At 36.7% G+C, this 144179-nt stretch overlaps 2 protein-coding genes across 10 annotated transcripts; one reads left to right on the top strand and one right to left on the bottom strand.

Annotated features, from left to right (window-relative positions):
• Nucleotides 1–62110: 62110 nt before the first annotated feature.
• FXR1 (FMR1 autosomal homolog 1) lies at nucleotides 62111–119757 on the top strand. Of its 7 annotated transcripts, XM_022571441.3 has the most exons (18): nucleotides 62112–62367; nucleotides 79432–79484; nucleotides 80923–81016; nucleotides 90917–90988; nucleotides 91406–91554; nucleotides 91784–91877; nucleotides 92324–92440; nucleotides 93743–93913; nucleotides 95482–95560; nucleotides 99207–99316; nucleotides 104121–104207; nucleotides 105394–105451; nucleotides 105539–105601; nucleotides 111527–111730; nucleotides 113133–113333; nucleotides 114033–114113; nucleotides 117833–117924; nucleotides 118672–119757. In XM_022571441.3, the coding sequence occupies exons 1-18, from the start codon at nucleotides 62317–62319 to the stop codon at nucleotides 118840–118842; spliced, it is 1947 nt and encodes a 648-aa protein (XP_022427149.1). In that variant the 5' UTR covers nucleotides 62112–62316; the 3' UTR covers nucleotides 118843–119757. The 7 variants fall into 7 exon arrangements, with proteins under 7 accessions (XP_089766935.1, XP_022427149.1, XP_089766934.1 ...); XM_089910808.1 differs by having other exon boundaries at nucleotides 105394–105601; XM_022571426.3 differs by lacking the exon at nucleotides 114033–114113 and having other exon boundaries at nucleotides 62114–62367.
• On the bottom strand, nucleotides 119620–132050 carry DNAJC19 (DnaJ heat shock protein family (Hsp40) member C19). 3 transcript variants are annotated; one of them, XR_016393070.1, is made up of 7 exons: nucleotides 131934–132050; nucleotides 131111–131162; nucleotides 130962–131035; nucleotides 129621–129700; nucleotides 128833–128903; nucleotides 121307–127567; nucleotides 119620–120858 (listed from the first exon to the last, which is right to left on the bottom strand). XR_016393070.1 is itself a non-coding variant. In XM_022571444.3 (6 exons), the coding sequence occupies exons 1-6, from the start codon at nucleotides 132033–132035 to the stop codon at nucleotides 127497–127499; spliced, it is 450 nt and encodes a 149-aa protein (XP_022427152.1). In that variant the 5' UTR covers nucleotides 132036–132050; the 3' UTR covers nucleotides 119620–127496. The 3 variants fall into 3 exon arrangements, 2 of the variants coding, with proteins under 2 accessions (XP_022427152.1, XP_022427157.1); XM_022571444.3 differs by having other exon boundaries at nucleotides 119620–127567; XM_022571449.3 differs by having other exon boundaries at nucleotides 119620–127567; nucleotides 131729–132023.
• Nucleotides 132051–144179: the final 12129 nt, after the last annotated feature.

Here is a 144179-nt window from a genome sequence, read left to right as displayed (position 1 = left end):
TAATTCATTTCTAATCTCATAGCGTTGTGGTCAGAAAAGATGCTTGATATGATTTCAATTTTCTTAAATTTACTGAGGCTTGATTTGTGACCTGAGATGTGATCTATCCTGGAGAATGTTCCATGTGTACTTGAGAAGAAAGTGTAATCTGCTGTTTTTGGATGGAATGTTCTATAAATATCAATTCAATCTATCTGGTCTACTGTGTCATTTAAAGCTTGTGTTTCGTTATCAATTTTCTGTTTGGATGATCTGTCCATTGGTGTAAGTGAGGTGTTAAAATCCCCCACTATTATTGTGTTACTGTCGATTTCCTCTTTTATAGCAGTTAGCAGTTGCCTTATATATTGAGGTGCTCCTATGTTGGGTGCATATATATTTATAATTGTTATATCTTCTTCTTGGATTGATCCCCTGATCATTATGTAGTGGCCTTCCTTGTCTCTTGTAACATTCTTTATTTTAAAGTCTATTTTATCTGATATGAGTATTGCCACTCCAGCTTTCTTTTGATTTCCATTTGCATGGAATATCTTTTTCCATTCCCTCACTTTCAGTCTGTATGTGTCCCTAGGTCTGAAGTGGGTCTCTTGTAGACAGCATATATATGGGTCTTGTTTTTGTATCCATTCAGCAAGCCTGTGTCTTTTGGTTGGAGCACTTAATCCATTCACGTTTAAGGTATTTATAGATATGTATGTTCCTATTACCATTTTCTTAATTGTTATGGGGTTTTTTTTGGAGTTCTGTTTCTTCTCTTGCATTTCCCACTTAGAGAAGTTCCTTTAGCATTTGTTGTAGAGCTGGTTTGGTGGTGCTGAATTCTCTTAGCTTTTGTTTGTCTGTAAAGCTTTTGATTTCTCCATCAAATCTGAATGAGATCCTTGCCGGGTAGAGTAATCTTGGTTGTAGGTTCTTCCCTTTCATCACTTTAAACATATCATGCCACTCCCTTCTGGCTTGTAGAGTTTCTGCTGAGAAATCAGCTGTTAACCTCATGGGAGTTCCCTTGTATGTTATTTGTTGTTTTTCCCTTATTGATTTCAATAATTTTTCTTTGTCTTTAATTTTTGTCAGTTTGATTACTGTGTGTTTCAGCAGATTTCTCCTTGGGTTTATCCTGCCTGGAACTCTCTGCACGTCCTGGACTTGAGTGGCTATTTCCTTTCCCATGTTAAGGAAGTTTTTGACTATAATCTCTTCAACTATTTTCTCAGGTCCTTTCTCTCTCTCCTCCTTTTGGGACCCCAATAATGAGAATGATGTTGTGTTTAATGTTGTCCCAGAGGTCTCTTAGGCTGTCTTCATTTCTTTTCATTCTTTTTTTCTTTGTTCTGTTCCACGGCAGTGAATTCCACCGTGGAATTCCACCGTGGAATCTGTCTTCCAGGTCACTTATCCGTTCTTCTGCCTCAGTTATTCTGCTATTGATTCCTTCTAGTGTATTTTTCATTTCAGTTATTGTATTGTTCATCTCTGTTTGTTTGTTCTTTAATTCTTCTAGGTGTTTGTTCTTTAATTCTTCTAGGTTTTTGTTAAACATTTCTTGCATCTTCTCGATCTTTGCCTGCATTCTTTTTCCAAGGTCCTGGATCATCTTCACTATCATCATCCTGAATTCTTTTTCTGGAAGGTTTCCTATCTCCACTTCATTTAGTTGTTTTTCTGGGGTTTTATCTTGTTCCTTCATCTGGTACATAGCCCTCTGCCTTTTCATCTTGTCTATCTTTCTGTGAATGTGGTTTTTGTTCCACAGGCTGCAGGACTGTAGCTCTTTTTGCTTCTGCTGTCTACCCTTTGGTGGATGAGGCTATCTAAGAGGCTTGTAAAATTTCCTGATGGGAGGAACTGGTGGTGGGTAGAGCTGGGTGATGCTCTGGGAGGCAAAGCTCAGTAAAACTTTTATCTGCTTGTCTGCTGATGGGTGGGGCTGGCTTCCCTCCCTGTTGGTTGTTTGGCTTGAGGTGACCCAACACTGGAGGCTACCCGGCTCACTGCCGGGGTTAATGGCAGACTCTGGGAGGGCTCACACCAAGGAATACTTCCCAGAACTTCTGCTGCCAGTGTCCTTAATCCCATGGTGAGCCACAGCCAACCCCTGCCTCTGCAGGAGACCCTCCAACACTAGCAGGTATGTCTGGTTCAGTCTCCTATGGGGTCACTGCTCCTTCCCCTGGGTCTTTATGCACACATTACTTTGTGTGTGCCTTCCAAGAGTGGAGTCCCTGTTTCCCCCAGTCCTATCAAAGTCCTGCAGTCAACTCCTGCTAGCCTCAGAGTCTGATTCTCTAGGAATTCCTCCTCCCATTGCCAGACCCCCAGGTTGGGAAGCCTAATGTGGGGCTCAGAACCTTCATTCCAGTGGGTGAACTTCTGTGATATGTGTTCTCCAGTTTGTGAATCACCCACCCAGCAGTTATGGGATTTGATTTTATTGTGATTGCACCCCTCCTGCCATCTCATTGTAGCTTCTCCTTTGTCTTTGGATATGGGGTATTTTTTTTGATGAGTTCCAGTGTCTTCTTGTCAATGAGTGCTCTGCAGTTATTTGTGATTCTGGTGCTCTCACAAGAGGGAGTGAGCATATGTCTATCTACTCTGCCATCTTGAACCATGACCTAAATAAATATTTTTTTAAAAAGATCTGCTCTTAGGACTTCCCTGGTGGTGCAGTGGTTAAGAATCCTCCTGCCAGTGCAGAGGACACAGGTTCGTGCCCTGGTCCGGGAAGATGCCACATGCTGTGGAGCAACTAAGCCCATGCACCACAACTACTGAGCCCGTGTGCCTAGAGCCCGTGCTCCACAACAAGAGAAGCCACTGCAATGAGAGGCCCGCACACCGCAACAAAGAGTAGCCCCCGCTCACCACAACTAGAGAAAGCTGCGCACAGCAACAAAGAACCAAAAGCAGCCAAAAATAAATAAATAAAATTTTTAAATTAATTTTAAAAAAAAGATCTGCTCTTTTGTTTGAGGTTTGTAATAGACTATGATAGATCTTTCTGTGCATATCATTTTATTTTGCTTAAGGTTCTTAGACTTCCTATATCTAAAGCAGGTGTCTTTCATCAGTTCTGAACTATTCTTAGCCATTACCTCTTCTCATATTGCCTTTCCATCCTTTTCCCTATTCTCCTTCAGGAATTCTGACTGGATGCATAATAGACCACAAGCTTGCCTCAAAATAGTTTATATTTTCCACATCCAAGGGGGAAAGTTTGATGAGGAGCAGGATATTTGCATGATCTCAAAGAGTCTCCCCCCAAACTGTTGATTAGTTGCAAAGAGGAAAGCAGTAACTGTATGTGGCTAAACTAGAAATACCCTGACCTAACCAAAATTAACATCATCAATGTAAGGAAGATAACATTGAGTGCCTCCAGCTGTGATATACTGAGAGGGACACAATATCACGTATTTAGTATTCTGGCCAGTGATACATAACCTGAATCGAATCATGAGGAAACAGCCAGCCTTTTTTTTTTTTTTGGCTGTGCCACATGGCACGTGGAATCTTAGTTCCCTGACCAGGGATCGAACCTATGGCCCCTGTATCTCTGCACTGGAAGCACAGAGTCATAACCACTGGACTGCCAGGGAAGTCACAGGAAGGCCTTTTATACTTTACAAAACCCAGACGCCATCAAAGAAAAATTAATTCTTGACTCTGTGAAAATTTAAAAATTTATTCATGGAGGGAAAAAAACACAAGAAAAGTTAAACATGAAATGACAAAGTGGAAAAATTATTCTTAACTCATATCAATGGGAAGGGATATATTCCAAAACATATATTTAAGTTCTATAAATCAGTAAGAAAGGGGACAAAAGCACAATAGAAAAAATGGGCAAAAGATATCAATGGTTTACAGAAAAATAAATACAAATGGCTCTTAAATATATAAAAAGATGATCATCCTCTCATAAAAGAAATGCAAATTAAAACTATATTGAGATATAATATTTCACCTATTTGTTTGGCAATGGTTTAAAAAAATTAATTGAAGATGCTATGGGGAAAAGTCACTCTCAGACATGGCTGGGGGTATGCAACAGGTACTTTGAGTCTAGGAGTATATCCTAGAGATCTGCTCCTGAATGTAAATGGCATCAATTCAAGGCTGTTTATTGCACCATTTTTTGTAATAGCAAATTATTGAAAACAACCCAAACATTTGGAATTCTGGTAGAAAAGGACTGTCCACTGAGTGAACAGGCAAACAAGGTAAGTGTGCTATAGCAAGAGACTAGAAAATAAACTTTTTTTCAGAAAGATAAGAGTGATCAACAGTTTCAACTACTGATTAGTGGTCAAGTAAGATGAGAACAGAAAACAGACGATAGACGTTGGGAAGATATACATATTTGGTCATCTTTCAAAATAATGGTGGAGGACAAAATGGAATAGTGAGATCAAAAATCTTTATTGGAATAGGTTAAGAAGAGAATGGGAGAAAAGAAAAAATAAAATTAAAAATTAAAAAATTTTTAAAAAGAAGAGAATGGGAGGTGAGGAAGTGGAAACAAGGGGTATAGGTTGTGTGGAAAGTTTTGTTTTTCTTAGAAGATGAATGACAGTATAGGAATAGAATAATCCTATAGAGAAATAACACATACTCATAGCTACTTGGAAGAAAGAAAAAAAGAAAAAGGAAAAGGAAAGAAGGAAGGAAGGAAAAGAAGGAAATGAGGGAGGGAGAGAGGGAGATGAGAGTTTGTGGTGGTATACTATTTAAATTTGAACCATTTATAAGTCCCTCAAAGAAGGCTGATTAATGTTAAGATCTTTTAACTATTGTTGAACTTAGATCAGTTAGAGATTTTTTTTGATGCTCTCTCATAATCAAAGATTGTGTTAGTGATTATGTTAGTGTTAGTTATTAGAACCATGCATACTTCTGATTAGTAAGTATAGAAATTCTTTCCACATAAACCTCATTGTCATTTAGCCGATCTGTAGCCACGCCTCAGGATCCCACGGTATGTAGTTCCTGTTCCTCTGATTCACAGGCCCTTCACTATGCCAACGTGGCTTATCTGTTATTCATCAGCAGTAAGTGTAAATGGTGCTTTTTTTTTTTTTGGCTGCGCCACGTGGCTTGCGGGATCTTATTTTCCTGACCAGGGATTGAACTCGGCCAGCCACGAAAGTGTGGAGTCCTAACCACTGGACCACCAGGGAATTCCCAATGGTGGTTTTTTTAAGGTTTAGATTTGGCCTGACTTTGTAACTTCCTTTTTTTTCATTGTTTTTGTTGTCTGTTTTCTACTATTTGCTCCACTTAGAGTGATTATCTTGATAGTCAGTTATCTAACTAGTCATATATGTAACTACTCCATGTTGAGAAGAAGGATATCACAGGTTCAATCCTGATGGCATGCCTGCACTTCAGAAATTTATTGTACGGACTTCACTGGTGGCACAGTGGTTGAGAGTCCACCTGCCCATGCAGGGGACACAGGTTCGATTCCTGGTCCTGGAAGATCCCACATGCCATGGAGCAACTAAGCCCCTGCTCCACAACTACTGGGCCTGCGCTCTAGAGCCGGTGAGCCACAATTACTGAAGCCCGTGTGCCCTAGAGCCCTTGCTCTGCAACAAGAGAAGCCACCACAATGAGAAGCCCGGGTATTGCAACAAAGAGTAGCTCCCGCCTGGGGCAACTAGAGAAAGCCCACACACAGCAACAAAGACCCAACACAGCCAAAAATAAACAAATAAAATAAATAACTTAAAAAAAAGAAATTTATTATAGCTTGTTCGAACATGTCATCTAATGACAGGTGTGGTTTAAGTGATACTGATGACAGTGGTAGCAAATTCAAGTTTATAACTACGTAGCAGTTTGAACATTCCTCTTTTCTGTAGGCTATTCCATTTGCCTGAATTTTAGTGCCATTATAATAATATTCCACATTAAACTCTTTCGAGAATAAGGAGAAGCTCATATAAATTTTAAAAGATAATACCATTTATTCATTCTTATGGATTTATACAGAACTCATTTATGGAGTGTCTACTCAGCATAAGGGCTACAATTGTTCCTGCCCTAAGAAGGCTTATAACCTAATGGAATAGAGAGACAATAAAACACTTATTATAAAGTGAGATAGATGCTCTTTTAGGGAAGTTCTGGATGTAATGGGAGCATATCACAGAGTCATCAGAGAGGGCCCCTGCAGCAGGTCCGTTGTGTAGTAATATTGGGATCTCACATGATGTCATCATCAGTTGAGTTATGAGCAAAGTCTTTCTGAAAGCCAGATGCAAAGGAACTAAACTGGATAGGTCCTCAAGAGTTAATCATTTCATTGCCACTTGGACCTGAATGCATTTAGCCCAAGTCGTCCCTACATAGATGCAGAGAGTTGTCAGGTCACACATCTAATTTATTTATCCTTTACACCCGAGTATGAATGTGTTTATCAGATCCTGTCCAAAAGGCATATTTTGATGAGAAGGAAAAGAAAACGTCTTCAGGCCCAGGAACCCTGGGACATACTAACAAGTAAGAGAAAAGGGAACAAAAAAGGGAGGAAGGCTGAAGATATTCTAGGCGAAGGCTACTTCTTCACAGCTGGGCCTGAAACAGGTTATGGATGTGTTGCTAGATTCAGAAATACAAAGGGGAGTACCACCTGTGCTAGGATATGCTCTGAAAAAATCCCTCACTATACGGTTTCCAATTGAACCTGGATTCTCTGCACTGCTTGGTTGAGATCTTCTTCCTTTGCTTCACTTTTACTCTAGATGGCAGCAGCAGAACAAAATAGAGGAGAAAAACTATTTTTCAATGAAATTTGTTCTGTGTCTACTAGGTAAAAAGTCTCAGAATGTTATTTGAAATAAAATATGCCCTTTCAACTTTTTTTCAAGTATAGAAATACATCAACAATATTTCAATAATTAAAAGTCAAGGTACAGAAGTCTTCACAATTATTCAATTTGTCAGGCCACCAATCAGATTATATTTACAGAGAAGTTTTATTATAATAACAATACCTCTGTGAAGATTCACTGCTTATATGCACAAGTTTATATTTGGAAGCTGAGATGTCAAGGTCGAATATCAAGTACACCTTTTAAATTAGGGAACTTCATCCAATAAAGGGCCAGATAATCAGACAACAGACAGAAATTCTCTGGCTGAATAGAGAAATAAAACTTTACTATTTCTTTAATAAATTTATGGTTTTAAAGTTGTTTCAAATAAACATACATGCATGAAACTGGCTTTTGTATATATTAAAAATACAGATAGTTTATAAATATTTTTAAAGAAATAATTTTATCATATAATGACATTTTCCACTATCACTCTCTAAGCTAAGAGGATTTATGATCCCAGAACATGGCTTGTAGGTAAGAATGCAGAAACACCAGAAATACTATTTTTCAAAAAAAAGACCTGAAAATAAACCAGGAGATTAAAAGAAAGGTGAAAGTTGTAATAATTTTCAAAAAGGGGTTTCAAGAAGACATTATATTCTCACACAATTCGAGGCTGGATTGAGCAGAGGATTCCCAAGGGGTTGGCAAGTACAATTGTCCAGGTTTTGTGCCTCATGGCTCTAAAGGATGCAACTTACATCTCTATAGTTATAGGTTTATGTATTGGTTAGGTTAATTTTCCTGCAGAGAGTATTAGAGTATCTTGGAGAAGGGTCATTTTTTTCTAATTTACACAAAAGTGTCATTTGGACTAGCAGTGGACCTATTAGCATGAGTCAGAAGAGCTTCATTAAATTAAAGCTCTGCGAAACTAACACTTTCTTTTTGTTCTAGAATTATTGGCTTGATAAATCAGAATGAATTAATCAGACTTTTTAGATTACCATTGTTTAATTATCTTTTAGCTAGATCAATGGAGAGGCAGCATTGATTGTGTCAAGGATCCAGGCTTTGGAGTGGAGACTGCAGTTGGATTTGTAGCTCTGTCATTTACTCATAGGTCCTGCTTGTGTTTGGGTGAATTGGAAAGTAGTCTAGCATCATGTAATCACAACTTTATTTTTTAAAATTTCTTTTCATCTAATCTTGCATCCAAAAAATCTATATGAGGAAAAAATCAGTAAGGTAGATAAAGCTTATGCACAAAGAAGTTCATCATTATGTGATTTACAATAATGAACAAACTGGAAATGTTGTACAACAGAGGAATGGTTAAGTAAATTATAGGATATACTAAGATTCGGTAATCAAATAAATATTTATCAAGGGTTTACTAACATGCCATGTATTCTGTTAGAAGATTCAGCACTGAACATGATAGATTTGGAAAATGACTTTCATATAATAACAATTTAATGTAAAGTTTTTAAAAAGCAAGAAGAAAACCTTATAATACTATAATAATTTACAACGCTATAAAACCCTTATTGTACTATCTACTATATAATTTATATACCTAATATGTACAGAAAAATATTAGGAGAAAGTACATCAAATGTTAATAATTATTATCTCCAAGTGATGGTAATACAATAATTTTTCAATATTTTCTGTATTTTCTATTGGTAGGTTACTGTTAAAATTGTTTTTAATTATACAAAATGGCATTGTACCAAAGACAGGCTACCATAAAAAGAGAATCATACCTAATGATATACTCAAAAGCCAGGATCACTTCATGGTAAGGAAAATCCCCAAGTATATAAAGACAAATTACACTGTTTTGTGTGTGTGTTTTGCTTTCTATTGCAGTCTTTGCAGAGCCTGCTTTCTTTTCAGCCTTAGGAAGGTCGGAGAAGGAATGTTGGCAGCATATTTCACCCAGGTGACACAAGGGGGTGCATAGATCCTGTTTCCAAATGCTTCCCTTTGTCTTCCAGGAAGGAGAAGAAAAAAACAACAAAAAAACCCCGGACATTTGATTTGGTGACCAGTTAAAATGTTTTAATAGACTTATTTATACAGCCCACAACTCTTTTCTAACCTGAGAGACCTTTGAGGGCATGAACCTCTATACAAACCACCTCTACTTCCCCACATTTATTTCATAAGAAAAAATATTACAGGAGAATAAGAAGCCTTTTAAAGAACAATTTGTAAAACTGGAGACAGCCTAAACGGCCAAGAATAAGGGTTCTTAAATGAATTATGGTAATCATAAACAAATTAGAAAGTAACCACTAAAAATGATGTTGACATGGAAGGACCTTAAAAAAGCAATTTAAAAAAAAGCAATTTAGGGGCTTCCCTGGTGGCACAGTGGTTGAGAGTCTGCCTGCCGATGCAGGGGACACGGGTTCGTGCCTCGGTCCGGCAAGATCCCACATGCTGCGGAGCGGCTAGGCCCGTCAGCCATGGCCGCTGAGCCTGCGCGTCCAGAGCCTGGGCTCCGCAACAGGAGAGGCCACAACAATGAGAGGTCCGCGTACCGCAAAAAAAAAAAAAAAAAAAAAAAGCAGTTTATACAATAATGTATACAATATGGTCTAATTTTTATGTAAATATATCGTATGCATATATAGAAAAATCTAGAAAGATATGCTAAAATATTAATAGTCATCATCCTTAAGAAGTGACAGTTTTTTTCCATTGCCTTCTTCCTGCATGTGTACATTTTAGAATTTTTGTCTACGATAAAGATTTGTTTTTAAAAAACAAGAATAAATTAGTCCTCCCAAATAAAAATAAATACCTATTCTTACGACTTTTGTTAATGAAATATATATGTAAATAACTACAAATTACTCAGAAATATGGTGACAATACTGCTGTATTTGCTGAAGACAGTTCCACTTTATGACTGTTGTTTTAATATAACTATTAATAGTGCCCCTTTCACTCTCAAAAGTTTGAATAAGTCACCCTACAGGTATATTTTTAAATTTTTCCCAGGAAGGTTTTAGATTACCTTGCAGCTTCTCCCCTTTTGTCAGCAGGCTGCTTACAACCCAAAAGATCCTAACCCTTGTCTTTACCAATGTGCTCAGATGCAACGCTGACCCCCAAATTCTGAGATTCCTCAGGCTGCATTAGGGTTAGTGTGGGATCAGGGTATACTCCAAAACCCATGTGAATCACAGTCCAGACAGAAAGTCTTTTTGAGACCCAGCTTGACCTGATGGCTGAGGTGCCCTTAAGGCTGACTTATGCATCGATTACCAGGAACCCTCCATGGGATAGCGACATGACACCCTACCATCATGACACTTTTTGACATATCTTTTGGGACAGAATCGTGGCACTACTAAGATAGATAGTATTTTTCAAATCACTACTACACATGTAAAATTAACAACTATACTGCCTTGTTGAAAATTCCTTCTATTAGAAGTAACAAACACACTCCAATAACAAGTAAAAATGGAAAATGTTCTAAATTAATCTAAGGGTAACTCCTGGGACATAGAGTACAGCGCCCAGCTGAGCCCCACGCAGGACCAGAGCCAGAACTGGCAAGTGCAGGCAGCTCACTCTTTCTCTTTCCTTTTTTTTCTCTCCCTCTTTCACGCTATTCAATTGCATATTTCTGGTTCTTTGTGCACATCTATATCATTCTTCTCACCCTGCAGAAGGGTTTATTCTGCTACTCCATACACAAAGCCAAAGACAGCCACCCTGTGTCCCTATGTGTCCTCTCAAGTCTAGCAGCAATTAATCAGTGCTAGTGCCCCTGAGTCCAAATTCCAAGTTCCCAAGGGACAGACTCTGACTGATTTTTATGAATGAATGAATTGGTTTCTCCTGAGTCAGGTGTCCACTTTGGCTCAATCAGTTATGGCCAGGAAGGGCTGAAAATGGCTCATCCATGTGGATTAGGGAAGAGGAATGTAGTCTGGGTAGACACCTCCACTAGAATCTGCTAGCTTTCCTTCCTTCAGAGAACTTGGCAAGTTTTTCCTCTTCGATGACATACTCTGACTAAACAGGCAGTAAAGAAGGAGCTCTTAGTAACTCAAATCCACACACCACAGGTATTGTGATGAAACTTCCAATGACACCCACAACCATAGATTTCCCCATATGTGTTTCATATTTTCTTAATTCTATTGCCACCTTCCAGGGAACTTGGAACATAGTCCTTACCTGCTTTCTTCCACACCTTAAATCCTAAAGAGCCATGAGGAAGTCATGCATCACCCATTTGAAGAGCAAAATCTTTATTCTTTTGCTTTTTCATCCATTCATTCATGTAATAAACATTTATTGCATTGCTACTATATGTCAGGGCCTGTGCTCAGTGCTGTAGGAAGTGATAAGACACCATCCTTATTCACAGGCATTCACAATGTACTGAGAGAGTCAAAGAGATAAAAGAATACTTATGTTACAATGTGATATGGCCTACAACAGAAGTATATACAAAGCAGGTTGAATGCAGAGAGAAGGGTCTAAATCATCCTTGGGGTAATCAAGAAAGGCATCAAAGAGATTATACTCCATTTGGGTGCTGAAAGAATAAGACTTTTCCTGATGGAGATGAAGGGGAAGATTCCCAGCTAAAATAACAACAATAATAAATAGCTACCATATACTTAGCATTTACTGCATGTAGATACCCTACCACATGCCATACGTGGATTATCTTGTTAAACTTTGCAGCCCAGCTGGTCTGTCTGTCACTCCACTATGCAAATGTATCTCAGGAACGGTTGCTTAGAACACAAGTTTCCCAGGAGGACAGAACTATGGGCACAGAGGAACTTTAATAAATGCCAATAAACTAAAAATATCCCATGTTAGCATGTGTATTAGGAAACAAACATTTTTATACACTGCTGGTGGAAGTGCAACTTCCTGAAGGACAATTTGTCAACGTGCATCAAAGCTCACTCCTAGAAAGTTACTTTAAGGAAATAATTGAGAATTTAGACAAAGTTAAAACTACAAAAATGTTCATCACAGTATTGTTCATAATAACAATCTAAAATGTTAAACAGGGCTTCCCTGGTGGCGCAGTGGTTGAGAGTCCGCCTGCCGATGCAGGGGACGCGGGTTTGTGCCCTGGTCAGGGAAGATCCCACATGCCGCAGAGCGGCTGGGCGCATGAGCCATGGCCGCTGAGCCTGCGCGTCCGGAGCCTGTGCTCTGCAACGGGAGAGGCCACAACAGTGATAGGCCCACGTACCGCAAAAAAAATAATAAAATAAAATAAAATAAAATGTTGAACAATGTTGTCATAAAAAATGATGTTGTATGGACTTCACTGGCGGTCCTGTGGTTAAGACTCTGTGCTTCCTCTGCAGGGGGCACTGGTTGGATCCCTGGTCCAGGAAATAAGATCCCACATGCCGCGTGGCAAGGCCAAAAAAAAAGATGGTAAAAAATGATGTTGTAGAAGTATATCTATTGAATCGAGAGATGTCCGTGACAAGTTTTCAAAAATCAATATAAAAGCAGAATAAACAGAATAGTCTCAGTCATTTTATTTCATATGTACATATATACAAATATATTTATATGGGTATATAAATTTAAAATATGCATATATTTTAAATGTGAATATATATGTCTATAAACGTGTGTGTTTTATATATTTTAGTATATATGCTAAATATAAAATATAAATATTATATGAATATATAATATTTATATACACACACTTATATGAAACACTAGAAAGATACACTAAAATTTATCAGTGATTTCTCTGGCTGAGAATTTGAGGATTGGAAAATCTTTCTTTTAGTTTATCTCTCTTTTTGAATTGGTCTATAAAAAGCTCATATTATTTTTGTAAGCAAAAAATAAGAGCTTAAGATGTCATTTATTGATGACAATTAATAATTTAATCACATTTAAATTTACCAAGCTTAGAATAAGATCTCAAGGTGTGACCCACACTCAACGTAAAATTACTTAGTATTTATATAGCAGTGGTATCTCTGAAAGTTGTGGTAAATTTTTGCATTTTTGAACAATATTTTCATGGAGATTATGTACATATCCAAATTATCTCTTATTTCAGTGAAGCTGAAAAATCCAAAAAAGAGACGTTCCTGTTCTGCCAATAATTTAAGATTTAGTATGTCGCTTACCATCTCTGAGCTTCAGATCGATTATTTACTATAAAAAGAAATGATAACCTCTGTTACTAGTCCTTGTAAGGAATGAATGAATGTACCTGTGCATACTTTATAAAGCTTTATACTAATATTCAGGGGAATTTTTAATAAGATCAGATATTAGGTCCTTAAGTTCTCCTTTTGGGAATCTTCTAATTGTTAAGAATGTTCAAAAGACCAACATCTTTATAGATCATAAAGTTATGTGCAGTATTCCCTTTGTTGCTGAATCATATGCAATCCATGAGGCATTGCCCACCCAGGAAAACTATGGTGTTCTCATTAATAGGTTTGGGCATTATTCTTACAGCCTTGGAGCTCTATCATAAATTTATCTTGCTAGTTGAAAGCTTTTGTGAAACTGATTCAGGCTTCTTAATACACTGAATTGTCCTTCTACAGCAGCATGCTAAGCCGAACAAAATAGCCAATAATAACGCTCATGCTAATTTTAACTCCCTGGTCTTTTTTAATCATTTGTCCAAGGATCCAAAGTAAAGAGTTACTCTTCTCCCTGGTATAGTCAAAAAGCCAGATATTTCAGTCACTGGAATTCCTTTTCCATTCTAGCTCCTTATTGCCCTCCCTAATCTGAGGAACCAATTTTAAACATGCTGACCATGACATCTGATTTAACCCACATTTCATCTGTTGAGTTCTATCTCTGTCTCGTATGGCTTCTTTAGACACCTGTCCCCTGTACATTATTGGAAGCCACAGTGCAATGCAACATTAGATTCTTTAGCTATAGAAAAGCTTTTTCTTTAAAAAAAAAAAAAAATATATATATATATATTTTTAGTTTTCACAGGCAGAGTCCTTTCCTCTGATCAGCTTTTGACAAATACTCATAAAATCATATTGGCAATGCTGGTAAGCCTTGCCAAGAGAAACCAAGGAGATCCTAATTTTGGAATCTTGAAATCTTTTGGCATCTCTGAATTTGAAAGATGATCTCGGTGGTGAACTTATAACAGTGTGTTCTAATCTTCTTTGGGTCTATGACATGATTATGAATGTACTAGGACACATCTGAAGGATGTTTCCCTTCCCTACCCTGCCAGTCCTCCACCAGCCCAGACAACTGTTTTGATGTAATATTTTCTACCCTTAACACTTACCAGGGTGGATAATGGAAAAGCAATGCAAAGGGAAGCTGAGCTCAAATTGTTCTTTGTCTATTAAACTGTATTTCAACATATTATACATCAATTATACTTCAATTTAAAGAAAAGAATAAAGGCTGAATCTAAAAAAAAACTTTCAATAGCCATAGTATCCAATGTATTATAATTGGTATTATAATTGCTTACTTAATTTTATTTTGTTGTATTTGTTTTCCCTTTAGACCATAAGTTCTGGTGATGCCTACCCACTATTTAACATAGTGCTTATTACAAAGTAGGTGATGAATAATAATTTATTAGATGAATGAATAATCTCTCCCAATCCTGACTCCCATTTTCAACAACAAAATTAACTAGTCAAGAGGGAGGTCATCAAGAGGAGGGATATGTGAGTCAATCCAAGAAAATACAGTCCACCAGTGTTAAGAAAATACAGTCCACCAGTGCTAGGCACAGTTCAGTCTCTGGGATGTGACTCAATCCCCAGTATCACTCACAATAAAGATGTTTCCACAATGTCAAATGGGTGCTAGTGAAGTAAAATGTTAAAATAAGTTATGCTGGATCAATGGCAAGGAATTCTGTCACACGTTTTGTTATTTTAAAATCAATTCTCTAAAATCAATAAAATCAATTCTCTAGCAATTGCTCCTTCCTCCGCATAATAGCTAAGGCTTATTGAATGCAGATAGGTGATGAAACTGTCTTATGCACTTCATATTAATGAATTATCACTTTAATCTTGATAATGTTGTAAGGTAGAGATAATTATTAAGCACATTCTATAAATTAGAAAATAAAACAATAACGTAAAAATAAATTGTCTAAGGTTTAAAAACACATAAGTGATGGAGCCAGAATTCAGATCTGCTTCTATATGAAACCAGAATCCAAGCTCTTACCTACTAACTCTATCACTACTGGTTAAAATTTAGGATTACCAGGTTTATTTTAGTTTAATTCCATTGTTTTCAGAGAATATACCTTATATGATTTCAATTAATTATAACTTTCTGAGTTTTGTTTTATAAGCCAGGATATCATTTACCTTAGTCAATGTTCCTGGTGCACTTGAAGAAAATGTATACTCTGCTGTTGTTGGGTGGAGTTCACTGTGAATGTTAATTAAATCCAGTTGGTTGATGGTGTTTTTAGTTCTATGTTTTTGCTAATTTGCTCTTACCTGGTCTACCAATTATTCTTCTGTTCTACCAATATTTCTTCTATTCTTATACACAATGTCAGGAACTCTGCTAAGTAGTTTAACATTTATTACTCAGAATAATCTATTACTATAGGTATTATTATTGTCTCCATTTTACAGAGGGGAAAACTGAGGCTAAAATGTTGCTTTACTTGCCCAAATTCACAGAGTAAGTAAGTGCAGCTGGGCTGGGATTTGAATCCAGTCTCTCATAGTCTAAACTTCCTGCTCCTAATCAGTATCCTACAATGATTATTTGCTCAGTGAAAATGCTTTTGATCAAGTCTTTTAATAGCAATGTAATATTTACTAAAGAAAAATATTTCTTTCTTTTATAAATTGCACATTGTAGAAAGGCCTTTTGAAGGAGGACAGTTGGATTGAAAATTCAAGGTATTTTAGTCTTTTAAATATGGGCCCAAGAGCTTACATCTTTAGTCTGAGGCATAAATACGGCTTTTTTCAAAGAGAAAATAGCAAAACATTCTGGAGATTGGCAGCATTCCACTGAGAGTCCTAAGGACCGCATTTCCAACATTAATGCAGGGCACTCTGACCTTGCTCTGAAACACTGGACAGGGCACAAACCAAGGGCTGCAAAGCTGTATCTTGTAAAAATGGAATGGAACAAGCCAGAGCCTTGAAAGAGAGGTAAGCAAATATTGAGGTCAAGAACCCTATGTAAGTGTTATTCCAAATTCAATCCAACATTTGGAAATCAACTTCTCTATTACTTAAGACTGACAATGATCTTACACTTCTTGAGGCCAATTCATAGAATAATAAGGTGTCATAAGCACCAAGGATACAAGCTTTCATTATAAGATGGTTCACCTGTGATGAAAGAAGAGTTCTGAAGAATTGGGACTACTTTCCTTTGTTCAGAAAAAATTAGAGTTCATTTTAGGAACTGTACTTTCTCTGTTAAAGGGACTGTGTTGAATTTGAATATACTATGAATCAATAAAACTGTTTTCACCTTTCTGGAAGGTAGTAGAACTATAGTGTACAGTTATTTTATGCCCTTTCTGATAACACACAGAACTTATTATTTGTACCACATGCTTCAGGTCTTGAATATATGCAGCTTAAAAATCTCTTTTATACTGTTCTTTAATTTCCCCATCTTTGTTGGTCTGGGCTTCTTAAGCTCTTCATGAGAGAACGAGTCAGATTATTTCTTCTGCAGTGAAACATATGAATATTCACATTAAGCAGAATAAATAGACTATAAATAGTCAGTTCAAGTCAAATTTTATTACAGATTAGTTACAAAAAAACTTTTGTTTTTTTAAAATATTTTTGAGTTTAGGAATTACAGATACCAGTTTACAGACCTTTAATATCAATACTATGATAGAAAGGAGCTTTATTTGTCTATATTGAATAGAAGTTATATTTTTAAATTAAGCAAATTACAATCCTAGGCTTAAGAATATACATGTGCATATATATGTGTACAAATTGCCAACATATATTAAAATAACTTTCTTACCTAAAGCCTTAAATAAAGCATATATAGGCATTCACAATATTGAATCAGATATCTGTTTTGAGAATGTTGATGCTATGAGCACATAATAATCTATTACATCCATATATTACTTTATATTTTGTCAAGAACTTTTATATTTACCATTGTATTAATCTTCACATTCTGTGAAGTAATTCTCTGAAGTAAACAAGGCAGGAATTATTACTTTTTTAAAACAAATCACATGGAGTTTTATCTGGTTACCAAAGGAAGCCATTCTTGCAAATAATGTGAAAGATAACAGAAGAAAGAAAAAGTTGGGGGTTTCTCCCTTTGTTTTACAAAAAAAGACAATTGAGAGTCAGAGAGGTTCATTGGCTGATTCTGGGTCTATTAGCTAGAAGGTGATAGAGCTGGAGGTAAAATCTAGTCTGACTCCAAGACTTGTGGATTTTATTCTTTCATCAATATCTAGTGAGTACCAATACAGTCAGGCTGTCTGATACCATATCCACTATACCACAGTGCCTCTTAAGAAACAGAAGACACAGGATTCCACAGTTTAAAACATCTGTAGGAATACAATGAATATAACAAGACCACATTGTTAGCAGAATTACTTATTTTCATTTTAGGGGGAATGTTTAATTTGTTAATTAAAATAGAAACTTCCTTCCCAAAACTCTGTTAAAACTATTTGGGGGAGTACCTTGAACCCAACCAAAACTTCAGTAGTCACTGGGGGCTTGCACACTAATGTAGATTGGCAGTCAAATGGTATTACAAACTTCCAGTTATAAGATAAGTAAGTACTAGGGATGTAATGTACAACATGATAAATGTAATGAACACTGATGTATGTTATGTATGAAAGCAGTTAAGTGAGTAAATCCTAAGAATTCTCAACACACGCAAAAAATTTTTTTCTATTTCTTTAATTTTGTAAATATATGAGAGGATGGATGTTCACTAAACTTATTGTGATTATCATTTCATAATGTATTTAAGTAAAATCATTATGCTGTACGCCTTAAACTTATACAGTGCTATATGTCAATTATATCTCAATAAAACTGGAAGAGAAAAAATTAAAATTTTATTTTAAAAAATCTGAAACAAAATGAATTGATCCAGGCAATGAGTTGATGACATAATTACATAGAAAATTATTTCAAATGAATTAAAAACACAATAATTTCATTTGCCTAGTCAGATATACTCTGAGGACCAGAATAAATAAATGAAATGTAAAAAAATATCTTGAATGATTTTCAGTAATCATATTATAACACTGATTATGCTATTCTGAAACTATTATACACAATCTAGGATAGACAAAACTAATCATGTTTATGCCATTAAGAAACAATATTTTGGGACTTCCCTGGTGGTTCTGTGGTTAAGACTCTGCACTCCTGATGCAGGGGGCAGAGGTTCAATCCCTGGTGGGGTCACTAAGATCTCACATGCTACATGGCGAGGCCTAAAAAAAAGAAAAAAGAAAAGAAAAAAAAGGGAAACAATATTTTTTACAGTAGTAGAAAATGGCATCAATATAAAATCAAAGAAGTTAAGTATAAATATTGTAATCTTAGATTTAAAATATTGTGAACTTGTATTTTCTTTTAAACAATATTTATGTATTTCCTGGCTCTGTACACTGAACAATGACCAATGCAGCATCAGTAAACATTCCTAAAATCCAGATTGTGATCTCTAAGTATTATTTCCCAATACTGGGCTCCTTGGAGAAATGGATAATTTGAGTTCTGGAGCAAAAGATGTCTAAGATGATCTTGAAATATCTTATACAAGAAAACAATGAGACTACCAAAGACTGTTGAAGTTTGTCAAAAGGATTCAGGAGCCAAATTGATGAAGTTCCTACTAGTCAAAAAGTGGCATAATTTTGAGTAAAGATAATTACTGCAATGGATTGAAACATTTTAAAAAATTCAGTGATCACCCATGGAATATGATACAGAATCAACTCATTATGCTGAAAACTGATGAAGAATATTTTGTCTTTCTCACATGAAACTTACTGCTGGGTAACTAAAGATTGTGCGAGGAAGTTTCTCTTTAGAGAAGCATCTCAGCCAATAAATGAAGAAGCAATGATAGAATATTAACACTTTATAACCACTAATGGTATAATGGATCTATTCTAAACAATGACCATCACCAGCTATCAACATCACAAAAAAGAGAAGACAATCAGACTTTATGTGCTTCCTGGTGGAAGTGCTAATACTTCTCATGAAGTAGTCTTATAAAAAAGCAAACCTGAACATAAGCAAGCCAAGCCTTGAAATCTAACTATAAATTTATAAAAAGTACAGGAGACAAAGAGTAATTATTAGGTCAATGACTGTTTCTTCAACAAATATATTTCTGGGAAAAGAGAGGGCAAGGAAGGAATAGAAGGATTAAAAGAAACTTAAGAGACATATCAACAGTTGCTACATGTGGACTTTATCTGGATTCTGATGTAAATCAAGAGTAAAAAAAGAAAAATAATTATGAGCCAATTACCGATATTTTGATAAAGTTTTTAAAAAGAGTCCTTACTTTTTAGAGATGCATACAAAAATATTTGTGCTTAAAATAGTATGGTATTTGAGATTCCTTCCATAATGATCTAGTTTGGGGTGTGGTGGAATGGGTAGGAATATAAATGAAACGAGATTGACCATGCTAATTGTTGAAGCCAGGTGTTCTATTTTTGTACATGTTATAAATATTCCATATTAAAAAATTAAAATTTTTTGTTTAAATGAGGGCGATGAAGATGCCATTTCCTGACATTGTAATATTATAAGGAGGACCAAATTGGGAGTGGGGAAGAGATAGAAAGAGGGAGATTAATAATTTAACTTTCAGTTCTGAACATGGCTTGAAGTTCTGAGCAACATGCGAAAGAAGATACTGAATAGTCAAACAGGTATAAGGTTTGAACCTCAGAAGAGACATCTGGACTAGAGATCTATATTTAAGATTTATCAGCATAGGGGTGGGAATTGATACAATTACTTAGGGAGAGAATGTATTGCAGAATAAAAAAAATAAAACCTACTGAATGTCTATTATGTACCAGGCACTATTCTGAATTCCTTAACTGTATTCACTTAATCCTCACAATAACCCCAAGAAGTAGATATTACTATTATCTCATTTTTATATATTAGGAAACTGAGGCATATAGGGTGTAAGTCTTGTCTACAGCGAGTTTAAGCACTATAACCAGGATTTGGATCCTTGAAGACTGATTCTGTGTAAAAACAGAACATCCCAGGACTATGACCTGAAGAGCTCTGATATCTGGTAGAGAATAAGCCAGAAAAGTACTCTGAGAAAAGCCGCCAAGGAGGTACGAAATAGTTGAAAGCAGTGTCAATATAAACCAAAAAAAAAGAGCATATTCAAGAAAGGGAGCAGCCAATGGTCTTGAATCGTGCTGAGGGGTCAAGGAAGATGTGTGCTGAAATTAATTCTATCACTGATGGCCAGCTCAGCTCTGTCTCACATTAGTTTATTTCCATCAAGACACTTTTCAATAGTATGACTTATGGTGTGATTCTAACTTGATAAATAATAAAGAAGTTATAACTTCTACTGTTATATATATAATAACTTCTACTATAGCATATCTTGCCTTAAAATACGTGAAATACATAAATCCAAACACTCAAAATATAATTTAGAGAGAATTTTTCTGTGGTTAACAATAGAATTGCTTACTGGAATTATTCATCTTATGATTCTTTTATATGGGGATTTTTCCTAAGACATTTAAAATGATTCAATTTTCAAATCAGTCGGACATGAAATTTTTAAAGACACATTTGATGTGCAACCTGCACTATGATTTTTATGTATTTTAGTGCTTGCTAGATTAGGAAGAATTTAAACTTTCAAGAAGAATGAAGCTTAAAATCTGTTAAATAAAAATGATTAGCTTTTCCTACCGCTGAAAGATTATCTTCTTTAAATTTTCAAATCTTATTTTCAGTTTCAGTGAATAAATTGTTAGCATTTATGTTCTTGGGTTCTTAGGGAGAATCTTCACATTCTCAGGAAATTTATTTGTCATATGGATAACTGTGAGCTCCATTTTCATCTGCATATACACAGTTCTTGAGGAATTTTCAAGCACCAGTTACACTGTACATGGTGGAAAATGAGTTAAAGATCTTCCTTTCAAATAATCTATTTGTAATCATCAGTGTTAGCTTATGTTTTCACTTTGACGAAAGAAACATGTACCACAGAGTATTTTTTGGCTTGAATTTTTAAAACCTTAATAACAATTCTAGAAAATGGGAGATGATTACTTTCCCATCTATGTTTAAATGTTGGCCTAAAGATAAAGAAGCAATTATTAACCAGCTGGCTCTAATCTGAAAAAAAAATTAGAAGAAATTGATGTGGTGCTTGACATGAACTGCATTATCTGAGGAAGCCTATGAAAAGTAAATGTACTACTTCTCTTCCTTTGTATCTACGGTAAGAGAAAAGGAAATAGTAGATATATTGGAGTTGCCAACTACAGGAGCAGAGCAGGCTCATCATCTAGCACAGTGACAGATCGTGGGTGTTCAGTACACAGTGTAGAGCAAACAAATGTATAAATAAATAAATAACAAAGAACCTGTGTTTACACCCATAATGGGAAGCAGGAGGCAGTGTGTTAAATAATGATAGTCAGTTTGTACTGCATGGGTTTCAAGTGCCCAGCACTGTGAATAATTTTAATAGCCAAGATTCATTACTGCCTACCATGTGCTCTACTGCTTACCAGATTATTACTAATTGAAGCCTCATTTGGTAGCATTATTATCATCACCATTTCATGTTACAAATGAGTACTCTGAAGCACAGAGAGGTTAAGTTATTTGCCCCAAATCAAAGAGCTGGTCAATGGTTGCTCTGGGCTTTGAAAAGCTTGTATTCAAAGCCTGCTCATCTAGCCACCAGGCAATGTTGCCTACATTTGGTATGGTTAAAAACTCTCTATTTATTGCATTTGCTAAAATCCTTCCAGTTCATCCAAAACCTCAGGGTGTGTCTTAGTACTAAACTCTTTCAAGGGGTTCTGTGGGGCCTGTCTCTGCTACCAGCAGCCTTATCGCCACTCCTGGAATACAGTTGTCTTCCAGAATCACTGACTTTCAGAGCTGAGTAGCAGCACAGAGATCAGTATAAGGTAGTAGCCAAATACATGGGTTTTGGCCTCAGGCTGGATCCAAATCATGGCCTTGCCCCAGTATCAAGAATTTCTTAAAGTTCTGTTTATTATTATCCCACCTTGGAAAAAGAGGCAAGTATAGTGAGAAGAAAGTAGTTGCGTACTGCTTACCAGCTACTGCTGATGTTGGTTCAAGTTCCTACTTTTACTAAACTCTGTCTCAGTCAGCAAAACAGGGCAATCTAGTCATTCAGGAGGGGGTCCCTGCTTCTAATGAGTGAGCCTTGTTGTCAATGATTCCTTACTTCTGATGAAGCAACTTTGAGAAAAGGAGCAGTGACAAGTTACCCCAGTCTTCTGACAACAGAAGGGGAAAAGTCAAGATCATATTAGTACTAAAATCTAGTCTCATGGCTTTCTAAATGCAATCTGCATACTCCTGGGGTCTCCAAGACACTTACAGGAAGTCTGCAAGGCCTAAAATACTTTAATAATAAAACTAAGATGTTATTAGGAATTCCCTGGTGGTCCAGTGGTTAGGATTCTGGGTTTTCACTACTTGGGGCCCAGGTTCAATCCCTGGTCGGGGAACTAAGATCTCTCAAGCGGTGTGGCTAAATAAATAAAAAAAGCTAAGATGTTTTTTTTCTTCTTCATATGGTTAATATTTACTAGTGGTGCAAAAGCAATGGTGGGTAAAACCGTTGGTCTCTTAGGAAGAATCAAAGCAATAACACAAAACTACACTGGTAGTTACATCCTTCATCATCATGCACTCTCAATAAAAATAAAATGCCAGGTTCACTTAAGAATGTCCTTTACAGGGCTTCCCTGGTGGCGCAGTGGTTGAGAGTCCACCTGTCGATGCAGGGTACACGGGTTCGTGCCCCGGTCCAGGAAGATCCCACATGCCATGGAGCGGCTGGGCCTGTGAGCCATGGCCGCTGAGCCTGCGCGTCCAGAGCTTTTGCTCTGCAACGGCAGAGGCCACAACAGTGAGAGGCCCGCATACCGCAAAAAATAAAAAAGAATGTCCTTTACAGAGAATTCCCTGGTGGTCCAGTGGTTAGGACTCTGCACTTTCACAGCCCAGGTTCAATCCCTGGTCGGGGAACTAAGATTCCACAAGCTAAGTTCCATGGCCAAAACCAAAACAGAACAAAAAATTGTTTGAAACCTGAAAAGAACGTCCTTTATAAATCAATAAAATGATTACTTTATTAAATCTATACATCTTATTAATGTGTTGTATAATGAAATGGGAAGTACACATAAAGCCCTTCGGCTGCATTCTGAAATAAGAAGTTGTCTCTAGGAAAAGAAATTCATGCAATTGAGTAATAGATAGAACCAGCTTATGTTTTCATGGAACATCATTTTTACTTGAAAAAAAGACTGGCAGATAAATGATGGATTATCAGATTGGGTATTTGGTACACTTTTCAATTTTTTTAATTAACAGGTAAGCCTGTCGCTTAAAGGAAAACAACAGATGGTATTTTTGCCTCATAAAATTTGAGAGAAAATTAAAATTTGGAAAACTTGAGTCCACCATGGTGAACTTTACAATTTCTCAACACTTAAAATCTTTTCTAATGAGATTCATGATGGTATTACCAGAAAATTTTTTTGGTATTGTATAATGAAATGGGTCAACATTCATAAGATCTGAATAAGTCAGGGAACAAATATTTTCCCAATGACCAATGAATAATGTTACAAAATCATGCATTAGTAAAAGATCCATTCCAAGTTTGAGATAGATCTGTAGATTTTAACACAACCAAGTACACAAAGTTAATTTATATGGTTTCAGATTCCACATTGCTCTTAACCTTTAAGAAACTACTACTCATAAGGGTTTGGTATAGTATAAAAGATAAAACAGGGACAGATAGAACAAGTAAATTGCCCAATATCAGAAATAAATTGCTGAAGGCCTGAGATTAGAAACTTGGCTCCTAAATCCATACCTCCCAAGTAAAAGTTTCTAATAATATTATCCTTGTCTTAGTGGTAGTTAGATCCTCAGTGGTAGTTATTAAGATCCTGAAGAAAGACATGGTTCCAACTTGATCTTTAATCAGAACATAAAAATTTAGAAAGAATTGGCCTACAAAATAATTTCCAACTTTTTAATGCTAAAATATGTTGAGGACTTCTACATTTAGTACTTGTGTTTTGAGCATCCATTGACAAAGTACTATAAAGAATTATATTCAGCCTATAGGCAATGTGCGGTATACATTTTGATTCAAGAAAACCGCTTTCAATGATCTAAATCCCACAAATTGGAACTCAAAGATCTTTATCTAAACCTTTGAAAGAGCTAATAACAGGGGTAGCCCTCAGATAAAGACTAACACAGCAAGCAATAATTTGTCCCGTCAGCTGTGGAGAAATCTGAATTATGTGTGTATGTGTGTGTACTTTATATTTTCTAACTCCTTGTTTAAAACTTCTTGTAACTTCTTGCTCTATGCATCCATTCTTTTCCTGAGTTCTTGGATCATCTTTACAGTCATTACTCTGAACTCTTTCTTGGGTAGATTGCCTATATCCACGTCACTTAGTTGTTTTTCTGGAGTTTTATTTTGTTCCTTTGTCTGGAATATATATTCCTCTGTCATCTCATTTTATCTAAGTTTCTGCCTGTATTTTTATGTATGTGGAAGGTTAGTTATGTTTCTTGACCTTGGAGAAGTGGCCCTCTGTAGTGGATGTCCTATGTGTCCCAACAGTACACCCCCCTCTCATCACCCAAGGACCAGGGACCAGCTGGTTCCAAGGGTAGGTTCTGACCTGTATTTGCGGACTTGGTTACCCAGGCAACCAGATCATAGTTTTTTTGCCTCTGGTGTCTGCCTCCCTGGTGGGTGAGGTTGGTGTAGAGGCTTATGCAGGCTTCCCGGTGGTAGGGGCCAGTGCCTGCTCGCTGGTGAGTGGGCAGGGCCAAGTCAAGGGGCGTGTCTAGAGGTGGCTGTGGGCTTAGGAAGTCTTTAGACAGCTTGTCTGCTGAGGGTGGTGTTGCGTTCACACCTGTTGGTTGTTTGGCCTGAGGTTTCCCAGCACTGGAGCCTACAAGCTGTTGGGTGGGGCTAGGTCTTGGAGCTAATTATCCAAGCAAGATGTCTGCCTCCAGCAGGAGTTCAGGTCGATGAACACTCCCCGATATTTCCACCACCATTTTTTATGACCCCAGAGAGAGCCACAGCAGCCCCCTGCCTTTGCAGGAGACCCTAGACCCGTTAAGACCAGCAGGTAGGTCTGGCTCAGGCTCCTATGAAGTCACTACTTTTGCCCTGGATCCTAGTGTGCAGGAGACCTTGTGTGCACCCTCCAAGAGTGGAGTCTCTGTTTCCCTCATTCCTGTGGAGCTCCTCCATTCAAACCCCACTGGCCTTCAAAGCCAAACGCTCTGGGGGCTCCTCCTCCCAATGCCAGATCCCAAGCTGAGGAGCCTGATGTGGGGCTCAGAACTCTCACTCCTGTGGAAGAACCTCTGCGATATAAGTATTTTCGTTTGTGGGTCGCCCACCCAGCAGGTATGAGATTCGATTATATCGCGAGTGCGCCCCTCCTACCATCTCTTTGGGCTTCTTCTTTATGTCTTTGGATGTAGAATATCTTTTTTGGTAGGCTCCAGTCTTTGTTATGGATGGCTGTTCAGCAGTTAGTTGTGATTTGGGCATTTTCGTGAGAGGAGGTGAGCTGGAGGTCCTTCTACTCTGCCATCTGTCTCAAAACTTTGGCCAAAATGCATGATGCATGCACAAAAGATGGGTGCAGGCTATCTTTCTCTGCCATCAGTTCAGGCAAGTATTTCTCCTCTTCCATAGTGCAGACTTCGGACCATCCCCGGGAAGGCACAGGGTTCCCCACGGTCAGACACAGGTTGCTGGGCAGCCCTCTCCTGCCCCGCACTGTGCACCTGCTGCAACCTCACGCCACCTGGCTGTCTAGCCGCTGTCCTTCCTGTATGTGTGTGTAGAAGGAGCAATTTTTCCCAAGAGGAGTCTGTGTGATGACTTTCCAAAGTTATAGCTGCTTGGGATTGGTGGGAGAAATGGGACTCAATCTAATCTCCTTTGTGAAGACGGTATGACTCCGGCTTTAACCTGTGTTCCAGATACATCTCATTTCAACTTGAAAGATAAAAATGTACCGCATTATTCCATTGCCAAACCAAACCTGAAATCGAAACAAACAGAGATGCAGAATACAAATGGCTGTGCACAAATATGAGTTATCAGTGTCTGGTCACATCCTGCCCAACATTTAGATTCAGAGAATTTCAGATTCAGGAGAAATCTTATACATCATCTTGCCAATCCTGTTTTGAAAGATGAGGAAACTGTGGCCCAGAAAATCTAAGTGTCTTGCTCAAGTTTTTACAGGGAGTTAAGGCCAGAGACAGGACTGAAAATCACAGGCTTTTTTCTATACCACAACTTAATCATCTAATTGCTTTTTTTCCTTGATTGTCAGTTCCCTATCTCTAAACCTAGACTGAGGGTTTCCTAACCACAACAAAAGGGACACAGCATGCTAAAGAATTATTTAAGTAGAATCAAGGAATGCTATTTACTTAAAAAAAAAAAGATTTGTTAAATGCTACAAAGTTCATAATAGTCTAGTCATTTGTCACAGGTTCTTAGGTTTCAATTACAGGAAAACATTATTGCCATAGTCCACAAGTGCTATCCTAATTTTTCAGATTACTTCCTTAGAAAGTGTGCTTTTGATCTGCTCTTCCATAGAAGAATAAATGTGCAGACTTCAATGCTTAATAAAGTTGAAAGCTTCTCCCTGGGGTAACTGAAATTCTTATCAAAGGGGCGATAGACCTGGTTGCAGCTGCAACAAAGAAGTGCCATATAAAGCCAAGTGGAAAGCAGTTAAACATTATTGGTGGTATAGGGCCATTGAACACGGTCATATTAATTGGAATCTATTGCACAGGACATTCCACTACATGCTGGGCAAATGACCCTGAAAGTTTTGAGTTTCTCTGGTGTATAAAAAAAGTTCAGATGTAAAAATAATCATACAGATGGTGGATTCTCTATCCTTGAATGGGCATAGATACCCTGAGATCTAGGTGGCTGAAAATTTTCTTTTTTAAATAATGTCCTTTGAGTAAGTCACCATATATGCATCTTCTTTTACAACCATTTGAAAACTTGTCCTCTAATAATTTCACACAGAGCTTTCAGCATAGCAACATTCAAAAGAATAAAACTAATGAAACACAGCAACTTTTACATTTTTACTTTTGTGCTTTGGGAAAAATCCAATTAAAAGATACAAGGCAGTTCAAGTGGGAATTTCTTTATTGCTTCCAAAATGAATAATCTCTAATCTAATAGAAAAATTAGAGAGATTTAAAACCAAGGTAGTATGGAACATGTTTCAGGTACACCAGTATGCAACCCTCTGCACTTATGATTTAAATTTTTGTATCCTTAGATGCTCCTATAGTTCCTGATTGCAGATTGTATGTAAAGAGCAATCACTGTATTTGTCTTTTAGGCAGAAGCCATTCCTGAGCTTCGTTACAGGCTCTTTATCTTACTCTTTAAACTAAGTATTAAAAGAAAACACCACAAGATATAATACTATCAATGGGTAATCTTGAAATGTCAGAATTCTCATTAAGATATAGCTACCTGATAAGAATAATCCCTTACTCAGCTTCCCAAAGTTTGCCCAATTTTATAAATAAATGGTCTATAATACAAATCAGTGGAAACATAAGCCCTAGCTAGATAATGACCAGAGGGTGAATGTCCTTTAAAAGTATTGTGCTTCAAGCCAACTTTCATTTAGTCGAAACTGGAAGCCCCAAATTCTTATGAACATCAATCTTTTTATCAAGCTATATAACACATACTAAAAAGATGCTGAGTTTATAATACATCCAAGTTCTTGTCTCCCCCAGGGATCAACACATAATGTTGACTGGATTTTTGATTAACATATTTATCTAAAACATAACATTCACGAGAAGTCCAAGCACAGAAATCAACTCATTTGCAAGAATCTTTTCTTAAACTAATTAAAGCAAACAGAATAACTGTGCCTTTTTTTCTTCCATAACCATGACTAGTATCTTCTTTACATTTACCTTTCTACAAACAGGTAAGATTTCGATGATTTCTACCTTTCACAAGATGATCACTTCAGAATCAGTTGGAGCCCCCAACAGGTGGGCATTATTATTGCCAAGGAGATATTTACAACCAGAGCTCATTAGAGAAGAGTATCTATGGAAAACCTACCTCTTTGCCAAGTGTCAAATATCAATGAATATAGTATTTAGGTAGCAGCAACATGACCTCTTGAGTCACACTCCATTGGGTAGAATGGAACTGATAAAGGATAAATGACATACGAAAGAGTATGAAATTCTACTCTGGGCCTTGCTTCCCCCTGGGTAATGTCTTGTATTGAGTGAGAGCCAGAACAAGATTTAAAGGAGATTACAAGATAGACATATTAGACCCTGCCAAATTCTCTCCTTATAATGAATAACTCAGGCTGTCACTGGTTTCACTAATGATTACAGTAATAATCCAATGTGACTATCACTGAAAAAATGGTTAGCAGGACATTAAATGAATCATTTTCCTACCGAGTCATTATATTGTTCATAAAGCTTTCTCTCACAGCCCTCTACTAAAATTGCTGTGGCCATAATATTCTGTGAGATATGTGAACAAGCACTATTCTATAAGTGGTCTCACCATAAAACACAACAGTAGATAGAAATCTGTAATAGAAATAAGCTTTTCCTAGATTATCTTTCATAAATGTATATCACCTATTATTACCCCAACACTTTATCTGTATGCATATTGGGTAATCAAAGTAGAGAATTTTCATCCCCAGAGTACAAAGTTTTCAAACAATCATGTTATTGTTGTATTACTTTTTTTAGTTACTGGTAAACTGTGATAATTTTACCTGCCTAAAAGACCTACCAGAAACCTTTGAGGAACGTTTGATGGTCCACTTAACTAAAAATCAATCACTGACAATATAACATAGTAGGTTTGGAACCAGACAAATCTAATTTGAATTCAAACTACAATACATATAAATTCTGCAACTTAGATCACATATATAAATTCTCTACTCCTCAGTTTTTTCATTTCTAAAATGAAAATGACAACACTTTCAATACAAGGTTGTTATGAGGACTAAATGTGATAATAAATTAAAAACCCTTAGCACAGTGTCAGACACATAGTAATTACAGGGATAAGCTATCAGGGCCACCAACAGACTTTACAGGTCTTTTGAATTAGAAAAAGCCCTGTGGAGACTCATTTTGGAAAGCAGAGCATGAAATGGATTTTAGCCTCCCCTGGCCGCCCCAGGCAGGTGCTTCTGTACAGTGTACAAACTGCACAGCTGTACTTAGAGGATTTGGGTGGTACTATCAACTAAAGCACATGAAAGTTCTATCACTTAAATAATTCCTTGTGAATAAGTTTTCTCCTCTCTCTAGGAAGCCCCTGCTATTTTGATATGCAATGAAAATCAGAAGATGATGAGACAGATAATTTCACACACCACTGGTGGGAGTATAAATGGTGTAATATTTCTGGAGGAAAAAATAGTAAGAGTCTTAAAGAGGCTTATATCTTTTGGTTTAGTAATTCCATTTTGAGACCTTATTCTAGAAATAAAGATACAGAAAAATATTTATATAGTGTTTATATAATAGTGAACATTGTAAACTATCTAAACATCTGATTATAGTTTAATGGAACACTCTGCATCATGTAAATTGCTTTTCAGAGAAGCTTTGATAAAATAGAGCAAAAATCTTACTAAAACGTTGAGTGGAAAAAGCAGGATGCATAATTGCATATTTATATGATTCCATTAAAAAATATATTGAAAAAATCCTGGGATAAATGACAACAAAATATTCACGGCATTCCTCTCTGAAGAGCAATCACAGGTGATTTGTGTGTGTGTGTGTGCCGCATGTCATGCGGGATCGTAGTTCCCTGACCAGGGATCAAACCCATGCCCCCTGCAGTGGAAGCAGAGTCTTACCACTGGACTGCCAGGGAAGTCCCTTCAAGTTCTTCTTGACACATTCTCCTTAGATTGAGCATTTTTATTATTATAAACAGAAAAGGAGTTATTTTTTTAATTTTTGAAAAATTAAATTGCTTAGAATAGGAGCTACATTAGCTCATTAGCATGGTCCGTTAATGGGTTAACTAATATAAAGCACAATGAAGGTTTAATGTGGTGGGAAGGAAGATAACAGGAATTCCTAGAACTGAGACTATTTTGAGTAGTCTGAATTACAAAGGAGAGGATAGCTGAGGCTTTAACTTGGTTGGGCAAATGGACAGTTAAACAGTGTGAAGGATGTCTGCTTCTGGTCAAGGTGGAGTAACTAGGACCAGATATACCCTCCTGAAATAACTAAAAGCCTGACAAAATATATCAAATGATAGTTTTAAAGACATTGAGCATTAGGCAGGAAAGGACAGTGACCTCTGAGTCAGAAAACAATAAAATGAGTTTTACAATTATGCAGCTTACTGCCTTGAGAAAGTTTCCAGGCTATGACACAGGGAGAAATACCCAAGTGGTCCTTCCTGACTTGGAGAATTAAAACTGGGGTTTTGAGGGACCCAAAGAGCTAGAATTCACAAAGTAGAGTCCTAGAGAGGAGAAATCTGCATTGAGAGAGAATTTCAGAGGTCTGCACAGATTCCCCCTAGAGTATTTAGCTGAGTACTGATCAGTACATACATTAAGGAAACTACTGGAGACCAGGGAAAAACATTCAGAAGATTAGAGGTATAATCCTCAAACCTCACACAAGGCTGGAGAGAAAAAACAATTAATAGAAACTGATCTAGAAATGACATAGATGATAGAATTAGTAGATACGGACATTAAAATATGTATTACACACATTGTAATGTTCAACATTCCATATATTCAACAAATTAGAGGAAAGGTTGAACATGTAGAGATATGAAAGATATATATATATATATATATATATTTTTTTTTTTTTTTTGTGGTACACGGGCCTCTCACTGTTGCGGCCTCTCCCGTTGCAGAGCACAGGCTCCAGACGCGCAGGCCCAGCAGCCATGGCTCACGGGCCTAGCCACTCCGCAGCATGCGGGATCCTCCCGGACCGGGGCATGAACCCATGTTCCCTACATCGGCAGGCGGACTCTCAACCACTGCGCCGCCAGGGAAGCCCTGAAAGATATTTTTTGAAAGACACAACTTGAATTTCTATAGATGAAAACTACAATATCTGAGATGAAAAATACACTGGATGGAATTAACTAGAGGAATACATTGTAGGAAAAAAAGTTAGTGAATGAAATTATGTGGAAATAGAAACTATCCAAATGAAAAATGCCAAGGGGAAGGGGGGAGACTAAAAAAAGTAGAAGAACATCTGTAAGCCGCAGAAGAATTTCAAGCAGCCTAATATAAGTGTAACTGAGGTCCCCAAAGGAAAGGCCAGATTGGAGGACAGAAAAAAATTAGAAGAAATATGGCAAAAAATTTCCCAAATTTGATAAATACTGTAAACCCATGAATCCAAGATTCTCAGTAAACCACAAGAACAAGACACACAAGAAAACTAGAGTGAGGCACACCATAAACAAATTGCTTAAAATTATTGGTAAAGAGAAAACCTTAAAAAAAAAAAAAAAAGAGAAAACCTTAAAAGCAGCCAGAGGAAAAAAGACACATTATGTACAGAACAAAGACTACAGATTTCTCACTGGAAACAACGGAAACAGTAACACTTTTAAAATACTGAAAGGTATAAACTGTTTACCTAGATTTCTATACTCAGCAAAAATATCTGCCAAAAATGAAGGTAAAATAAAAACTATTTCAGATATACAAAAGCTGAAAGAATTCATCACCAGCAAGCAGAACTGCACTATAAAAAATGTTTAACGAAGTCCTTCAATCAAAAGGAAAATGATAACAGACCGAAATGTAGAACTACACAAAGGAACGAAGGACACCAAAAATGGTGACTATGTAGGTAATTATAAAGATATTTTCTCTTATTATTTAAATCTCTTTGAAAGATAATTGACTGTTTAAAGCAAAATAATAATATGTTTCAGGGCTTATAAACTATGCTGAAGTAAAATGTATTACAATCACAGTACAAACACTGGGGGGAAACAAATGTAAGTATACTGTTATAAAGTTGTTATCCTATATAAGAAGTGATTTAATATCACTTGAAGACAGATTATGATGACTTAAAGATGTATACTGTAAACTCTAAAGCAAACACTATATAACCATCAAAGAGTTACAGCTAATAAACCAACAAAAGAAATAAAATGGAATTATAAAAATGTTCAATTAATCTAAAATAAGGCAGAAAAAAAGTAAACAAAGAACAGTCGGCACTAATAGAAAACAAATAGCAAGATGACAGATTTAAACACAAACATTTCAATACTCACATTTAATGTAGATGGTTTAAACACTCCAACTAAAGGACAGAGATTGTCAGGTTGGATAAAATAACAAGACTCACCAATATTCTAAACCTACTTAAAAAGAAAGTTAAATAGGTTCTATATTAAAGAACAGGAAAGATACACAATGTTAACACTAATGAAAATAAAATAAAATATTAATATCAGACAAAGTAAATTTCAGAGCAAAGAATGTTTCCAGGGATAAAGAGGGTCATTTTGTAATGATAAAAGGATCAATTAATCAAGATGACATAGTAATTCTAAATATTTGTGTACCTAGCACCAGAGCTTTAAAATACATGAAGCAAAAATTGATGAACTTCAAGGTGAAAAAACTTACCATTAGAGTCAGAGATTTCAATTTCCCTCTCTCAAAAATTGACACGTATACAAGAAATCAGTAAGCGTATAGAAGAGTTGAACAACACTATTAACCAACTTGACTTCTTTGACATTTATAGATCAAACCATATAACAACAGCAGAATACACATTCTCTTTAACGAATCTGGAACATTAACAAAGCGAGACCATATATCCTGGGTCATAAAACAAAACTTAAAATGTTGAATTAATTAAAATCATTTAAAGTATGTTATCTGAATATTCATATAATAACAGAAAGATATCTGGAAAACAATGTAAAATTTGGAAACTAAAAAACACACTTCTAAGTAACTAATGAGTCAAGGAAATCAATAGGGAAACTATAAAGTCTTTGCAACTGACATAATATGAGTATAGTATTGTGAAATTTATGAAATACACCTTAAGCAGTATTTAGAGGGGAATTTATAGCATTAAACACCTACTGTAGAAGAGAGGTTTCAAATAAATGATCTTAGCTTCAATCATTAGGAACTAGGAAAACAAGATCAAATGAAATCCAAAGTAAGCAGAATAAAGGAAATAATAAGACCATAGCAGAAATCAGTAAAATAGGAAACAGAAAAACATTAGAGAACAAGCAATAAAAAAAAGCTGGTTATGTGAGAAAAATCAATAAAATTGACAAACCTATAGTAAGACTGATCAGGAAAAATGAGAAAGACACAAATGAAAGATCAAGAATGAGAGATGCAAATTAACTTCAGATTCCACTAAAAGAAGGTACTAAAAGTATAATAATGAAGTATTATGAACAACTTTATGCCATTAAATTCAACAATTTAGATGAAATATTAAACTCCTTGAAAGACACAAACTACCAATTTCCTTTGGAAATTCCAACTCTGCTCAGTTAGGCAAAAGCAGGTTAGTATATAATTGAAAGAGAACAGAAGCAAGCATGGAAAATTACAGGGCATAGTTATAATGATAGTTTTTAACACCCAGAAATTTTTAGTTCCTTTATGATAAGTTCTTTAGCAAAAAGACATCAGTAGAATCTGAGAATACAATTTTAAATGTGTCAAAGATATCATGGAAAGCATTTGTCTTTCTTAAGGCCTAAAAAAAAGGAGTACTGTTTTACATATTTTTAATATAAGATCTTATGCAAAAAGTAATGTTAATGCAGTGATTAAGGCAAAATTAATGATTCTTGTATTCACCAGAATTATCTTTTTATGAACTTGGATAAAATATCTATAATATTCATAAATGACATGAAATGAGTATCTATAACATATAAGGGGCTTCCACAAATCAACAAGAAAAATAAATGAGGCTATATAAAAATGATCAAAGGATATTGAAACTGTGACAATTCACAAGAAAAAATTACAAACACCCATAAATTTAAAAATATTAGGGAGGGTGGGAGGGAGACACAAGAGGGAGGAGATATGGAGATATGTGTATATGTATAGCTGATTTACTTTGTTATAAAGCAGAAACGCACCATTGTAAAGCAATTATACTCCAATAAAGATGTTAAAAACAATATTAAAGCATCTTCAACTTTACGAGTTATCAGAAACATGCAAAGTAAAATGATGAGATAGAATTTTTCACCCACTAGATTGACAAAAAATAGAAGACCACAATAATAATCATTGCTGACAATGAAGAAATGGGAAGTTTCATAATTTCTTTTGGGAATATAAATTGCTATAGCTTGAGAAGAGCAGTTTAGCATTATCTATCAAAGTCTAAAATGCACATATGATGAAGAAAGGATGTACCTCAATGATGCAGAAAAAAGCATTTGACAAAATCAAACACGCTTTTGTGTCAAAAATACTCAACAAACTAGAAACAGAAGGGAACTTCCTCAACCAGATAAAGGACATCTACAAAAACACCTGCAGCTAATATCAACTTGATGGTGAAAGGCTGGATGCTTTTCCCTAAGATCAGGAATAAGCAATATATCTGCTCTCACACTTCTATTCAACATCGTATGTACTGGAGTTCTAAGCATGGTAATTAGGCAAGAAAAAGAATAAAAGACGTCCAGATTAGAAAGGAAGGCAAAACTCTCTCTATTTGAAAATGATATACTCTTGTATGTAAAAGATTTTAAGAAATATACCAAAAACCTACAAGAACTAATAAAGTTCTGCAAGTTTGCAAGGATCAAGATCAATATACAAAACTCAATTACATGCACTAGCAATGAACAATCCAAAGCAAAATTAATAAAACAATTCCATTTATAGTAGCATCAAAAATAATAAAATACTGGGAATTCCCGGGCAGTCCAGTGGTTAGGACTCTATGCTTCCACTGCAGGGGGCACGGGTTCAACCCCTGGTTGGGAAACTAAGATCCCGCATGCCATGGTGCAGCCCCCCCCAAAAAAATTAAAGTAATAATAAATATGAATAATAAGTTTAACCCCCAAAAAAGTCAAAGATTTGTATGCTAAAAATTACAAAACATTATTGAAAGAGATTAAAGAAGATATAAATTAATGGAGACACATCCTGTGTTCATGGATTAGAAAACTTAATATAATTAAGATGGCAATATTCCCCAAATTGATCTATAGATTCAACACGATCCATATCAAAATACCAACTGGAGTTTTTATAGAAATTGACAAGCTGATCTTAAAATTAATGTGGAAATTCAAGTGACCCAGTATAACCAAAACAACCTTGGCAAAAAAGAACAAAGTTGAAGGACTCACTCTTTCTGATTTTGAAATTTACTACAAAGCTACAGTAATAAAAATAGTGTGATACTGGAACAAGGATAGACATATAGATTAATGGAATATAATTGAGAGTACAGAAATAAACCATTACATGTACAGTTAGTTGATTTTTTACTAGGTTGCCAAGATCATTCAATGAATGAAACAATAGTCTATTCTTAGATAAATCACCGTTTTCATAGAGATGGACCACTATGATTTTTGGGGGTCAGAATCAAGTGCCCACTGTTGAGGTCAGGAATTCAGGGGCCCTGGGACTGACACCTCTGACATAGTGTGGGTGAAGAGCAATTCCCATACACACACACACACCCCAATGCTAGGCAGATACAAATAACAGATGTCAGCTATACCAAACACAAATTTTTTTTTCTGACAGTTTGAACTTGAAAGGAAGTAGAGAGGTCAGTATAGCTTAAGTGGAATGTGGAGATGAGGAAGCTTATTAGAACAGAAGTGACAAGTACATTTAAGTGCTTGTGCATAGTAACAAATAGTGAGCATTTAAAGATACAAAAGAAGTGGAAGCTAATCAATGAATCTAAAGAGTAATTATTCCCAACTCTCCCTTAGAAAGTGTATTCAATAAAAAAATCCCTTCCTTAATCCTTGGAAGATGACCCAGGCTCTTCCTTAACTTTCTTTTTTTTTCTCATATATTGATTCTATATTTTACAGGTATTACAGAGAGATTGAATATACAAATATTGTTCATGCGTTTACCACCTTTACATACATATGTATATGAACATTTCAAACATATTTTGATCTAGGGAAATTAACTTCTTCTTGCTAAAGTAATACAACGTTGAATCACCACTTTAAATCACGTTGTACAGTCTATAGAGTCATTGGAACCTGAAATTCCAGTACCCAGGATTATATTAATCAGCACTTCAATCTTCATTAATGATAGGATTCTCTCCACTCACCCTTTTACCCAGAAAGAGCAAAATTGCAGGCAAGCCGCAGGTGGCCTTGGCAAAAGGGAACGTGGTAGGCTTCTTTCTCTTGTTTGTTCACCTCCTCCCACATTCTCGGCTGCTATTGCTGACCCCTCTAAGTGGGAGTACTAGGGGGAAGGAGAGGAAAGGGAGGCAGAAAATTTCTTCCAGGATTGGTACTATTTTAAGATGTCGGGACTTCCCTGGTGGTCCAGTGGTTCTGACTCCCCGCTTTCACTACTGAGGGTGCAGGTTCAGTCCCTGGTCAGGGAACTAAGATTCCCCGTCAAAAAAAAACAATCTGCATTCTCTGGCTCGGCAGATATTTAAAGCCGAGTCCTCTCTCTCTCTCTCTTTTTTTAATGTGGGGCTTGCAGGATCTCAGTTCCCTGACCAGGGATCGAACCCAGACCACTGCAGTGACAGCATTGAATCCCAACCACCAGGCCACCAGGGAACTCCCTAGAGCTTGAGTTATTCTTCAAGATGGCTTTATGGATCGTTTGGAGACTAACCTGATAAACCCTTCCAACTGCAACGCCCATGACATAGGTCTTTCTTTCTGTATTTACAGCTACTGATCCACCCTTAGGTGCTACTAGAAACAACAGCCCATTTATCAGATTCTCTGTTGAAGACCTTCCCAGGCAATCTTCTCGGATAGATTTCTTGCTTTGTGAAATTATAAATTTTCCTTATTGTTTAAGTTAATTGAGTCATAGTTTTAGGTTATCTGCAACCAAAGGCACTTTTACTGGTAATAGTGTTACATTAACTTTTATTTTTCTCTTCCTGGTATTGTTTATTTTATGGGAAGGGAGTTGCTGATTGTGTGTTTGATTTCTCTTTAGGAAATTTCAGTGGTCCTGTTTTGGAAGCTTGAAACTTATGGCCTTCAAGGCCTCAGAGAATATTGAGAAAACTAATAAATTGATTATGATTATGAATAAAAATTATAATAACGAATTATTTTAAAAAGTCTTTAGAATCTTATCCCCAAATAAACTAAGGGCAGGGTTCCCAGATTTTTCTTCTTAAACCTCCCTAAGTGAGTTTTTTCTGAGATTGACAGATTTTATTTTCACTGTATTTTGAAAATTAGATGCAATGCCCCTGTGTTTTAAGCAGTAACTGTAGTATATTTGCCTTAAAAACTGACAAGAAACCAAAAGAACTAGAACAAAGAGCACTAATTTTGTACCCAGCTGCATGCTAAACACACAATGAACCAATTTGAACACAAATATAACTGCTATTTTCAGATGTTTGTTTAATTTCATAAGTAACACATGAATATATTCTATTATGAAAGATTCAATCTCCAAGTTCCTTTCCTTTTTATAAGTATTTGCATACATACACGCATATAACTTTAAATATTTTATATAAATGTAGTCATCATAAATATACTGTTCTGTGGTTTGCATTTTTACTTAATAATTTATTTTGAAAAATTTTCCAAGTCAGTATACAGAGCTCATTTTAACAACAACATAATATTCAATAATGGAGTGCATATAATTTATTTAACCATATCTAGTAACTGATATTTAGGTTCCTTCCAATTTTCAGTTATTACAATGTTGCAATGAACTACAGATATTTCTTTATTCATATTTTTCTGTAGCATTTTTAAAAATTGAGACAATATATACCTGGAACAATAAAATATCCTTTAAATCACTCCCGGATGCTTGCTTAAAGTTCTTGCTTCAACTATATGTAGAGAATTATCTAAAGCAGGTTATAATAATATATCATTGGAACAAATAGATTACTGCCTGCATGGACATTACGTAAAGTAGTATACCTAAAAAATGTCTCATGTCTCAAAATGGAACTGCAACAGACAAGTTCATGACTAATGAACTTGACTAATCTAATTGGGAATGCAAGCTGACTTTAGTCATGGCCTATTAAACCAAATTTCCTTTTTCTCCTTTTCTTCCCTCCCTTCCTTCTTCTCACACTTGTAGATATCACCAACAATTTATTAAATATATTCGAATACACCTTTCAAGTCTTGGTACTTCCATTACCCACTGAGGTTCATTTGTGTAATAATTATGACATATGGACAGCTACTAAGAGGTGTTTCTAATTTTCACAATCAGTTAGAAGACTAAAAGATCAGCTTTTGAAAAGTGGTCCTCTTTTAAGCAGTTACAGAATTAACACTTGTCAAGCTGTTTGTTTTTCATTGTAAGGGAAGACTTGCATTATATTTTTATTGCCTGAAACAAACCTTGGCCATGCTTTTCATGTTATCATGTAGTCTATAAATAGATTTTCTCATTCAGCAGAAAGGAAGCAGAAATTTGATAAGTTCTACATAAGGTATCAGATATTCCTGTGGTTCATGGGTCAACAAACCAAACGATGACACCTCACATATTACAGTCTGCATTAGCAGTAATTCTTAGTTTGGAAACCTAAGAAGAATATTGTAACAGAATCAAGGTCAGAAGGCATCAGAGGGTATTTTTAGACTTCTGTGGGGTCATGATCTGCTCTTTTTAGGTGTGGATTTCATGTATTAAAATTCAATAACTAGTTTTCCCAACTTCATAAAGCCCTTAAGGCAAAATGCATAATGAAAAATTCCTTGGGGTCCTAAACAGTAACAAAGGATACATTTTCATTTTAATCCCAATATTGTTTTCAGCAGTTCTTCAACTTGTTTACTGTTGTGTCCTAGGTCTTCCCAGGCAGCAGGTTGTAAAAGGCTTCTGTGATTTGACAGTACAAGAGCCCATAATGGAATGAACAAGTTATTCCAGTTAGCACAAAGGCCAGGTTAGATATCAGTCTAGGGCAGGTGTAGGTAACATTCCTTGTACACGTAAGGAATTTTGTTAAACAAAACTTCCAGTCAGGTTGAATTAAATTTAACCATACTAGAGAAAGAAAATGTTCAGAGACTTTGTAAATAGCTTTCTTAGAAGGCTATAAATCTGGCTTAAGTCTCTCAGTTGAGTCTTTTTAAAAAATCTTAATTATACTCTCTCAGCATTTTTGTGCTAACATCCAGAGCAGTCTCTTCAAACTCTGACCAAAGATTGTTTTGAAATGTAATGAGTTAGAATCAAGTTTGCATTTCTATCTGCAAAGTTGATTAAAAGAAAAACCAGAGGAGATTTTCATTCTAATTCTGATTCTACTCTCAATAATCTTAGGTAATTGTCACAAGTATTTCATGTCATTTGTGATTTATTAATCATAAATGCTTTCTCAAATTTTGATTGTATGATGACAGTGTTCCAATATTATTCAAATTTTTGAAGTGTGAATTTAACATGGTTTTATTAATCACATAGGAAAAGAATAAGTGACTACCATTGGCTCTTAATTTTGCAGCATATCCAATTTATTTGATTCCTGGTCAGTGGTGGCATGGGATTGGACTGTGAGAAGTGGAAGTTCCATTCATTATTCATTTTCCATGACCAAGGTTTGCCAAATTTCACCACGAACCCCTTGGCCACTGCCATTTTATAGAAAAAAAGCAAAAGGCATAGAGATGTTGAATAACTTTCCCAAGCTCACATAGCATTTTAGTAACAAATCAGAATTAGCTTTCTGGAAATTTCAAGATGTGACTTAACCTACCAAATGATCTTAAAATACCAATGTAGTGACTGAAAATAGGAATGCATTGTAGCTGATGCCATAGAACAGTAGTGTAGAAGCTTGTCATTTTTATGATTTTTCCTAAGAGGGAAAAAAAAGAACAATGCATACAAACAGAATAAGAAATATAAATAGCCAATTAACATATAAAAATAGGTACCATTACTAAGAACTAAAAACAAGTAGATATACATGGAAAAAAGTCTGCCAGAACACACACCACTTAATAGTAGTTACCTTTGGGAATCAGGATTGTGGAAGGAAAGACTTTTATTTTTTAATTTAAACATTTTTGTATTGTTTATATTTGTTACAACCGAAATATATGATAGTCAACAAATATTTATTGAACTTCTATAGCACTGTATTTGGAATATATCAGTGAACAAAATAAAATTTCCTGTCTCCATGAAGCTTATATTCAGCTTCTGTTACACTGTAGTTCAAAAAACAGCTGAGGCATCTTTCATTTAAATTTAATTCAAATAACTGCAGCAGAAAAAAATAGAGGGAACTGCTTTCTCAAGCAGCATAAGTTACACTGAGCTGGATTTGTTTGTTTGTTTTTAAAGACTATGAGGACAAAAGACCCATGTGAAGGTGGAAAAAGGAATAAAACAAAAAAATTAAAACAGACTTTGGAAATAGATAATATTGCAATATGTAAACTATATTTATCTCCAATGTCAGCCATGTTTTATGATTTCAAGAAAATATCTAAAGCATGAATCACAAAACTTAAAAGTAAAGCAAGAATAGGGGTTAGTGTTTTTTTTTGTGTGTGTGTGGTACGTGGGCCTCTCACTGTTGTGGCCTCTCCCATTGCGAAGCACAGGCTCCGGACACGCAGGCTCAGCGGCCAGGGCTCACGGGCCCAGCCGCTCCGCGGCATGCGGGATCCTCCCGGACCGGGGCACAAACCCGCGTCCCCTGCAGTGGCAGGCGGACTCTCAACCACTGTGCCACCAGGGAAGCCTGGGTTAGTGTTTTTATTTGTACTAGAACATGATTTCTGTAGCACATTTGAGAGACTTTTTATTTTTATAACTTGAGTGTCAGATGACAGAAGGAGGAAGAAACCTATGAAGGAAATGAGAGTATAACAAAATACAATCTTAATCGGGGCTTTGAATCTTAGGCCAAACGGTTCAGCTAATGTTGAACAAAGTATTGTACATATTCCAGAGCAGGGGCATTTACTGCACTGCAACTGAATAAACCAGGTGGCCAAGTGATTGCTTCAAAATCTCCCTTTAATTAAAAATTGATTTGCTTCTTACAAGGCTGACTCATATTTCTGACTTTTTTATTAATGAATACATATAAATGTTTCAAATGTTTCCAGGCATATACATGAACAATACACTATTCATGGTGTGGTTTCAATCAGGTTTAATTTTTAGATGTTTGTAAGTTTATACTTGAAGATTTTCTTTGCTACATGATACATTTTTTCTGAATTTGATTTTGGATGCTGCAACAAAGTTTTCAAAATGCTATGTATACACTGTACTTGTTCAGTCATACTGAAGAGAACACTAGTTTCCAAGTACTCACCCAAAACAATTATAGCTACATTCCTATTGAATACAATAAATTATGCTATAAAGAGCTACTGTACTTGTGAAGGTAAATTCTGTATCATATAGCCATTCAACTTTCATTCTGTTAATTTTAGATTCTGAAATATATACATATATATATTATATTCATATATAATATATTACATATACTAGATATCACATATGTTCTTTATATATTGTATGTATATGCTTTTTCTTCATTTATTTAACTAGTGAATAAGAAACAACCAAAAAAACACCAGTGGAGAAGGATTTCTTAATAATATGCTTAGTGTATTTAATATTGCTATTTTTCAAATGTTAATACTTACCAGTTAAGCTTTCCACATTTTTCAAATCACATTTTCCTAGGAATGAGGTGAATTTTGTATTATAAAATGAATCAAAATACTCTTGATTCTTTTATACATGATTCTTCTAAAAGTTTCTTGGTGAAATCAAATAGTCATCCAAGAATCGGTAGACTTTTAAAAAAAATTCTCTACGATCTTTTATTGTTAAGTTATACTTTTGTTTTTACCTCCTCAAAGCAGAAGCTCTATTGTATGGAATATGAACTAAATTGATATTGAAAATCCTGAACTCATTCCTAAAACTCTGAATTTATGAAACTCAAATTAATTGGACAAGTTGGAATGATTAATTTTGCTGAGGTGTTAGGAATCAGAAAGAGTAGGTGTTGATTCTCTTTCAGTACTAAATTAATTCCATGTCAATGAAAAGACACACAAAATAGTTGCCTGTTGTTTAGTAGCCTTCAATAAAGGCTACCACGGGAAAGGAAAAGAGAAATAAGTAACAATTACTGAAGACCTAAATTTTCCAAGAATTGATACAAATGTTTTTCCTTAATTCTTACAGTAGTATTATGACAAAGGAAATGTTATTTAACCATTTAGAGATGAGGGAAAGTAACTTTTTCAATGTCACACGATTAGTAAGTGGCTGTGTGGTTCAGCCAGGATTGGTGACTTCAGAACTCAGTTCTTAATGACTGTACCCTACTGCCCATTTGATTGGTCTTAATTTCCTTTTGTCTCCTTGATTACTGTTAATTTTCTATTTTCGTGTTTCTTTTTCTTTTCCCCCATTTCCCTTCTTTCTTTCATTTTCCAATACGAATGGAGAAAGGCAAGTAAACAACAAATATTCCTTCACTGCATTGGGAAAAATACATCAAGGATATCCTAGATATTTTGCCTTATTTATTTTCAAATTCCTTACGGTAAGGGAGGAATCCTAAAACAGCAATCCTAAAAGGTTTTATCATTTAGGTACTTGCAGGAAATAGATGGCATACTCAAATTGGATAATTTGAGGAGATTTTTTTCAAAAGAGACTATTTTAGAAGTATCATCAGGTTATAGGGAAACTACATGAGATAGTGCAGTAAGAGTTGGGCTCCCTTGCCAGTGCTAGGCCTGCAAGGGGTGGAAGGCTATGGGGGTGAGGCTGGGTTTGTGGCTTCCTGAACATAGGGACTCAGAAAGCTCTGTGAAGAGGGCCGTCTGACAGGTACTCTGATCTTCAGTCAATGGATGCAAATAGATGCAAGATGGTGCAACCAGTTCCCATAGCTCTCTACCTTCTTACCATTTCCTACTAGGGCTCTCTTGGCAGCCTCCACCCAAAGCTGAAAGGGAAAGAAGCCTGTGATGCAGTCAGTGCAGGTCAGACTCCTAAGGCATAGAGCTGGCTGAAGAAGAGTGGAGAGAGAGCCTAGAGAGGCAAACAGAAGGCATCCAGCACAAGGTCCAAATTGTGATGAGAAGAAGCAGTGCAGCTACTCAAGCTAAGGGGTATTTCCTTGTTTTCCAAAGGCTTTCATTTTTGCTAATATCAGAAATAGCTTTCCCTGATTAATCCCATCAGTATTCATGTAATTTCTTTGTACAAATTGCAATGACATTAAATATTTTAATGTGTTCCTGATTAATTTATCATTTCTTTCATGCGTATCATTATTTCTAAGTTTTTGCAGTGTGTATATGTTATGTATGCTACTACTGAATCAGAAATGGGCAGCCTGGGGCCTCTTAGGTCAGATGGCTAGGCCCTGGTACTACAAAACACAATGTTGAGAGTAGCTATGGCCCCGAGACCATACTAGCCTCAGGCAGCCTGTATCACACAAAGCTTAAGAATAAGAGCACTGGGGCTCCCCTGGTGGCGCAGTGGTTGAGAGTCCGCCTGCCGATGCAGGGGACACAGGTTCGTGCCCCGGTCCGGGAGGATCCCACATGCCGCGGAGCGGCTGGGCCCGTGAGCCATGGCCGCTGAGCCTGCGCGTCCGGAGCCTGTTGCTCCGCAACGGGAGAGGCCACAACAGTGAGAGGCCCGCATACCGCAAAAAAATAAATAAATAAATAAAATAATAATAATAATTTCATTAGTAATGCAATCCCCTAAGGTTCTGGTCACTTTACTCTTCCTCTAACCCATTAATAAATTTTTGAATGGAAAATGCAATAATAATATTAATAATAACAAAACAGTATCATTAAAATGCCTTCACAGTATATTTGCCTGGAAAACTGATGTCTTTGAATGAGGGATCATCAAGAAGATAAAATTCAGAGTTATCAAACTTGTTGAGTTTCTGTGAATTAATTACTTATTATTCTCCAAAATGTCATCTTACCAAGGACATCTTTTTCCCCAAGAAGATAATTCTTAGCAGAGAAGAAAAAAATGTTTCTATTTTCATGCCATGGTAGAAAAAGAATTTGCAAAGCAAGATCAGAAAAAGAAATATAATAAATCTATAAGTGACTTTTAGAAAACAAAATTGTAATAAAATATCAAGACTGGGTGCATTAATAATTTTGTTAAGTTCTCAAGCCATTTCCTAAGTGAAGTTATATATTATTTGGCCTTTCTCAAAATAGATGCTGAGACACTCTTAGCAACAATATGACCTATGAATAAGAGTATTATAGTTAACTATCTTCATATTAAAGCTTATACACAATGTGATTAGTAAATTGGAGAATTCGAAGGAAATTGAAGATCCAAGAATTATATCCTTTTTCTTCACTTTTCTCCCACTCTTTACTCCTTGGGGAGGGGGTAGAGAATCCACATAATTTTCAAAATTTTACTCAACATATACCCATCAAAAGAATATGAGAGGGCTTCCCTGGTGGCGCAGTGGTTGACAGTCCGCCTGCCGTTGCAGGGGACACAGGTTCGTGCCCCGGTCTGGGAAGATCCCACATGCCGCGGAGCGGCTGGGCCCGTGAGCCATGGCCGCTGAGCCTGCGTGTCCGGAGCCTGTGCTCCGCAACGGGAGAGGCCACAACAGTGAGAGGCCCGTGTACCGCAAAAAAAAAAAAAAAAGAATATGAGATTCAAGGAAACTGACCATGTCTTTTCTTGCTCTTTACATACTTAGCACTTAGTAAATGCTTGTCATGTTGTATATATTCCAGAAATGTTTAATTGATAAATGAATGAAAAATTGTTTTTATAAGAATCAGTTATTCTTAATATTACACTAGAATTTTCAAAAATCCTGTCTTAGACTCCATACAAAGGTATATTTGGTTACATTGATTATGTACATTGATTATGTAACCAAATAATCTTTATGTAATAATAAAGATTAATAAAATAAATAAAATAATAATTGATTATGTAACCAATATATCTAATAATGCCTGGCAGAGGAAAAAAAAACCTTATTTATGGATAAAAACTAGCTTTATTCAGTGGACTGAAGCCAATACACCCTCTACATCTGCTGTTCTTTTTTTTTTTTTTTAATTTATTTATTTTATTTTTGGCTGCTTTGGGCCTTCGTTGCTGCACGTGGGCTTTCTTTAGTTGTGACGAGCAGGGGCCACTCTTCCTTGTGGTGCACGGGTTTCTCATTGCGGTGGCCTCTCCTGTTGCAGAGCATGGGCTCTAGGCACACGGGCCTCAGTAGTTGTGGCTTGCGGGCTCTAGAGCACACGCTCAGCAGTTGTGGCACACGGGCCTAGTTGCTCTGCAGCATGTAGGATCTTCCCGGACCAGGGCTCGAACCTGTGTCCCCTGCATTGGCAGGTGGATTCTTAACCACTGTGCCACCAGGGAAGCCCCATCCTCTGTTCTTAAGACTTCTTAATAGCAGTGTGTCATTAGTATTACTGCAACTCCTTTTTAAAAATCATTAACTTATTCACAGGGAACACAATGAAAAACTCACAGAAGAAAAAAAAAACGAAACAGTTAAACCAGGTTAAAAGATTCATCAAACCTAAGAAAACCAAAAATTTTTCTACCTATCCTCAACTAAAGCAGATATCTTCTTTCCCATTTTTGCCCACTGCATCTACCTGATTTAATGTTTATTTAGGAGTATCTTCCTCTTAACATTACCAAGGATAGATTTAAAGCAAAACAATTTTAATCAAATTCACGCGCAGATTATATGGGCTCCAGTCAATTCCTCTTATCATAATTGACCAGAACTGTGGTACTGCCGTGCTTCATAGAATTTTAGAATAATTTTCTCTGATGCACATTTCATATCATTATGAAATAATATGGCCTATTTAAAAATATGTTTTATAAAACCAATACCCTCTCCTGTCTTATTAACTCTTGAGAGACTGGACAGTAAAAATTTTTTAAAGATATGTATTTCCATCTTTTGGGCTTTGAAATTTCCTTCATATTGGAAATTGGAGAAAATATTATTAAATTTCACATGTGTTTGAAAGTAGTTTTACTTATCCAAAATCTTTTTAAAGTAATGCAAATCATATATACCATCTGCAGTTACCTTTCAAAATGCCTCATTAGAAAAGTTATAGTCAAAATTAGCAAAAGTGGTTAAGTTCAAAATACAAGGAATTTTATAGCAAAACTGAAAATGCCTATCATGTTTTAAGTTTGCAAATCATCTTTAAAAATTTTAGATGTATCATACATCATAAGAGCATGTAAAATCAGTCCAGAGAATAAAAATAACAATAGAATGAATGTTGATAAAGCCATTAGTCTAAAATATAAAACATTGCTAGTATTTTAGAAGGTCTTTTCATGTCCCTCCTAGATTGAAAATCTTTCTTTCACCCATCCGAAGAGGTAACTGCTATCCTGACCTCTCAGCTAAATATTCTCTAACTTTTCTTTATAGTTTGTATCACCCATCCCTGAGCAATTTCATGCTTCTTGTTTAGTTTTGAAAACCTGAGTAACAAACCTGAACCTAGATGTATACAAAAAGGGCTATATTGCCACTGTTACATATACCTTCCAAGGAGAATAGAAACTGAACTGCGTTTGTATGTTATAATCTTGCTTCAGCTTCCCTGAGAGTGTAAATGAGCCCTTTTTTAAGAAGTCAGTGACCAAGGCCATAAGTGAATAGGCAAAACATCTGTCAGGACAGTAATGTAGGTCAACTTGGAAGATACAGACAATGCAAGGCAGACAAACTTACAAAAGATCATTACTTAATAATATCATCAATATAGCCAAAACACAACAGGAATATTTATATGTTTAAATATATATATATGTATATTTCTCTGAAGTATATAAAAATATATATACACTATATTGCATCATTGCATACATGCAATGGGAAGTGATTAGGTCCTGAGAATTAAACCCTTATGAATGAGACTAGTGCCCTTATAACAGAGGCCCCAGAGAGATTCCATGCCCCTCCCACCATGTGAGGTTATAGTGAAAAACAGTTATCTATGAGGAGGTGGGCTCTCACCAGACACCGAATTCACCAGCACCATGATTTTGGACATCCTAGCCTCCAGAACAGTGAGAAATAAATTTCTGTTGCTTATAAACCACACAGCCTGTGGTATTTTGTTATAGCAGCTCAAATGGACTAAGACAAATATATGTTTATTTGTTTTAGAAAATTAGAAAGAGCCTCTGGAATTTAAAAATATGATAGCAAAAATGAAAAACTCGATAGAGGAGTTAAGGAAATCTTCCGGAAAATAGAGCAAAAATATTGAGAAATGAACCCTAGGAGAGAAAAGATTAAAAAATTAGAATATCAGTTTAGGAAATACTGCATCCAAATAGTAGGCATTCTAAAAAGCAAAAACAGAGAAAAAGGAGAAAGAGAAAGTGTAAATGAAATAGTTCAGGAACATGACCCAAAAAGAAAGACATGAGGTATCTTGTGTCCAACCCATATATATATAAATACACTCACGCCAAGGCACATTATCATGAAATTCCAGAATACTTGAGACAAAAATAAGATATTATAAACTTCCATAAATAAAAGAATGATCATACAAAAAGATAGGGGATTAGGGTTTCTTCAGATTTTTCAGTAGCAACATTGGAAACAAAAAGACACTTGAGCAATGCACTTCAAATGTCTGAAAGAATATGATTTCCAATTTACAATTTCAGAGCCAGCCAAACTATCATCGGCTATGAAGTAGAATAAAAATACTTTAAGACACAGAAAAATGCAAAAATTTTCTTCCCCACATTCTTTCTGAGGAAGCAACTGAAGTAAACAAGGGCCACTAACACAGAAGAGAGGTGAAATGAATCCCCAGGGTGTTGGTGAAGCGAGATCTCAAGATGATATCTGTGTATCTGGTGAAGAGTATAACAAGTCCAATTTAGAGAAGGTAAAAACACCTCTGGGAGAGACTTTGGAATTGAATTGTTGATAAGTAGTTAGAACATTAAGTTAAAAAAAAATTTAAACTCTAGGAAAATATAAAGTCATCCCTGAAAAGTAATCCTCATTTATCTTATGGCCCAGCTCTGAATATATGAATATATATATATATAATTGATATAACCTAAATTTCTATAAGACTAAATTGGAGGAAAACAACAGAAAGTGTACATGTTGTAGGGGAGGCAGGAGAAAGAAGAGACCTAAGGTCTCCTCTTCCATAGCAAGAAGTCAATAGATAATGTCTACATATGATTTAGAAATATAAAAGATAGCAAAATAATAAGCTAAAAAATTAAAAGTGGTTGTCTCTGGGAAAGGGGAAATAATTATAGATGGGAGTGGGGCACAACAGTTTCTAAAATTCCTTGAGAACTAATTGATTCTTTAAATTACGTATAATTTTGGCAAAAAGAAAAGCTCAAGAGGAGATATATAATTTTTAAAAAGATAGAAAGTGTATCCTGTGTGCTCTGCAGAGAATCCAGGACTGAAAGTCTGAGGTCTGGTAGCACCAGAGGTGACTGAGAGAAGTGGAAGGATGTTCAGAAGGTCGATATACAATATATCGTTCTCAAGTTTAGATTCCTATTTTAACCTCAAGTTATCAAATCATTTTTTCGCTCTTAAGCTGACTTCCTTCACCATCTTCTTTAGGCAACTCTTATCATCTAATTCTTATGCCCATTCCACCTTAATTAGGTTGCTAATGGTATTAAAATGTAATATAGCAGTTAAGGGCATAAACTTTAGAATCAGAAAGACTGACTTTAAATTCTAACTTGATCCTTTATTTGTTATATGGTCTTTGGTGAGTTAATTAACATCTCTGAGCTCTAGTTTTCTCTTTTGTGAAATGAATAATAATGGCCACCTCTAAGGGCTAATGAGAGGATTAAATGAAGCAATATATGTAAAGATCTGAGTGCACTGCCATGTAATGAGTGCTCAGTTACTATCAATAAACTCTAGAAGAGTATTACTGTTAGAATCAATATTTTAATTTAAGTATGAGACAATTATTTGAAATCATTATGGGCATTTTGTGCTTCCTTTTAAGCTACTCATCATGATTCATTGTTGGATCATGCAATCAATTCAGTGGATCATTATTAACATTTTAAAAACTATAAAACAGAGTAATAAGGAATAGACCAAGGTACTTTGTACTAAGAAGGATTTATTTAAATGTTTGAGAAACATTGGCCTAAATGTTGATGGGAGGGAAGCGTGCTATTTAAAGTTTCGTAGTGTTTCTCTCCTTTTAAGTAAAAGAACAGTTATGGAAAAATAGATTAAAGATGATATAAATAATTGTATATGTTTCTCAAATTCTTTGCTACAATAATAAATTATAATGAAAGTCTAGGGTCAAGTCCATGTTTACAATAGGTTAACTCCTACTTTTCAGGACTACCAAGGTCTAAAAAGGAACTTTTTGGAGTTCATTGCATCCTAGCTCATCTTTTATACCTAGGAATAAAATTCTGAAGTATTAAAAACAAGTTTAGTTTACAAAAATGTCTTTGACAAAATTTTTATATGTTAAAAGAATCAGGGAATTCCCTGGTGGTCCAGTTGTTAGGACTCCGTGCTTCCACTGCCTGGGACCTAGGTTTGATCCCTGGTTGGGGAACTAAGATCCCACAAGCCCTGCAGTTTGGCTAAAAACTAAAAATTAAAAAAATAATAAATGAAAGAATCAGATATATTTTTATCACCCAGAACTTGCTTTTTAAATACAATTCCCTAGTGAAAGGAACCAGGTTTCCTTGGAGAAATAGCTGGTTTTCCACAACCATCTGGGGGAATGGAAAGTATAAGAAGAACCTAGAAAAATTTGTGCAAGAAAATACAGATTGCTCAAATATTGATGAGCCACATTAAAAGAACTCACAAGCCAGTTTGAAGAGGTTCCCATTGGCTAAATCTGGGACAAATTATGAATCAAAAAAATATTGGAAAAATATTATCCTTAGGCTGGGATACAGAAAATATAAAATAAGCGTGAAACATCTTATAGTAATATATTTTGATAAAACTATGTGCTCTCCAGCCTGAGTTTCTGGTCTTACGAGAGCCACATCTTTGTTTATTCTACCTTTAATGGGTTCCCATTGTCCTTAATATAAAATTTACAGCTAGGTGTTCTGTGACCGCCTGGAGGGGTGGGATAGGGAGGGTGGGAGGGAGGGAGACGCAGGAGGGAAGAGATATGGGAACATATGTATATGTATAACTGATTCACTTTGTTATAAAGCAGAAACTAACACACCATTGTAAAGCAATTATACCCCAATAAAGATGTTAAAAAAAATTTTTTTAATCCCTTGGTTGTTTGCCAGGGATCTCTAGCCAAGTTCATCTTTTGCCACATCTTCCCTGTACTCTGTGCTCCAGTCATTCTCCCCTTTAGAAGCCTTCACACAATCTTTTTTTCTCTGACTAGTATACTGTCCCCTTTACTACTGTCCCCCTTCTACCTAGTTAAATCTGGAAAAAACTTTTTCAGATTTCAGCACAGTGGTTCTCCCTCAGAGAGGTGAATTGACTATATAGGGTAACCACAATAGAACTGGGCCTGCCATAGAGAGTTCGCTTGCCTTCTGGTCCAATATGCTTTCACAGTTTTCTTTCGTATTAAATTACTTTATGAATTTAACTCCAAATAAATGCAGGGAAAAAAAGCAACATTCCAATAACCCTAACAAATTAAACTTTTTTCATTTGTTTAAGCTTGTCTTATTCTTATCTATTTGTGCATGTACATTTTACATAGTTGTCATAATTGTGCAGATCAACTTTTATATTCTGCTTTAGTTTTTATTCACATATTTTAAGCATTTTCCATGATGTTTCATAGATTAGGTGTTTATTTTTATTATTCTTATCTCCTGCATTCATTCATCATTAGAACCCACAATATTTTGAGTACCAGGCATGCTAATGCGCAGAAGCAGAAGTAAATCATGGCTCTAGGGGAGTTTATGTCTAGTTTACATTAGTCAGACATTTTGCTTTCTATCTTTTATTAATATTATTATTATTAGTCTATATTAATAAGATAATATATTCTCCTGTGCTTTGTGAATTAGGCTAAGTAGCCTCTTTTCCCAAATAGTCCCATTGATAAATTGCACTGACTGTTACTCTAATTTCTCCTCATAAACTTTCCCTAGGAAATCTCATATGCTTTCCTGACCTTAAATGCTAAATATTCACCGGAGTTTCCCCAAACTTAATCTCTACTCTATACTTCTACTAAAATTTTCACTGAATGTTTTGAAGACACCTCAAATGCAATTATTTCTCCAACAGAACTCCTTATCTCCCTCCACAAATCTTCCATTATGTTCTAAATTAGTGGTATCATTATGTACCCAATTGTCCAAGTAAAAACTTAAATTTATCCTTGAGTCTCTCCTCATTTCTCGTCATATATCTAGCTACTAGCTCCCATTTCTTCAACATTTTAAACATCTCAATTTTATCTCTTTTTCTCCACTCTCATCCCTTTAGTTCATGTTCTACTTATCTCTCCTCTATGCTTACAATAGACTTTTAAATGGTTTCTGCTTTCTCTGCTGTGGTTTTTAAATCTTTCTTCCTCTTTACTGATAAAAATTCTCTTTCTAAACCCCAAATGTGGTCAAGTGATCTCCCTACTTCTAAACTTGCAATGGTTTGTTCATTATCTGACACCATCACCATAATTTGTTGAGTACCTGGTATATCCTAGGCCTTCTTCTAAATACTTTATATATATTATTTCATTTAATCCTCACATCAGCCTTTTTGGAGTGGTCACTATTTTCATCCCAGTTTTATGAATGAGAAGACCAGGGTACAGAGAATTTAAATAATTTTCCCAAGTTTATAGCAGTAAGTGGCAAAGCCAGCAGCTTGAATCTGGAGTCATTGCTCTTAATATTACATTACAGCTGCCTTTCAGAAATACAATAATCCCAAACCTCTTAATGTGGCTTACATTATTCTTCCCAGTTGGATCCAAAACCCATCCACCCATTCATTAATATTTATTAAGTACCAAATGTAATTGGAAATTAAAAAAAAAACTTCCTTCAAAGAGCTTATGGGTTGGTGGAAAATAATATGAGAAAAATATTAAAGTCAAAATTTTGCAATTAAGTAGTATGACTCAATGAAATAGAAATAGTCTTAATTCTATGTGAACAGAGTGAAAAGCTTCAACTGGGCTGAATTTTCCTTCTTCATACTTTGGTCATTATTCTTGGTTTTGGGGTTTGAAATGAGTCGTTCCTTGACTATATGACAAACTATAGTTTCTTCAAGATGCCACTAAATTGGGCTTCCCTGGTGGTCCAGTGGTTGGGACTCCGTGCTTCCAATGCAGGGGGCACGGGTTCAATCCCTGGTTGGGGAAGTTCCGCATGCCGTGAGGTGTGGCCAAAAAAAAAAAAAAAAAAATGCCACTAAATTGTCTCTGCCCTATTGGAACATACTGGATTCTCAGCACAGAATTGGCATTCCTCCTTCGTCCATCTTACATGGTACAGAGTAATACTAGATAGTCTGTTGAATTCTCATTGCTTATTTATGGGGCTGTCCCCCACCTCAACCCCAGACTCTAAACAAAGATCAGTCTTATTTTTCTTTGTATTCCTTTTTATTACATCTAGCACTGGGTATATACTATCAATAATTGTTTAAACCATAAAAAAAAATGACAGCAGTCAATACTGTTTACTACGTGCCTGGTTTTCTTTTAACATGGATAAATGGATAGATGAATGAATGAGTAAATGAGAGAAATAGTCTGGAGAGCGGCTGACTGGTTAAAGCCGTGCTTCACCGATTCTCAGAGTCACCGCTAGGTTCTGCTCTCTTTGCATTGTAGTAGGCAGAATTCCAAGATGCCCTTCATGATTCTTGCTCCCTGGTTATTCATGTTCTGTGTTGCTTGAACCTGTAACTTGCTGCTAACCAATAGAATATGGCAAAGGTATAGTTTTGCAGATGCAGTTAAGGTTTTGTATAAATTGACTTCAATTAATCAAGAGATATTATCCTGGGTGGGCCTAACCTAATCAGGTGAGCCCTTTAAAAGAGAGTCTGAGACTATGAGGGTTAATTTTATGTGTCAACTTGGCTAACCTATGGTGCCCAGTTGTTCAGTCAAACACCAGTCTAGATGTGGCTGTGAACGTTTTTTAAAGATGTGATTAACATTTAAATGGTAATAGATTTTGAGTAAAGCAGATTACTCTCTGAGATGTGTTTTTTCCAACACGAACAATTCTCCAATTCTCAGTGGACAGTGACTGGGTGTCCTACGAATTTAACTCAGTCCTATGAATTTAACTCCAGACACTACCTGGAGATAGCATCGGATCCCATAGGTTAAAGGTTCAGTCCCACAAGTCTGCCCTCACTTCAGATGCCAATCTCAAAGTCCAGGTTGTCACCTGTGCTTCTGACCAACCTATAAATTGGAGAGTCCCACACCCCCTCCTCAAGTTTCATTAATTCACTAGAGTAGCTCACAGAAACATTTACTTATGTTTATTAGTTTATTATAAAGGATATTAAAAAGGGTACAGATGAATAGTCACGTGAAGAGGTACAAAGCGTAAGGTCTGGGAAGGTCCCAATTGCAGGAGCTTCTGTCCTTAGGGAACTAGGATTCTCCACACTCCCAGTGATTTCAGACACACGCAACAGTAAGTGGCAGCTTGCAGCAAGCAGCCGTGAGCAGTAGCTGGAAGCAAGATCTTAGTTCCCAGTCTGGGAGTCCTAACTGCTAGACCACAGAGGTCAGCGGCTAGGGCCTAAACCCCCAGTTCTTGCCTGCCTTGTCGGGAAAGAATTCAGGTGAGGAGGCAGAAGCTAAAGAGAAAAGTAAAAAGTTTATTGGAAAAGCAGAGTACATGCAGAAAGAGGTACAGGCGAACTCAGAGAGAGAGTCTCGCCTTTGGAAAGTTTCAATCCTTCATAAGGGGGCAGTTTTCCAGGTCTTTGTCTTCCTTCTGGCCAATCATCTTGCTTTGTCCCCCCTGGCTAATTTGTCTCAGGACTCTCCCCTTAGGTGCACACACACCTCTCAGCCAAGATGGATCTCGATGCAAAGGAGTCTGGGGGAGTCAAGACTCATGGCCTGGTGTTGTTCCCTGACTTTTGAGCCCCAAGGAGCCTTTCTGTGCACGTGTAGTGTTTCCCTTGCCCCAAGGAGGGGAGAAGCGGAGATCCCTTGATCCTTTACTCAAACAAGGTTTTTCCCCTCTTTGTTCTTGCCATGACTGTTACCTTAAGGCATCCACAATAGATGAAGTTTGGCTATTTACCCCTGTCCCTGTGGTAGCTTCCATTTCACAGAGTAAACAGGAGGCTGATTTTAAATGTCTTAACCTGGAGCCCATCTAACTCCTGTCTCAGGAAATGTAAACAGGAGACTAGTTTTTAAGTGTCTGGCCTGAAGCCCCCTTTTTCCTGCCCTATGAAATGTAAACAGGAGGCCAGGTGTAAATGCCTAACCTGCAGCCCATCTATCTCCTGCCTCAGCAGCAGGCGGATGTGTTGACCAACCAGGATAACCATCAAATGTCTCTGTTCAAGAATTTTTACAGTTTTAATTTCCAGCCTCCCTGTTCCTCCTTTCTCCTTCCCAGAGGTCAGGGGTGGGGCTGAAAATTCCAACCCTCTGTTCAGATCACTTGGCCTTTCTGGCAACCAGCCCCATCCTGAGGCTATCTAGGAGCCCCACCCTAAGTCAACTCATTAGCATATACTCTGGTGTTACATCTCCTTAATGAATAACCAAAGACATTCAAACCACTCAAGTTGATGTGGCAGTCTTGAGTCTGAGGGCAGTCTGGAGGCAGAATTCCTTCCTTTTGGGGAAACCTCAGTCTTTTAAGGCCTCAACTGATTGGAGGAGATCCACCCACAGGGGGGAGGGTGTGGTATAATACATATTCTGAAAGAAATTATGCTGTTTTAAGCCTCTAAATCTGTGGTAATTTGCTTTTTATGAAGCAAGAGAAAAATAATACAAATTTTAAATAACTTACCATGCCCAAGTAAGGATCCTGGTGATTGATATTTTGATTATTGTTTTTTTTTTTTGGAGGGACATGTCATTTCATTTCAAAAATTACAGTTTTTAAAAAATTATAAAAGGTAATACAGGCACTTGAAAAAAATATATAAAAGAAACCAATTCCCCCCCCTCACAAATAAACAGTTCTGCAGCTTATTTCTCTTAATGATATATGTGGAAGAGCTTTCCATCTTTGCACATATAGATGTACTACTTACTTCAAAGGTTCCCAAACATTCTTGGTTCATTGCATTCTCAGTAACTCAGTAGTCACTACACTGCCCAAATAAATACCTAATGATTCTGTTTATTAAGTAGTTAGATCTAAAATCTTAAGAAGCATTTATGTCATAACAACTCAACATATATGTGAAAAATAAATAAGTATAAACTAGTAGAAAGAATACTTTAATCTCATTCTTAAATAATCCAATTTCTAGCTAATGGGATGTGCCTATCCATTGGTCACTACACACCTCTCTTGGAATCATAGAGAACATTACCATCCTCATTTCCTGTTCCATATTGATTTTTGCTTTATTGTTACATTAATTGCTAAAAGCCCATGCTTGCAAAGATGCGAAATCACCAAATGGAATGTAGCATGACTTAATGTTGAAACTGAAGTACCTTGAAATAGCAGTGTGCACAATGTCCAACAGGTGTCAAGCATCACTGTGTTTACCTAAAAAATATAAAATATCTTTAGGCACTCCTGTGAATTCACTGCTATGTCCTGGTGCCTTTTGTTGCTCAATTTGGGAACTCTGGCTCTATCCCATTCCTTTTAATGGGTGCATGTTAATCAATTTTATGGATTAAGTTGTTTTAATTACTGTTCTATTAAGGGTTAACCAAGGTTTTGCTGGCTTTTATTTCTTTTCATCTTTCATTTATTTTTTTCTTAATTGTTTTTGTGAGTTCCTTCCATCTATGAAAATTCCTTTATGAACAATCCTGCAACCTTATTGAGTACATCTGTAGAATAAATTCCTATAAATTGAATTGCTGGCTTAAATGTTATGATTAATTTAAATATTAATACCATTAAAATATGTTTCTGAAGAGGTTTAACCAATTTACATATTTGTGTATCAACATGGCATTTTCCAAATTTTTTCTAACACTTGTTTCATGAAACTTTTAAACCTTTACCATTCAAAGAGGGAAAAAGTGGTATCTAAATGACTTTTTTTCCCTTTGGCCACGCTGCAAGCTTGTGGGATCTTAGTTCCCCAACCAGGGATTGAACCTGGGCCCTCAGCAGTGAAAGCACAGAGCCCTAACCACTGGACCGCCAGGGAATTTCCAAATGATGTTTCAATATGTATTTCTCTGTTGGGAGTTTTAGTTGTGAGCATTTTTACTATGTTTTTATTTATATTTAGTTTTATGTCAACTGCTCATGTTCTTCGTCCATTTTTCTGTGGGATTATTTATGTTTCCTTATGACTTATAAGAGATCTTGGGAATTCGCTGGCAGTCCAGTGGTCAGGACTCCACGCTTTCACCACCGAGGGCCTGGGTTCAATCCCTGGTGGGGGAACTAAGATCCCGCAAGCGGCGTGGCAAAAAAAGAAAAAAAAAATCTTTAATAAAGAACTTAGTCATTTTTACTCCTGGCTAACTTTGACTCTGTTTTCGGTAACTTTTTTTTCCTTTGAGAAGTTTTAAGTGTTTATGTACTCAAATTTACAGTTTTTCCCCATTGGCTTCTGGGCATTTTGTAATGGCAGAAACAATTAAACAATAGTTTAAAATTCATCTATATTTACTTGTACTATTTTCATGACTATTTTGCACTTAAATATTTGTTTCAACTGGAATTAATTTTGATGTAAGTAGTAAAGTAGGGAACTGCATTTGTCAGATTAATTAATGCTACCTGCTATATTAAATAACCCTAAAATCTTTGTGGCATAACATTAATAAAAATTTCTTTCTTGCTCACACAGAGTCCAAACCAGAAAATGACAGACTTCATTTGAACTTCAAATGGGCAATCCATGCTCTTATCTCGTATTAATTATTTTTCAAGTGGGTATGTAATCTAGTCTTTTTTGCTTTAAGTTCAATTTCACATTAGATTAGGGCCTAGGGTGGAACGAGGTTCAGTTTCTGAGCAAAATAAAACCAGAATGGTCCCTTCCTTTCTTTCTTTTTCTCTTTTTCTTTCTTTTCTTAAATATTTATTTATTTATTTGGTTGTGCCGGGTCTTTGTTGTGGCAGGTGGGCTCCTTAGTTGTGGCTCGCTGGCTCTTTAGTTGTGGCATGGGAACTTTTACTTGCAGCATGCATGTGGGATCTAGTTCCCTGACCAGGGATTGAACCCGGGCCCCCTGCATTGGGAGCACAGAGTCTTCATCACTGCATCACCAGAGAAGTCCCAAGTATAGTTTCCTTCTTCCTTCATCCTGGGTTGCCTATCTCATAGGGACTCTACAATATCAAGACAACTAAACTCAACAGTTTGGTTTAATGTAATTTTCTTTTATATTAATTCTTATACTCAAAGTCTGATAATATATTGTGATTAAAAAAATCAAAGATACCTATAGAACAAAAGTTGAAATATTTTAAATTATGACTCCAGAGTCTTTTATCAGCTATTTATAAAACACGGCACAATTTGTTTTGGAAACTGTTGGTTAAAATATTAAGAGTTATTTTTATGGGCTTCCTTGGTGGCGCAGTGGTTGAGAGTCCGCCTGCCGATTCAGGGGACATGGGTTCGTGCCCCGGTCCGTGAAGATCCCACATGCTGCGGAGCGGCTGGGCCCGTGAGCCATGGCCGCTGAGCCTGCGCGTCCGGAGCCTGTGCTCCGCAATGGGAGAGGCCACAACAGTGAGATGCCCGCGTACCGCAAAAAAAAATAAAAAATAAAAATAAAAAAATTAAAAGTTATGTTAGACTTTCTAAATCTCTGTTTCTTGAGGAAGAAAAACTCCTATAGTCTCTATTTAGTCAAGTTAAAATTATTTTCAAGTGAACAACTTCGAGAAGATGTAAAATGATGATAGCATGTTTCCATATCACATTTCATGAAGACAACTCAAACTAAATATAGTGCCACAAAATTGATCGAAATCTTAAGTTCTTAGTGTTCCAGTAGCTGTGTGTACAAAGTTTCATTATGTGTGTATTTAATTATATTTTTAAGGAACATTTTCCTATTTAATTTATAATTTTAAAAAATTAGAAATACTTTTCAACGTAGAAAATTTGTAAAACATAGAAAACATGAAGAAAAATAATCATTCATAATGCAACTGCCTGAAGATAACCACTGTTAACATTTTGGTAAACATCTTTATATTTTCACGCAATATATGTATATATTTTCTGTACAAAATTGATTCCATATACAGTATTTGACAGTCTTCCTTTTATAGTTACATTATAGACATTTACTCATATAAATAATATTCCTCTAAAACTTTATCTCTAACAGCTGTGGAATATCCATGGTATAGTTTTTAAAAAATGACAATACTTTTTTTTCCTGAGAATCAAGTGATATATGTTCATTCCAAAAAATTTAGAAAGTGCAAAAAAATAATAAAATTTATGTCAACCATAAGTCCACCTTCTAGAAATATACAACTATTAATACGAATTTCCAAGCCATATATATATGTATTGAACCCGTGCCTTCCCGCAGTGGAAGCGCAGAGTCCTAACCACTGAACCGCCAGGGAAGTCCTGCAGGCACATTATTTTAAAGGTGATTATGTTTGCTGTTTTGTGACTTTTCCTTTCTTTAAAAGTTTTACTTATTTCCCAGTTTTATTGAGATATAATTGACATTCTTTTCCTTTTAATAATGAATGTCTTTTTAAGATGATGAATATAGATCTGTAACAAAATTTTAAACTTTGTGTAATATTCTATTATGAATATAACATGGGGGCAGCAAACAGGGTCGGGAGGTAGGCTTTGAAAATGGAAATGTGGGGGACATAAATATAGTTCTGCTAACTTAAAACTTATGAGGTCTTAGGTAAATGACTGGTTGTGAGACAGGCTGGGTCCTGGGCCCCTTTGCTGCAGTGCTTGCACCTGGACACACTGCTCCTCCAGCAACAAAATACAAAGAAAGTCTATGGGAATAAAAATAACTGCATGCATGCACAGTTAGGGCAAATCCTGGACAAAAGATACAGAGACCAAAATCCCAACTAACACTTTTGAAGAGCTTGGAGCAAAAGCAGGGTACTGAGCATGCCCCATGCACCACCTAAGGGGTGGGCAAACCACCTAAGACACCCCTCTGGCCTGAGCCCTGGACACACCCCTACCCTCACCCCATATAAAGAACAAGCTTGCCTCCCCCGCCCCTCAGGGAATGAGCAAAAAAGGGAAAGTGCTGTTTATTCTCAATCCCCCTTGCTGCGGCAGGGGCCCCAATATAGCCTTGCCTGGGTTTCTTTTCTGACCTCATCAATTTCTGTTGATTAAGGAGGCCAAGAACCCTGGTCAGTAACAGTTGCTGCAAATCTCAATTGCTTAATGGAAATCATAAGGTCTACCCAGCAGGAGTAGTAAAGTGTTGGTGGGAAGGGGTTTGGTGGGGGGAGAGGAGGTTGTCCAAACTCAAAATGTTTTTAGCATGCAAGGCCTGAAGAGGACCAATCATTATTCTTCAAAGTTCAGATAATTTGGCCTTGGTCCAAACGGAACTTTCACAGCCCTACCCAAAGTCACTCACATTGAGAAACAAATGCGAAGGCAAAGGAAGGAAGAAGAAAGGAAGGAAGAGAAGGGAGGAAGGAAGGAAGATCTGTAAAACAAAGTAGGACACTCATACATTGCTGTTGGGAATGCAAATGGTGTGGCTGCTTTGGAAAAGAGTCTGGCAATTCTTCAAAAGCTTAAACATGGAGTTGCCATGAGTCAGCAATTCCAATTCCAAGTGTATACCCAAGAGCAGTTAAAAGATCTGTCTATACAATAACTTGTGTTGGAATCTTCATATCGGCATTATTCCTAACAGCTAAAAAAGTGGAAACGAACCAACTGTCCATCAACAGATGAATGAATAAGTAAAATGATGTGGTATATCATACAATGGTATTTTTGATAATAAAAAAGAATGAATAGTGGTATATGCTACAACATGGCTGACTCTTGAAAATACTATGTTAACTGAAAGAAGCTAGTCATAAAAGACCACATATTATATGATTCCATTTTTATGAAATGTCTAGACTAGGCAAATCTATAGAGACAAAAAGCAGACTAGCTGTTGCCTAGGGCTTTGGGAGTTGGGGTGAAATGGGGAGTGACTATCAACAGGTGAAAGGGTTTTTTGGGGGAGTGGTGAAAATGTTCTCAAATTGATTTTGGAGATGATTGCACAACTCTGTGAATATACTAAAAACCATTGAACTGTATGCCTTAAATGGATGAATTGTATGGTGCGTGAATTATATCTCAATAAAGCTGTTGGAGAAAAAGCAAACTAGGGCATTATAGTTCTGAAGGATCATAATAAGATGGTATATAAAGTGTTGGACACGTGAAGCCCTTAGTAAATGGTGGCTATTACTCATTGATGGGTTAGTGTGTTTGCGTTTTCCTCACAATGATGAACATTTTATAAAGAACATTCTGTACATAGCAATATGGTGCACTTTTGAAGCCTCCATTTCCTTTCCTAACCTTTGGAGATGTAGAAGTGCTGATGGAACGTTATGTACATTTTTAAAGGACACCCCCCCTCCGCCCCTTTCCCCAGAAAGGCTAGGGCAAGGCCAGTGGTCATTTCCTTGAGGCGGTAGAGTGCCAGCAGAGCATCCTTTTCCAGAGTTTTTCTGTCAAAACGGTAAGACAACACACAGAAAAGAATACTTCCACTATTATTTCCAAAGGTCTTGCTTTGGGAAAAACTTTTATTGTTAAAACAAATATTCAAAGTATCTCAATCATAACGCTTACGGTATTGCTGCAGGTTCTGGTAGAAAAGCCAAATTGGTTCTGCTCTTATCCTGTTTCTGGAAGTTCGCGTGCACTGCAGCAGGGGAAAACTTGCTCTCCCTCTCTCTCGTTTCCCTGATTACCTTCTAACAATGATATTACCCCCTACATTTTGCTGCGGCTTGTAAACACAGCTAAGTTGAACTGGACGTAATTAGTTTGACTTTTTAAACAGCTAAAGTGGTAACAGGTGAGGAGAGAGCTGGGCCGAACAGTGTGGAGTCAGGAGGAGGCCACCGATTTTTTTTTTAAGACCGAGGCGAGAGAATTTAGAGCCCTCTGTATATCCATTTTTAGGCTCCCTCTTTCCCCCAAAGTTTGTGCCAGTGGGCGTCTGAAGCCCCCAGAGTGGGGGCTTCTCTGGGTGGGGAAGCTACTTCAGGGTTACCAACACCTCAAGGAAGTTTCAGAGCAGGATGCCCGAAACCGGCAGAACGCAGAAGCGTGGGACAGGCGGCGCCCGCCGGGCCAGTTTAGTCCCGGCTGGCTGGAGGCCCGCACAGGCTGGGGCTGGTAAGCTGCGGGCACTGGGGGGCGGGGACGTAGGGGCGGGTCAACAAGGTCGGGCGATTGTGTCGGGAGGCGAACAGGACGTTGCGGCGGCGGGCGGAGCCGGGGGCTAGCGATGTAAGGAGCGGGGGGATCCCACTGGGAGAATCAGGACTGCGCGGTGAGACCCCAGGGGTGTGGGGCGGGGGATCCCAGTCCCCGCCCCGTTTTCCCCGTCCCTCCTCCTGCCTCCTTCACGCCCCTCCCCCTCCTCCTCTCTGGTTGGAAAGTTTCTAGAATCTCTTCCCAGCGGCCTTTGCGGTTCCAACATGGCGGAGCTGACGGTGGAGGTTCGCGGCTCCAACGGGGCTTTCTACAAGGTATCGACCCTTTTGCCGCTTTGTCGGGTCTTCTGGGGGCTGGGGCCGGTTTGAGGGAGGGTTGGTGGTCCTGGAGAGTGAGGTTTGGGGTCGAAAATGGCGGCTAGGCCAAAGCCCGAGGCCGCTAGGTTCATCGCTTCTCCCCCCTCCACCCGCGGTTTAACGGTCTCGGGGGCCCGGGCTCCGTTATGTTTTGAAACAACACGTCGGATATCTTTTGCGTATTCCTATTTATTAATCATCTTCTTGGATGCTCGTGTGGCCCTTGGCGGGCCGGTGAGGAGAAGCCGAATGGCGGCAAGGAGCTCCCTGGGAGCAGGCCCGAGCTCCGGGAGGTTGGGGGCAGTCGTGAAAGGAGGTGGTGGGATTGTGTGGTCACAGCCGCTCCCCCGCCCCTCGGACTGGGCCGAGCGGGAGCGCCTCGGCCCGCTGCTCCGACCCCTCCCCACCCCCTTGGGGGGGGGGTGCCTCGCGGAATCTTAGGAATTCACCTTTGTACTAGGGTTTCGGGCTAATAAACTTCTGTGTCTGAAGGGGGAGCGGGTGCCGGATTGAGGGTTAGGATCGAAGAGAAAACTAGAAAATCTTGAAATGTGGCGGGTAGAAATATTTTTTGCGGCCTGGGAAATTGGGCGGCGCCTTAGCTCCTCTATTACGGAAGAAAAGGCGAGAGTTCTAGGCTTTAAGATTTAAAATGTGAAATGGATTAAGGAGACACAGGTGGGGAGGTGACTAGTTTCTTTATCAGTTGGTACCCAGTGTTTTGGGAAGGTGTTGACCACCCCACCGAGGTTTTTTGTTTCCATCGGGTGGAAGGAGGTGCATTACTGTGGGATCGGATCTGGAAAACGGAAGAGGAATTCGAGAGTAGAGGAATTTAGTAGGGGCTTCCAGTGTAGGGGTGACATAGATGAAAATGAAATCCTTACAGTTTAGTTTTGCCATTATAACGGTCCTTTCTCCCGATTCTCCCTTTCTCCCAAAGTATGCCACGAGGTTACAAGATCAATACAAAATCTCCCCAGCTGTTGTCTGTCAGTCAGTGTCACTAAGCCAGCATTTCAAATGTTTGAGAGTCCTGGCTATTTTTATGAAGGGCCTTCTCCTAATACAGGAGTAGTATTGTGAGTACGCAGAATGTATTCTCACTGGGTTTCGTTTCAGCGTGCCTTTTAATCCCGCACAGAATTTTTTTAACTAGGTGGTCATAATTCCTAGTTTCAGCGTTGCTTTTCCTTTCCTAGTTTGCTAATTAGCTATGTGGAATTGGTTTAGCTATCCCTTGGTAATAGCATGGTGGGGAATCACAGTTGGCTCTGAAGGATCTCCATAAGTATTTACAAGTTTAAATCTTAGGTGGTTAGCATGAAGTAAAAACTGGGACTGCTTGGTGGAAAGGAGTCCTTTAATCCTTTAATGTGTGACTGGTTACATTATCAGTCTAGGTTTACAACTAGGTGTCAGAGGAAAGACTTGAGTAAAATTTGAGTAGATACTTAATTAACTTCTGTTCTTTATTTGTTTAAGGTTTTCTTTGATGTGGACCATATTTTAAAAGTCTTTATTGAATTTGTTACAACTCTTGCTTCTGTTTTATGTTTTGGTTGTTTTTGGCTGGGAGGCATGTGGGATCTTAGTTCCCCTACCAGGGATCCGGCCCATACCCCCTGCATGGAAGGCGAAGTCTTAACCACTGCACTTCCACGGAAGTCCCCTTCTATTCTTAAACCTAATGGCTGCCTTCTCTGAACGACAGCAGATACAATTGTGGCACAATGCACAAAGAATGGGCTTATACTTTTTCTTGTCAAGGGTAGATAAGGTTCATCATATTTGTATCATTTTTACTATTTGGCTATTCAGTTCTTGTGTAATGGAGGTATGCATTTTTTTCCTGGCATATCGAAATACAGAAAAGATTATTTTGCCTTAACAAATTGTTTTCAGCGTGTTGATGGTAGATACAACACCATTTCTTTCTATCCAAGTGTATTTTATTTATGTTGTTCACCTGCTATACATTTATTTTTTTTTTAATTTATAAGATTGAATAAGATCGTCAGTTTGAATGTTTTAGTAAAGATTGTTTACCATCTTACTTTGGTTTCCCAAAGTTTTTTTGTTGTTTTATTTTGCTTTTGGCAATTCACGAATCAAATGCCGCCATTTTGAAACTCCAAAGTATTTGTTGTTGATACCTATCCATACTCTACAAAATCTGCTTGATTCTTAGAGACTTGGATTCCATTACCCATTTTTGCCTAACAAAGTAAAGTAAGGTGGTTTTTTGGCAGAGGTTGGGAAGGACCCTAGTCACGTTGTCTCTACTGAGATAGCACTTGAACGTTTGGAATTTTATGTCCTGCCATATTCCATTTGTACATGCACTATGTGTAAACTACGGTCTTCGAACTCTGGAAGAGTGAGCATGATGAAGTGGAAGGAGCCGTGCATTTGAAGTTAAACACATGGGAATTGTAGGTCTGTACATACTTCAGCTTACTTAACATTGTCTAGCAATGCACCCTTGACCAAATATCCCTGGGCTATAGTCTTTTGTATAAAATGAGGCTTTTGAAGTAGTTCAGTAGTCTACAGTATTTTTTTTTTTTTTGCGGTACGCGGGCCTCTCACTGTTGTGGCCTCTCCCGTTACGGAGCACAGGCTCCGGACGCGCAGGCTCAGCGGCCATGGCTCACGGGCCCAGCCGCTCCGAGGCATGTGGGATCCCCCCGGACCGGGGCACGAACCCGCGTCCCCTGCATCGGCAGGCGGACTCTCAACCAATGCGCCACCAGAGAAGCCCTACAGTATTTTTTATCCCATGAAACTGTCCGCTTGGAAAAAATATTGGCTCACCGCAGAAGCAGTTTTATTAATTTAATTACGTGAATTTTTTTGAGATTAATTTGCATATGGTAAAGTGCATCTTTTTTGACATACAGTTATGTGAGCTTTGATAAATGCTAACAGTTGTGTAACCACTACCACTAGCATGGAGGGATAGAATAGTTCCACCATCCCCTTAATTTCTATCCTGCCCCTTTGCAGTCATCCCCTCTCCACACCCTCAGAACCTGGGGTGGTTTCTGTCCCCATAGTTTTGCCTTTTCCAGAATGTCCTAAACATAGAATCATACAGATACTGTGTAGAGTTTTCAGTTTGGCTTTTGTTTAGTGTGGAAGTAATTTTATTTTAAGTAATTTTTTTTAAATTTTAAAAATAATACATGGTCAGTGAGGGATTTTAGAAACTATCAGAAAAAACCAGAAGTTGCCTTGAGATAACAGCAGGTAACATTTTGGTGTATTCTTTTCTTTCAATGGTGGTTTTCAATATACAGGTGATTGTGATTTTCCTCCTCATTTTCTCCCCTTTTCTCTGCCCTGCCCACCCCCAGCACACTTGGCTGTAAATGCGAATTGCCATTGAAGAATTTCAAAGTCATGGGATTAGTAGCCAGTATCATCATGCTTGAGGCAGTGCGCTATAGATATTGATTAAAGATTTTTAGTGGAACTGAAACTTAATTGCACAAAATAATTGGAACCGGTGAAGAAGATTCAACCCCAAAATAGGATAGTTTCTTTTTTCCCCCCAAATATTTACACAAATGATTGCATACTAAATACTTTGTTCTGCATCCTGCACTTTTTACTTAACAGTGGATCTATGGTAGTTAAAGACATAAAAACTTGATATACTCTTGTTTGAAGCCAGATAACTCTATAGGGGTTGGGAAGAATGGGAAATATGGTAATTAAGCACTTGATGGGGGATGTAATTTTATATAAAAATTTGCTTTTATAGCCTTTTTTATCTGGAGTGAGGCATCATAGGGTTTATACTACTGGTCATTTAAGATGCCTTTTTTCTTTTTGTTTCCTTTTTAAAGCTTTCAGATGGAATTTACATTCTCTGGTAGTGTATTTACAGAGTTGTGTAACCATTACCACAATCTTATTTTAGAACATTTTCGTTAACCCCAAAAAAGCCTTGTGCCCATTTGGGGTCATTAAAGTGCTTTCTAACTGATGTATATGATTTTAAGCTTTGTAATAGCATTGCAGCTTGCATAGCCGTGAGCAGAATATAATTTTAAATAGAAGTTGAAAGTAAGTCACTCAATTTCTGGCTCTTGGAGAGGAAAGTTTCCATGGTGTTCCAGGGAAATGTGTGATCTCTAAGATGGCTGAATGAATTTTCAGGCCTTCTCTGTAGAAGATAGAATTACTTTTAGAGCTCCATGATTTCTGGTTTTGACTGTGTAATTGATCAACTATAGAACATTTTAAAGTGCTATAATATTTGCAATATTTCCTTTTTGCTTTAGTTTAATATTTAAATGAAATTTGAGAGTAATTAAATTATGCAATAGGTTTATTATTGCTAATGATGATGGTCTGTAGAGTTACAGTAAAGGAGTTGTGGTTTGAAAATGTACTGACTTCAGGTTAGTGTAGAATATTGTTGATTTCTTTGTGGAGATTAGTAATTGAGGAAAAGATGGTTGCTCTCTTACCGGGGACACTATTAAGTTAAGAACATACAGTTCCAGATGTTACGAAGCTATTGTTAGTTGTACATGTTTTAAAATGCAGTTTTTTAAATATGTAAAAGAACTAGGATTTAACTAAGTGAAAAGGCCACTTAATTTTTTTTTTTTTTTTTTTTTTTTGCGGTACGCGGGCCCCTCACTGTTGTGGCCTCTCCCGTTACGGAGCACAGGCTCCGGACGCGCAGGCTCAGCGGCCATGGCTCACGGGCCCAGCCTCTCCGCGGCATGTGGGATCTTCCCAGACCAGGGCACGATCCCGTGTCCCCTGCATCAGCAGGCGGACTGTCAACCACTGCGCCACCAGGGAAGCCCTAATTTTTAAAAATTAAATTTAAATACTTTTCCTGTGAAGTTTTGTTTTTGTATTACAAGAGCAATGTGTAATTAATGAAAAATCTGAAAACACAAACGCAAAGAAAGAAAACTGTAATCTCGGCACTTCCCTGGTGGCGCAGTGGTTAAGAATCCACCTGCCAATGCAGGGGACACGAGTTTGAACCCTGGTCCAGGAAGATCCCACATGCTGCGCCACAACTACCGAGCCTGCACTCTAGAGCCCGTGAGCCATAACTACTGAGCCCATGTGCCACAACTACTGAAGCCCACGCCTGTGCTCCGCAACAAGAGAAGTCACTGCAGTGAGAAGCCTGTGCACCGCAACTAGAGAAAGCCTGTGCGCCGCAACTAGAGAAAGCCCGCGTGCAGCAACGAAGACCAAACACAACCCAAAATAAATAAATTTATTTAAAAAAACAAGCCGTAATCTTACCTATCTAGAGAATTTGTTGTCAAGGCCTTGGCTTTACTTACAGAAAACATACTTTTTTCCATATTTTTCTTTCTATGCACCTTTATATTTTTTATATCTTCAGATATTTGTGTGTATTCTGCGAGTAAAATAATAGTTTACTATTATCTGTTTACTATTACTATTATCTGTTTACTGTGTATTCTTTGAGGCTTGTACATGCATTTCCTGATTTTGTTCTCTTAGGGACTGCATGAGGTATGTGTTTTTATCCTCATTTTACATATTAGGAAACTGACAATAATGATTAAATAACGTTCCAATTACACTGTAGCTGAAATGAGATTTAACGCCAGGGCTTCTCACTTCCAGTTGCCTAGTTCAGCATGGCATGAGAGGTTCGCCAAAGGAAGTCTCACGGCAGTAAGCTTATGTTTTAGCTAGGAAGACAAGTCAGACACTTGACTGGATAATAACAACTCAAGAACTGAATTCTCTACCACAGTGTTAAGGATGTAGCAAACTTGCTTTTTTGTAGTTGAAGAGCAGTATGCATTCTATGATTGACCCTTAATTCTCGTACTAGCTAGTTTGTGAGGGCTTAGGTTTTTCACCTGCAGTATGAGGCACTTGGATTTCTTTTGACAGTTTATCAAGTGGTGGAATCTGCTAGGTTGTTAGTTCACTAAGGTCCTATCTAGCTCTAACAACAATAACAGCTATTATCTATTGAGCACTCAGACTATCAGACTGTGTAGGTACTTTACATGAATTTATCTTACTTAGTCCTCTCAGTCACAGTGAAAGAGATAATGTTACCCCAGTTGAGGAAAGTGAGGCTAAGCGAATCCATCCATAAAATTAATAGGCTGATTCAAGATTCATAATGATGTTTGGGACTTCAGAGAGCCTGATCTCTAACCATTACGTGATTTTTTTCCCCAAGTACGAATATATGGCTTATCAAATTACTAATTATAAATTCTGATCAATACAGTGGGAGTCAGGAGGACTGAATTGGGAGGATTCCTGGAGAAATGATTTGAGCTTTGCTTCACATTACAGAAATCTGCCCTTTCCGATGGTAGCCACTCGTCATGGGGCTGAAATATACTAGCCTGAATTGAGATGTGCTTTAATTGTAAAAGTTATACTAGATTTCAAAGACTTAGTATGAAAAAAGGAATGTAAGACTGCAGTTTTAAAATTTTGATTACATGTTGAAATAATATTTTGGATATATAGGGTTAAAATTATTAAAATTAACTTCACCTGTTTCTTTTTACTTATTTTAATATACTTAGAAATTTTAAAACTAGACATATGGCTCAAATTATAATTTGTGCTGGATAGTTGTGATTTATACCATCCTTAATTGTTAGCTTTATAGTGTTTGTTATGTGTAAGGTATTTTGGGAAATGTTTGAAATGCTTTTTTATATATGTATATGTATGAAACGTCCTGTTCAAATTTTAAGGTGTGGCACAGTAGTTATCAAAAGGCTTGAGAAAATTCTTTGGCAGATGTTTAGCTAATAGTAGTAAATTCTGTTGTGACGCTGGTGTAAAATTTTCTAGGATCAAATCTAAATTTTCTAGGACCAAATAAAGAATAGCTTGAGCAAAACAAAATTAAGTAATGCAAAGCATTACTTTTGTTAATCTGTACGTGTAATATCTATTTACACGAACAACAATCTCTTCAGTTTATTTTTCCTTACATTAAAGAGGCTGATAGCCATGGCAAAATTGAACCAAAGTTAAATCTAAGTTAAATGTTAGTTGTTATAACTTGTCTTCCATACTATAGCCTCAGCATTTTTTGCTTAGCTTTTTTGGGAGCATGACTAGAGGTCTCCCCAGTAATAACTATGAAATTTATAGTTGTTGTTGGCAAAGCAACATGGCATTTCCCTGTCAGTATTTCTTCAGAATCAGGAATCTCATTTTTCGGGTTCCTATCTCCGTGCCTTTCTTATTCTGGCTAATTAATAATAGTAAAACTTCTTGGGACTTCCTTGGTGGTCCAGCGGTTAAGACTCTGTGCTCCCAATGCAGGGGGCAGGGGTTCAGTCCGTGGTCGGGGAACTAAGATCCTGATGCTGCACAGCATGGCAAAAAAAAAAAAAAAAAAAAGTAGAACTTTTCTTGTTTCATAGCTTTTTGCTTTAATAGTTTTCCAGGTTATTTTCAAGTCTTAAGTTTTCCAGTGACTTGATATGTATAGTTCGTTCATTAGTAGACCTTCAGTACATATTTGTTGAATGAACAAATGGATCAGTCATTCTTGGTTTCTAGACACTCTTTTGACTTGTTAATATTTGTATAAATGCATATATACAAAACTAAATTATTTCTGATTTTGATTCATACTGAACTTAAATTTTTTTTTGAGGGGTTGTACATTGATCCTGGTCAAGCTCAGATATGTCCCAGAACTTTATGCATATATAGAATTATAGAGAACTTCAACTCAACTCTTGGCAACAGGAAAGTCATTATAGTTTTGTGTGGCCATTTGAAACCACTCTGAGTCTTTCTATTTCAGGAACTGTTGGATATTATAAACTTGTGAAATTAATAAGCCAAGAACATTACTAGTATGTAAGCATTAGTAGATATTTATGTATTCTTATGAAATCCTCACATTTTCATTGTCATTTTTTATTCAGAACAGTTAAATGTTCAGTACTAAGGGATGCTTAAGGCTTGCCTTGAGTAACTTTTTTCCTTAAAAGGACATACTCCATAATGATGCAATAATTTCTGTAATACATAATGTAACTAGTAAATTTGTGGATTTTATTTGTAGAACATGTGTCCATTGATTGGAAATAATTTCCAGACATAGATGTAGGTCCTTTAAAAAAAAAAAGTGTGTATTGTTTGAAGTTAAGAAAATTTTTGTTTGCAGCAGTCTTTTTTGGGGTACGCAGGCCTCTCCCTGCTGTGGCCTCTCCCGTTGCGGAGCAACAGGCTCTGGACGCGCAGGCTCAGCGGCCATGGCTCACGGGCCCGGTCGCTCTGCGGCATGTGGGATCTTCCCGGACCGGGGCACGAACCCGTGTCCGCTGCATCGGCAGGCGGACTCTCAACCACTGCGCCACCAGGGAAGCCTGATTGCAACAGTCTTGAATGTGCTCGTTACTGGAATCAAATAACAACCCAGATCTTTTAGGTGTTGTATGTAAACATCAAACAAACGAGTTTATTACTTAGAATGTGGATTTGAGATCACTAGAGATGGAAAAATTAAAAAGATGTGGGGAGTGGTAATGTGTATATATATGTGCTGTATGGAAATAGTGCAGATTGACAGAGTATTAAGGATAATCTCAACTCTTTAAAAATATTTATACATGCATATGCAAGTATATAATTTTATACATATGTATAAGCATATACAGACTTGCTTTATTGTAAATTTTTTTCTTTTTCCCTTGGTTTGCCTTTTCCACATGATCTCTCATTCACAATCCATTTAGGTAGCCTGTTTATAGCCAAGTATACATTGTGCCAGATTTTTCTTCATACTCATAGAATGTACATAGATACACATTCAGATACAAACGTAGGTGTTTTTCAGTATTGCTCTATAAAAATAAGATAATCTACATCTTGGCCATTTTCTGTTGGAGTGTAATTTATTTTTTAATGGTTACATATTTCACCATAAGAATTACTGTGAAATCCAGCCATTCCCTAGTTAATAGACATTTTGTTTTCAGTTTTTTTCTGCTCCGTGTGTGTTTCCATTGAATAGGTTTCAAAGAGCGAGATAGCTTGGTGGAAGGGAACTTTTACCTGTTAACTCTAATAAATGTTAAAAGATTGCATTCTGAAAGGCTTAACACTTTGTATTTTCTCAATTGATGAATGTCAGCTTTTTTTTTATTACATCCTTGCCAGAAATAGGCATTATAATCTTTGATTTTTGTGAATCTCTTGGATGTAAAGGTTGCAACTTTGATTTGCAAATCCCCACATGTGAATTTTAATGTTTGTTGGCCATTTGGATTTGCTTTTCCATAAATTACTTGTTTTTCCCCATTTTCCTTCTGGGATGTCTTTTTTTGCTTTTTGAGATTTCTTAGGACTCATTATATGAATACCCCCTCCCCATCTATAATTTAACTCTCTGGTATGCTGGGCCATAGGGAAGTTCTGTTTTTTACATACTGAAGTACTTTTTCCCTGTTAAGGGTTCAGGGTTTCCAGCCTGGTTAAGACAGCCTGTGTCCAGATTATACATACAGTTCCTTAGGTTTTCTTAAAGTGTTTTATTTATTTCATATTTACTACATCAAGTCTTATTTTGAATATCATAGGCAGTTGTGCTAGCACCATGTATTAAATAATAATTCTCTGTTTTAAAGGGTTTTTTTGTTTCGTTTTTGTTTGCACATGGGGAAATTAGGTACTGTACTCATCAGCCAGATCTTCCTCACTTCTAAGATTGGGACGGGAGGAAGTCCACCATCTAGGAGAGCTGGGTCCCATTCAGGATTGATAGAACCTTCTGAGAATTGCTCCAAAAAGTCTCTGGTGTGCTCTGGGAAGACCATAAAGAGTTCCTAAAGGAGGATATTGTGACTTGCTTTTGGGCAAGTAAAGCCAGTTAAAAGAGTCTTATTTTCCTTACCTTACTGCTCTGGGCCCTCTCTTCTTTTACCTACTGCATAGTAAGTAGTGGATCTGAGACCAGTCTTAACAGTAAAACCAGTATATTGTATTGCTCAGTAAGTGTTTTTTTCCCTTTCCCTAATAAGGAGTTCTTTCTGTATCTGTTAAATGTATACACAGTCCAGAAACATAAAGTGTTTATTAAATTCTTTAAATTACTTGACATAAAAGTTCCAGGAAGATTAACCGTAGTATTTTGGGGGGGGAGAAGGAGTGGCTTTAAGTACTCTTGGCACACCTTTGAGTGCCTAGGAATTACCTTAGTTTAAGGAGCTTCAACTCCTTCAGTTTGCAGACTGAGACTCGTGTAAAATTGCTTAAGTCTGGGAGTCCCTAACTCAGTTTTCTCAACCTTATAGTTTTTCATCTGAACTATAAAGCAGAGGAACACCGTTTTCTCAATTCTTCCAAGGATTGTGCATGGCTAGTACTATTCTAGATGCATGGGAGAGAAGTTCATTACACACAATGAATGACTTAGTGATTGGGCTGTATTCTCATAGAACCCTGATTAAGAAATAGTTTGCTGTATTCACTTTTTTTTTAATCCTGTAAAATGGATCATACATGTGTAGAGTGCAAAAGCAGGACAGCGGATGATACTGACTGTTGACACGTTGATTGATTTTAGGTATAAAAGTAAGCCATGGGTGGAGATGTGTAATTGGAAGTTGGGTTTTAGAGTCCAGGGAACAGGTTATTTTTCCATATGTAGATTTGGGAAATCAGTGGAAGAGCCATACAATTTCATTGTATTTAAAATGGCATCCAAAAAAAAAATAAAAAAATAAAATGGCATCAGTTGTAAGAGGCACTAAAAAAGAAGAAATGTTGCCAATTGATTTATGAGTGGTAGTTTTTATCTTTTAAAATTCTTTTCTATATCACCTGAAAGATTATTTTTAAACATTTGCATACATAAGGAAAATAGAAGCAAAATAAATTGAATAAAACATTTTCAGGTTCAGATGATTGTGTTTCTTCTCACAATATCTTCCTCAGTGCCATGGAGAGCATTGATGTTGCAAGCATACTTTAAAAGAGCTCTCCTCTATTATCTCCAGGATTTTCTTCCAAGAATTTTCACCCACTCTGCAAGTTTTGATGCTGGTGCTTTCTTGATTTTATCAGAAGGTGTCAACAGAACAACCTTCTGGTAAGAAACCTAAATCCTTCCTAAAATGTTACTTCATTGGTTTGCTGAATGAACTATTGAGGGGTTGCAATCAAGTGCCACAGAAAATTGCAAGCAAACCAAGTTTGAGCATGCTTAACAGTGACATTTGTATCCTGGCAGCCATTCAGCTATTGGCTATCCTAAGATGCCATCAATTGTAGGAAGCATCCTGATTGCAGGGATGCAAAATTGTTAGAATTTATGGGCTGGGAAAGTAGACTGGGGCCAGAGAATGAATCACTAAACAAACTGATAATTGATCAAAGAATAACAAGTCATCATCCATTTTGTCAGTTCTTGAAAAACAAAAACCTGAGGCGAATTTTGCATAAATTATGCTATTAACTTTTCTTTTTTCATGGGTTATAGTTTTGTAATTACATTTATCCACAGCAGCAGATTTTAACTGTGGAGTTTGGGAAAATGGAGAGTTTACCCAGTCAGAGGAAAGGCCCTATAGGATCTAACAAACTGATTCCAGTGCCTCTTAATGTTCTGAGAATTTATTTTAAACAGTTTATTTTTATTTATTTTTTTAAAATTTTATTTTATTGAAGTGGAGTTGATTTACAATGCATTTCTGCTGTACAGCAGAGTGATTTGGTTATGCGTATATATATTTTTCATATTCTTTTCCATTATGGTTTATCACAGGACATTGGATATAGTTCCCTGTGCTATACAGTAGGACCTTGTTGTTTATCCATTCTGTATAAAATAGTTTGCATCTGCTAATGTCAAACTCCCAATCCATCCCTCCCCCACCCCCGTCCCCCTTGGCAACCACAAGTCTGTTCTCTATGTCAGTCAGTTTATTTTTAGAAATACAGCATTTTATCACAAATTTGCTTCAGTAATTGAGCCATCAACTGTAATGTCTTAATACATTGGAAAAGGGAACTAAAATTTGACTGTTGTGCCAAATAAATATAAAATTTTTAAATGTCATACCAGTGATCCTGAGAAAGACTTTAAAGAGAAAAACTGGAGTAGATCTTAAATTATATAAGAATACTTGATCAGGTTTGAAGGAGGCAGTAATGTGACTGTGAGAACTTTTTGCTTGCTTAGGAGAATAAATGTGAACTAGAGGTTTGATTCCTGATGAATCCTTGCTTTTACCCCTTGAGATAGAGTCATTGAAAACATAGCCTCCATTTAGGAAGCTTGTTCTGTGTCTTGCTGGCCTTTTTTGCTCAGTCTATTGGCAATCAGTGAACTCTTCTAACAAGAATTTTGAGGTTTAAGAGTTACAGCTTTAGGGTGTAAGTGTTGGGTTTTTGGGTATGGGCTTCCACTTTAAACCTCATTTTGAGGATTCAGGCTGTCTGACTTCTGGTAGTAGTTTGCTGAGTATTAAGTTTTTTTTTTATATAAATTTATTTATTTTTGGCTGTGTTCGGTCTTCATTGCTGTGCACAGGCTTTCTCTAGTTGCGGCGAGCAGGGGCTGCTCTTCGTTGAGGTGTGCGGGCCTCTCATTGCGGTGGCTTCTCTTGTTGTGGAGCACAGGCTCTAGGCACATGGACTTCATTAGTTGCGGCGTGCGGGCTCAATAGTTGCGGCTCATGGGCTTAGTTGCTCCGCGGCATGTGGGATCTTCCCAGACCAGGGCTCGAACCCACGTCCCCTGCATTGGCAGGCGGATTCTTAACCACTGCCCCACCAGGGAAGTCCCAGTATTAAGTTTTTTTAAGTTTCTACTTCCCCCTTTGTAAGATATGTGAATTTAGTGTTGTAATGAATTGTAATAATGGGAGGTCATTAGTGGATTTTTGAAAAATCTGAAGTAGCAGATGAATTTGAAATGATACTTTTCAAAGGAATTTTTTTTAGACTAGGATGATATGTTCCTAATGAGTTTAGTGGGAATGTTCTCAAAGGGATTCATGGATCTCTGTAGATTGCTCAGCCATCACTTAAGCAAAGCCTCTGATAAATTGATTAGTATATTAAACAAGGTAGCTGCCTTTCCAGTTGTAAATTAGATTTTGATATTTTGTTCTGGGACTTTGCCTTAAATAGGCTTTTTAGGAATGGTGCCATATTTTCTTCATAATAGTGTTGCTGCCAGACGTAACCTTTTAGAGTTTAAAACTGTGAATTAGCAAAAGCATTTTGTTATTTAATTGATAATGATTTAATTGAAAAGAGTTCCAGACAGAAGATGAGGTTTTATTTATTTTTTTAAAACATACATTCATTTATTTTTTGGCTGTGTCGGGTCTTCGTTGTGGTCCCTGGGCTTCTCTCTAGTTGTGGTGCTCAGTAGTTGCCTGTTGTGGGCTTAGTTGCCCCGAGGCATGTGGGATTTTAGTTCCCAGACCAGGGATTGAACCATCATCCCCTGCATAGCAAAGACCGATTCTTAACCACTGGACTACCAGGAAACTCCCAGAAGATGAGGTTTTAAATTCAGTGTTTACAACCTCTTAGGGAGTAAAACTTTGAGGCTATAATAGATGTGTATAGTTTCAGCTTCTCTTTCTCTAAAATGAGGGATCTGGAAGGTCTGTAGAAGAAATAATGTTTCTCTTTGGAGTGGTTTTCCCACAGCCATCTGTTCTGACTTTTGAATGTATTTATAATCTCATTCTTTCAATTCTTGAAGTTCATTCATACCATGTGTATTACTGCTTATCAATAGGATTTTTTCTCCCTGTGACTACCCTCATCGAGTTGAAAAACATGCTTTTCAGCTGTAGTGTTCTGTAACTTCAAAAATGTGTGTTTAAGTTAGGCAGATATCTGGAATGCACCTTGTTCTTTCCACAGGCCATTGAAGCTCCCACCTCAAAATTGCCAAGCACCTTGTCTTTTTTGTCTTGATTATTGTAGCTTTAAAATAACTTTCAGTGTTTGGTACGGATAATGTTTTCTCATTATTCTCTACCCCCATTTAAAAGTTGCCTTACTGAATGCCTTCTTGTTTGTTTTTAAGATAGGCTTTGATGTAATTTTATTAAGGTTAACTCCTGTTCCCTCAACAGAATTACACATTCCTTTGTGTTTTAGTAGGATCCCATTTAGGGGCATGTTGAAAATTTTAAAATATCAAGAGTGCTTTACGTTTCCCTAAATAGTCTATTTCTATTCATTAGTCAAGTTTCACAGATGTCTGCACATAGGTCGTGTACATTTTTTTGTTGTTGAGGGCATTTCTAGGACCTTGCTGTTAGTAGAATATTTTTTTGTCTGTTTTATTTTCCAGTGCTTATTTTTAGCTAGAAAAGCTAATTTGGTTAACTTGCCACCTTACTGAATCTTTGGGTTTTCTTTTTACATTTTTATTTTAGGCTAGATTGGTTTTGAAAAAAAAAAATTCTTCAGTTAGTGCTTCCAGGGCTCAGAGATTCCTGCTATTCCCTCTGTTCCTCCCTTACTCCTAATTTACACATCATTTTTGGCATTCCTGGGTTTTTATTGTATGATGCTGTTTGTTATTTTGTCAGGGATAGCATTCTATTTTGATTACACTTTAAATATGTTAAAGTGCCTTGTTACTTATCTATAATTTTAAATTATAGTTAAGAGTTTCAAGTGTAAACATATACCAGGCTTTGTGAATGAACAAATTAAGGGACCATTTTATGATGGCTTGGGCTTCCATGTTTGTAGCTGTATGGGGAGAAGAAAAAGAAATGTCATAGTCTTCTAAGAAATACGGGTTCTGGACCAGATGAGTATGAATAGGAAAAGAGACCAAATCCCCAAAGGTTGGACTAACAAGAAGGACAGAAGTTACGGAGACTTAGTCATAAAGCCACCCCCCCCCCCCCCCGCCCTCCACCCACACCATGTTCAGGAAGATGTTGCCATTGTTATTTGGTGTCTCCTGACTCTTAAAACATTTTGGCAAAGACATAACCCTGCCGTTTTCCATCTCTTGAGTATATAGGGACCTGCCATTATTCTGGTGAATTGAAAAGTGTTGACTGTGTCCTGTATCAAATGCATCAATTTTATAGCGATCTGGCCATTAGAAACCCCTTATCCCTAGAATCTAGGGTTTGGGGATTAGAACATGTTTTCTGATTATTCACTACAGTCCAAATATACTTTATTTGGGTGTCAAGTTTTTAGCTTGTTTAATCTGATGCCTGAAAGATATTAGCAATAAGAGTAGGTTCCAGAGCTGTATTTTTTCTTAAAGTGTGTGAACAGTGTGTGCACCCAGACAAAGATGATGCTGATGTTTGTGGTGGATGTAAAGTGGGGGTGGGGAGCAGTATAAGCACTGATTTTTAGATAGGATAAAACCTTTTTATTATAACGAGGAGTAGAATTTCCCAGTGATTTGGAGCTCTCATTTGCGCTTACGCTGTATAAATTATACAGAAATGATAAAGATTAATGAAACATTTCAAACTATGAAAATTGTTTGTGAAGGACTAGAAAATGTTAGTGAAAGTATAAATATGACTAATCTATGATGGAAAGATGTTTTACTCTGATATTCATGAATTTGGTAATTCTCAGGTTATGAAAATAGTCCTTACAAATGGCAAGGGTATAATAGAGATGGATTTGCTGGTAACATAACTATGAAAGTGCTGACCAAAATGATTGCTGAAAGTAGATGTGTGGATGAACTAGTAGAAATAGAGAAACTGGCCAGGAAGTCATTGTTGTAGCGTGATCAGATAATCACAACTTGAACTAGATGGCAGCTCTTAGTTTTTAGCTTTGGGAGGAGAAAGAAGAACAAAAAATGTCTTCAGAATTGCAAGGCAAGAGCTACTTTAAATTTTCTGGCAGCCACTATATTTCTTTTATAAGTTTATTTTCGGCTGCTTTGGGTCTTCGTTGCTGCACACGGGCTTTCCTCTAGTTGAGGTGAGCGGGGGCTGCTCTTCCTTGCGGTGCACAGGCTTCTCATTGCGGTGGCTTCTCTTGTTGTGGAGCACAGACTCTAGGCACACGGGCTCAGTAGTTGTGGTGCACAGGCTTAGCTGTTCTGGCATGTGGGATCTTGCCAGACCAGGAATCGAACCCACGTCCCCTGCATTGGCAGGCAGGTGGATTCTTAACCGCTGCACCACCAGGGAAACCCCAACTATAGCATTCTTGAAAGTATCTTGAGTTTTAGACCTCACATGAAGATATATGCATTGAAATTTCCCATAATACACAAGTTGATCACAGGCATTTCTAGCTGGAGAGAGATCAAGGCCAAATTACAGAATCATAAAATTTAGTAGCAAATGTGGGAGGAGGGTACTGAGAGACTAGATACATGACTTATACACATTCTGTGATTGGTGATTGAAAATAAAATGATTTTATTTTCAGCTTCATCGGTTACCTTTTCCTCTATAAGACTTTCTGTATTCAGTTCCAAAGATTTTCTGGGGTGGCAGTGCTGATCTGTTTGCTTTTTGGTTTTTCCACCATCAGTTTGTTTCTTAGTCTTTGGTTTGCTAATTTGCTTAAAATAATATCTGACACATAGTGTTTAAATATTTTGGGAGGTAGATGAGGTAAACAGATGTACTCATTTTTGCCATGTTTTAACCAAGTACTGCAAGTGTGTGTATTTAATTAGTTTATAGTGTACATTATGGAGTGTAGTATGATAAAGACGTTTCAGAAAAGTTTTTGCTGAGTACCAAGTGGTTCAGAGTGTGTAAGCATTTGGCTAAGGTTGAGAACATTGCTCTTCTGATTGACAGTAGTACAGTGTTATTTAATGTCATTTGTAATCATGAAAGAGAGGTTAAGTAACTGCCAAGGTCAAACAGCTCATGAATGATGGAGATGGAAATCAAACCCAGATTAGCCTATTCCAAGCTCTGGGTTATTATTAGTACTCCATGTCGTTTTTGTAGCTCTAATATAGTGGTTTAGAGTTAATGTAACATTTAATTGAATATTTATTTCCTTTTAATTTCTTTATAGGGATTTATCAAAGATGTTCATGAAGACTCTCTCACAGTTGTTTTTGAGAACAAGTAAGTTATTTTTTTATTGATAGAGATCCTAATTTTGAAGATGGGTAGTGCCAAACTGTTTGCTTTTGGCTGTTTCTATTGCCAGTGGAAAATGAGTGTGCTTTTGGGTGGGGGTCTTTGGTTTGATTATCTTTTTGAGTTCAAATAATTTTAGTTTTTGGTGACTTCACCTGGTTTTCTGCTCACAATTCACTTGGCACTTCTTCCATGACCCCATTCTTTGTCAAATCACATGTGGACGTGAATCGGTAAGTAGTTTTTGCAAAAATAGACGGCACGAATGGGATTATAATATGCTTCTTAAAAACGCAGAATTTTGAAATTATGCTGTAGATAAGTATTAGGCTGTCTTTAATTGCTTGATTATTCATAAGGAATAATAAAAAGTTGTATAGATATTGTAAAGGTTAGGTAAGTTGTGCTAAAAACGTTAAAGACTGTGTTCTGGGCTTGGTTAGGAAGGGTTATAAAGGAGCACTGTATAATTGAAGGTCAGAAAAGAAAACTGGTTAACTTTCACTTTTATGCTGCTTCTGTAACTGCCTGAATAGATATCGGCCCAACAGCTGTTTCTTGTAGAAACAAGTGTTGAGATGATTTCTGTCTTTTAGCAGCTGCCATTTAGACAGTAAAGATGAAAGAAAGCACTCAAATGTCTTACTTGTCTCTTTTTTTGCCCAGCGTTGGCACAGGGGAGCCATAGGAGTATTTTACGTGCTGCTCTACCTCCCAGGCATGTGAATGACCTATTAGAACTTAAAGTAGGAAAGCATTTTAGCTTTATCAACTTAGTTATAAAATACAACCCACAAAAAATTAAGCAGCAGCTCAAGTAGTAGTTTTAACACATTCGTATTTGCTACAAAGATTAAAAGTAAGTTTTTTCTAGGTTTTAATTACAATGTATGTGTTCATTGTAGAAAAGAAATTCTATCTGTGTAAGAAAATTAAATCCTTTCATAATTTAGCTATTCAGAATAATTGAGTAGTTTTCTATATTTCTGTGAACATGTACACTAAGAAATTATGCAGCTTATATTTTATAATCTCTGAAATTGTGTTGCTTAATAAATCATTGAGTGGCAAAAGTGTTTGTAATAAGTTGATCCCACTATAGCAGTTCGTTACTCTGAACTTACCCTACTTCATCTGCAGAATAATGTATGTACTGTTACCTTAGGATGAGTAATTTGGAAGCAATATATAATTGTCAATGATGTTAACTATTTATAAACTTCACCAAGAGCCATGCAAAATCTGTTCTACCTCAGCAAACTACTTGGAAAAAGATTTAATACAGAGGTTGTTTTTCTTTGGGGACAGCTAAATGATTGATTTGAAAAATATACAGTACTAAGCATAGACTACATAGCTTCTGTATTAGGGGCTATTAGAATAATGTATTTTAAAATTGTTAATTCCTTTTCTAATCCTTCAGTTGGCAACCGGAACGCCAGGTTCCATTTAATGAAGTTAGATTACCACCACCACCTGATATAAAAAAAGAAATTAGTGAAGGAGATGAAGTAGAGGTATGTATTTACAAGTTTATTTTCTTGTGTGCATATTTTTTTGTTTCAAATAAATATTCTTGTTGGAAAATCTGTTTAGCTGTTAGAGAATAAATCTAATTCCTTTTCTCCATTCTTTCTATTGGTAATGGCTGTGTAATGTAGCAATGCTTGAGTTTTGGAGCCAGAACTGGGATTAATGTCTCAATGCTACCATTTTTAGGTTTGTAGCCTTGGTCAAGTTTTTTTGTTTTTAATGCCTAAAGTGAAAATAATTTGAGAACTAAAGACGATAGTGCATTTGAGTTTTGCACAGATTCTGGCAGAGACAACTATATGACGTTGGTCATTATTTTCCTTTTTTTTTTTTTTTTTTTTTTGCTGTTTTGCCTTGTGCTTTTTCCTCAGTATCTTTGTACAGTATTAGTAGCTATCCTTTATTGTAGTGATCATTAATATAGTTCCTGTGTAACAATATGAAATATTATAATTAGCATACTGCCTTTTTGAATATTCTAGAAATATTCAGAAAAATTTAAAAGGAAAAAACCAAAATCACTGCCCAGAGATAAAAACCACATTTCATGGTTTACATATTCTCAGGCTCTTCCTGTTTTCTCTTTTAAAAAAATAAAAATTTTACTGCTTCTTTGTATCTTGCTTTTTTCACACTTAGTAGGTCTTGAATGTCTGTCTTATATTTATTTTTGATTAACATGCCTGCTGTTATGTAAAAAGAAACTTGGAAATTGTCAAATAGAAGCATAATGAGTTTGTTGGAGATAGAAAATTTGATTTTCGATTTTTAAGAAATTGATACCTCCAAGGAGCTCAAATATGCTAAAATGTATTTCTCACAAGGAGTTGTCTTGATAGTGTTGAAAGAGATTTTCAAATCTCATTTGTACCTAATTTATGTAGGCTGGGGTAGGAGAACTGGGAACATGGGTCAATCTTTAGTGATGAAACAGCTATCTAGAAACACTTAACAGTATGTACTTTGTGCCATACACTGTTCTGAGTGCTTTGCACATGAACTCATTTAGTTACTTGCCATTTTTATTCTTCATAATTTTTTTAATGGTAAATTTTCTTTTGAGTTAATTGTAGATGTTAGGCTAGAAAGTCAAATTGTAGGACTTTAACCCCTAACAACTTGAACTCACTTTCTAAAATTTTGCCTAGATTTTAATTCTTGCTCTAGGTAATTAGAGCAAGCATCCTTCTGCTTTTGCTAAATCAAAGCATGTTATAAGCTTAATTGTGTCAGGGTGCCACATGTGTGGCGATCATTTCTGAGTAGTGCTTTTCATATTTTAAAAATTGTTGTTCAGACAGTTATTGTTAATGTAAAGGCTCAGTTTAAAGGAAAAACTTGGAGTGCTGAGGGTGTTGTTACAGTGTGCTTTCCTCAGTCTCAATCTGGGAAGATCCTGTCCAGTTCCTGGACCATCTTTATGGCTCGCCTCCCCAATTGTATACAAAACTTTATTGAATGATTTGGAAATTGATGATTACAGAGTGTTTTATTTCACTTTCTGTTTTATGATTCAGCCTTGGTGAAATTTGTTCCTTAAAATTAATGAGAATCATGGTCTGGAATTAAGATATTACTGTTACTTTGTAATTTTTTTGTGCTTTTGGAATTTTTGAAAATTTATATAGGGAAGAAGTTTAAAATTAATCTTGCCACCTGTGGATTTCTTTTTTTGTTTTGCTTTTTTGCCAGCGTTAGGAATTTATTCTTATGCCATGGAATGAATGCTTAGGAATTATGGTTGTTAGTGCTTTATATTTTGAGCCAAATAACTTTATGTAAGCTCCCTACCTCCCAAATTCAAAGTAACAAAGCTTAATATAAAAAGTGAAATGATACAGAGTTACATAAAGTAAAAAGTGAACCTTTCCTCTTAGTGTAGGTATGTAGGTGTGCTTATCTGCCCACCCCAGCTTAAATCTCATTTAAGAGATGTCTCTTTAGATTCTTTTCTTTGAATTTATAAAGAATATGTGTGCTTTTTTTAAGTTACAAAAATTGGGAATACATTTTATTTGTGATTTTTGTAGTCAGTTAATTAAGATACCATAGACATTTTCAAGTCTGCACATACAGATTTAACCTCATTTTTTCTCACCACCCCATGATACTTCTCCGTATAGGTGTATCATAATTAGAAGTTGTTGAAATCATTGAAAGTTGTTTTTTGCTTTTACCATCCCCCCCCAAAAAAAGCAAGAGTTAATGTCCTTATATAAAGCATTTTCTGTTAGTATAAATCTTGGTGGTTCAATTGCTGAATCAAAGGCATGTATATTGAAAATTTTGATAATAGCAGAATATACCATTTTGTCCTCCAAAAGTGCTTTTTGAATGACCACTTCATAGTTTTGCTAGTACATTAAGGAGTTTGTTTCCTCATAGATTGACTGGCTGGATTATTATTAATCTCATCTGTAAGTTTTCATAAACATGATAGAAGGAAGCTGTTGTCTTCTCTGTTTTCTGAACCTTGATTACTAGTGATATGGAGTGTCTTTTAAATTAGTTTATTGGCTGTTAGCCCCTTGTTCTGTTTATTATCTATTTTATTTTTTGCCCGTGTAGTTTTCGATGTTGGAAATGTGTACATTTTATGGGTAAGTTCCTGTTATATATTGTGTTTTCTCCCGGGCATTCTTTAAAAAGCTGTGCTTTAGTGGCTTTTGCCATTAAGAATTTATATTTTTACTTATTCAGATCTGCCAATTTTCCCAGATTCAGATCTGCCAGTTTTCCTGGTGTGGCCTCCAAGATAACCCATTTTAGTACTTCTACAGAGATGCCCCCCCCCCCTTTTTTAAAGAGTATTTAGGTTTTTAATATAACTTGATTCTTTTTAGGGTAATTTATTGCATAGTATATTGATTTTTCTTTTTAATTAAGTCATTGGCTACTGTTCTTTTTGTGCTAGTCGTAAATACTATAATAGCAGTGATAACAGCTGACACTAACCCATATAATATATATATATAACTAACTGGCTTTTTAAACACGTTCTATCAGTTTGACATAATAGTCTCTTGAGGGCCTCTTCTAAACTCTATGAATACTTTAATTAACCTTTCCAAGGTTCATGTAGCCTGAAGGTTAGGAAGTTGAATAACCAGTGTAAGTTTTTGTCCTGAATGTTATTCTTTCTAATATGTCATGCTGTATTACAGGGTGTTGTCAATTTTGTGCCACATTCCCAACTCTTGTTCTTTTGCAGCTCTAGGAACCCTTCCTCTTTGAAGAATGGAAAGGTGACTATGATTTGGCCGTTAGTAATTGATTTAGAACAGAAATGATCCAGAATGGAGCTTTTCATTAAGCTGTCCAGGCATTTATCTAAAATTCAGCCATACAACAGAAGACCTAAATAGACATTTTTCCAGAAGACATACAGATGGCCAACGTACAGATGTTCAACATGGCTAATTATTAGAGAAATGCAAATCAAAACTACAATGAGATATCACCTCACACCAGTCAGAATGGCCATTATCAAAAAGTCTACAAATAATAAATGCTAGAGGGGGTGTGGAGAAAAGGAACCCTCCTACACTGTTGGTGGGAATGTAAATTGGTGCAGCCACTATGGAAAACAGTATAGAGGCTCCTTTAAAAACTACAAATAGAATTACCATATGATCCAACAATCCCATTCCTGGGCATATATCTGGAGAAAACTGATTTGAAAAGATATAGGCACCCCAGTGTTCACAGCAGCACTATTTACAATAGCCAAGACGTGGAAGCAACCTAAATGTCCATTGGCAGATGAGTAGATAAAGAAGATATGGTGTGTGTACACACACACACACACACACACACACACACGTATATATACATACACAATGGGATATTACTCAGCCATAAAAAAGAATGAAAGAATGCTATTTGCAGCAACATGGATGGAGCTAGAGATAATCATACTGAGTGAAGTAAGCCAAAGACAAATGTTTTATGATATGACTTATTTTTTTTAATTTTTATTTTTTTAATATTTTGGCTGCGCCAGGTGGCATGTGGGATCTTAGTTCCCCGACCAGGGATTGAACCCATGCCCTCTGAATTGGAAATGTGGAGTCTTAACCACTGGACCGCCAGGAAGTCCCCATATGATCTCACTTATATGTGGAATCTAAAATATGACATAAGTGAACTTATTTACTAAACAGACTCACAGACATACAAAACAAAGTTGGGTTACCAAAGGGGAAGGGGCGGGGGATAAATTAGGAATTGGGGATTAACAGATACACACTACTATATATAAAATAAACAAGGACTTACTGTATAGTGCAGAGAACTATATTCAATATTTTGTAATAGCCTATAATGGAAAAGAATCTGAAAAAGAACATATACACATATATATATGTATATATACACACACACACAGATATACACATATATATATACAAAACTGCATCACTTTGCTGTATACCTGAAACTAACACAATATTGTAAGTCAACTATGCTTCTATTAAAAAATAATAATAATTAAAAAATTCAGCCATATGAACTTTCCATTCTTGTAGGTCAGGTATGGTTAAATATTGGCGATTTCACATGGCTTACTCTAAAATTTTATTACTTTACAAACATGTTTGTCTACATCAGGCTTGCCCTTTCCAGCCAATTTATGAGACTTAGATGAAATTATAAAACATAAATTAGTGTCTGGTAGTGGCCTCAAGAAGACACTATATGGCTTATAATAGAAAGTTGGTTTTGAAAAGTCTAAGATTCAAAGGTTTATTTTTAAACCTAATTGGTGGCTTTGTGTTGATAAAAACTGGCATATATTTTCAAATCTTTAAAGTATTTAATATAATTAATTTTTTTTGATAAGTGTCTGCTTAATAGTTGATTTTGTTAACTAAAGATTGCTAAGAAAATTGGTAATTCCCTGGTGGTCCAGTGGTTAAGACTCTGTGCTTTCACTGCTGAGGGCCTGGGTTCGATCTCTGGTCAGGGAAATAAGATCCCACAGGCTAGCTGCGTGGCATGGCCAAAAAAAAAAGATTGCTAAGAAAATAATTCTCAGCTTGTAAAGTTGGAGATGATGGGAAAATGAAGAGTTCTTTAGATTCTCTTAAGCTGGATATATAGTATAATGTTCTGGGATATTGGAAGGGCAGTAGAAAGAGTTTTTCCCCAGTGATTTCACATGTGAGGTGCCTTATTTTTTATTATAAGATGCCTACCTTATTCAGCAAGTTAGTAACACACACAAACGTGTTACATAGGAAGCCTGACATCTCAAGCTAATAGGTAATTTTATAAGACTTTTTAAGTTTTTCCTCTTGGGCTTAACATATTTGATATATAAAAACTTTTTTTTTGAATTGTGAAGTCTTCTGGTTGAAATACGGATAGGCAAGTTTTTGTTCTTGTGACATACGCCTTCCATCTTTTATGGCAGATAGTCAGACATTATGGTTCTACATCTTTATAATTTAGTTATAATCTTGGGATAGGTCCCTTGAGAGAAATTTAATAAAGGGATTAAGAATAATTTGATGTAGAACACTCCCTTACCTTACAATTTCTTTTTTTAATTTGGCCATGCCGCATGGCATGCAGGATCTTAGTTCCCTGACCAGGGGATCAAACCCGAGTCCCCCTGCAGTGGAAGCACAGGGTCTTAAACCACTGGACTGCCAGGGAAGCCCCCTTACCGTACAGTTTTTTAATTTCGTATTTTACTTATAAGACAAATACAATATACATGTATAATTTACATCTTACCTTTAAAAATGTATCAGTTTGATTCTTGCAACCAGTCTGAAAATTTTAGCTGTCTGTAGTTAGTCTTTCTCATAATATGAAGTCAGCATTGTTAGTCTTAGTGCTTGGGAATGCTCATACGTTAAAGAATAGGTGAACATATTCTTTATTACTTTTATCTTTTTCTTTTGGGGAATGGGCAGTTTCCAAGACTTATGAAACCCATTTGTTAAAGTATCAGCCACAAATACTAATGAGATAATAACTGTTGTGTAAGTAGATAAATCACATTAGTGTTTTCTAGATGTTAAGCTTGCTTTCCTAATGTACATTTTCTATTTCTTCATAGATTGTAATGAGATAAAATAGATATGAATAGTACTCAATAAATGTCTTTCATGTAGTTGTAAAACAGGTCATTATGATTAAGCATTCAGTTTAATGCTTAACATTATTTAGAATTAGGTAAAAACTGGTAGAAATTGTCTACTGGTGGTGTTCACATTATTTCTATTTGGTTATAACTTTGAAAGGCATCGTTGAACATTATTAACTTGAATGAAAAGCTGATAACATTAGGATCCAGACTGGAATTCCATTTAAGTCATAATTTGGTTGTGTGCTGGAATTTGGAGGCCAGTAAGGTTTGACTAGGATTCATTTGGTAGAAAGAATACTGAAATAGGCTTTTGGAATTTAATTCTTCCATGAAACTGTAGCCTTCTTCAATCTGGGTACTGTTGTGTTTTTAGGTCTCTCATGGGCACTCCTTAGTCTTTTTTTAAAGCTCTTTCTTGGATTTGAAGAAACTTAGAATGTTAGAGAAATGAGGGCCATTGCCTTAGAGTGTGAATTGCTTTCTTGGAATAGTTTGGGGATTTAAGTGAATTGAAATCTGAAGTAAGGGAATTTCTGTGAGGTGCTTTTACTCCAATGATGTAGTCATAAATAAATTCAGTAATCTGCATCTCGGACATAGTATGCTAGGGCGCGGTTTTAACACTTGGTTATTAAAACAACTTTTTATTGTGTTGAGTACACTGTTCATTTTGTAAAGGATGTTATTTGACCCACAACACAAAAGTGGAGGCAAATTCATAGCATTTTGATTTGAGCCAGGAACTTAGATTAATTTGGCTTTATGAGAGAGGCTTTGTTTTTCAGGGATCAGTTATTAATGAAGTTTACAGAGATGGATGTAAGTATAAAATGGAATCCAGCATTTTAATGTTCAGTGAGAACTAAAGCTGCAAGACAGTCCACAATGTTTTATTCTTTTTTGTAGGTAAACTTACATAGAAAGCCAGATTCCTAGACGGTTATTCTTTGGTGAAACAGAACAGGTAGTTTATTTTAAGACGCATTTTTCAGCATTCAAGCTTGAGGCACCCATCCACTGTAGATCAACAAGAGATACACCAGTCTGTTTAGCTGAACTGCCTTTCTAAGATAGTGCTTGGAAAGGGCACTTTCCTTCTTGTTCTCAGGGTTTTCTTTTTGTTTTTTTTAATTCTCAGTATACTAGGGAAAATAGTCAGCACTTACCATTTGAGTCTAATGGGCCATTTTTATTATTTTTTCTATTTTTAAGTCATTTTACATGTAAATTTACAGAAGAAAGAATAAAAGGATGGTGAAGATAAACATTATTAGATATTTTAATAAGCATTTAAACAAAGAAATCCAAGTTTTTATTCATGTTTTCCTGGTTTTTGACGATACATGTACCTAAAATGAGCAAAGTTTTCTGAATATTAACTTATTGCTCATCAGCTATCATGGATAAACCCAGAACATACCCATCTTGTAAATGCTGATATCATAAAGTCCATCTCTGGTATGTTCTAGTTTATCATTTCTTCTGTTTCATCTTACACGCTTGAATTATCAGAATGCAGTGGTTTAAGAATACAGTTGACTCTTGAACAACATGGGTTTGAACTGCATGGGTCCATGTATACTCGGATCCCCCCCGTGCGGCTTGTGGAAGTCTTAGTTCCCTGACCAGAGAGTGAACCTGGGCCCTCAGCAGTGAAAGTGTAGAGTCTTGACCACTGGACCACCAGGGAATTCCCACTCAGATTATTTTCAATAGAAAATGCTACAGTACTGCATGATCAGTGGTTGGTTGAGTTTGCTGATGTGGAACTGCATATACAGAAGGCCGTCTGTGTTACACTCAGCTTTCAACTGCATGGAGGGTTGATACCCCTAACCCCTTTGTTGTTCAAGGGTCGATTGTATTTTGGAACTTCTGATGGCTTCTAATTTTATCGAATAGAATGTTAGCATCTTTGCCCTATAATTACACCACTCTCATATTTAACCAATTGGATTGACTAATGTGCATTTCTTCGTCATCTGTTTCTTTCTAGTCACAGAAGATGGCAGAGTATTTTAGGATGTAGGAAAAATAAGGTTCCTGGATTCTGTCTTAGATTTATGTAAGGGTTCATTGGATGCTTAATAACAATTGCAAGACAGAATGAGTTTTATTCTATTCTTAAAAAAAAGGTAAAAATTTCTTTTATTTTGGAAGATCTGAAGAAAGGATAGAGTCAAGAAATAGTTAGATTTACTCATATAAGAAATGCAGAAGCTAAAATTGAGTTCACTGGAGCTTCATTGGTATATAGGCTTTTTTTTCCCCTCAGCTTTTCTCTAATCATGGTATGCAGTAAAGTTGATCATGAAGTTTTGGCTTATTTATTTTTAGTTCCAGTATTCCACCACTTCAAAGATTACTCTCATTATCATCTTGATAGAAGCTTCAGGCTTTCCAAAACTGTTTGCCTATCAGTAGTTGTTTACATTATTTCACAAATGGCTGTTAACATGTATTGATTGGTAGATTTCTCTGTCCACCTGTGTAGGGGCAACCTTAGTTTAATCAAGATTTTTGTGAGTGTTTCTTATTCATCTCTTCCCATCCGCCCCCCCTCCACTTTCTCATGTATTGAAAATATATCAAACAAACTGCTGTGTCGTAAGAAATAACTCTAATTCTCAATGGAAACTTTTCTAATGTATTATATTTCAAAATACTTGGTAATTATAGAATACGTAAGATACAGGGTTTTTTTTTGCATAGGAGGTTTTGTAAGGTATGTACTCTGCTAGATGGACTAAATGTGTGTATAATTTTTTTGTTAGACTTTTAGTACATTTAAGTTCCTCAGCAAGGGATTTAAATGTCATACCTTGAAGGAATTTTAAAATAGGAAGAAATCTTAAAAACTTTCTAAAAACAGTTCTTAATTTCAACATTTTATAAATACTGATAACAGATTTAAAATACATCTTAATAAGGTTCTAGCTTATCCTTACTTCTGATACTTGAATCATCAGAATGCCATGCTCGAAGATGAACAGTGTTGACAGAAACTGAAAGACCTATGTTTTACACTATGTAAAACTGTCTTGTAAGAAGCGTTTCTTTAAAATAATATTTATTGGAACTTCCCTGGTGGCACAGTGGTTAAGAATCCGCCTGCCAATGCAGGGGACACGGGTTCCATCCCTGGCCCAGGAAGATCCCACATGCTACGGAGCAACTAAGCCCGTGCGCCACAACTACTGAGCCTGCGCTCTAGAGCCCGCGAGCCACAGCTACCAAGCCTCCGCGCCTAGAGCCCATGCTCCGCAGCAAGAGAAGCCATTGCAATGAGAAGCCTGCGTACCGCAATGAAGAGTAGCTCCTGCTCGCCACAACTACAGAAAGCCTGTGCAGCAACGAAGACCCAATGCAGCCAAAAAAATATATAAAAATAAATAAATCTCTTAAAAAAAATAATACTTATGTTTAGTAAACCCTCTTGAATTTGGAATTCGATTTCCAAGGAGCCAAATTGCCCAAAGAGGGTTCAGTTTTATTTTTCAGTAGTAAAATTTAAGCGTATATAACTTTTATTAAATCATGTTAAGTACACCAGTTTCATTTTGCTCACAATATTTTTTTTTAATTAATTTATTTTGGGCTGTGTTGGGTCTTTGTTGCTGTGCGCGGGCTTTCTCTAGTTGCAGTGAGCAGGGGCTATTCTTTGTATTCTTCACAATAAAATTTTTGATTCTTGATTTTAATGGAAGTTTACGCTTATAATAAGTCATTGTCTATAGTGTTGAAATCTTTTTGGATGAAGGAATAAGGGCATTTTTTTCCTTGTCAGGTGTATTCAAGAGCAAATGATCAAGAACCATGTGGATGGTGGTTGGCTAAAGTTCGAATGATGAAAGGAGAAGTAAGTGATGTTGAAACTTGCTTTGTGACTGATTTTCAAGGAAATACCTCCACTCCTGGTTCTGTAGATGTTACTCTAACTCTTATTTGTTAAAAGCCTACTTCAGAAATAGTTAATCATGCCTTTCAAAAAGTCATGAGACCAGTAATTTATATTTGTGTTCTGGATTTGCAAACACCAAAGCTGCTCTCCAGAGGTATAAATAACGCAGGTGTGTGAGGACCACCATAGTTCATGCTTGTAAGAATGTATAATCTAGTTTAGGCAGATCAGATTGATGTAACTAAGCTGTGCTTTAGTATTTGTGCCACAAGGGGGAGGGTCTACTGGTTAAGCTGAGCAAGGTAATTAGAACTTCATTTAAAGCTCATTATTTTTGTTCAGATGGGATTTTAAAAATATTTTGATGTCTTTTAGTTTTATGTCATTGAATATGCTGCTTGTGATGCCACTTACAATGAAATAGTCACATTTGAACGACTTCGGCCTGTCAATCAAAATAAAACTGTCAAAAAAAATACCTTCTTTAAATGCACAGTGGATGTTCCTGAGGATTTGAGAGAGGCGTGAGTAATTTTGTTTACTGTTGAATTGATTTGTGAATCAAGAGGATTTTTCAGTGCTACAAAGAACTTTTTCCCCCAGACGCCCAGTCAAAAACTTTGATAGAAAATCTTTTTAACAAACAAAAGTTTTAATGGGTGGTGTCAAAATGAAATACTGAGTTTTCATTATAATTGCCTTCTAAATTTAACCTATTATTTAGGTCTTACCCATGAATTACTTTCTCCCTAGGTGTGCTAATGAAAATGCACATAAAGATTTTAAGAAAGCAGTAGGAGCATGCAGAATTTTTTACCATCCAGAAACCACACAGCTAATGATACTGGTAAGGTAACTCCATATTTTAAGGTAGATAATGAATATTGTACAGATTTTATAAATATTTCAAAAGATAAAAGCTAACTTGTTTTATAGTGACTTTATTAAAATACAGTGTGGGAGAAATTTTTTTGCAGTTATAAAGTTGTTAATTTGTAAATTTCTCCTGGAGTAAGGAAAAATCAATATAATATTCTTTACATCATAAAATCCTTAATATATGGGATCCTGGATTCTACCTGCGCCCCCCAGTCATAATTTGAAGAGCAGATCTAAGTAATATGGAAATTAAGAAAACAAAGTAAGATTAACTTGTGGCGAGGGGCGGTGCATGTTAGGTGAGGAGAGAAGTATAGTAGACGAAAATCAAGGAAGGCCTTATGTGGAAGGTTGTGTTTGTATTACCTTGAAAAAGGATTTAAGTTTTTGAGTGATTAACTTGTGTGTTTATAGTCTGCCAGTGAAGCAACTGTTAAGAGAGTAAATATTTTGAGTGACATGCATTTGCGAAGTATTCGTACGAAGTTGATGCTTATGTCCAGAAATGAAGAGGCCACTAAGCATTTAGAAGTAAGTGGGTTTACTTGTAAAAGGTTTTTTGCGTGTTCCATATAGTTTCATGAGTATATTATTCAAGTTCCATGGCTGAAACTACTTGACTGTTAGGTAAGGCAACTTGGGACCTGTTTTATGGCTAATAACTGGAGTCATTGTGTCCTTAGAAGAATTACTTTTTTCTATTATTTTTATCAAACATAGCCTTTTGTCTGCTAAATTCCTGTTGAGTTATTTGTTAGGACTTGGATGACAGGTGCCAAAGAGCTTAAAAACTCACTAGGGATTTCCAGTAGAACTTTATTGCTGGTTTTTACTGTCCTGTATCAGTCACAATGCATTTCCTTAGTAACTGGTTCACTATAACAACTCCTGGGTAAGAAGAGAGGATACGTGGCTTATAGTTTTAAAAAAGAGCCTGTCATTGCTTCTCTCCATCCTAAGGTATTCCTGTTCTCTTCTTCGCTGCCACACTATTAGGAGATGTGTTCTCCCCACCCCCTCCCACACGCACTTGTGCACACACGCTGTCTTAGAGAAATTGGGGTACGTTTATCTTTAGGATAAGTACACGAATGCCCTTATTAATTTAAGAGTTCCAAACAAGGGATATGTGAATGAGTTTTGAAACATAAATCGTCTGAATTGGAGAGCTTCCTGTATCAGTAATTCTGGAAAATTGTTTTAGAATTACTGTTTTCTGTGACCATGATTAAATAGATGGGTCAACCTTTTTTCCCCTTCCATTATATGACCCCAAATGAATTTCCTTTATTCCTTTTTCTCTTAGTTCTTTTTCTTTTTTAAAAAAAATTATAGTGAAATAAACATAAGATTTACCATCCTAACCATTTTTAAGTGTGCAGTTGATAGTGTTGAGAACTGTATTCACATTGTTGATCAACCAATCTTCAGAACCTTTTCATCTTGCAAAAGTGAAACTCTGTGTCCATTAAACAACTTCCCATTTCCCCTTCCTCCTAGCCCCAGCTCACCACCGTTTTACTTTGTTTCTATAAATTTGAGTACTCTAAATACCTTTTGTAAGTGGAATCATGTAGTATTTGTCTTTTTGTGACTGGCTTATTTCACTAAGCATAATGTCCTCAATGTTTGTCCATGTTATAGCATGTATCAGAATTTCCTTTTTAAGGCTGAATAATTCTGGTTTTACTCACATATCACATTTTGTTTATCATTCATCATTCAGTGGACATGTGGGTTGCTTTCTCCTCTTGACTGTTGTGAATAATACTATGAACATGGGTGTACAAAAATTTTTTTTGATCTTTTATTATAATTTGCCTCTTTTACTAGTGCACAAAGCAACTTGCAGCAGCTTTTCATGAGGAATTTGTTGTGAGAGAAGATTTGATGGGCCTGGCAATAGGAACACATGGTAGTAACATACAACAAGCTAGAAAGGTTCCTGGAGTTACAGCTATTGAGCTAGACGAAGATACTGGAACATTTAGAATCTACGGCGAGGTAAGCTGTTTGCCCCCCACCTTGGGTAACTTTCCTATAACATATTAACTATTGTCTGGAATTTCAGTTTCCGAAGGGTGAAACGCTTTAAATTAATCAGCCTGGCAATCGTTGCATGTATGTTAGGGTGGATTAAAGGTTGTGTTTAATGTGTACTCTTCTCAAAAGTTACTTAATCAACTGCTTCTGAATTTTACTGTTTCATGTGCATTACAGATAATTCAAATATTTTTTGAGTGCTTACTGTTGGGTACTGGCAGTTATAAATAGCATATAATAGAATAGCTTTTGTAGAACTTGAATTATATTTTGTCACTGGTTAATTGTGACATGTGTGTGGACAGGAAAATAATTGGAAAAATAAATCAGACTTTTCTTCATTGAGACCATCCTTCACATTAGAGAAAATGAGTTTTTTGGGGGTGATAATTTCAAGTCTTGACTTTTCATTTGAGTCATATAGTAAATCTTACTAGAGGCCTGATTTTTACTTCCGAAACCGTTAGAAGTGGGCAGTATAACAAAGTAATTGAGATGAAAGGCTTTGGAGCCATACTGCCTGAATTGGAATTTTGTCTCTACCACTTTGAGAGGGCTTGGAGAAAGTTACTCAGCTTCCCTGCGTAATTTTCCGAATTGTAAAATGAGAATATTAATAGTGCTTACCTTACAGTTTATGAGGATTAAATACGGTTTAAAATTTTTTGCTGTGTATAATACAGGGAGCACACAACATACTTGACCTGTGGTTATTAAAGGACAAACATTAGAAGTGGAAGTTAACTGTTACTAGACTATAAATTCCTTTTGGAGAAGACACCCCCGCCCCCATCTTCTGGTCTTTTAAAATCATAACCATTAGCGATTAGGAATTTTAATGATGTTATCAGTAGGTAATTTTTTTTTAAATGCATCTGCAGAAACCTTTTAAATCATTTCTTACGTTGAGAATGAAAAAACAATGCAGATAGTACAGACAACATGAACAATTTTTTTTTTTTTTTTTTGCGGTGCGTGGGCCTCTCACTGTTGTGGCCTCTCCTGTTGCGGAGCACAAGCTCCAGACGCGCAGGCCCAGTGGCCATGGCTCACAGGCCCAGCCGCTCTGCAGCATGTGGGATCCTCCCGGACCGGGACACAAACCCGCGCCCCCTACATCGGCAGGCGGACTCTCAACCACTGTGCCACCAGGGAAGCACTGAACAATTTTTTTTTTAACATTCACCTGGAGAATTCAGCATAGGAGTGTGGGCCAGATGTATTTAGGATTGGGTTAAAATTTGGCTAATGTAAGTAAGTTAAACTCTCTTAATTTTCTCAGGAGCTTAAAAGGGACCTTAGAGATGTCTAACATATTTTGGTTGTAAAAGACTCTTTCCTAGCTGTTTAATGATTACTGTGACTTTTTTTGGAAAAATACTTCATGAATTATTTGACTTGAAATGTCACTCTGGTGGTCTGAGCAGAATCTTGTACTAGAGCGTAATAATTCAGTTTTTATTTTTGTTGTGGATTGTGGGTTTCTTCAAGGTGGAATTTCATGTTTGTTTCCCCTCTCTCACCACCAGAGTGCTGATGCTGTAAAAAAGGCTAGAGGTTTTTTGGAATTTGTGGAGGATTTTATTCAGGTTCCTAGGAATCTTGTTGGTAAGTACTTCTGCTAAATGTTAAATAAGTTAAATGTTACTTAATTACGTACAGTGACTTAATTGAAAATTAGAGTTTTCTGATATCTTAAAGTTATGTAGAGTATTTTTTTTATAACAGTTTGTCATTATAGTTTTTCTTAAGCCTTTTCATCCTTTGGCCTCTTTCTTAATATTTTCATTTGCTTGATGTCTTTATCATTCATATATCCATCAAAATTGTCGTAGTACTTTTTGAGAAGGTATTTGTGGTAATTTTTTTCTTTTGTTTAATGTAGAAGAAAAAGTAAGAATGGACTAACAATAGGGTAATAAACTTCTACACAGTACGCCTCGAGTAAGTAATAGTTGTTGCAAAGGCATAGAATAAAGTTTAAGAAGTCATAGGCAGGAGAGAAGGATGGTGATGATGATATGAGGGGAGGTTTCACTATTAAGTTTTTGACACTTAGTGAAAACTGCTGCGCCCATGGGTTATTAAGTTAAGTGGCAATTTTTGAATTTGAAGGTGCAGTTAAATGAGCATTATAGCTTGGGATTAGTTGTTTAACAGCTTTGTTATTATCCTCTACATCTGTGCTGTCTTTTAAAATGCTGTTTGAGACATATGGGAGAAGCTTTGGTCACATGTTAAATACTTAGTGATTATCCTAAAAGTTTGACATAAATAAAGCATCAACATGATGTAGCAAAATTTACTAGGGGAATGGTTTTTTATGATTTTTTTGGTCATCTATTGAATCTCATTAGTTTTTTGACCTTAAATAGTTAGAGCCCCTTGGGCTCCATTTATATATAGTTACACCTGTAGGAAGATTCTGTACATGTTTTACTTGTCAAATTCCGTAAAACATTAGTAGGTGAAAATTAAAAAAAAACAAACACTTCCACTATTAAAAAAGATGTTTGTTTTGGCCAGTAAAAAGTAGTGTGCTTGGGATAATAGTGTACAACACAAGAATTTGGACAGTTTCATGGTGTTCAACTATATAAAAATCTTTTCACTTCTGCCCAAACGTTTGGATGGGTATGATATATACTACCAGTTAAGAAAGTTCCACTTATCTGTTCTTAGAAACCACTGTTCACTGTACACTGAATTGCTGGAGATTATGAGTTGAGAGGTTACAATTAAATGTAAGTCTCAGGAATTGTACATAATTTTAATAAATGTTAAGATACAAAAAGTTACCAAATGTTTATTGTTGCCTAATGAAATTGCCTTTGACAAGAAAGCTGCTTTTGAAAATGATCCCCTTTGTTGTTTATATAATGCTCTATTATTGACAGCTATCAGTACTAACATTTTGGTTGCTGCTTTTACAGAACATAATTTAACTTAAGATTTCTTCACTTGTAAAAATGATTTGGAGGTGAGTGTGTCCAAGGGAGTCAGGGTTCTTTCCAGCCCAACAATTCTATAGACGATAGCCTTGGTCTTGTAGAATTTGTGGTAGTGTTAATTTTAAGTAAAAATTCCTGATACTTCAGAAATAAGGAAATTGGATGTATTTGTAGCTCTCAGATTTTTCTCTTTATTCATTTATCTGTGCAGTGATGTGAGTACCTGTCATGTCTCTTTTTTTCCTCCACCCTGGCTTGGTTGGCTTTGGTGATTTGGGTTATTTGTTTACTATTTAGAAAATAAATATTAGCAACTATTATGCGTTGGTGAAATACTCAGAAGTAAGGACTTCAGTTGGTTGGTGTGTATAATAGTAGTACTACATCTTCCTCCAAAATGTTTTCTGGTTGAAGCAGTGTTTTGAAAAATAGTACCTTCTTAGTCCAAGTGAAAGAGAAAAAAAAGAGGACTGAGACATAAATGGGAATGAGGACTACTTGGTAGGTAAGTTTCAGAGAGGATTTCCGCACATATTCAGGTTCCAAGGGTTCTAGACTTGTTGACCATTCCCACCCTTCCCAAATCAAAAGTATTACATGAACATTGATTTGAAAATTAATTGAAACTTTTCACCTCCTGGAAGCCTTCCTTAATCACTTCTCTACTCTGTCCCTTCAGCATTTATGCTCAGTGCTCAAATTATACTACAGGTCTGCTTCAGTTTGTCAATATGCTTTGGAATTTAAACTGTGGAAATGATCAGTTAAAATACTGAAGGTCTCTGGTGGGACTAAATAAAACTTGCAGGTAGGTCCTTGCCACAGACCCCAGAAGGGTGATGGATATTCACTCACCACTGGTATAGTTCACAAGAAGGAAGGGGTAAAGATTTGGGGGAGGGGGTATGATATATCAATCTGATTTTTGTTTTTTTCGAAAAGATATTTGCTTATTTTTAGCAGGGTCAAGGATGGAGTTGCTGCTTGAGCTTCACTGTGTTAACATGAAGGTTGCTTTTATATGCTGCTGCTAGGGCTGTTCAGAGAAGACATACATCATGTGACTTCCCTGTCCTACTCCTTTGTTTTTTCTTTTTACCTGTTCAATTGCTGGTGCTTTTAAATTTAGGGTTATTGGGCAAGGAGGTTTGAAAATCCTATAATAATGTCTGCTGTATTGACTGGCTTATTGTTGCCATTGTTTCCTTATTTATCTCCTTCCCCCCTTATTTATTCTTTATTGAGAACTGTTCTCTCAAGCATGCAATAGGAGAAACTTACATTTTAACCTCTTTCAACCAAAATTAATTTATTGTGGAAATAGATTGCTGATATAGTATAAAATTTTAATTAATTGAGGATTTGGACTTAACAAATAAGATGTTGCTGTTAACTTAGGATACATCTATTCCATATACTGGTAGTTACTTGAACATTTACTTCTGTTACCAGGTAACACTACCCAGTATTGTTTTGTTACTTTATGGGTGTATGTTAGCTTTATAAAAAGTGAGTTCCTAAGGGGAAGAGCATCTTCGTGTCCTCCTTTTAGTTTCTCCTCTAATTATTGGATACTCAGTAACTGCTATGTGACAGACTTACAAGTTAAGTGTGGAGAAGGTAAATAATTTGAATTTATGTCATTTTACAGTATTTCGTATCTAGGAAGACAGCAAACCATATACATGTTGTATGTAGTTGTACACCTCTGCAGTACTTTAAAAACTTACAGGTGTAAAATGTAATACTTGTTAAATGTCAACATTTTATTTTGGTGAAGAGAATATTCATTTTAAAAGAATCTTGAAGTCACAGGTGTCTTTTGAACAAGTAGGAACTTAAAAGCCAGATTGATGACTTTGTTAGTTGTTTGAATAATAATATATGTAATATGTCATAAATGTAAACAAATTGATGTGATTAATGCCAAAATAAAAGTTTTCTTTTTGCCTTCATTTATATATCCAAGTTTTTGAAATAAATGGATTGGACTTGATATTTTAAAAATAGAAAAATGATATAGAACATATTAAAAAATACTTAGACATTGAAAATGGCTTACATTGTGAGTGGCACTGTCAATCTCAGTTAACAGTAGTTGCCTTGGGCGTACCGAAGTGAAGGTTTCATACCAAGGATAAAGTTCCTCAGTGGTCTTTAGGGTGAGTTAATTGAGAGTAAGAAGATGAAGTTTTGCTTGGTTTTTATAATTTGATAGTAAGTCAAATTATTTGGGCTGGTGTTGAAATGATAAGCAGTGTTGGTTTTTAACTTACCATTATATATGTTTTCTCTTATTAAAGGAAAAGTAATTGGGAAGAATGGCAAAGTTATTCAAGAAATAGTAGACAAATCTGGTGTGGTTCGGGTGAGAATTGAAGGAGACAATGAAAATAAACTACCTAGAGAAGATGTAAGTATTTAAAACATAATTTGCCTGTGTCGTGCGTCTCCCTCCCCCCCCCCCCGCCGCCCATTCTTTTTCTGGTTGACTTACAGTACTATTTTTTATATTTTGAAAATTGTTTTAGGAAAGTTATATCCAGTGAACTGCTTATGCTCTGCAGCAGATTTTTCTTTTTTAAAAAGTTCTGTTCCTTACAATGTTGCTTAACACACTTAGAAGACAAGTCATCTTTCAGTTGTTGGTCTTGGGCTCTTGGTTGGTTTCTCAGTATGTCAGTAAAAAAGCCAGTTCTGGGGGTAAAAAAAAAAAAAGACTGATAATCCTAACAGTTCTTCTTTTTGAACTTAGAGTGTAAAGAGTTTGATATTCTAAACAAAACAGTCGGCTGTGAAGGAATTCTTGATACATAACACTTCCTTGAACTTTTTTTTTTAGAATTTGTAAGCCCTAACCATTTCTTATTTGAAATCTTTAAGCTTTATGTTGCTAGTAATTCTGATACCAACTTTCTGAAATTTCTTTTTCAGTCTTTTTCTTACATGTTGATGTCTTGTCCACAGTGCTGTATTTTTCCTTCTCATCCACCACTGTAAGCATCTCTCACCTTTGTGGCTCCAGTGGTCAACTCTGTATAAGTTCCATGTCTGAACATAAGGCAAGGATTTTCCCCCAAATTATCTCCCAGAAAGCAGTACATTCACACCTTCCTCAGTTTTGCATGATAACTAGAGAGTTTGTTTGCCTATCGGGCAGAGTAAGTTTTTTTTTTTAAAAATAAATAAATAAAGAGACACACACAGAGAAAATTGTAGATTTTGGCTCAGATAAATAGCCTCACAGCTGGTATTTGATGTTGTAAAGATGCCTATGAAAGATACCATTTTCTTTATTCCTTTTAATTAGTTAGAATGTGGAGGTAAAATACACACTTAAAAACAAATGAGAGAAAAGAAATGTCTTACTATTATACAAATGAGTACTTGTGGGTTGATTTCATCCTACACTGCTTCAAAAACTGCTGTGAACCTCAAGTAATTTTAACTTATTCTTAAGCAAACACCATGCCCCAAATGGGGGGGAAACCCCATTTTTCATTGAATTTAAGATGATTAAAATTGAGGGTGTCATACTGTTATAATTGGCACTGTCCCCATTTATACTTACTATATAAAATAATGGTGATCCATTTGGCATACAACCACTGCCTAAAATTGATCTGAAGATCAAGGTGTTTACTGGGCAGGGTCATTAATGACTCAATTATAAATTTCTTAGCTTGATACTAATATCTAGTCTTCCCTTAGCTTGACTTAGTCCCAGTTGCTTTCCAATATTTACCATCTTGTTGCAAGCTAATTCTTCTAGGCCCTCCTTCATAAATTAAGAAGTTATTGTACTTTCCTTTAGTTTTGGTCATTGTTACCTCCATTTGTGTGCCAGAGTTAAGAAATTTAAATGCTAAAAGATACCAAGCACATTATGTAAATTACGAAGCAAGTTGGGATATACAAGATAGGAAAGGGAGGGCACACTGTGCCTTTCTATAAAAGAAACATGCTGCTCACGTTTAATCTGGTTGCTGTGTAGGAATGCATGTATTATGTGTTGCTGTTTCTTCCAATATTTTAAAGAAAAGCTGGAAACCTAAACAGTACACAAAATTTTTCAATTTTCCAAACATTGCATGTGAAAACAAATCTGAAGGTTGATATTGGCTTATTTGGGGCCACCATTTCACAATTTAAGCTGTCTAGGGGCATTCCCTGGCGGTCCAGTGTTTAGGACTCTGCACTTTCACTGCTGTGGGCCTGGGTTCGATCCCTCATTGGGGAACTAAGATCTCGCAAGCTGTGTGTCGTGGCCAGAAAGAAAGAAAGAAAAAAAGCTGTCTAAATCCCCTGGAGACTCAGTTTATAACTTGTTTACTCTGAAGTCTTCGGTGACTCACCTCTAGCCCAATATGACCTTTCCACCTGTATACCGTAGCTTTTATTGTCTATATAATTGTGTATTTAATGATTTTCTTGAAGTCTTGTATTTTGTTTTCTGGTTTATCTTATGTCTCCAAGCCAGGTTATGGAGCTCCTTGAAGTCAAGAAATCAAATCTGAATTCTCATATTCTCCCTTCTTCCCTAGCATAATGAACTATATAGAGTAGGCACCTGGTAAATATTTAAAGTCAGTTAATTAAGGTTTTTTAAGATTAGATTTGAGTTTTTAATTGTAAAAGAAACACGGTTTATGTAAAGGTTAGAACAGCACAGAAAGGTATGGTGTAAAAAATAAATTATATTATGTCCTGTCCATGTCTTTCTCTTTCCATCATGTCTAATAGATGTTAGACTTGTCAGGTTGCCTTTTTGTGTCTTCTGCTCTTAAAAATAATGTTGCAGCAAAGGTCCCTTGTGACTGAAGAGTAAATTCCTGGAAATGCATTTGTTAGATCAAAGGCTATATGGCATTTAAATTTTTAAATCTTGTTAGTTTTCCCACACATTCCTCCACCAGTATAGAAAATGTCTGTATTCCACATATTTGCCAGTACTGAGTTTTATCACAGTTTAATTAGTGCCATTCCAGAAGATGTACATATTATCTTTCCATTTGCTTGAAAGACATTTTCTATAAACAGATTGTCCTTTGCATATTTTTTGTCATTTTTTATTACTGAAGTGTGTAAGCTTTTGCATTTTGAGTAAGTTAGTCTTTTTATGTATGTGGCAAATATTTTTGCCTTCTGACTTCTGCAGTTTTGTGTCATGTTTGGCAGGTCATAGATTGTTCAGAAGTGCATTTCTAGTTTTTTCCCTCCAGTTTTTTTTTTTTTTTTTTTTTTTTTTTGGTGTAATGTTATCAGGAGCAGGATCAGCGTTATTTTTTTCTGAGTGCTAGTTTATCTCAGTGTCACCTGTTAACTATAAATAATCAGTTTAAAAAATATTTTTAAATCTAGAAATTTCACTGAAATAACTTAGATGTAAGCTCATATATTCAGTAATAATCATTTACTCTTTACTCCAGTTTTTTTGTTTTAATGGGTTATAATACCTATTAAAATAGTTGGTAAAATACGTGCAGTTAAGGATGCCTTTTTACTGCTCCTTTTCTTTGGAGGTAACTATTGGTTACTATCTCCAGTTGGGGGTCAAGGCATTCTATTTCTCTTAATCCTTGCAGATCAGCTGTTTGGAAAGACTTTACCGTTTTTATCTACTTGTAAAATTCTATTTATTTTTAATATTGACTTTAAATGACAATAATATTCTTATGAATTCCCCTAAATTTCCACATCTGGGATGGCATAATTCACATTCTACCTAATATTCCTGTGCTTTTAAAGTTCATATCACTAATGCTGTACAATGAGATTATTACAGGAAGGTTTATTATCTTTTCTGAGATTGTGATTACCTTTAGAACAGGGACTTTATTTATCCTATTCCTTAGCGTATATTCTGGCAGTTAACACGTGGATGTTGTTTGGAATTAAGTAACTGGATATGAAATTGGCTGGGAGCAAATTGTTTTCTCAGCTGTAGAATTGGGATATTTCTTAAAGTGAATTTTTAATGAACATTAAATAATGAATGTAAATAATATAGTCCCAGAAATACAGTATGTGATTAAAACTTTTTAGATCTCTTTTTTTCCCCTCCCCTGTGTCTTTTATTCACTTTATATCCTCTGTTTTCTGCATGTGAATTTTTGAGGACACTGTCAAGACTTTCTCACTTCCTAATAAGCTTAAGTTAGAGTCCCTTGTTTCATGCCTTCCTAGTTGTAATTACTTCCTTATAGTCACTCGCTTTAAGCTCCATGATAGCTGTGGTCTGTACTGTAGCCTTACCACCTGCCCTGGTCCATTTCTTCTTTTTGATCTCCCATACTAAAATTCAATTAAATTTTTAAAAAATTATTTTGGGGCTTCCCTGGTGGCGCAGTGGTTGGGAGTCCGCCTGCCGATGCAGGGGACACGGGTTCGTGCCCCGGTCCGGGAAGATCCCACACACGGCGGAGCGGCTGGGCCCCGTGAGCCATGGCAGCTGAGCCTGCGCGTCCGGAGCCTGTGCTCCGCAACGGGAGAGGCCACAACAGTGAGAGGCCCGCATACCACCAAAAAAAAAAAAAAAAAAAAAAATTTTGAAAATAAGTCACATAGTAGTTTCTTACATAGAATAAAAAGTTAAGCCACACTTAATTCCATATTTAGAATCCAAAGTTAAGCCAGTTTGTTTAGATAACTGTTAGGAACTATTCTGTAAAATCAAGAAAATGAGGAAAGAACTCTGTGATTGGGTGAGTTTACTTAGGATCTGTTCATTGCCCTTAGCCAGTAGGAAGCTGGAAGTTTACTTCTATAAAGGAAAAGAAAATTATCATCTTATTCTCCTCCTCACTTTTTTAAACCTTCCTCTTTTGAAATTCAGCTAAGTAAACCAGGTCTGGGTTAATCCTTTCATTTGTTTTAATAACTGGTGACTACTTGCCCATATCAGTAATTTCTTTACATTGCGTAAATATTGAGAGTCTGTAGATGATGCTTCTATTAATGATCACGAAGTACTCCTTCCATTACACACATGTTGGAAGTTTTGCTATCTGAGCACATAATATAGGGATAACCTGGCTAATGGGTTTTATTACGTTTTTAAGGAAAGCACTACTAAAGTGATATATCTAGTCTGAAAATTCATGCCAGTTTGATGGAAAATTTCTTTAAAAGTTGGTTTATATACTTAAAAGATTAGATTGAATTAGAAATTAGAAAACATAAATATTAAATACTGAGGATGTTGTGTTTTCTTACAGGGGATGGTTCCATTTGTATTTGTTGGCACTAAAGAAAGCATTGGAAATGTGCAAGTTCTTTTAGAGTATCATATTGCTTATCTAAAGGTTTGTATAGTATTCATATCATGTTGCTCCACACGTTAAACTTTAATTTTATATTTGTAATAAATTTTAAGTCTTTAAATATTTTTGTTAATTCAGCTTCGTATTTGCCCTTTCTTTCTGCGTGAGAATGTTAAAAGTCCTTTGCTGTAGTAAAATGATTGGCCTCGTGTACATTTTTTCTCTTTCCCTCTGTACTTTACATTTCTTTCCGTACTGTTTAAGACATGGTCACTCTTGTGTTTGATGCAGATAGGACACAGAACCAGGAATGAAGGTGGGCTTTCTTGGTAACTGATATTCTCTGAATCACGTGTACTACCCCCATAGATATCAGTTGATAATTCTTAACCATTTTTTTAAATATAGTCTGTCTGGGTTGATGAATAAAGAGAAAAGGTTTTAGAAAAGAAATTCCCTATAAGTTGGAATTGTCATTTTCTACTCTTCTTATTCCTGCTGTTTTTTTCTTGTTTATAGTATCTCAACTGCTCGGTCTCTAGTTATGTTTTCCTTTTAGTCACTCATATTGTTGGCTGCTGTGTTAATATTTTGAAAGCACCCCTGATAATGTCATTCCTTTTTTTAAAACTCATCTTTCCAATACTCTGCCTTTTAGCCAAGAGCTTTCTCTAGACACCTTACCTTCACATCCTGTAATGACCTCATTCTCTGAATGACCAAGTCTGCCAGTTCATCTAGGTCACAACTCAAGTGTCATTATTTTGATAGGAAAGTAGGTTATTAATAGTACCAGTCATAAATGGTACCTTACCTCATTTAGCAGAGTTTTTACTCCTGGAAGGCTAGATCTGGTAATTTTATGTAATTATTAGCTGTTTAAATAGGTTATTTCAGCACTTGTCTGTTGAACATCCCCTAGGTTATTCTAATGCTTGTGTGTAAACATTCCCTTGAAGGAGAAGAGTCATTGTCTTTTTATTTTGCATACCTGTAGCACTTAGCATGGTTGGCACATGATGCTAAGGCATTTGTAGATGCTTGGTGAATTGAAGTAGCAAATGACCTTGTAAATTGTGTTCACTAGGAATACAGTTACACTTTGCTGAATAACTGCCCAAGATCACAAGCTTCTTTAATTCGTAGGACTGGAGTATAGCTCAAGCTCTGGGCTTTAAGAAGACAAAAAAAACCATGTAAGATTTATCCTTTTTTGTTTTGGTTATAGGAAGTAGAACAGCTAAGAATGGAACGCCTGCAGATTGATGAACAGCTACGACAGATTGGTATGGGTTTCAGACCTTCTTCCACCAGAGGGCCTGAAAAAGAGAAAGGATATGCCACTGATGAAAGTACCGTCTCTTCTGTACAAGGTTCTAGGTCTTATAGTGGAAGAGGCAGAGGTCGTCGGGGCCCTAATTACACCTCCGGTTATGGTAAAAAAAAAATTTTTTTTTTTGGTAGTGGTTTCAGTGATCCAATACATTTTGCTTATTATTGTTTTTGGGCTTTTTTTAGGATTTATTTTTTATTTCATTTTATTTATTCATTCATTCATTTATTTTATTTATGGCTGCGTTGGGTCTTCATTGCTGTGCGTGGGCTTTTTTCTAGTTGCAGCGAGCGGGGGCTGCTCTTCGTTGCGGTGCGCAGGCTTCTCATTGCGGTGGCTTCTCTTGTTGCGGAGCGTGGGCTTCAGTAGTTGTGGCGCACGGGCTCAGTACTTGTGGCTTGTGGGCTCTAGAGCGCAGCAGGCTCAGTAGTTTTGGTGCGTGGGGTTAGTTGCTCCGTGGCATGTGGGGTCTTCCCGGACCAGGGCTCGTACCTGTGTCCCTGCATTGGCAGGCGGATTCTTGACCACTGTGCCACCAGGGAAGTCCTGCTTATTATTGTTTAGTTCATCACTTTATCTTGGCTTTGAGGGCAGGAAATAGTTCTGAGGTACATGTTTTAATAGTGACAGCATGCTTTTTATATTAATGACAGTAAAAGGTTTATAGTGTTCAAGTAAAAGGTTTGTGTGTAATGAAATGAAACATGTTTTTGTTAAGTTTATAGCTCATGATCATGTTTGTTCTAAATATTTAGAATAAATATATATGCAACTTGTTTTCTCAGGTATTTTCTCTGTACAATTATATACATTTTCCAATAAAAACCTAGTGATGGTGGTGATATTACTAGGATTTATCTTTTGCCTACCCTCTAGGAAAAGTAAAAATGAAAAAATACACTAATCACTGTGCCACGATTACATATAGCAAATCTGTACTGGTTTTTAAAATATACTATATTGGTTCATTTGGCAGTTTTGAATATTAGTATCTCACATCTGGAATTATTTTGTGAAATACAGCATTTCAATAATATGAGAGCTTTAAAAGTTAGAACCTAGTTGACATTTTATAAGTGAACATTTTTCTAAAATGTGCTTCACTGAGAGGATGGGGCTTAACCTATATAGGAAGGGACCAGTGGATGGTGATTGTCAGCAATTCTCTAATCCTAAATTTCTCAGTTTGTCTTCAGCTTTGGAGTTGTTCCATTTTTCTGCATTTGGACTTGGATCTTAGCAGTGACCTGATTTTTTTCTTCCCTTCTCTCTTTCCTTCTCTCTTCTCTTCTCTCTTCTCTACTCCCCTATGCTCATCCTGACTGCTTTGGGAAAAAATTTCATAAGCCTTTTCCAGAATAGAAGGCATTTAGGGAAAACAAATACACGAAAGCTTTACAGTGTGCAGATTCCACTTCCACATTTCATGTTTGACCAAAGGATCGTCTGATGATGCCAGAGTTATATTAGATTTGTACTGTTTTTCATTTGTTGTAGAGTTGGATGGTCAAGTTTCCCTTCCCCTTTTTTCATTATTTTAAAGTTAACCCTATATTGAAGCCTGAAAAGAAGAATTCCAGTTACTGTGTTCAGTATGTGAAGGACTGAGAATTGAGAACTATTAAAATCCTGAAAGCACATTTAATACAAAAGACAATCAGTAGTTAAATAGAAATTAAGTACATATTGAATGATTTTAGAGGTACAAATTACTAGTACAAATAATCAGATTTGGTTTTTTGGTTGATGAATTCATTGAACAATTTTATAAGCCTCTGGGAAGTCCACTTATTGATGAGAGGTCACTCTTTGGCAAAATGCTTTTGTTGACAGAAATAAATTTAAATGAGAATGGTAGAGGAATATCATTTGGATTGAAGAAAGCTATGCAGATTGTTCAGTAGATGGCACTCTTACCTCTGAATCTTTGCCAACTAGTAACATTGTATTTCTTGAAATAGCTGTTGGACTTAAAGTGGGCTCCAGAGAAATAAAAATTATTTGAATTTGGTTGTAGATGTTCTTGTCCACTTAATAGCAGAAGGTTTTTTAGGTGGTGAATATATATATATGTATAAGCTGTATAAGAATTTAACATCTCTGAAGTTATATGTGTTACAATGGATGATGTCTTACAACTTTAATTGGCAGCATTTTCTTTAAATGGCACACAAAATATGACTTAATGTTGGATTTGATAAAATGTGGGGCTTTAGCTGTTAATATTAAGTTCAGCATACGTGTTCATTTAAAAGGATGTGAACAGGGGCTTCCCTGGTGGCACAGTGGTTAAGAGTCCGCCTGCAGATGCAGGGGACACGGGTTCGTGCCCCGGTCCGGGAAGATCCCACATGCCACAGAGCGGCTAGGCCCGTGAGCCATGACCGCTGAGCCTGTGCATCCGGAGCCTGTGCTCCACAACAGGAGAGGCCACAACAGTGAGAGGCCCGCTTACCGCAAAAAAAAAAAGAAAAAAAGCTATAGTTTAAAAGGATGTGAACCATCTTCATAAGGTGATTTTAGAAGTTTTAGGGGAAAATATGAGTTAAAATTCTGTTAAAAACAGGTCTTTTTATTTGTTGGAGCCATTACAAATGAACTGGTTTCATGGATCACTTATAAAGCCTCCCCCCACCCTGACTTTTTGGATTCATGAACTTATATTTTACAGAATTGAGATTGGAATGATTTTAACAGTATTTTTCTGTTGATTATGCAACAAATCATAATTTCAGAGGCTTTTACAATACTATTATCTTATAGTTCTATAGGTCAGAAATCTGACATGAGTGTCATTGGGCTAAAATCTAAGTGTTGGCATGTCTGTATTTCCTTTTGGAGGCTCTAGGGAAAAATTTGTTCCTTTGACACTTCCAGCTTATAGAGACAATCTCTGTTCCTTGGCTTATTGACCACTTCCTCCGTCTGATAAAGCCAGTAATTACAGAGAGTCCTTATGCTATCATCTCTGGTTCTCTGTAGTTGAGAATGGTTCTCTACTTTTTAAAGATCCATGTGATTAATTTGGCCTTACCTGGATGATCTAGGATAATCCTCCCACCTCAATATCCTTAACCTTAATTACATCTGCAGAGTTCCTTATGCCATCTCAGAAATGTTTAATATGAAGGAAGTGGAACACTAGCCAGTTCATTAGCTTTTTTTTTTTGACCTTAATAGCTGTCTTTATCTACTGAAATCTATTTATGATTTAGACGCCCTCTTTGAGTATCTTGAGTATTAGATTTAGGTTAAACCTAAGAAAATTTTTTTGCTTATGATACTGAGTTAAATACTACACTGTATTTCTAAAGATAATTTGAAAGGAACTTCTGTTAAAAAATGAGATACTCATCTAACTTCAAATTTTGGTAATGTTTTCAGGCAGGATATATAGCTTTGTAAATAAATCCCAAAGTTCTGATACATTCCAAGGGTTTTTTTGATTGTTTTGTTTTGTTTTTTTAGCTACTCATGAAATGATAAACTACCCTTATTCCACCAGACCATGACATCAGTTAACAAAGTTCTTTTTTGTCATTTGGAAAAATAAGTGTTTTAATTCATTCTCTACTATGAGACTCATTTCTTAACAAAGACTCGAATGTCAGTACTAGAAGCTTGCTATATTTTTCTTAAAATATATGTCTAACGTATCCATTCTTATATAATGACTAGCTACATCTATATTTAATGGCATATGGAGAAAAAAAGATGATAGAAGACTTATCTTTAAAGGGGAAAGGAAGTTGGTAGGCTTGTTTTTAAACTTTACATTTTAATCCCTGTACTTTAGTACATAGCATTTTGTGTATCTGAAGAGCTCTTGTGTTTTGCTTTTATCATTAAATGACTATGGAGTTAATATAGTGTATTTCTAGTTTATCTTTCTTATTTGGGAGTTCAGCATAGGAACTTCAAAATCATGCAGCAAATTCACATCTCAAGAGAAAATTGATATGCATGTTGCTAGGCTTCTGGGGGCATTTAGAGATACAAGACAGAGCTCTCCCCTTTATTATATTGTAGACCAAGTGGGAAGTAAATCCACACTGGAGAAAATAGAAAACAACACATGACAATACTTCATGATAGATACACATTAATTTTAAGGAAATAAGGGGAGAGGTCTGTTTTTAGTTAAATTGGTTGGAAGCTACAGACATTGAACTGGGCCCTTAAGGAGATAGATTTGCATGTATAGGTTTCCCACACTATCAGAAAGTAGAGTTTTCCTGTGAAACCTTTTGTAAGCTGAAATGGCATAAAGTGAAGAAGCAATTACCTTAGGACACATCTTGCTAATAGATGCACAAAATAATGTGAGATAAAGCACAGATGCTCACCGACACAGTTCAAAACTATGTTGGCTTGATGCTGAGTTTAGTTCCTGAGGAAGGAGCTGGGGTGTGCTGCTGTCACTGTTTGGGGTGCTTGCTGCCTCTATAATGGCTTGCTGCAAAGCAAGTGCTGAAGGCTATTTTCTCTTCGTGCCTTTTTTTCCTAAAGCAGAAATCCTCTTTGATTTCTTTTGGTTAGCGAAAACAGGTATTTGTGGAGGTCTTTTGTAAAAGCAAAACGGTGTAAAATGGGCTTCCCTGGTGGCGCAGTGGTTAAGAATCCGCCTGCCAATGCAGGGGACATGGGTTTGAGCCCTGGTCCAGAGACATCCCACATGCCGCGGAGCAAAGAAGCCCGTGCACCACAACTGCTGAGCCTGCGCTCTAGAGCTCGCGTGCCACAACTGCTGAAGCCCGCGTGCCTAGAGCCCGTGCTCTACAACAGGAGAAGCCACTGTAATGAGAAGTCCATGCACTGCAATGAAGAGTAGCCCCCGCTCGCTGCAACCAGAGAAAGCCCGTGCACAGCAACAAAGACCCAATGCAGCCAGGGAAAAAAAAAAAAAGGTGTAAAATGAACTTTTGAAAAGCATAGGATACCTCCATGCTAAGAGGAAAGGATGAAAAAGTGCCATCCCAGAACTAACAAAGAATAGAAGTGGGAATGAGTATGATAGTGATTGGGTCATATAAATCTGACACATTAATTGTGTTATCATAATAATGATGTAGGCTTTCATAGAATCTTTGCAGTGTTTACATTTTTAAAAGGTCACTATTGAATTTGGCCATTGGGATGTTAGAAAAAGTCCGTAAACTTTTAAAGTCATGCTGAAGTTTTGTTTCACTGATAATGGCTTCAACTCCATTGATTGTCAGGTTGAAGCTGTCTTTTTTTAGAGTAACCTAAAATTTGTTCAGTGATTTCAAACGCTGTATTCTTCAAACTTAAGACATTATTGTGCGAAAAACATAATTTTATGTAGAGCTACTAAAAATACACTCCCAGTTCATGAGACCATCAATTATAAGAAATATTCTTATTTCAGAGATGTTAAATGTGAAAAAAAGGTGCTGCCTAGAATCAGTGAAATAATGGTAGAATACAGTATGCAGATAAAGTACTCATTCTTCTAAATATGATTAAATTTGCTTTTAAATATTGGATAGTGGTTATTTCTTATTATATTGGGTTGGCCAAACAGTTCGTTTGGTTAGTGAATGCATTGTGCAATAAAATTCTTGGTGAAAATGAAAAATGTGTCTTTTATTTTTACTTAAAACCAAATGAACTGTTTGGCCAACCCAATACTAACACTTTGTTAAAAACCTAAAAATGGGCAAAATTTAAAAAATATTTCCCTATATTAAGTGCATTTTCATATTGTATATGTGTAATGTTTTGTATGTTCTTTGCAAAATTCTATTGGCCATGTTTCTGCGCATCCAAACAGTTCAATTTTTAATCTGTCTGACTAGGTAAATACTTTATTACTAGTATACAATATTAACATTCAGTTATTTCTTAGTTAATAAATTTCAAATTCATTAACATTTTTATTTCTCTTTCTTTGGAGCAGCCAATCAGTAGGGTTATTTAAACAATGATTAGCAGGAAATAATGTTGAAAATTTTCACTTTTTTCTTTAATAGAAATATAGTTGGCTTATGTTTTCTTCTTTCCCAAGGTACAAACTCTGAGCTGTCTAACCCATCTGAAACTGAATCTGAGCGTAAAGACGAGCTAAGTGATTGGTCATTGGCGGGAGAAGATGACCGAGAGAGCCGGCATCAGCGTGACAGCAGGAGACGCCCAGGAGGAAGAGGCAGAAGTGTTTCAGGGGGTCGAGGTCGTGGTGGACCACGTGGTGGCAAATCTTCCATCAGTTCTGGTAGTCTTTTATATACTATGTCAGAATCCTTTCTTGGTAAACAGTACAATTTCATATACGTTAATTCATTTACCAGGGCCACTCATTTTTGGAAGTTTCTCTTTTAACTGAGGAAAATAGTAAAATATATATATACACACACATACACATAGCAACATAAGGAAAAGCACTATAGAGTGTTTCTCAGTGAAAGTTTAGTTAGAATATTCAGAATGTTCTTAGCTTATATAATGGGCTGGGGGGAGAATTGAGAATTGTCAGGGATCCATGGACTAGATCCATAGCATATTATTGTATGGCAACTTTTAATAAAACCACTCTTAATAAATTTTAAAAAAAGGCTGGATCAAATCACACCTTTTACGGGACTTTAAAGTACTCTCTAGTTCTAGTGATATTCTTCAAGTCCTAAAGTTCAGTTTACAGACTTCCAGGGAAGCAGTTTTTTATATTTTAGTATATTGTTCACTCTTATAAAGGTTTATAAAATTATAGTATGCTGAATTACAAAGTAAATGTACTTTACCTAGTGTTTATGATTAATGGATAAACTTAGTGTCTTTTGCAAAGATGCTAGCTTGCTAGCTGTTACCAAAGGAAACTTAGAAAGGAAAAATCGTGATTAGGTGAATTTCTTCTATAATTTGATTGGTGGAAGCAATAAATGCACATAGGTAAGATGGGTATTTTTTTTTTCTTATAAATTATATCTTAAAACCTTTCCTTTCCCACCCTCACCCCACCTTACTCCCCCTTCACTCTTTCTTTCTGGAGATGGGAGTACTACTCAACATTTATTTCCACATTTTCCTATAACCAGTTAGAATTTCAAATTTTTTAGTATGCTTTTTTGTGTAGACTTGCTTTGCTTGCTTCAGTTCATATTTAGAGATTTCTGTTATGTCATGGAGTGCAGGTGTTGAGTATTGTTTGGAAATAGTTCATTAACATTGGCACAAAGAAGCAGCAACCACATTGAACTCAGTTATGGAGACAAAAAGCTGTTTCGTGGAATTGATTCATGTTAGCTGAATATTTGTTTTCATTTTTATTTCTCTAGCCTCTGGGCAGGATTAGCTAGGAATGTGAATGTAGCATGTAATAATATACTAGTTCCTAATACGTTTTCAAAACAAGTCAAAGAGAAATGGTAGAAAGCCAAGTTGTCTGCCCATCTTCTGTTTTAATATTTCATTGCCATTTAAAGGTTTTTATATTTGTTGTTTTTCAGGTAAAATAGTGATACAGAAAACATTTTATCTGAAGACAGAGAGGGTATATTTTTACCTGGGGAAAATTGAAGTTTCTTATCATTAATTGATATAGTTCAATATAGGTCAGAGTATTCCTAATAACTGCAGCTCTCTTAAACAAATATTTCTTGCCTCTGACATGCATATAGTGCTCAAAGATCCAGACAGCAATCCATACAGCTTACTTGATAATACAGAATCAGATCAGACTGCAGACACTGATGCCAGCGAATCTCATCACAGTACTAACCGTCGTAGGCGGTCTCGTAGACGAAGGACTGATGAAGATGCTGTTCTGATGGATGGGATGACTGAATCTGATACAGCTTCAGTTAATGAAAATGGGCTAGGTATGTAAGCACTTAGGGAAAAGATACATATTATTGTATAATATTGTTAATGTATGAAGCTTTTTTTTAAAAAAAAATCCCAAAAATATGCAATTCACAAGTTGAATTTTTCCTAGTGTTTACTTCAGACGAGGTAGATGGCTTTGTGTCTGTCTTAAATGTCTAGTTCTCAGATTTGTATAGCCAAATAATTTGAAACTGGGAAGGTTTATTAAAATGCCCTTTGATGCCATTAAAACAATACAAATATTCAAACTGCAAGGCACTTAATACTCTTACTGTTCTAAACCAAAATTGGGCTTTCAGTTTGCCTCTTTAAATGTTATAAATGACGCTAATGAAGGTGTGTATACTGAGTAGGAATTGATTTCCAGAGGGCTAAAATGTCATTAACTTTGGTAAAAAAAAGGAAAACTTTATTCCTGAATGATGATAATTAAGTCTTAGAGTTTGTTTAATCAAGAGTTAAAACCCTCTTAATTTCTGGATGATAATTCCATATTTAATGTAGTAGGAATGTTTTAAACTACAAAAGTATTTTTCCTGTGAGTAATGTGTATTGTTTTATTTTTCCTGTTGAATTAAAAGGTTCTTTTCCCTTCTTTAAATCTTTGAAGGAAAGAAGTTTTTTTATTTTTTTTGCTTTGTTTTTTGCTTTGTTTTTGTCAGAATAGTTCATGGTGAACTTTGCAATTACAGATGATAGTGAAAAAAAACCCCAGCGACGCAATCGTAGCCGCAGGCGTCGTTTCAGGGGTCAGGCAGAAGATAGACAGCCAGGTAACTTGCGTGGACCTGTTGCCAACACCAGGTTACAAGCATGAAAAAAAAATGTCATGTGTCTGCTTTCTAAATATATTATACTTACATGTACACCTGTGCATATACATTCAAGATGTGCATTGCATAAATTGTTTACTCAACTAATACGACTACTACTCTTAAGAAAATGCATTCTTCCTTCACACCGTAAATATGTAGTAAACCCGTCTAATTGAACTAATGTTGTGTCTCAATTTTTTTACATGGAAATACTGTTGAGAATACCGTTATTTGGTCCACTTGGCAGATTCTGCATTCTTGAGTTGGGGCCTGCCATCCCAGGAACTATGTTGTAGATTGTGATTGAGGTTGATTGGCAAAACTGGGCAGCTTTTGCATGGTGCCTGCTTGCTATATCTGGGTTCAGCACCTCATTTTTGTGGGGTTTCTCATACCCACAGTTTAAAAAAAAAAGTATAAATGAAAAAAATACTTGAAAGTGTCTTTTTCCTAGTAAGAGGAATGCATGTTATGTTTTTGTTTATTGTAGTGTGATGCCTTTTCCCTTACACCTACTAACTATTCAAATTAATAGTACTTACTTAGTTTTAGAATGTTAATTTAAGTAGATATAATTTTTAGTAACTTCAAAGAAACTTGTTTGCTGTGTCTATACTATCTTGAACATAATTCCATTTCCTTTGTATGGAGAATCACATGTATATTTACAATGAAGAAACTGTGTGCACCAGAAATAAACCCCTTTTAAACTAATCAATTTTGCATTCTTTCCAAAGCAAATTCTTGTGTTTTCCCCAAATAAAGAATGTAAATTCCAGTATCTTTATTTAGAATTTTAAGTTTAGTGGTTGTAGAGACATTTGAGAAAACTGGTTAAGGGTATTAGTTTCCATTCTTGGGGAAAAAAAAGTTGATGTTTTAAAGATAGTTGAAAATTTAAAAGGAATTAAATATTGTCAAAATAGGTTCCAGGAAATGTTATTGTTTTCTCTTCTTTTCTCTCTCTTTAGTGTTAGAAATATCTTTTAGATGAAGAGATTGTATTTATTTTGTTTTTTGAAGCTGGCATAGCAGTGCATACACTTTTTGGCTATACTTTACAAATAAGGAAATTTAAGCTGTTAGTAGGTTGGGCTTGAGATAGAATAAATTACAACATAATTTATTAACTAGGTGGATGGTGGTTCATTACTAAGTCAAAGGACATAAAGGGAATAACATAAAAGCCTTTGATAAAGAAGAGGAAGAGATTTCTGCATGGTATTAATTGAAACTTGAGTAATTTAGAGTTTTAAATAATTAAGCAATGATTTGTGTTCTTTACTGCATTTATTCCTGTTTTACTCTTTTCTTTGGAAGTACTAATTTCCTCTTTAGAACTCATTGCCTTTCTCAGCGTGCCCCCTACCCCCCAAATCAACACACACACACACACACACACACACACACACACACACACACACACACACACACACACACACACACACACACACACACACACACACACACAATAGGTGGAAAAAGCACATCATTTTCTCCTTTGCCCCTGGAAGGAGTTCTACGAATGCAGCTTCTATCCAAAGTTAATGTCAACATTCTCTGAAATAAACAAATATTTGCTCAGAATTTCTTGTTGCCCTTAGTATAAATTAAGCAGTGAGTATTCTTTACTAAGAAAAGAATGACAGTATACTGGTGTTCAGTGGATTAACTTTGGAGCCCTTAAATTCTAGAGTCCAAATTATGCTGCACAAATTGCCTCAATTTTTTTCTAGGTATTGTAAATACCTATTAATCTGTTTTGAACTTTTAAGTGGCTTTTATTTTAAAGACTGGCTATAAACAGGTTTTTCTTTGAATTAACTGAGGTTATTTTTAGTTTTACCTCCCTTTGGTAGGGGAGGGGCACTGATAAATTTTTACCTTTCCAGCTAAGTGCCTATTAATTAATTGATAAACTGTATCAAAGTATACTATTCTCTGTACATAGTGGATGAAGAGTTCTAAGAATTGTCACGTGTTCAAATTTAGCAGTATGCGTGTCTATGCATCAGGGTTTCCAGGTAGCTGAGTTCTTCCAGGTGTCACTGAGGGCTCAACCATGGAAACAGAATGAATTCATTAAGGTGCTCTCCAAAGTAGAATGGGATGCTTTTGCTTCTGTGTATGTAGATATAATGATGAAGTGGATTTGATAGTATCCCTCTCCCCAGTTTTGGAAACTATTATTAAATGTATTTATAAATTCATTTACAGTGAATTTAAATGACCGTTTATAAAGCTCCAAAATGAGTACATTGAGTTTCTTATAATTTGGAGGGAAAGAGACAGTTTTAGACATGAAACATCTTTATTTAGCGGTGTTTCTAAAGATGTGTATTAGTTCTGAATTAAGTTGTTTCCTTGGGATTTAAAAAGATTCATTTTAATAGTTCTATCTATGTCAGAATCCTTTCTTGGTAAACAGTATAATTTTAGAAAGTTCTTGAAAGTTCTAGAAAGTTCTTGGATCTTATAAAGAAAGGTGTTAGCATGTTAATTCATGATTAAGAAAAATGAATTGTAAATACAATCCAGCTTTTTATTATATTAAAATGTTTTATTTTCATATAATTTGAACCTGATGGACTAGCTCTTCCTGTACATAGTGACTTTAAATTTTAAATTTACCCGAGTTTTAATTCTTTGGTAATTTACCTGCTTCCATAATTTAAAGTACACCGTATTCCACATAATCAGGGATTTTTCTTCACCAGTTTCTGAGGGAAAGTAAATACTTTGAAAGGAAGAGGGTGATTATTTTGATATTTCTTCAAATCAGTGAATTCTAAGTTGCAGGTCCTTGAAGAGAAAGTTCTGCAGTATAAAGTGAGGCCAGTCCAGTGTACTAGCAGACCAGAGGTAGTTTGTTGCAGTTGGGTTGGCAGTAGGGTGTTAGTGTGGGTTAGTCTTCTCGCCTTTGCGTTAGTCTTTTCCCTGCATCCCTACTGCCATTGCAAACACAAACACCTTTTCAGTCAGTCGCTTGAAAGATTGGCAAGATGGGGAAAGGGAGTGGTTACTGAATTAATGGTGGACCTTTTCCCACCATGATCAATGGCCACATTTTTAGGTTGGTGTTCTGTCATCTTTAGTTTGCTTGCAGTTTTTTTAGATTACTCAGAATGGTTTCTAGTGTGAAATGTGAAAAAGGAACCATAAAATACACTTGGATATCTTACTGTGCTTTTAAAGAAAATGTTAAAAAAAAACAGAACAACTAATTTCTGAGTAAATCTTTTACATCTTTGATGAAAATTTCAAATTGAAGCATGCTACACCACGATTTGACCCAGTTTGCCCCATTTTTTCCCCCACTGATAAGTGCAAACACTGGGCTTACAATGCTGCATTCTCTCTTCTTGGTTGTGGATTTCTATGTCAGACTTACCCCACAACTGTAGACTAACCAGAAGCAAATGGCTGGACTCTTGTTGAAGAGGACTTTAATCTAGGCTTCCTTGCCTTTCCAGCTTGAAATCTTCTGTAGTCAGCACTAAACCACAGGCACATTTTTCAGGGTTAGTTTTTGGTTGGAGGTGGTACCCAGCTTAAGAAAATTTTGAAATTGGGTAACCCACCATTAATTTATTTTAAAAGTAAAATTACTCTTTATCCATAAATAAACTTTAGAAGTACTTTTTCAACACCTGTAATTTTTTTCTCATCTTCAACAGTCACAGTTGCAGATTATATTTCTAGAGCTGAGTCTCAGAGCAGACAAAGAAACCTCCCAAGGGAAACTTTGGCTAAAAACAAGAAAGAAATGGTAAGGAGAATTTAACCTGTAGGTTTTGGTGTTTTTGTTTTTGTTTTTGGTATGGTTTAGTTTTATTTTCACTTCTTAACTTACTTGTATGATCACTTGTTTCCCCAATTAGACCAGTAATATTTTAGTTAAAGACTACTCTTGATTTTGTTTTTGGCCCCAGGTAACTGAAGATATGCATGCTTGAGCCTGAAATACTTTTCATTTAGAACTCTAAATAGCATTCGTAAAATTCAGTCTGCCCAAAGATACTGGGCATAGAGACGGTTGCCTTAATTTGGGGAACAATAGGCTGAATATACCTCTTCTCAGTGGTGGATAAAGACCTTTAAGTTTCAATTCTTTTAAATATTTTAAGGGATTTGATATGTAAATGTGAGTTCCAAAAAAAAGGTGAGTAAGTAGGTGGTTATTTGCGTTACTTAGGGTATTAATGTTTATATCTTTTATATGGTGAGCATTCCAGTGGTTAAAATGAAAGTAGGTGCAAGTTTTCAGTAAACAGGTACAGATTCTTCCTGTGGTTTATGCACCGCTAGATACTAGAGAGAAAGAGTTGAAAAGCCCAGAGAGGTGGAGTACATTGGTATTTGTTTTGTATTTTAAGAATGTTTTAATTCTTTGATCCATTGTGGTATGTGAAAACTAAAATTATTTATTAGCTAATTAATGTTTATGTAGCTATTGTCCTCCTCAGCTACAGATTTCATTTATAAAGAAGTTGAAAAAGTTGTCTCCCTTTGGCAGGCAAAAGATGTGATTGAAGAGCATGGTCCTTCAGAAAAGGCAATAAATGGCCCAACTAGTGCTTCTGGCGATGAAATTTCTAAGCTACAGCGTACTCCAGGAGAAGAAAAGATTAATACCTTAAAAGAAGAAAATACTCAAGAAGCAGCAGTCCTGAATGGTGTTTCATAAACTGAAGAAGTTCCTAGTTTACAGTTCTTTTACATTACATTTTACAATAGTGCTTGTACAAGCTTGCCAAAGATAGAATTATGGATCGCCAGTCTTTACATCGCACTTTCAGTTCCTCCATTTGGAATTCAGAAAGGGGAGGGATCCTGAAGAAATCATATGTTAAACATACTTTGACACCTACTGTGTTATAAAATATATCATCAGATGTGCCTTGAGAATAGTATATGTAACATTAAAAAAAGTTGCTGGCTATAGGAAATGTTATTTTGTTTTCAAAATATGGCAGAGATGGGGGGAGGTGGGTGGGGGGTGGGATCCCTAAGGGAATATTCTTTATGAAAGCATTAGCTGCTTTTGTTACATTTTTAATAATATGCAACCACTTCTTCACCTGAGGAAAACTAGAGTGAAATGCAGTCTAAGATATTTTGCACTGAATTGTAATTTCTTCATTAGTTTAGTCTGGAAACTGGTCTGTTTTAATGTGTTTTTAAAATGCTGTATGTAGAGGAAAATCTGCAGGCCACTGGAATACATTTGTTAAATTCTCATCTGCAGGGACACTGGGTGATATTGGCAGTGACTGTTCTACATTGAGGCTTTGTTTGGTTTATTTATTAAAGTGTACAGTATTTAAAAAATCAAACATAGCTTTAGTTAAAACACTAAGCTGAATTAGTCATGTCCATTCAGACATAACCTGAACTACTGAAAAGATCAATTTCCAGAAGGTTTATTCTGTATAAACTACATGTTAGTCTTCAGTAGAGTATCTTTTCTTTTTTCCCCCTTTTTTCTTTTTTTTTCCCTTTTTCCTTTTTTTTTCCTTTTTTTTTTTTGATTTTGGTTGTTTGATGTGCAATATGTTTTTGTATGCAGGTAGTAAATAAACTTTGATCTTCCATTTGCTGATTTTTAACTTTCTACTTTTTATACCAACTGTTGAAAAGTAGTTGGACCTACTTAAATAAAGGCCTAGAGTAGTATTCTGATTGCTTTTTAAGATGCATTTATACTTGCTCAGTAGTAAAATATTAGCTGGTCAATTTATCATTTTGTAATGAATCCTCTGAAATCTCAGTACTTAAAAAAATTTAGTGTGTTAGAATAGAATGGTTTAGGAAATTGATCAGAGATTTGATATTAGGAAAGTCTTTGTAACAAAATTCTAATCATAGGCAACTTTTGGAAGGCATTGGGGTAAAATCCAGAATTTTACTTTTGCCTTTGATTCTTTATTAAAGTTATTTTTATAAAGAAGTATAATGAGCAGTTTTTAAATAAGGAATGTCACGAATTTGATTTTTGGTTCTCAAGGAAATAATTTTAAAGGTTCTTATACTAATGAATGGATTTTTGGTAAATATTTTAGCCAGATGTCTTAATTTTAGGAAGATACAAACTTAAACGAAGTGTGTTGCAAGGTGATATCAAGTAAGTGAGGGTTTATGGGAGTTGCTCTACAATATTATGTAAAGACCACTGAGCAAGAAGAAAGCTCTTTCACTTGGCATCTGAAAAGTATTTTTATGTGCATAATTTATGTTAATTTATGTGCATAAAAAGCTAAGTGATTTTAATTTATGGCTGAAGGACAATTCAGGTTATAGTTAAAAATATTTGCCAGGTCAGTGTATGTAAAACCCTAGCCCTGAAATTTATTACTGTTGAGGTTAAAGTTGTGATGATATTACATGCTTTTTCCTAAAACCCTGATAACTGAAAATTTTAAGGTGTAGTGTGAATAGTGCAGTCCTTGAACACTGAATAAATAATATCAAGTAATTTCATATCCTAATAAAATTACCCACAAATGTCTTTTTTTTAATCCACCAAAGTCAGAAACATGTAAAATTGTTGGCCTTTTTATTCTCTTCAGTAGTAGAGTTACAAATTAATTATAAGGTATGAGAAGAATTTTCATTAATCCCAAATCGGTAAATATGCTATAAAGAAAATACGATTTTTCATTTTCTTCCAGGTAGAATATTCAGTAAAATCCTCCTGTAAAGACTGTTTCAATGGGAACAGAAGAAACACAAAATCATCTTAAGTGGGTTTAGCCCAGGGAGTTTTTTTAGAATAACCTGATTCTAGGAAGTAAGTATTAAGATTTCATTATTTACAAATGACTAATCCCAATGTCCTTTAGAAATATGTACAGCAGAATCATGATAGGCCTTTATTTATTTTTTTAATAGCACATGCTCAGATTCAGAACTGAAAAGCCCACTCCCCAAAGGTAACTATTCTTGATAGAGGTAGCCTTCCAAACTTAGTTTGAGAGGAGTGCATCTTTTTTGGCTACAAGTTACATGGAATGTTGCTATGGGAAAACTTGCCAGCCCCCCAGCCCCGCCCCCCCCCAAAGGTTTTGTGCAGCTTAAGTATTGTTTCAGCATACATATATGAAATCGTGTATGATATCTGAACTAAATCATGAATTAAGAGCTGAGATTACCTGGGGGTAAAAATGGTCTTTTCCTGAAGCCTTGGGAAGCCTAGGATTCTTGGGTTTGGCATCACTCTTTTAAGCCTTCCACGGGCCTAAAACTTTCACAAAATGGTATGGGTTTCTGTTGACAGGTCAGTCACCACTGTTAAAATTATAATAGGGATACATAAAAGTATTAATTTTAAGTAACTATTTTAATGTGGAGGTAACAGCATATCAAACCAGTGAGTTCATGAAAACTGAGACGTTGCTTAGGACAAGGCTGAGGGAGGTAGTAGCTTAAATAAATATTCTTTAAAAAGCAAGTCCAGGTATATACAGACAAGCAAAATAACCAAAGAACAGGAAAACACTAAGCTGGTGTTTTACTATTTGTCCTGGATCTCGATTCATGTCAGCCGTTCTTTTGTGGCTGGGATCCATCACCTTTGGAAGTATTTTTGTAGCTACTGTTTGCTATGAGTCTAGTGTTTAACCTCAGAAGGGTCTCTGCAAAGTTGGTATGTTAACTGAATGTTGCTGGTAGATTGGGAAATAGTACCTACCATTTGTGTCCTCTGCAAACAGATTGACTTTTTTCAGGTTGAAACCAACTAGTTAATATTCTTATAGGCTGTGCCTACAATGAGCTTATGCCGTAGCAGATGATTGGCGGTTACTGGAAATGAATAAAGGAAGATTACTTTTATATTTAGATTTTCTAAGGCTTCAAGGAACTTGAATTGGATCTACGGGTTTGGCAAAATTCCAAAAGGCAACAAGTAGGGTGTTCATTGTAAAGTCTCAGTCTCCCTATCTTTGCTATTTACAACTTGGATCCCCTGTACCCTTTATAAGGATATCTGATATGGTGAATTTGCAGGTCCCTTATTTTAAAATTTTAGTTTTTTACTAGTATGCTTGAATGGATAATATTCACTTATAACCCATGATTAACCTATGACAGCATTTGGGTTTTATTTCAGGGAACTGTTGCAATAAAGCAATAATTGCAATCTGCTATAGTAAAACTTTTGGCAAGTGGTGGTAATTTGAAACTGCACTCAACTGCTGGTTGAAAACGTCAGTTATGTTGAACCATAGGAAATTGCTGGGAGCTGACCAGTTTTGACCCACAGAAGAGACAACCTAATACGTTTTAAGGTATAATCATTTACTCCAGAAATCCAAGCAAGGGTCTAATCATCCAGAAAAGCCCTAATTATTGGATGAGGGAGGTGTATATAAGGAAAATATTAATTTTGTTTTTTAAAATGGTTTATCAGTGGGTCACTTTAGATTCAGATTCATCTGTATCTTCTATATTACTCTTTCAGGGTACTGAAGCACAGAATTGGGAGTTACTATCTTAGTTGTACAAACTTTTTCTATATTCCGTTTCATCCAACTAGAGAGGCCTAGACTAGGTGATCCCATAAAGGCCTTTCCAATATAATATAACTTGAGTGTAATCATGTTAGACCCTGTGTGATACTTAACCATGTACTCTTAAGGAGTATGCTGAATTAAAATGGTGTTTGTTTTCTATTTATATCTGTCCCAGACATTTCCAGCTATATTGTATACAATCTAAAGAAAAGGGCAGAATTATTTTTCACTAACATTCTCAATTTCAAAGTCCCACTATTAAGTATACTAGTTAGCAGTTTCTCAAATTAGGGTGAAACCACAGGGATATTTTCTGAATGTTTCATACCCTTTTTACTTGATGGATTGTCAAATGTAGCTACTCATTTTCTAGGTTAGAGACTTTTCATTACAGAAATTTTCCCATAGTTTTTCTAGATGAATTAATCTATGCTTAATTGTTCCCTGGAGCTCATACCTCAACCTCTTTGAACTTCATTTTTCACCTTGCTGTTTTCAGGTTGTAAAGAAAAATACGTAAATACTTCACTTGAAATTCCATTAACTGAAACAGCACTAAGGTCACAGCAAGTGTTAACTTGTTCCAGATTATACCCTAACACTGGACTACAACCTTGTCATTGGGTCAGGAATAACAGGTTAACACTGGATAGCTCTTTCTATATCCTGTTGGTAAAGCAACAGTTGGCTCTAAGCAGATACACAACACTGAACAGCAGTGCCAGCAACAAAAAGCAGAGCTTAAGTCATTTAAGTTTCCTGGTACTCAAGGTTACTCTCAGTCCAGGGTTCTTTAACCAAAAACCTAGCATTCTAAGTAAGTGCTTTTTACTTTACCTCAGATTTAATAGATTTCTTTCTACCATATTCTGGCCTTTTAAGTTTTGGAGCCAACTTCTAAATTTTCATTGTAATTAACATTTGGGGGATCATTTATGCTGAACAAAATAATGACCCCATCACACACTTCTGAAATGCAAAACAACTTTTATAGGTTGTTAACAACAGAAAGGTGCCTTATAAATTCTCATTGAAACAGTAGAACTCAGTATTTTAGCCTGAAGTGTTTAAACTTAAGCTTGGTTAACTCTTAAATGAAGCATTCTGCCTGGATTAATTTAAATTACTTCTGATACAAGGTTTTCTTTAAGGTAGAAAATAAATTTTCAGTGTGCCGAATACTACATAGCTTTTTAGTGTGGCATAGTCCAACATGTTTAGGTTTTTACCCTGTGTTAAGATACTAGTTATCCAGTTTCTTCCACTTCTCATTTTACATCTAGCTGCCTTTTACCCTTCTTGCTTGTTTGTTGTGATTTAGAGCACAGGAAATTAAGGCTAGCAGAGAAAACTATATAACCAAGCTTCTAGAATCAGAAAATGGGCTTGTGTTCCATTTTCATACATGTTCTCAGTTATTTCTTGAATGGTTTGGGTCTGTATGACTTGTTAAATGCTTCTATAGGTATTCCCATCATTTGTAAAACAGCTGAAGGCAAGAGAATTTGCTTAAAAATAAGGGTGGGAAAAGATTCGACTTCAGGACCACCCATTACAGCCTACTTTCATCACCAGCAAAGCAGGTTTATAAAGTTTATTAAGTAGCATAGGACTCATCTGTTGTCAACCTAGAGGCCCAGTGAAGGCAAAAGGAAAGAGGCTAAGTAACAAAACTAAAGCTCTGGTATGCCAGTTCTAAACATTAAGGCTGTGAATAGGCATGTATTAAGGACTAATATATAGAGAACCAAATTTTAAATGAAGATAGTAAATTGGAGAAGATATTCAGGGCTTATAGTTTCAGTAGCTGTGCAACTTCAGAAAGCATTTGCTTCTAGTTTTTCAATTTCCTATCCATAAAGTGGAGAAATCTTCACAATTTAAGTTGGCTGTTATTTTTTTTTTCCCCCTCTTAACAGATGAGGAAGCAGAGCCCTAAGTGCATAGATACCTTGCTCAAAGTTGCCTGGCTATTATAGCAGAAGTTTCACTTGAAACCTGTACCTCCTATTCCTAGTCCTATATTCAACCATTATCTTCCTCCCTTTTAAAGAAGTCTATATCTGAAAGGACCCGTGGATAAAAAGGGCCCAAGGTAGAAGTGTAATGACAAGTACGAGATACACATCTCAGTACCACCAAGGAAAACATCCCTGGGTTATCAGATTTGTGAAAGGTACCACAGTGTGGAGGTTAACAGCGTAGAACTTCGGGTTTGAGAAAGATCAGTTTTCTCAGCCAGCATGTTGCTTTGGGCAAGTATCTTAACCTCACTGAACTTCAATTTCATTACTTGTAAAATGTACTTTAATAGTAACTACTACTGGGTAAGGGGGAAATGCTTAGCACAACGCTAGCACATTGTAAACAGTCAATAAATGTTAATACACAAGCATTTTGTAAGAAAATACCATTAAAAGATGAAGGCTCTCTTACAGATCATCATACTTGCATCAATTACCATGATCTAGAGCCTTCATAAAAAAGGTGACTTTCCCAAGAAAAATGGTAGGTTTGCCTAACGGCTTTTAGTGAAATATGGATTCTTCTACTTGAAGAAGGTAAGCCTAGAGAAAATAAAACATTACTATGAAAGAAAAATGTGGTCTGCTGTGCTCCTTAGTATTATTTTAAAGTGGTATCTTAGAAACAGGTATGCTGTGTTTGCATTAAACACTCAGAAGTGTACCTTCAACATGAAGTTTTCCTTTTTAAAGTTAATGCTTGATTGCCTTTGGGCATATCTTCTATTCGTCTGAAAAATTTGCTTTTTAGTTGATAATATCTCTTTTCCTTAATTAAAGCTCTTGTTCATAAAAATTTTTTTTTGACTAGTCCAAAGGACTGAAATAAAAGGCTAGTAAGCCAAAATACAGTTGATCCTCATTATTAGCAGATTCCTTATTTTCAAGTTCATACCTCCAAAGTCAACAATCACGGCGATTTCCTGGTTGGTTGTGGACATGCAAAGTGTGAAAATGAGTCACCCGGTACCTACAAAGTTATGCTTTGCCTTGTTTCAGTTTTCCTACTGTAAATAAGCATCCTTTTCATGGTCCATTTAATGCCAAGTTTTTTGCATTTTTGTCCTTTTTATTGGTGATTTCACTGTTTAAGATGGCCCCCAAGCATAGTGAAGTGCTGCTGCCTAAGGTTCCTAAATGCAAGAAGGCTGTGATGGATTGGCATGAGTTATAATGTTATTGGCTGTGAATTTAATGTTAACAATATATATTAAATAAGATGTCTTAAACAGAAACACTTGTAAACAAGGTTATATATTTACTGGTTGACAAAAATATTGTGACCAGAGGCTCACAGGAAACCCCTATGAACAGTGGTTCAGGATTCACTAATTTAGTATTCTCAGTGACTTTATACAACACAACTACTTTGAATAACATGAATCAGCTGTACCTTCATACCCCCTTGTCCCTGGAAATAGCCAAGTGCTTCGTCATACTCTAAATCATGACAAATGAACTTGATCAGATTTTGAATGAGGAAATGGGATGGAAAATAAAAGCAGATACACCTCCATTTTGAAATGTCCCTAAACACATTCCAGTGCTAAATATGACCACCTCCATTATTTTGACCTTGAAAGTCTTTGTGTTCCCCATTAACAATTATGAACTTTAGGATGATTTAAGAAAGTTTAGATTGTAGGTAGTAGTATTTATCATCTTAGAACTGAAAATTAAGTATTCTGGCTGACCACAAAATAGCTGTCTTAACCTCACATGTTTTAGGTAGGTCCTCTGGTTATCCTTAGATATTTTTTGTTAGACCAATAGCTATTTACCCTGAAATGTCATTTAAATATATCAGTGTATGAATTATCGAGTCCTTCATTATATTTTGATAACTGAGAGCTTTTCAGTTTCACTAATTGTGTTTTAACAGATGTGAAACGATTATGTAAAAATATAAAGTAGTTTATAAATGGTCAGTCTCTTTAAGGGGTTAGCTAAATAAAATATACATACTTTCTTGATTAAAAACAGGACTTGTATTCTCAAATCTTTATCATACTGTTACAGTTTTTACTGTATGAAATCTGAAACAATTCAGATTTATCACTGACAAAGTGATAAATACATACCTAGATCAATTTCTCAGGTTAAGTTGTGGCTAAATTCACTTTTTTTTTTTTTTGCGGTACGCGGGCCTCTCACTGTTGTGGCCTCTCCCGTTGCGAAGCACAGGTTCTGGACCCGCAGGCTCACCGGCCATGGCTCACGGGCCCAGCCACTCCGCGGCATGTGGGATCTTCCTGGACCGGGGCACGGACCCGTGTTCCCTGCATCGGCAGGTGGACTCTCGACCACTGCGCCACCAGGGAAGCCCTAAATTCACTTTTAAGTTCAAGGTTCTAAGTGGCTGGGGGAGTCCTCTGTACCTTGAACAGCCACCTGTCTTAATGAGATGAGCCCCTACTATAACAACTTGTGCTAATTCCATCATATTTATCACATTGTATTTTAATTATTTTCACATTGTATTTTAATTAACAGTTTATCAATCTCCCATCAGATTGGGGATTCCTTCAGGGAGAGACTATCTTGTTCACTTTGTCTTGACATAGGTACCAAATTATTTGACAAATGAGTAACAAACACTTCAAATGGCGTGCACTTATCCATAATTATTGAGTATTAACCTACAAATATTCTATAATCCGATTTTAAATCCTCAAATTTATACCAAGGTTTTCATTTAGCTTATGTTAATTTTTAAAATATGTAGCTTTGAGGCATTTTATTATAAAAAGCTGGTCCTCATATACATAAATGAATAGGAACTTAAAATTCATCATACATTTACTTCACTTTTTAGCTTGACCTTCTAGTAAATCTTTAGCTTCATTGATTTTGGCTGCTATATAAGGAGATCCTCCTACAGGAAGAAAAAAAAGGAATAGTTATAATATGGACTGTCCAATTTCTGCTTAGTGAAAAGCTATTCTCTTGCTTCAAGAATTCCTATGCTTATCTAAGAGGTGAAATGAGCAGAAATGAAATTTTGACTTTTTAAAATAACTATGACACTGGAACCGGATGACCAAAAACATGGTTAATATATTTGACCAATGGGAGGGAGATTTCCACAAAAAATGGCACCTTTTGAAAAAGCTTAAACTGATAGGAATAAAATTTAAGAAAATTCTCATACTTATGTGACTTTGAAATAGTGTAAGTTACCTTTTCATGACGATCACAAGTCATAAACACCAATTTATTGTACTGTGTTATTTTAAAACCATGAAATTTTCAGAGGTGCTGAGCTTAGTTGGGAAGACCCCACTTTGCTTTATATCCTTTTCCTGTTACCAACAGTCCCTTCACGATGTCACCTACATCTCCTTTCCTACTAAACTGCAGCAGTGATTTGAGTGATTCTCAAAAAAGTGTGGCCCTCAGACCAGCAAGCACCAGCAATCAGTAAAAAGCTTAGTTAGGATGCAAATTTATGGACCTACAGAATCAAGAGCCTTCCAGTTAGTATAAGCTAAGTTTTGTAAAAGGTTATGCAGTCAGATACCAAACAATTACAACCCTGTTTAAACTCAAAACCCTCTTTCTTAAAGAGAGGCTTCTCCTGTAAAGTAAAAGGACTTAAACACTGGAACGTGGATTTTGTGGTCTACATTTTGGTATTCCATTTGATCTTTCAACTCAGCCTAGGCTGCTTAGAAGTGTATCAGAAACTAATACATCCTATATGTTTCTAACTAGGTAACCACTAGTTAAAAGGTCTAAATGTATAGGAAAAAAGTTAAAAGTTTTATTAGTTTCATTAACTGAAATTCAACATTTTCCTTAGGTAAGAATGTAGACACCCCCCACCCCAAACAGTAGTAGTAGCAATATTTGAGACTCACTACTGTAAGTCACATCACAACTGCAGATCTCAAAACACAGTTAATGCTTATCACTACTTCCAAATTATAGTAGTTACTAGATCTGCTTATTAGTCTATAAATTTTTCACTCAGAACTTACTCTTTTAAGATACCTAAACAAATGGATCCAGCCTGGGAGACAGTGCTCACAAACAGATCTAGGCATTTCCCTTATAATAGCCAAGAATTAGATACAAAATTATCCCACTAATAACAGTTACTCCAACAAAATGTGTTAACAATAGTTTAATGATACTTACCCTTGTCTGGGTGATTTAAAAGCATAATTCGTCGATGAGCATCTCTTATTTTTCCCTTATTGGCAGTAGGGCTAATTTAAAAAAGAAAAGGTATTGTATACTTCAGAGTAGATCTGGGTCACATTAAAAAACTATATAAAGGTTGATTAAAAATTGTGAAACTGAAAAAAAATTGTGAAACTGGAGTAAGTCAACACAATAGTATGAAAAGCCATTTGGGAACCTCTAACACACTAGGAAGATTAATATTCTGAATCACAGAACTAAACAGCTCCTTAGAAAAATAAGGCATTCTTAAAAATTTAGAACTTTTAACTATTCATTACAACAATCCTTTTATCGAAAAGTATGTTTAAGTATTTGGAAATTAAGGCAGAATTTCATCACAAAAAAATCTGTTACTCCGTTATAGAGAACAATATTGAGCACTGTGATTATCTGTTGAAAAATCTACCTTCAATGAATTAAAAAGTACTCATGCGTCATTAGACCTTCTCATTGGACTTTTGTAGGGAATGTTTAGATCTTAAAAATGTAATAGATGGAACGTCCCTGGCAGTCCAGTGGTTAAAACTCCATGCTTCTACTGCAGGGGGTGTGGATTAGATCCCTGGTCAGGGACCTAATATCCCGCACGCCACACAGTGCAGCCAAAAAAATAATAAAAATTTTTAAAAAATGTACACAATAGAATAACTCTCCTAATAAAAGAGAGAAGGTCTTTCTTACACTTGCTTATAGCTCTAAATTTGGAAGAAAAATATTAAAAATGTGAGAAATTATTTTACCTTACACCTAGTATTAATGCTGCTTCCCGTTTTGTCATTTTGGGTTCAAACCCACCTCTGTAATAGCCACCACTGAAGGCCTGAAAGTGGAAATACATTTGTAAGAAAAGATTATCAAAATAAACTGAAAGAAAAGATTATCAAAATAAACTGAAAGCTGCTAAAAAATGTCTATAAATGTTCATAGAACCAGCGGAAAAACTAAGACACTTCAGAAAACTAAGTGCAATTCCTATGGGGTTTTTTTTGTTTTTTTTTTTTTTCTGTACGTGGGCCTCTCACTGCTGTGGCCTCTCCCGTGGTGGAGCACAGGCTCCGGACGCGCAGGCTCAGCAGCCATGGCTCACGGGCCCAGCCGCTCCGCGGCATATGGGATCTTCCCGGACCAGGGCACGAACCCGCGTCCCCTGCTTCGGCAGGCGGACTCTCAACCACTGCGCCACCAGGGAAGCCCCCTATGGTATTTTAACTTTATAAATAGCAACAAATATTTAATGATCATTAAACATCCATTTCCCCCCCCCCACCCCCGGACCATCTAAACTGTCTTGAAGATACAAGATAAAATAACAGTGCCTTAAAGCCAGTTCTTCTGGGAGTGAAGGGAAGAGTATTCCAAGCTAGCCATGTTCTAGATAAAAATTTAATCTCAGAATATGACTACATGTTTTAGAACAAGTGCTTTAGAGGATTCAGAGATCTTTTGAGACAAGTGGTTCAAGGACATTTTGAGGTTCAAGGCAACTACTAAAACAAGACTTTAAGATATGTATATTGAGAAAATCAGGCTATTAGATCCACTGACCTTGGTATGTCAGAAATTATACTGGTAAAACCTACCATTACTCTACTACTCTGTCACATTCAATCATAAAAGCAATACTCTATAGGTTGTCAAAATCATATTCATTCTGAATTTTGACCACAGAATGTATGATCATCACATTCAGTCATACTCTAGAGCCCAATTAACTGAAGTGTTATCCAAGTAATCTGTTAGGGAGTGCCAGAGCCACACAGTAAAAATGGATCACTTCAGACCCCTAGATCCCTCTGTGTTTGTGATGCAGAGCAAATGATGCTGAAGGTAATGGTGTATGAACAATAAAGTGATGTTAACTTTCATGATACTAAAACTGTTAACACCTCTTCCCCAAATCTGTCACATGTAACATTTGATTCTTTAGGGTTGCACCATTACAAAGCTCAGAACTTCTAAACCTTTGTGGGAAGCAAGAGAAGGGGTCCAAAGCAATCACTTAGAACTTCATGGATGTCTGGCTCTAGGCTTCATACACAGACAGCAAAGAATTAGCAAAAATGGTGAATAAGAAGCCTTACAGATTTTGGTAGACTTTGAAAAGCTTGTTTTACTTGAGGCTCCATATGCTTCATGGCTTGCAAAGCGTAACGGCCTAAAAACAAAAGCAATAAAATAAAAAGTCCGCAACCTCCTCTACTTCAGTTCCACCCCCAAACCATAAACAAACCTGCAAATCCTGCAGCAGCAATGGTCAGTCCAACTGCTACCACTGTACTGGCCTGGTAAAGGGAAGCAGAGTAAATATTCATTTCTCTCATTCTCACCCTTCCCTATCATGCCCATTCTCCCATTCCAACTTATTACAAGTTTTATTTCAACAGGAGAAATAACTTTTAGGATGAAAATATTCTGCCCAACGAGCCTGCAAATTTTATATCCAATGCATTTAAAAGGTATGGAATTTTTCACTAAAGAAAAAAAAAGTCAAGTCGATTTGCTTATTTACTTATACAACAGTGAAAAAGATAATTCCCCTCCCCTTGAAAACTTCTTTCACCTCCGGGCAAGTGAAGTCACATTAAAATTCAATCAAGAGCAACGGAAATAAAGTTTCTGCCAGAGAAGGGAAAACTGTTTACAGAGGATTCCTGTAAATTCTGATTCACCGTTAAACGTAGGCTTAACTAAGAGACTAGCTTCTCATAGCACCTTCGGCCAAATATGTTCAGGAATCGAGAAGAGGTGTGTCAGCAAGAGAAAAGGGGAAAGACAGAGCGATGTAGAGAAAGGGCTGCGAGGATGTGTTAGGGGACCAGCAGGTATAATCAAATGCGTTTCCACTAACCTCCGAGCCCCATGGACGGCAGGCACAAAGGCCCGAGAGGGGTGAGGCAACAGCTCTGTGTCCCAGAGGGTGACTCTCCGGGGCGCTACACCCCCAGCTCTGAGTCGCATTAGGGAGACATCTGCGGCTCCTCTCCTCCCAGACCTTGAGCAGAGGTTAAGGCCTGGGCCTGAGATCGCCCAAGAGGCCGGAAGGCGGAACTCACCATGGTTCCCGCTCGGCTCCTCTGCTTCCACCGGGAGCGCGGTACATCCCACCCCACCAGCTCTACGCCTCTACCACAAAGCGACGCGGCCACCACCAGCATGTACAAACCGCCCAGACACAGGCGCCCCAGGAAATACGGCAGTGGCGGCCGTAAACTAGGCCGGAAAACTGTCGTAAAAGGGAACAGCGGACGGGAATGAAAAGGTCGCTCAAGCCGTGGGCAGGTGGAGAACACGATTTCGGATTGGTTGGTGGGTGGGCGGATCACCTCCGTACTGGGCTCAAAGGTGGGGCTTCTTGTTTTGTCCTTTGCGCCTGGGCCTAGAGTATTTGGAAATTCTTTCGGGGAAAGGTATTGATATAGAAGGGCATGAGCAAATACTGTGTAGCTACACTCTGAACGTTTTGTTGTTTTTTTTTTGTCTGCATCTTAGCATCTCCATTTGGCATTTATTTTGTTTATAACTGCCAAGAGTAATGAATATTCTTAAACATGCTGTAACAAGTCCACCATGAAGCCAAATAAGTATGTAGCGGCACAGTATAGCAAAAAGATGTTCCAGAAAATCAAAGGAGCAAACCACATTGTTTCGGAGGTTCTGTAGCATTCATTTATTTAGAATAATTTGTTTAAATATGTGACTTGACAGGAACTTGTGTGAATGTTTGGGGTTTGGTTTTGTGGAATGGAATTACTACTTCAAGGACAGTTAATACTCTGATCATGGGATCTCAAAATCACCACAACTGAAGAATGCTATTTAAAATTTCTCCCCTTCTCAAAGTAAAAAGTAGGGTTTGGTTTTGCCTTTACAGAGTATCAGTTTCATATACCCCTACATAAAAGGAGAAGAGAAAAATAATGGAGACAGTAATGGGAATTTTACAATGTGATGTTTGGATGATCAAAATAAATTTGGAGTTAATTCCCACTTCGAACTTACAAAGTATTAGGAGTCTGTTTACATTGCAATGAAATTCTGCTTTGATGAGGTCGTTGGTTATTAGACAAATATGTGAATTTGTTGGCTTTCTTTTCCTCATGTATAAAAAGATTCTGCGTTTGGATCTCCAAGATAGCCATGAGATTTTTGTAATGAAATTTATTGTCAACAAACGATCCAGCACTAAGACCCTAGTGTTAAGTGTACATCTTCCTCTTTTGCCCCCTTTTATCTAGTTTTTAACCCAACAACTACAAAAGAAATAATCAAGTGGAACATAAGACCTTGGGACCAAAATGGCCAGAAAAAACTAGACTGCTATGTTCAAAACTTCCTGTTATGTATAGTTTTGATATATACAAACTATGATATGCAGCTTGCTTGAGGAACACAAACCTAGCTTCAGGAAACCAGTGGTGGACAACACAGGGAGACACTTCAAGTGGAGATGGCTCTGTTTTTGGAAGCAAATCAAGCTAGATGCACAACCTGTCTCTGTCACTTACTAGTTGTGTGAGTTTGGACAAATTTGTCCCAAAGGAATAACTATTCCTGACTCTGAGTTTTCTCATTTGTAAAAGAAGGGTAATGCTGGCTACCTTGCTAAATTTTTGTAAGGATAGAGATGTACATTGTGTGTTCTATACATAATTATCACTCAGTGTAGCTGTTATTATTATGAGGGAAGTCAGAGTGCATATTGGTGTGCAAAGGCCTTCCCAAGTCTCATGACACTTCACTCATGGTGGCAAGCCTAGTAATCCCTTCCCTACCAACTAAGGGCATGGAAAGAACACTTAAAAGCAATTTTAAAAAATATCTATTAATTGCGACTTCCCTGGTGGCACAGTGGATAAGAATCCACCTGCCAATGCAGGGGACACGGGTTTGATCCCTGGCCCGGGAAGATCCCACATGCCTCAGAGCAACTAAGCCCGTGCGTCACAACTACTGAAGCACGCACACCTAGAGCCTGTGCTCCACAAGAGAAGCCACTGCAAGGAGAAGCCACTGCAAGAAAAAGCCCATGCACCCCAACGAAGAGTAGCCCCCACTCGCCACAACTAGAAAAAGCCCGCGCGCAGCAACGAAGACCCAATGCAGCCAAAAATAAGTAAAAAATTAAAATCTTAAAAAAAAATGTCTACTTACTGATGAATGGATAAGTAATCACTCCTTGTTTCTTCTAGCTTATGGTGTCTGCTAGCATACCTTGACTTGTGACAGCAAAACTTCAATCTTCAAGGAGGGCCAGTGTCTTGAAATCCCTTTCTACTCTGTTTTCACGTTGCCTTTCTCCTCTGTGTGTAGAATCTCCACTGCCTCCCTCTTAAAGGATACATATAATTGCATTTAGGGCCCACCCCTATAATCCAGGATAATATCCCCATTTCAAGATCCTTAACTTAATCATAGCTGCAAAGACTTTGTCATATAAGGTAATATTCATGGGTTCCAGGTTTTAGGACTTGGTATCTTTGGGGGCTATTATTTCGTCTACCATAGAGAATAAGAGAAGACAGAAGAGGCGACTAGCAGGGACAAGAGAATGAGAAAAGACTCAAGCACGTATGCTCAATTTCTCCTCCCACATTTGTCAACCAGGCAAATCACTTCTTGGGGAGGAATAAGTGAGAGATGAGAGGAAGTATCTAGAAGTACTCTTGAATTGTGGCTTTCAAACACTTTCTGACCATAATTCTTAGTAAGAAATATTGGGTTGGCCAAAAGTTTCGTTCATTTTTTTCCTGTAAAATGGCTCTAGTAGTGCTTAGTTGTCTTTCTTTTTAAAAATTTTTTTTATTTATTTATTTTTGTTTTGTTGCTGCGCTTGAGCTTTCTCTAGTTGTGGCGAGTGGGGGCTACTCCTCATTGCGGTGTGTGGGCTTCTCCTTGCCGTGGCTTCTCTTGTTGTGGAGCATGGGCTCTAGGTGCTCAGGCTTCAGTAGTTGTGGCACGCAGGCTTAGCAGTTGTGGCTCGCAGGCTCTAGAGCACAGGCTCAATAGTTGTAGTGCACAGGCTTAGTTGCTCCGTGGCATGCGGGATCTTCCTGGACCAGGGCTCGAACCCGTGTCCGCTGCTTTGGCAGACGGATTCTTAACCACTGCTCTACCAGGGAGGCCCTGCTTAGTTGTCTTTAGCTTCATTTCAAACAATTTTTTTTAGATTGTATTGTGACAGCTGTCATATCAGCGTGCATTGTAAAAAAAAACTTATCAAAATTGGTGAATTTTTCTTTTTTTTTTTTTTTTTTGCGGTACGCAGGCCTCTCACTCTTGTGGCCTCTCCCGTTGCCGAGCACAGGCTCCAGACCCGCAGGCTCAGCGGCCATGGCCCATGGGCCCAGCCGCTCCACGGCATGTGGGATCTTCCCGGACTGGGGCACGAACCCGTGTTCCCTGCATCGGCAGGCAGACTCTCAACCACTGCGCCACCAGTGAAGCCCAAAATCGGTGAATTTTTGTGTAGCCATTTTAATATTGAAGATGGAAGAAAAAAGCAACATTTTTGGCATATTATGCTTTATTATTTCAAGAAAGGTAAAAACAACTGAAACACAAAGAAGGATTTGTGCAGTGTATGGAGAAGGTGCTATGACTGATGGAATGTGTCAAAAGTGGTTTGCGACATTTTGTGCTGGAGATTTCTCGCTGGACAATGCTCCACATTCGGGTAGACCAGCTGAAGTTGATAGCGATCAAATCGAAACATTAATTGAGAGCAATCAATGTTATACCATGGGGGAGATAGCCAACATACTCAAAATATCCAAATCAAGAGTTGAAAATCATTTACACCAGCTTGGTTATGTTAATTGCTTTGATGTTTGGGTTCCACATAAGTTAAGCCGGGGTGGAGGGGGGAGACCTTCTTGACTGTATTTCCACATGCGATTCTCTACTTAAACATAAAGAAAATGTTCCGTTTTTAAAATAAATTGTGATGGGTGATGAAAAGTGGATACTGTACAATAGCGTGGAACAGAAGAGATTGTGGGGCAAGCTAAATGAACCACCACCAACCACACCAAAGGCCAGTCAGTCTTCAACCAAAGAAGGTGATGTGTATATGGTGGGATTGGAAGGGAGTCCTCTATTATGAGCTCCTTCTGGAAAACCAAATGATTAATTCCAACAAGTACTGCTCCAAGTAGACCAATGGAAAGCAACACTCGATGAAAAGCGTCCAGAATTAGTCAACAGAAAACGCATAATCTTCCATCAGGATAACTCAAAACCACATGTTTCTTTGATGACCAGGCAAAAACTGTTACAGCTTGGCTGGGAAGTTCTGATTCATCCACCGTATTCACCAGACATTGCACCTTCGGATTTCCATTTATTTCGGTCTTTACAAAATTCTCCTAATGGAAAAAATTTCAATTCCCTGAAAGACTGTAAAAGGCACCTGGAACAGTCCTTTGCTCAAAAAGATAAAAAGTTTTGGGAAGATGAAATTATGAAGTTGCCTGAAAAATGGCAGAAGTAGTGGAACAAAAGGGTGAATACGTTGTTCAATAAAGTTCTTGGTGAAAATGAAAAATGTGTCTTTTATTTTTACTTAAAAACTGAAGGAACTTTTTGGCCAACCCAATATATTTTACCTTCTGACCCTAGGAAACAAATACACAGTTAAATGCGTGTGTGCACGTACACACGCACACACACACACACACACACACATGCATTGAATTTAATGTGAATTTAAAGGAAATTAATGTTTTTGAGACAATACTTGCACTTGCGTCATGAGATGCGTGCTGGTCTTTTCTACTTCTTAAAAAAAATGCTGGGAAACCCATTAAGTTCACAGCCCACTAATTGGCCATGATCTGAAGTTTGGAAAACATCACTCCATAAAAATCCACCTTTGGAAATATGATGCCAGGCATATAAAAGTTGTTTTTTTTCCCTACTGTGCCAGGCATTGTGCTAAATGCTTTATGTTGATTATTTCACTTCACTCCACAACAGTAATACTTATTTCTGTTTTGCAGATGAGGATATTTTGCCAAATACATTTGTTTTCCCCTCCAGATCCCTTCTCTACTGTTTTCCATTCTGCTCTGTGTCCCAGAGGAGCACAGGAGGCTAGGAGGATGACCTTAATGGACTGCATCAATGGGCCCCCTTGTCTTCTGGCTTGGGGTTCAGTTATGCCTGTGATCAGAAGATCGGAAGGCAGGAGGACAGTGAGTTCATGGTCTTCATTTCTCCATTTTCCTTTCTGATGGTCGCTAAAGGCTGGCTGAGTTTTTCCACTGAAGAATGCAGTTCCTGTTGTGTATCTTCAAGTAATTACTCCCACTCCTTTTTTTTTTTTTCATGTATGTCTAAGGATAGTAATGACTCCATTGGCCTCCAAAGCCATGCTAGACACTGGACACTTGACCATCATTTGCTAATTTCCCTTAGTCCTGTCCACACCTTCATAAAGGGCCCTTAATTAAAATTTCTTCAGTTACTCTATTGGGGGATGCCATCTGTTTCCAACGTGGATGGTGACTGTTATAAGAGGCTACTGCAATCAAGTAGGAGATGGTGGTAGCTGTGGAAGTGGAAAGAAGTGGCTGGACTCCTGCTTATATTTTGAAGGAAGAGCTGAGAGAATTTGTTGATGGATGAGATATAGTATGTGTGTGAGAGAGAAAGAATTCAAGAGTGACTCCCAAGCAGTAGGCTTGAGTAGCTGGAAGTCTGGAGTTGCCACTTAATGGGACTGGAGAGACTTCAGGAAGAGCAAGCTGGTGGTGGGAGCTTTTGTTGTGTTGAGTTTGAAATAGCAACTAGATATCTAAGGAGTTTCAAATAGGCATTTGGATATTCAAGTCTGGTGTCAGGACAGAGGTCTGAGAGTCATCAGCCCATAGATAGTCTTCAAGGCCATGGGACAGATGAAATCATCCATTGTATGAGTGGAGAGAGAAGAAGAGGAATAAGGGCTGTGTTTTTGTACCGTTCATATTTGGAATTTGGGGAGATGATGAAAAGCCAGAAATTAGATTGAAAAAGCGTTGCCAGAAACTAGGTGACTCTGGTGTCCTGGAAGCCAAATGAAGAAAGTGTTCAATGGAGGAATTGTATAAAATACTGCTAATAGTAAAATAAAAGAACAACTGAGAATTGGCTACTAGAGATCTTTGGTGATATTTATGAGAAAAGTTTCTGCAACACAATTGGGACAAAAGTCTGATTGGAGTGGATTCATGAGAGGATGGGAAGAGAAAGAGTGGAGATATGGATTATAAGACATCTCTTTCAAGGAATTTTGCTGAAAAGGGAATTAGAGAAATAAGAAATTAGAGAAATCAGACAGAGAAGCAGTATAAGGAGAGTTTTTTGCTTTTTTTTTTAAGATGGAAGAAATAAAAGCATGTTTATCTGCTAATAGGAATGAACTTACAGAGGGAAAAATTAGACAAAATTCATTGAATTATATAATTTAAGAATGAGAAGGAAATGTAGAGACCCTTTCACCCTCAACAGCTTTGTTTTATAAGTGAGGAAACTGAGCCTCAAAATGGTTGACTGACTTTTCTAAAGCCCTGACAGAGTCTAGTAATTGCTCACCTTTATTGTCCACTTTCCAGATGTATATAATGTTTGGGTCATGAGAGGGTCATAGAATTGCCTTTCTCCATATTTCCTTACCGCCCTTAACAATTTGCTCACATCTGGGTCAATGGAGTCTACGTTCCTGACTAGCAGCCACTTAGCCCATAGAATCTCTTGTAGGCAGCTGCTCACACAATGCTATATGTAAAACTAAATGTCACTCAGTGCATATTTAGTTCCCTTCCCTTCTCCTTCATTCCACCCCTTTTTATCTTCTTCTTTTCCTCCTTACCTTCAGTGATCCTACCATGACCTGACAATCTACAAATGGGAATTCATCCTATTTTTCCCTGTTTGGAAGTGACTATTCTTAGTAAATTATCATACTGAGCTATGATCAACAGACTCTTTCATGAAGTGTTTTAAGAGATCCTTTTGCTATTATAGCTAATAAAAGGAATGCTCTAATTCTGGTGCAGAATGGAAGGAAGAAAGGAGATATATAGAACAAGTGGGATGGAGGACAGGCCTGGGTAGGAATATGAGGGCCTAGGGCAGTGGGGAAGTGGAGGGGATGCTGGAAAGTCAGAAGGGAAGGCTGAGGTTCAGCCACCCTTTCCTCCTGTCGGCCTTATCTGCATCCAAGTCAGGTGATCCCACCCTGCCTTGTGGCTATTGTAAAATAATTTATAACTATTTCTCCTGTGATTTTCTTTCCTTTTTCTTCAACTTGTTTTATTTTTTCCTTGCTGTGTCTGTTTTGGTCTGACTTCCTACTTTCCTTTCTAATTACAAGAACTGTTGTCCTTATAAAAGTCCAGAGCATGTGAGTGGAGGGCCAATCAGAGAATTGCAATGTGTCTGACCAGAGTGACAGCACCCAGAAGGCATGTATTTCTGGATAAAGGCTCTGCTATCTTCTCAACCTGTGAGGGAGGAAAACAGGCATTCAGGATTTCAGCGGAAAGTTGGAAATTGGGGTGGACTAGATGTGTCTTTTCCCAAATGGAGATTTCCCAACCAACTGCCATTTCATTCCACATTGCACGTCTTTTTCCATTGCCTTTCTCAGTCATTTCCCCCCTTCCCTAGCCCAAGTTCCACTTGTATGCAGCAGCTTTATGCATTGAATAAGTCGATCCCTCCCTGCTGAGCTGTCAGCAAATGGAACTGACCAACAGTCTGTGTAAGTGTGTCTTGTGCCTGGGCTAGACAGACAAGTGCAATTATTTGATTGCTGGAGATTGCCACTAAATGAGGGTGAAATAGTGGGTCTGAGACTTGTTGGTGAATATTATTAATAATATAGTGTCATGAATTAATAACATAGTGTCATGTGAAACAAAGCTACACTAGAAAGTCTGTCTGAAATCCCATTTTAAATCACATTTTCAGGGAGCTAGCTGGTGGAGGAGATGGGAAATAATAAAGCAAGGGGTCTTTAAGCAGCTGGTTGGGAGTTTCAGTCTGACCTAGGCTGAAGTTAAGAGAATCTGCATTGCTGTCATGAGTTTTTTGGTGGCTGGAGTGAAGCATGGGATTCATCTCTGGCTAATTGTCATAAAAATTACACTACTATAGTGCTCCACTATGAAAAATCATCTTCATTCTCATCATTAGGATCCTTGAAGAGAGGCCCCTGCAAAAACTGCATGAAATTCTTTCTGGCAACTGTGATGTCCTCAGTTACTGCATAGTCCATTTCCTTAGCCCACCTACCACAGACAACCCTTCCAGACTCCTCCACTTCTCCCTTCATAAAACTCCTAGTCATGCCAAATGGGATCTGTCACCATTATTCTCAGATGTGTCCTGAAGTCTACTGCCCCTGGGCTTGAGTAAAAGTAATTCCCTTCATTCCAAGTGCCCTTCCCCAACCCCAGCTCTGTCCATCAGTTGAAGGCCTAGATCAAATGTGACTTCTATGAAGCCTTCTTTGTTCATTTGTCTGGAACAGGTGTCCACAAACTTTTTATGTAAAGTAACAGTAAAATTTTAGGCTTTGCCACATGCAGCCTCTATATTCTTCTTTGTTTTATCAAAATGTAAAGACTATCCTTAGCTCATGGTCCTTTCAAAAACAGGCCACAATGAATCTGGCTCATGGACCATAGTTAGCCAATCCATGGTCTAAGGTGATCTCTTCTTTCTCTGAAGTCCTATACAATTTTGTTTTGTGTTATACATGCCACTTATCACATCTAGCCTTGTATATAAATTATTGGTATACAAGTATTTTCTCTATTGGACTGAAGATCCTTGAGAGTAGAAATTAAATCTTGTATACTTTATTTAACCCCTACAACATCTATTATGGTATCTGAACACAGAAAGTGCTCAAAGGATATTTTTAAATGAATGCATAAATTACTTATAATATCTTCCAGCAAGAACATAATTTATTCCCAACTCTTCCAAGCTCTTAATTTTCTGATAGGTAGGTCTTCCACCTTTATCCTGATCCTGGACCCCTTAATAAGGCTATGAGCACCATAAATGGAACTGGTAATTAGACACAGAATATTGTTTTCATTTATTAAATGTTGTATTCATTCAACACTTATTACATGCAAATCTCTGAGAAAACATCAGTGGCTAGACAGAAACTTCAGCTGCTGTGGTGCTTTACAGTCTAGGCTGAGAAGCATGAGCTTAATATCAGCTCTCCTCTTGATATGTCTCAATTTCACTTTCCTAGTTTTACATGTCATTTACATAATAATAATACATTTTGCCAGTTGGTTTGCCAGGGTGTAGTAAATTTTAAAACTATGATAGTAGGGCTCCCCTGGTGGCGCAGTGGTTGAGAGTCCGCCTGCCGATGCAGAGGACACGGGTTTGTGCCCCGGTCCAGGAAGATCCCACATGCCGCGGAGCGGCTGGGCCCGTGAGCCATGGCCGCTGAGCCTGCGCGTCCGGCTCCGCAACGGGAGAGGCCGCAACAGTGAGAGGCCCGCGTACCGAAAACAAAACAAAACAAAACTATAATAGTAGAAGCTGATATTTATTGTACACCTTAGATAGTTATAGATATTCTTTTTTAATATGTACCACCACTTAAGGAATTTAATGAAGTAATTCACTGCATTTATTTATTTTGTTGTCAATCTGGATAAACTGGTGATCACAGCTGTCACTTAACCAGATAACAGGAGATAAATCAGTCAACTGGAGGCAATATCTTGATCACAAGCTAAATTAAGCAACATCATTTAGAATAGGCATATTGTGCTTAATAATAGGTGGAGGTTTATAAAAATAACGGACTTAGTAAATGAAGGCGTGGAGATTTGATTTAAGGTCTGTTTGAATCCTAAGCCTCATCTTTACAATGTAATCAAAATATTGTTGGATCACATTGAGTTTCATTCTGAGCACAGATTTGCACTGAAATGAATGACAGTGAAGCAAAAAATAAAAATAAGAAAGAAAAACAACTACACATACAATTAGCTGAAAGAAATTAAGATATTTTATGGCAGTCTCTAAAGAAAATATCAAAAAAGGGAGTAAGTTCTTAGTAGTCAGAAGAATTTCCTTGAAGTCCTCCTTCCTTATTGTATCTTTCTGTCTGCCTCACGTAAAGTCCATTGCCAGACAAAACTCTTAACTCTCCCGATTCTCCCCCAAGCCTGTCTGCCCAGCTCTTTCTCCTCTTGCCACCACTCTTCAATCACTCTGATTCTCTTCTCCAGTTACTCTCTGCCCATCCAAGGTTTTCCCATTCTTTTATATTCTTTCCCTTTCTGCAGTGCACACTGTGGTAGGTCAGAAGCTAAGATAGCAGCCAGGATTCCCAGCCACTGGTGTACACCCCCTGTATGATCCTGTACCCTTGGGTGTGGGCTGGACCTGTGAATATGGTGGGAACATGGCCCCCTTGATTGATTACGTCAAAGTGGCAAAGGCGATGTGATAGTTCACTTCTGTAATTTCACTTTATGTAAGACCGTTGTAACAGGCTGGAGTGAGATTCTCCTGCTTGCTTTGAGGAAGTAAGCTATCATGTTGTAAAAGGCCTTATGGCTAGGACCTGAAGGTGGCCTCCAGGAGCTAAGATCAATCTCTACGAGCTGTTAACAGTAACAGCTATGACTGCAAGAACTGAATTCTGCCAACAATTTCAGTGAGCTTGGAAGACACCTCCAACCCTCAGATGAGATGGCAGCCCTAGCTGACACCTTGATTTCAGCCTTGTAAGACCCTGAGCAGAGAATTAAGATACAGTGTGCCTAGACTTCTGACCTAGTGAGATAATAAATGTCATTGTAAGCCGATACATTTGTGGTAATTTATTATACAACAATAGAAAATGAATACATGTACATTAATTTGGTTTGTGTGATAAAGTCCAAAAATATCAGGGGAAAAGGAAAGGAGTGTATTTATGTTTCATACATTTCTATTTTTGTGTTTGTTACATCATTATTCCAATGGTTCTACTCTGTTTTCCCCACTATAATACGCAAACAATACATCTGAAGAATGTGATATATTTCCATCAAAATAGTGGCTCCCTATACCTGTAAATCTCCAAGGGTGGAGCTAAGGCTTGTGTAGTTTGTCAAAGTCCCCTGGTGGCTGGGATATGCTTTGGGTTGAGAACTACTGCACTATGATATTTTAGGGACTGCTAAAACTGGGTCTACTACCCATCTCTGGACTAGATCATACATTGACTTTATTTGATTTCAATTAAATAAAGCTGGCAATTTTAAGTTATCAAAGTCAGAGACCAGTGAGAAAATTTTTACATGCCCCGTATTCATGATAAAACAAAGTGCTAGACGTTACCTAGATATAATCTGCCTTTCTCCTGCTCCCTACCTAAAGAAGGTATTCTTCAATCATCAAATCAGTTCTGGGCTTCCAGGAAAGTTGTTATGGCTCTCTGGGTAATTACAGGTAGCTGGTAGAGGGGATACCTGCAAGCATCCACAGACCAAAAGGTGTCCTATTTGAGAGAGGTGCTGGTGGAAGTGGTGAAGGCATTATGGCTCCTTTCATTTAGTTTGTTCAGGGAAAATACTGTAGATTAAAATGACATCTAACAACTCCTCTTTCTGGTTGAGGATGTAAAGAGCTGTGTTTCTCCCTATTTTTTCTCCCTTTTATTTTGGTCAGTGTTCATGTAGAGAATTAAATTGATTTCTTAAAGTTAAGACAGTTTTGCATTCCTCAGCTGGATCATGGTATATTTATTCTTTTTATGTATTGCTGGATGGGGTTTGCTAATATTTTATTTAAGGTTTGCACATACGTTTACTCAAGATATTGGCCTATAATTTGCCTTTCTTGTACTGTCATTTCAGGTATTGATGTCAAAGTTCAGCTGGCCTCATAAAATGAATTGGGGTGGGTGGTAGGCTAGAAGAATGGCCCCCCAAATGACATTCATGACCTAGTCCCTGGAATCCATTAATACCTTATTTGGAAAAAGAGTCTTTGCAGATATGATAAAGTTAAGGATCTTGTGAAGAGATTATCCCCACAAGAGAGAGGCAGAGGGAGATTACACACAGAGAGGAGAAGGCAGTGTAAGATGGAGACAGAGATTGGACAAGCCAAGGAATATCAACAGCCTCCAGAAGCTGGAATAGGCAAAGAAGGAATTCTCTCCTAGAAGCTCCAGAGGGAGTGTGGCCCTGCTGACACCTTGATCCAGAGTAACTGATGTTAAAATTCTGGCCTCCAGAACTGTGAGAGAATAAATTTCTGTTGTTCCAGGCCAGTTTGTGGTAATC

This window comes from Delphinapterus leucas, chromosome 4 (genome assembly GCF_059928025.1).
Source record: "Delphinapterus leucas isolate spDelLeu-1000000601 "Yukka" chromosome 4, BTC_Dleu_Yukka2, whole genome shotgun sequence".
Lineage (NCBI taxonomy): Eukaryota > Metazoa > Chordata > Mammalia > Artiodactyla > Monodontidae > Delphinapterus > Delphinapterus leucas.
This window is presented reverse-complemented; position numbering and strand designations above follow the sequence as displayed.

Coding starts and splice junctions, on each gene's coding strand:
- FXR1 (XM_089910808.1), top strand. CDS start 62,317: ATGGCGGAGCTGACGGTGGAGGTTCGCGGCTCCAACGGGGCTTTCTAC. Junction 113,334..114,032: donor AGTTAATGAAAATGGGCTAG/GTATGTAAGCAC, acceptor TTGCAATTACAG/ATGATAGTGAAAAAAAACCC. Junction 117,925..118,671: donor CTAAAAACAAGAAAGAAATG/GTAAGGAGAATT, acceptor TCCCTTTGGCAG/GCAAAAGATGTGATTGAAGA.
- DNAJC19 (XM_022571444.3), bottom strand. CDS start 132,035: ATGCTGGTGGTGGCCGCGTCGCTTTGTGGTAGAGGCGTAGAGCTGGTG. Junction 128,904..129,620: donor GCATTAATACTAGGTGTAAG/GTAAAATAATTT, acceptor TTTTTAAATTAG/CCCTACTGCCAATAAGGGAA. Junction 127,568..128,832: donor TTTAAATCACCCAGACAAGG/GTAAGTATCATT, acceptor TTCTTCCTGTAG/GAGGATCTCCTTATATAGCA.